The 144179-nt window shown below is 26.4% G+C and overlaps 3 protein-coding genes and 1 long non-coding RNA gene across 5 annotated transcripts; 3 read left to right on the top strand and 1 right to left on the bottom strand.

Moving 5' to 3' along the window:
- The first annotated feature begins 18637 nt into the window (after positions 1 to 18637).
- On the top strand, positions 18638 to 32353 carry LOC135927205 (uncharacterized). The gene is made up of 3 exons (XR_010571991.1): positions 18638 to 18729; positions 18970 to 19047; positions 32113 to 32353. It is a non-coding gene; the product is annotated as an uncharacterized LOC135927205 (long non-coding RNA).
- Positions 32354 to 36799: 4446 nt separating this feature from the next.
- On the top strand, positions 36800 to 39214 carry LOC135926802 (zinc finger MYM-type protein 1-like). Its single transcript, XM_065462733.1, has 5 exons — positions 36800 to 36848; positions 36889 to 36978; positions 37589 to 37798; positions 38047 to 38337; positions 38382 to 39214. The coding sequence occupies exons 1-5, from the start codon at positions 36800 to 36802 to the stop codon at positions 39212 to 39214; spliced, it is 1473 nt and encodes a 490-aa protein (XP_065318805.1).
- A 6631-nt stretch (positions 39215 to 45845) lies between these two features.
- LOC135926121 (transmembrane protein 129-like) lies at positions 45846 to 60071 on the top strand. Of its 2 annotated transcripts, XR_010571788.1 has the most exons (5): positions 45846 to 46104; positions 46149 to 46767; positions 46812 to 46971; positions 59230 to 59562; positions 59899 to 60071. XR_010571788.1 is itself a non-coding variant. In XM_065461817.1 (4 exons), exons 1-4 carry the CDS (start codon positions 45909 to 45911, stop codon positions 59509 to 59511), a joined length of 1257 nt encoding a protein of 418 aa, XP_065317889.1. In that variant the 5' UTR covers positions 45846 to 45908; the 3' UTR covers positions 59512 to 59703. The 2 variants fall into 2 exon arrangements, 1 of the variants encoding a protein (XP_065317889.1); XM_065461817.1 differs by lacking the exon at positions 59899 to 60071 and having other exon boundaries at positions 59230 to 59703.
- Positions 60072 to 64540: 4469 nt separating this feature from the next.
- Positions 64541 to 138670, bottom strand: LOC135926071 (collagen alpha-1(IV) chain-like). The gene is made up of 12 exons (XM_065461737.1): positions 138645 to 138670; positions 127908 to 128014; positions 118970 to 119135; positions 116935 to 117092; positions 113683 to 113811; positions 113181 to 113306; positions 111924 to 112049; positions 105966 to 106091; positions 83986 to 84366; positions 73866 to 74045; positions 73490 to 73748; positions 64541 to 65087 (listed from the first exon to the last, which is right to left on the bottom strand). Exons 2-12 carry the CDS (start codon positions 127962 to 127964, stop codon positions 64612 to 64614), a joined length of 2184 nt encoding a protein of 727 aa, XP_065317809.1. The 5' UTR covers positions 127965 to 128014; positions 138645 to 138670; the 3' UTR covers positions 64541 to 64611.
- Positions 138671 to 144179: the final 5509 nt, after the last annotated feature.

Here is a 144179-nt window from a genome sequence, read left to right as displayed (position 1 = left end):
CAGCCCAGATTTTTTATTTTGACCCTTATAAATTCATATCATTTTTGACCCGGATCTTTATTAATTTAATTTTTTTTAAATTAAAATTCCCTCGAGGATATGAGGTTTTAAATAATTAAACGAAGGTTTAATAAATCTAATTCACCTTTACATATTTTTATCAGTTTTTAGAAATTATTGAAAATCAAATTTTTAATTTAGAAAAATATTTATTATAAAAAAATATTTATTTACACAAATTATTAATCATTTCCATGAAGTTTTTAGAAATATAATTAAAATTTAAATATTAGAAGGAAGTAGGAGGTTTTTCACAATTACTTTCAAAAATATTTGGCCAATTTTTCAATTGGTTATATTTTGTTATACTATATATGAAGTCTTTTTCTGATAATTTTTAGAATAATATAAAATATATTGTGTTCTATGTAGATGGCAATAATAATAGAATGACTTTTACTAACTCTTAAATAGTGCCCTTTTTTGTTTTTATGCACATGATGGGCTATTAAATGATATAATTATTATGTATAAATTCCGAGGCGAAATAGGAAATTTGCAATTCAATCTGGTCTCCTCTATTTGATAAAAATTCTGGTATTTAATGCTTACTATAAGAATTTAACTGGCTGAATATAAAATAAATATAAAACTTGCTAAATTATATTTTTTACTGCCCAATTTAAATTAAATACTGCCAAAAGTAATGAAAAATTCTGATCATTTTAATCAAAAAACATCTATTTCAGATGTGATTATCAGCACTGAGTATTATATATTTCAAATCTTGCAATTATTATTTTGCTATTAAATTTTTTTTTAAATTTACAGAAAAGAAATAATTATTTTTTATTAAAATGATAGAAACAATAGAAGTTATATTATTCAAGTGAAACAATTCTAGAATGTATATGTCCTCCAGTTGAAGAAAGAAAATTAGCTAAGTCCCTTCTCTCTTCCATAAAATCAATAAATAAATTCATAAAAAATTTTTTTTTGCCGCGTAACTACGATTTTTTAGGGGAGTTATAGTCCCAATACTCCATTCTCTGATTTTGCCCATGTCGATTCCATCCTCATCTTTTCGATTAGTTCCCATATCGCTGAAATCCATTATTCCGCCCTTCACATTCATTATCTTTCGATTATCCCTAGTAATCATAATCTGGAATACATTCCATGTTCTAGGTGGAAACAATGACTCTACTTGCCTTAAAGGGTTTCCCCATTTCCTCTCCATTCACATAATTTTTATCAAAAATAACAATAATTCTCAGTTTTCATCCAATACAATCGTTTTTATGTACTATATCCCTGGTTTAACATCATGTACAGGTAAGAATGCATGGGTAGATTGAGTTAGAGGATAGATACATCCTTGGATGATGATATCTATGCCTAAAAGTTAAAAAAATAAATAGATTAAACTTATTGTATAGATTTATTTAATATTTATGTTTTTATTCAATAATCACAAAATTGTTTTAAATTTTTCGACGCTCATGTTTACTATGTAAAAATATCTTCGTTTTTTAACTGTGGCTAAAGAATAATAAACAATTTTTTGATTATACTCTAAAATAATTCCCAAAAACATCAAGTAAAGGAAAATAATAAATTTTAAAAAATTTTAAAGTCCACTGTTCCAAAATACATTTTAAAATTAATTCCTTACACATCTCTGCAATATATTGATATAATTTACATTAAAAAACCTAGAGTATTTTCTGCGCATTGATTGCGGCCATTTCAAAACCATATAAATTGTTGTGGGATCTATAACTAAATTCCGTTCTTGGGCTTTTTCGAGTAAAATCTATAATATTTCTTCATACGTTTTATATGTTTTTTTGTAACAAAAAATATGCCGCTGTGACAAATAGCGTTTTAAAGGTATTCTAATTAAGCTGAAAAAGAAATAAGGAGTATTTCTAGTCTTTATACCAAAACTTGGTTTCGGTTAACATCTTAAGCATATGATCGGTAGCAAATATATTTATTCATTCATTTGAATCTCCGCTATTATCGTGCAAAAGAAATCTTCGTGAGAGATCCTTTTGTAGCCCAATCCTCTAATATTAAAAGCTAAATATGATTTAACCTGAAATGCTTAATTTTTCCAATGTAGTGGAATAGGGGAGAACCTTTATTTAGTGTTTACTAAGTGTCCGCTTAATACTATCCTTATTCTGAAGCCTTTTTCTGGATTCGGGATACAATTTAGACATTTCTTCTGAGTATATTTGGCAAGGATTTTGATTTGCTTCAGATGTTTTGCTTTTCATCATGTTTATAGTAGCATCTTCAAATTTATATTCATGCAGGTTTATAAGATGAATATGAGGCATATTTTCCAATGAATAATCATTTTTATTGTTTCAAAATAACTGGGCATGAGATTTTGTCTAATTTAAAGGGTACAAAATATTTTTCTAAAGTTGATTTTTCTTCAGCTTATCTACAGTTACCTTTAAAGGAGAAAATTCGCAAATTGTTAACGATGTCGACTCCTAAAGGACTATTTGCATTTTGTAGGTTACCGTTTGGATTAAGATCAGCACCTATTGTACCATGGCATCTGTTTTCCAGGAGTTAAAAGGTGTATTTTATTATATGGGTGATGTGTTGATAACTGGGGAGACACCTGAGCAACATAATCAACGCCTCGAATAAGTTTTCAAGAGAATTCGTGATAAGGGCTTGAGAGCTAGCAAGGAAAAAATTGTTCATGGTGTAACCGAAGTAGTGTATTTGGGTCATCAAAACAAAGAATTAATGGTGTCCCCGAGATTACAACGTAGGTTGTTACTTGTGGGAAATTTTAATATGGAAACTAAATATCGGCGAGAGAAAGAGAATCATTTGCCAAATATTTTGTCTAGATTAGGATCTGGCTGTGCAGATCCTGAAGTAATTGACAATATAATTATAGATAGAGAGGATGCATTAGTGCCTACTCTATCATTCATATTATAGGGAGGTCACTTAAATTAAATATTACAAAGATTTAAGTCAATTAAAATTGTGTTTAACGGGTGAAAAACATTAAAAAACAGACATGATTCATATAAAAAAATACAAAAAGAATCGTCAATTGTGGACGATTGTATAATTCATATAAATCATACTGTAATACCATGTAAATTGCGCTATAAGATTTTATGTTTATTACATGCCGGTCATTTGATGAATTTTTATTTTCTACTATTTTAAATCTTAATTATTGACGTCATTATATTATGGAATTCTGCTACTATTCCCTCTATATTGTGTAAATCCACCATCATAAACCTTCCCAAGATCCCCTATCCCTCCTCTATTCATGATTATAGAGGTATAACCCTATCCTCTCCTTTCTACAAAATCTTAACTACATTTATCCTAAATCACATCATTAAAATTACCGAATTAAATACTCATAAATCTATAGCCTCTTTCAGAAAGGGTCGTAATACAATTGAACTTATTACGGCCCTTAAAATTAGACTTGAGAAAGCCCATATTTTTAAAATCGATACCTTTATGATCTTTATAGATATCTCCAAAGCTTTTGATTCAATTAGTCATGAATTTTTATGGAAAATTCTTTTTAAATATAATCAATCCTCACTTTATTAAAATCATTATGTCTATCTATGAAAACAGTCTAACTAATATCAAACATAACAATCTCAGTTACTCCTTTTTCAAGCCTAAATGCGGTATTAAACAAGGATGTCCACTTTCTCCTTATCTTTTTAATCTATTAGTTAGTGATTTAATTCATAACTGTAACTTCCAAAATGTTGATTGGTTATGCTATGCAGATGACATATGTATTATCACTGAAGATCTAAATTATATTAATCACATTTTATCAACAATAACTTCTAGTCTACAATTAATGAATTTAAAAATCAATCTTAATAAAACCTTTTTCTTAACATCCTCACCTAAATTTCAACTTTTCTTATTTAATAACAAAATTATCAATTTCAATAACTCAATAAATTATCTTGGTATTTCAATCAATTCCAAAGGTTCAGTCAATCCAAATTTTTCATCTGCATTATCCAAAGCTACAAAAAATTTTTACTCTCTCAACAAATTTTGGCATTCCAACCTTATTCCCAACAAATTTAAAATTCAAATATTCAAATCCTATATTCTTCCATCATTAACCTATGGAATAGAGACATGGGATAACACCAGATCCCCATCTCAAAAAAACACAAACCTTTATAAATAAATCCCTAAGAAATATTTTAAATATTAAATATCCTTTAATTATTTCCAATTTTAGTCTTCTTAATACTTGTAATCCTTCCCTTATACAGACTTTTAACCTACAGAAAAATAGAACTTTTTTGCCATTCTTTAAGACATGAACATCATAGTACCATCTCAGATGCCATTTATAAATCATCCAAATCTAAAAATAAAAAACAATATTATCTATATCATAATTCTTGGCTTGGTCATAATTTGTACATTTTGAAAATTAACAATGTCAGCAACTTATTTCTCATTAATATCTCTCAAAACAAAACAGATCTAAAATTTTGGCTTAACCAAGCCATTCTTGATTAATTTTTTTCCCTTAACTTTTTTTCATTCATTTATCTAATCTATACTTATCCACTTATATATAATTAAATTAATATTATTGTACATTATATTATTTATTTATTTCTTATTTTTGTTTTTTTAATTGATAAAATTTAAATAAAGTTACTTAAATATCATGTGTCTAATTAAACTCAATACCTCACATCTTTTTATCTTCTCTTCTTTTTCCTCTTATTTTTCTCTTTCTTATAATAATTTCTTTATTAACGGATGCCTGCTGTTCCGCGAGAGGTACCGTTATTCCTCTTTAATTAAACGGGCCCTGGTAGTAGGGTAAATTACTATCAAAATTTTTGTGGATCCTGGCTTATCCACGAGAGGTACCGTTATTCCTCTTTAATTAAACGGACCCAGACAGTAGGGTAAATTTTCTGCCAACAGTGAATGCAAATTCACTGCACTGGATACGCCCTCTATGGGGTGGTTGAGTACCTACTTAATTGTGGGATGTCTCACCAGTGTATGATAGGATAGGATAGGACGTCATTATAGAATTCAATAAATCTAAAATTCCAAAAGTTACCATAATTTTATATATTTTTAAAATGGATGCATCTACTTTAATAATTTAAATAATTTTAGTATCCTAACTCTGGCTAATAAAAAATCCATAGTCTGGAAATTTTTTGCGAAAGAATTAGGAAAATTATTACTGCTCTAAGATATAAAACTGCAGAGGTTGAATTCGAGGAATATCAAAGAAAATGCCTAAGTACAATAGATTTAACATCATACATGTTAGATCTTGCCAGCATTGATCCATACCCGGATACCCAGTTTCAAATTGGCAATTCCAATGATAATAGTAACAATTATTCCAAGCATTTGAAAACCTTACAATTAAATATCCCAACACGTTGGCATACTATATTAATTATGCTAGAAAATATCTGGATTAAATAAGAATTTAATTAATATATTTTGAAAAGAATTGGGAAGCACTTTCTGAAATTTTCAAATTATGAATCTGATCTGGTAGAAGAACTATTAGCATTTTTCATAAAGAAACTGTCGAATTTCTTTCAGTACTAAAAGTGCCTACTTAATAACTTGGCGTTACTTTTTAGAAGTGAAATTGAAACACATTTAATAGTAAATGATTGTGATAGTTCTGAAATTATTTCACTTAAGGAAAATATGCTAAAAAAACTTGCGTTACGATTTCCGGTTTGTAACCTGCAAGTAATATTATATAAGTATATTCTTTGATTTTTTATTTAAAATTATATAGGTATTGGCTTCTCTTTTAGATCCAAGATTTATAAAATTGATAATTGTGTCAAAAAATTTAATAGAGCAAAATTGCTCAGTTTCAGAATTTATAATAAAACATCTTAAACTTTTAGAGAATGATGATAATCAGGTAGTAAATATAGCTAATGAGGATGAAGATGAATTATTAAATTCAAGTTATTTGACAAAATTGGCAAATAAACATTCAACAAATATAAATTATGATTCCAAGTTAGGTGACTTAGAACAAGAATGCCACAGTTTTCTTGGAAAACGACATTCACAAGATATGGATGTTCTAAATTTTTGGAGTGAAAAGAAGTGAACTTCCTAATCTTTTCAGGCTGGCCAAAAAAATTCTTTGCATTCCGGCGACTAGCACACCTAGTGAAAAATTTTTTCTACCGCTGGATTGACGTTAAATTCAAGGAGATCATCATTATGTCCCAAAAATTTTAATAAAATAATTTTTATACATGATAATTAAATTACGAAATCGATTTTGGATATAATAAGTTTTCTATTAAATGAATATTAAAAAATATGCCGAGATATCTGTAGAATAGTGTATATTTATTTTATTTTTTTTTAAAATTAATAAGCAATTAAAAAAAAATTATCTTAAAAAATTTATATATGCGCCGATTTACGCCGATTTTATTGACGGCGGGTGAAAAACAGGCGCGTCGCTGGCCGTCGATTAGATTTTTAAAAATTGCGCCGGCCGCCGATATTTCGTCGGCGCACAGGTCTACAAATACCTACCGCAGCTTTGTTGTTCAATAACACAAGAGGGCTTGGTATTTAAATCAAGTAATTTCTGTGGTCACAAAAATCAGTATGCTGGGTATATATTTTATACAGTAAACGAGTTACCATTAAATATACAATAAAAGGGAGTAAACAAAGTAAGATTTTATTTTTATTTAATACATATTTAAATTAAATATGGAGAAGCAATTAATTAATAATGCTGTAAACATTTCTAAAAAAAATTGAACGCGTTCACGTTCACTTTCAAAAAAAAAGAACTGTTCGTTCAAAATTTTATGATAAATTTTTTTAAAAATTTAATTTAATATGTATAAATGCCTTATATTTTTTAAGACAATATATTAGACATATTAAAAAATAATATAGTTTTATTAATATAATTATAAAAACAATATAATATAATGAATAAAAAGATATTTTTATTTATATAAATTTTTCTTATTAATTTTTAAAATAACAATTATTTTTCAAAATATTTATCCGATAGACAGGAACACTTGGCAGTTAATATGGCATTAGCTATATTAAAAACGCCCTCTATAGGGGTAGATGAGGGGATTGCGGTATTATATTTAATAAACAACTTTTTTAACTAAGGGGAATTTATTAAAAACATTTATTGTTTTGTCCTTTGCTTCAATAAATATTTACAAATTAATAAACTATAATAATGGCTTGTTATAAAAATTGAAATGTTAAAGAGGTAAAAAAGCTGATTAAAAAATATAAGACTTTTTTCTTAAAAAATTCGGATTAATATGAATTTTTTCGAATAAAATAATAAAAATTTAAAATTGATCGAACGTTGAATTCAAACAGGTCAAAAAAAGGAACACGTTCACGTTGTTCAAAGTTCGTCAAAAATATTTTTTTCAAAAAAACGAGCTTCGTTCACAGCACTAATTAAGATTAAACATCATGTTTAAATAATAAAAAGAAATTATGTTGTAAATATATAATTTGTGATGGAAAATGAAATATTTTTTTGATCGTCTTTGAGAATGCTCAAATAAGATTTTTGATTAAATTTCATCTAAAATTTTATCTATTTTTCTAAAAAGTCTTTTTAATATTTGAAATTTTAGAGTTTCTTAAATGGAATATATTTTGTATCCATTTATTTAGATATAAACAGGGTTGGGAAAATTTTCAGAAAATTGTATTCGGATACAGATACTTTATAAAATTTTGTATTTAAGATACAAGATACTAGATACTTTAGAAAAATTTCAATAAGATATAAGATACAAGATACTTGTATTTTTCTTAAAAAAAAATATCTAAGATACAAGATACTTTTTTAAAAAATTTTAAATAGTCAAAATCAAAATGTATAAAGCTTTATTTTCTTATCTATAATATAAATTTATAAAAAAATATTTAAAATAAATTGCAGAAAATAACAAATTTATTATAAAAGATAATGCGATATTCCATTTAATAATTATATAATTAGTAAATAATAATAAATTGTTATAAATGAGATTTATATTATATATTATCAATGTTATAAATGTCATATATATATATTATTAATGCTATAAATGTCATAGATACAAATCAATCATACATTAATATATTTCATGAGGTGATTGCCAGTCAAATAAACTTAATTAGTATATTGGCGACGTTGTCGATGATTTATTATGAACAAAGAAGACAAAAATAAAGTAATTATGAATAAAGAATAAAAAAATGATAACATTATGATCAAATTCGATAATTTCGATAATCAAAACAACTTTGCTGATTACATTGAATATATTGATGATATGTTGGAGATAAGAGGTATATTAATAAATAATGAAACCAAAAAAAAATATTATTTGCGTATATGGGTATTAGTAATTTAGCAGAGATGAGGTCCTTTGTTTATCCAAAATTATTGAAAGATCTTAATTATGAAGAGATTATTGTTGGTAAGAAAGTTTTTAAGCCTATTTCACAATATTTAGCTCAAGAATTAAATTTATTCGGATAGAAAGAGGGGCTGGTGAATCAGTTGCGGAGTTTGCAGCTCGACTTAAAAAATTGGCTCAAGAATGTAAATTTGAATCTGACCTAGATGGGAGATTGAGGGATCAGATGGTGGCTGGAATCAAAATGAGTGCATTGGAGAAAGATATTCGCACTAGATTTCCAGATGGAATAAATGACTTAGGAGAAATGGTGAGTTTTCAACAGGTTTTAAATATGGCTTTGGCAATGGAAAGGGCTGAGGATGAAGTGACAAATATGATGGAAAAAAAAGTCAATAAACCTAAGGAGCAGATAGAGAATAATCAAGAAAATTTTTCAAATCAAAAGTACTCATATAATAATAATAACAAAGAAAAGGGTAATTTTAGTTATTACAATAATAATAATAATAATAATTTTAAGTTTAGAGATAACAATAAATTTAACAATAATGATATGTATAAGTTTAATAAATGCTCAAAATGTGGAAGAACTCATCCCCCTTTTCAATGTTTTGCATCAAGGGTGAAATGTTATAATTGCCAAAAGGTAGGGCATTATGCTAAATATTGTAAGGGACAGAAGTTACATGCTATGCATATAGATGACAATGATTCATCAGATTCAATTAATAATATTTCCCAAATTGGTAGAAATAGTGCAAAGATATTGGTTTGGATAAATGGAGTACCTATAGAATTTGACTATGATACGGGGGCACAGGTATCGGTGATTGGGAAACAATATTGGGATAAAATTGGCCGACCCAAACTTGGACCAACCAAACCTTTAGCAGTATATGGTAACCAACCGCTAGATGTGCTGGGTGAAACTATGGTGAGGGTTCGCCTTGGAAAGATAAGCAGATCACTACCGATTGTGGTGACCCGTTCAAATGACATTCCATTATTTGGACTACCATGGATACTGGCATTTAATATGTTTATTCCACGACAAGTGACTATACGTAGTATCACAAATAAAGAGGTTATGACAACCAATAAACAAATTGCTGGCATGACAACAGAATTTATTAGTGTTTTTGATGACAAGCCTGGACGGGTGAATGATATAGAAGTTAGCATACATTTGAGTGAGGCAGCAAGGCCGAAATCATGGCCAGCTCGTAGAGTACCTTTTCCATTACGAAAACCAATTGAAATGGAACTCGATAGATTGGTTAAATCAGGAATATTGAAGGCGATTGATCCAACACAAAAACGATTGACATGGGTCACTCCAACGGTAAACGTACGAAAAACAAATGGAGAAATCAGGATTTGTGCGGATTTTAAGGTGACATTAAACCCATATATTTTGTACGATTATCATATTATACCAACCGTGGATGATCTTTTAACCAAATTAAAAGATGGATTGAAATTTACGGTAATAGATTTGAAAGACGCATATTTACAATTACCAATAAAAGAAAGTTCAAAAGAATACTGTTGTAGCTGTTGAAAAAAAGAAGAAATAAATTTAATATAATACATCAAATGTCAGTTATTTTCTGACAGGGGAATTAAGTTTTCCTTGGGGGAAGAAGAGGAGGTGATGAACACATGATGGGTTGATGGGAAAGGATTCTTTTGTTATCCATTTTGGGATGAAGAGTTTGGATTAATTCGAGAAGATGTCAGCGAGGAACTAATAATGGACCTTTGGGACATGAAGAATTAGATAATTAGATATTTATGATTTGTAATTTTTTTGATAATGTATAGATATTGTTGTTGGTGTTTTTTAATAAAGAAATTTGAGTCGTATTCTTATTCTTATTATTATGAAAGGATGGCTTGTAATAAATACTTAACCATATCGACCCACATTGGTTATTTCCAATATCAATGTATGCCTTTCGGTATTTCTAGTGCGCCGACCATATTTCAAAGATATATGGACAATTTATTACAAGACTGCCAAATGACTGGAGTATATCTTGACGATATTATCATAACGGGGAAAAATGATGTAGAACATTTGAATAACGTAAAAAAAGTACTAATGAAACTAAAACAGTTGGGTATGAAGGCAAAATGGGCCAAAATACGTTTTTTAAATGAATCAGTTTCTTTTTTGGGTTTCGTAATAGACAAATATGGAATACATCCAGCGAAAGAAAAAATAGATGCTATTCGAAGGATACCAACTCCTAATAATATACACCAATTACGATCTTTTTTAGGACTTATGAATTATCACGAGAGATTTTTGCCACAACTACATGGAATTGCCGCTCCTCATAACAAGCATTAAATCTTGCTGGGGTTGGTCGGACAAGGAACAAGAGGTATTTGATAAAATAAAACAGCTTTTGTCAACAAATAAAACGCTAATTCCATATTCGCCAAACTTGCCAATTATATTGGAATGTGACGCTTCCAACACTGGTTTTGGAGCTTATGTCATTTAGTGAAAAAAGATATTAGCAGACCAATCGCATTTTCGCGAACACTTCTAGAGTCAGAGAAAAATTATGCACCAATAGAAAAAGAGGCACGAGCACTTTTGTTTGGTATGGAAAAATTTCATACATTCATTTTTGGTCGAAAATTTTTATTACGAACAGATCACAAACCTTTGGAAAAATTATTTGGTGATAAACGGGAACTACCAAAAATATCCAATAGTCGATTAACGCGCTGGGCTTGGAAAATGTCCGCATATGATTTTGATATTGAATATGTTCCTGGAAAAGATAATAAAGTAGCTGATACATTATCTAGACTGCCAATAGATGGCATAAAATCAAATAATGATCAAAAAAACGCGTTAAAAATTAGAGCTATAAATTTGCACGATATAAATATTAGTCAAGTTGAACTCCAAAAGGAAACAAGGAATGATAGCTTGTTTAAAAAAGTAGTTAAAAACATTGAGCATGGATGGGTGGATTTTGATGCGAAAAAAAATATAGAGTTAGTTTGTTTTTATAATCGTAGAGAGGAATTGTCAGTAGATCATGATGTTATTGAATGGAATGGGAGGTTGGTAATTCCAACCATTTTGAGGAAATCAATTTTAACGATTATACACAGAGGGCATCCAGGAATAAATGCTATGAAATCAATTTTTAGAATGTATTGCTGGTGGCCGAATTGCGATAAAGATATTAAACAATATGTTCGTCAATGTATGCCTTGTCAAAGTAATCGGTCGAATATTATGGAGGTTCCTTTATATTCGCGGAACATATCTAATATATCATGGGAACGAATTCATTTGGATTTCGCAGGGCCTATTGATTCGTATTCATGGTTAGTTGGAGTTGATGCACATATTAAATGGGCTGAGTTTGAGTTAATGAGAGAGACCACGTCCACGACAATAATCAGGGTTTTAAGGAGATGGTTCGCACGGTTTGGAACACCTAGACAAATCGTATCAGTTAATGGACCTCAATTTATTTCTGGAGAATTTCGAAAATTTTGTTTCGAGAAAAATATTAAATTGATACATACAACACCGTACCATCCAAAAACGAACGGTTTAGCGGAAAGAACGATACGAACCCTCAAGAGTCGATATTTTGCAACTAGGAAAGACATCAGGGAACCCGAGGAAGCCATGGGAGAAGTTTTGCTAGCATATAGAATGGGTGAGCATCAATCAACTGGACGTTCACCGGCTAAGTTATTATTGGGGCGAAATTTAAAAACGGGATTGAATTGGTTACGTCCTAATGTTAGTTATGAAATGGAACGATCGAATATACGACAAAAAGTAGCGCATGATGAACATAGTCATATGAGAGAATTTGAGATTGCACAACCGAATTCAGGTTGGAGAGAAGGAATTATAAAATCCAGAACTGGCAGATATTCTTATTTGGTAGAAAGCAAGGATAGAATGGTACGAAAGCATGCGGATCAACTTCAAAAAAGGGAGGTAGCTAAAGAAATGGAGAAGTCTGGGCCAGGGAAAGAAAATGGAGAAAATATGGAGTCAGAGAGAGAAGAGGAAAATATAAAAGATAAAGAGTCGGATATAGTTGAGATTTTAGAAAATGTGGAAGATAACGGAAAACTAGAAACGCGGAAATCACAAAGAGCCAGGAAACCTACAAATCGGCTTATTGAGGAATTGTAAGATCATATGTGTGGGGATATGTTAAAAATGAGATTTATATTATATATTATCAATGTTATAAATGTCATATATATATATTATCAATGCTATAAAAGTCATAGATACAAATCAATCATAGATTAATATATTTCATGAGGTGATTGCCAGTCAAATAAACTTAATTAGTATATAAATCAGCATTATTTTTTAATATTATTAATTTTTCAAATGATTTATCGTTCAATCTTTGACGATTTGGCCTATTAACCATATTAGCAAAGCTAAATAATCTTTCAACGGGGGCTAAGGAGGGTAATATTGTGTTATATTTAACAATACTTTTATATATTTATAACTATTTAACATATTTATACTCCGCCTGTCATCTTTCATATAATTTAGGACCTCTATTTCAATATCATTTATTGAATTATTAGAATTGGATGTGGTACTTTTAAGGCAAAAGTAATCATCATCTTCATCAAATGAAGATTTTGTTGAAGTATTAATTTCAATATTATTTTTAAAAACAATTAAAACATCATGTAATAACAAATCCTAAGGGTATTTTTTTTCTTTTTCACCATCAATCCAACGATTTTTAAAATAGGGATGAGAAATAGTTGCCAAAAATGCACTTTTAAAATTGTTATCAAAATCATATATTTTAAAATCTTTTATTTAAATAATTTTCTATGGCAATAGCTAATGGTTTGCAAAATTGTAGAATGGTTTGAATTAAATTTGTAATTTTTTTAAACAACATTTAAAATTGGAGCTGATTCTCCATAATAGCAGTTGATTTCACTCTGTATTTTGTCAATCGCTATAGCCAATTGGGGCCATTATATTGCAATATTCTTCTAAATATTGAATTTCAATATCTCTTAATTTAGGAAATTCTAATTTTTGACATAATTTAGGAAGTTCGCCCTTAAATTCTAATAAACTATGAAGACTATCATACAAACTATTCCATCTAGTGCAACAAGGTGTAACTAATTGTTTTCCTAAAACTGCTTTGATAAGTTCTGCAGTTTTAGGTCTATTATTTGCATTCCATAGCTTAGTACATTTAGCTATTGCAGGATGATGAATTTTAGAAATGTTAGGAGAATCCTTAATAGCTCTCTCGACATCTGTTGTGGCAATTAGACTTATCGTATGGCACAAACAACGAATGTGTTGAGGCAATGTTATTGAGGCTTCTTTAGACCCTTAAACAAACAAATAAATAATTTTATTTGAATAAAATTTTTTACTAAATTCACAATATCATAATAAATTTAAAGAAGTATTAAATAATACTTTCAATGATTTCGAATTCTATACATTCATCATCATTGATGTCAAAGTCATTCTCTACAGCTTCCATAGAATATCCAAACTCCTTGAAAGCTTTCTTAAAGTTAAAGCCGTTATCTGTAACAGTTGCTATAACTTTTTCGTCAATACCAAAGTCACGATGAATTTCTTTATTATGATCATCTTGAAGTACTTCAAAAAATTTGCCATTAAGTATGCTTAGTTTAAATTTATTGTTATAATTTTCGGTTGAAGAATCATCTGAAGATGAAGATAAACATATTATTCTATTTTCTTCTTCATAATTTTAAAATAGACAGATATAAAACGATTCAAATATGGTAGTTCTAATTGTTAGCAAATTGCTATATGACGACCAACGTCATATATCAAAAATTATCTTAAAATATCTAAATTTTGATTTAATTTTTCATTTAAATCTTAAAACAATATCATTTAAAATTTTAATACTATTTAAATTAACCAATATAAATTTTTTTTAAAGTATCTGTATCTTTTTAATACAAAGTTGGTTAAGATACAAATACTTTTAAATAATATGTATCTTAGATACAAATATTCGCGATACTGCCCAACCCTGGATATAAATATGTTAATATAAACTTTTATAATAATTTCGATAAAATAATAAATTCATAAAAAATATAATTAAGATTTATCAAATCATTCTATTTGTTCCTCTACAAATGATGGCATCTTTTTAGGGCATAAAAGAGTTAACATTAAAATCATTAATACAAATCAATTATGAGAATTACTTAATTAATTAGTTGTCCCCGTAACCTAACTCCAAATAGCTTTTCATGTAATTGTAAAAGTTAGTAAAATCATAAGGAATAAATTCATATAAAATTTGAATAATATTCTCAACAATTTCATCTCGGGTGGGCATTGATTTATCGCTATTTATTTTTCAAGACTCAAAAATTTTTTTGGTGGGATTTAGCTGAGGAGAATATGATGGTAGGTATCCAATTCCACCTTTATAAGCATTGATGGCTTCTATGGATGGATGTATTCTCCCTTACAATGATTGCACCCGGTGGTAAGATACTAATAAGCTCTGTCATAAGATCAAGGAATAATATCCCATAATAAGCTCCTTCGATTATTTTATAATGGATTACCCTTTCAATTCCAATTGTAAAAAGTATGCTTACATTTTTATCCTTGAGGATGGAATTTTTATTATTAAACGGACATTGTATGGCGCCCAGGTGTAAATTGGTACAACATGCAAATTTATTTCAGTTTTATCTAAGAAATATAACATTTCTCTTGGATTATTTAAAATCTTTACACAATATATTTAACAAATATTAATTATCCCGGGGTATTTCTTCCATCAGGCTCATTGTCAGCTATTTTTTTAGACCAATATATAGTTTTTTTATATAATTATTATATAAAAGACTCTTTTCTTAATTCCTCTATTTTTCTTTGTTTCAATATTTGTGTATTTTGGTCTTGGAAAGACAAAGATTGGGAGTTTTCATTGTTTAATGTGGGAAAATTAGTATTCCTATTGAATAATGAAAATTCTATATAACATTTTATTAAAAATTACTATAGAAAAATTTAAAAGAATTTATAAATATTTTAACACATTTTTTTATTTTAAATTTCCAAGATAATTTCTTTTTGTATTTAAACATGACGTTTAATCTTAACTTATTGCTTGTCTATATTTAATTTCAATTTGCATTAAATTAAAATCTTACTTTGTTTACTGCCGTTTATTGTATATTTAATAATGAACTCATTTCACTAATATAAGATTTTTACATCAAAAAAAGTAATAAAAAATTTTACCAGAAAAGAGTATGATATAATCGTTATTAAAAAATTTGTTTATAGTTTATCTACTAAATTTTATCAATGGTGATATATTAATATATATTTAGATAAATCTTTAACGCTATTTGTATATTATCTAAATACTACAAGTAAATATTTATAGTAATAAACAAAACTATGCGACTGTAACTTGTTATTATTACTTAATAAATTAATTGTATTTTTAATAATATATTATTTATTTTTAAATATATATAGTTAAAATTTTTATTTTCATAAATTATTTCGAATTCAATTATATCAATATCCACATTTCCGTTTTACTTATGAACCAAAAGAAGTTTTCAAGTAATTTTTAATATATTATTATTAACCCTTTAAAATTGGGCAATAGGCTAAATTCTTTTAGTCTTTTAATATTTCTAAGGGTATAATAATTGCTTGTTAATCACAATATCATATTATTTGATAATTGTTTCATGCCTTGCAAATAATTAAATTTAATTTTTTAACAATTCTTATATAATTTTTTTTAATATTAGATTTGGTCAAATAAATTACCACCAGTATTAAAATTACATAATTTTTATATATGATTCAGAATAAATAAAAGTTTATATTTATTGACTTGCTTTATATTTTAAATATAACTATTTAGCCTATTATATATCTGATGTTCTTGGAATGCTTATTGCAATTTTTAAATAAGTTATCCCAATACCCATTTTTTTGGAAAATACAATTGATATAAAAATTAAGCAAATCTTAATTAAAATAAAATTAGAAATTATTTGTTACTAAAATATTAAGATAAGAATATGATTCTAGAAGTAAATTTAATTAAGATTTTCTTTGGCATAAAATTTATTAAAAGTAAATGTAAATTATTATACTTGATCCTCATATATATTTAATTTATAATTCATTAAATTATTTTGTTATGTTTTCTTAACATTGAAAAAATAATGTCATATGTATTTTTGAATTGAATTAATTTAATAATATATTTAAATAGATAATATAACAATCCATAATATCCATCTTTATAATTATTTTTTTTAATATAACGTTAATAGCCGTCCAAAATAATGTAGAATCAGAGTTTTCTTTTTTTTGATGCATATCAGAAATTAAGCCTATTTTATGAGTTGTTAATCAGAAATTAACCTTTATTTTGATGAGTAATAATTCTGAAATTTTTATTATTATAAATATGGTAATAAAGTATTTATTTAATATCTATAAATAATTGGAACATTTGTGAATATACCTTTTTAATTAAATTAGTTTTATAATATGAAGAAATTGTATTTATGGACTATAAAATATTAGTGATTTACTAAGAAATTTAATTTTTCTAGGTGTTTTGCATAACTTATACAAATGTATAAAAAAGTTACTGAACCTTTTTTAAATAGTGCACATAGTTAAATGTACAAAATATATACTTCAATAATATTTTATAATAATTCAGGAAAATAAAGACATTCTTAATCACTTTTCATAAAATAGGAAAATTTATAATTCATCCATCAAATAAAGGAGAAAATTATAATTACAAAGTGTTGTCAAAAAGTCTGATTGGGTTTATAAAATTACCAATTAAAATTTTAGCCAAAACATGTGTAACCCTTAAAATTTTTCTTGTAGTACTATATATTTTTCAAAAAATAATGTTTGGAATGAACTTGTCAAAATATAGATATATTTCTGAATTATACTTCATAAGATAGATTAATTTTTATACATTCATTATCAAATAAAAGAGAAATTTATGACTCCCTATCATTTTTGATGGGTTATCTCTTAATTTATTTATAAATTTAACCCACCCCCTTCATTCTCAATTAAGTTTACTTTAAATAAAAAAATTTTTGCTTTCATTTAAAATTTTAAGTCCAAAAATAATTTGCATATTTTTATAGATGTACCAAATAATGAAGTTGGAGAAATGAGGGATAATAAACGTTCTTAGTTTAGTTTTTATAAATATCTTTTTTAAATATGTTTATAATAAATTATAACTTATTTTTTTGATAGCAAATTCTTAAAAGATTCCTAAAATATATATAAATTTAAGGTATAGTCACAGTATTTTTTTTATTTATTTCAAAATAGTCATATTAATATTTAATATATTTCAGAATATATGAGATATGCTTTTCTATAGAAGAATAAAATATATTGTTATATTCATTAGATCTAGGGCTACGAGACTGCTCTTTTGAGATGTCAAAAAACATGTGCAGTATCTATTTTTATTTATCCTATTTTTTTAAAATAAGTTTATTTTATTATAAGAATAATGTTTTTATAATTGCATCAAAATATGTGTTGATTGTTATATATTTTTTATGTATTCTCCTTTTATGTGTTAATAAGCTTGATTTTAAATATCTTTTTTATTGCTCATAAATATGATGGCTTTCTTTATTCTTTTGTGTACAACAATTTCTTAAAATGATTGAAACATTATAATCATACTTTCAATTACCAATTATCAGAAATTTTTTTGAAAATGATTTAAATAAAGCATAACAGTGGTTTGAACCAGGGATCCGAAACGAATATCGGTTTTTGGTTTGTAAAAAATTAAAATATCGGTTTGGTTTGTAAAAAATTAAAATATCGGTTCAGTTTGAACCCCTAAGAACTGGTTTGAAAACTTTTGTATCCAAACCTACATTTGAATTATGTATAGGGCAAATATTTTTTTTATTTTATCATTAATTTAAAAACACATGTATAAAACCTTCATTTATATTAATTGCACATTGTAAAATATTTAATTTTAATATGAACAATATTTTACTTTTTTTTACTTGAATTTTTTTATTTAGCCGCACAATTAATATATTTTCAAAATTTGTCTTGCTCAAATTACATCTATAAGGAAATAGTATAAATTTAATTGTTGAATGCAAAGGATAAGGATCACAAACGATATAGCGCGAGGTGCGAGTCAGTAAAAATATATTTTATTAACTAACTTCTTTTTCTTTTCTTAAGGTATATATACATTTTTATAAGTCCAAATTAGAATACAAACGAAAAACAAAAAAGTAAAAATATTATAAAATATAAAAAGTAAGGTTACGCCGAAAGTTATAAAAATAAGGTTACGCAATAAAATTATAAAATTAAATTACAAAAAATAATATAAATTAGATTACAAAAAATTCAAATGCAAAAAACAAAAAGAATTAGATTATAACGCAACATTGAAAAACATCTTTCCATACTAACTTGGGTAGCCGGCACTGCCAATATGATATCAGGGTAACTCACTGAATCACCGGAAAATTTTTAACATTATTTTTATTTATTTATTTTTTTTAATTTAAAAAAATTTTTTTTTATCGGCACTGCTAATATGATATCAGGGTAACTCACTGAATCAGGGAAAAATTTTTAACATTATTTATTTATTTTTTTTAATTTAAAATTTTTTTTTTATTGTTTTGGTCTGGTAGAATGAAGTCATATTTTAATTTTAACAATTTAGCTATAAATTGTCTAATTTGTATTTTAATAATTTGAGCGATACAATTTTATAAAATTATAATAACTTAAAACTAGTGTTGTTAAAAAGTCGAGTTCACCCTACTCCGAGTCGAAGTCGCAATAACTAGACTCAAAACTCAAGTCGAGTTTTGAGTCGACTCATTTTTACGACTCGAGTTCCGAACTTGAGTCGTGAACTCAAGTCGCGACTCGAGTTCTGAACTTGAGTTTTTATCTTGAGTTTTGATCTTGAGTTATGAACTTGAGTCGTGAACTAGTCATAAACTCGAGTCGTGAACAGGTTATCTTAAATTTTATGAAACTTGATTACTTATATTAGTATTGTTAATTGGTTGGTTGTGTAATACCCAGACCTGGTGCTTGGCTCTAAAATGAGACAAAATCTGCTATGAGCACGAGGCCCTTGTATCTTAAATTATTTCTTATTGAACTTATTAGTTAAATATATGGTTATTTAATTAAAAGACCTATTGAATATGCAACAATTCAAGCGCCACTTTTCTATGAGTTAAGCTATTTCTACGTAAACGGAAATTTTAATAACATGAATAGAAAAAATAATTCCTAAAATTATATTTTGAAATAAAGAGGTTGCTCGTAGCATAAACTCCTTCCTATTCCTATACTTATGAACTAATATTTTCCTGATTTTATTATATTTAAAATCATAAAAAATATTTTTTTATTTTTATAAAAATATTAAATAATAAAATAAATGAAACAATGAATTTGTTGATCCAAATTTTTTTTTATTTATTCGATTTTTTCATTGTAATTATAAAATTTAACTCATACATATGATTTATAAAGATTTAAATAAATAAAATAAAAATAATTTCAAGTTGAAAAAATAAAACAATGAATTAGATGCAAAAAAAAATTTAAAAAATCCCCCACTCCTTAATTAGGTGCCAGATAGGCGATTTGGTTTTTTATTTTATAAAATTAATTTCTTTTTTTTTATTTAAGATTTTTTGAAATATTAAATAATTTTTTATAAAAAATTGTATAATATTGCCTACAAATTTTTAAAGGAGATGGAAATGGAAGTTAAATTTAGGGGAAATGTTACTAGAAACCTCTTTATTTCCAAACAGGATTAATTTTAGGAATTGATTTTTCCATTCATGTTATCAAATTTTCCGTTAAAAAGAATTTAAAAATCTTAAAACTTAATTTGGTATTCTAGCAGATATTTTTCTCTTAATATTGTACAAAGTTAAAAATAAAATGTTAAGATCTAGACATGCCCATTAAGTGCAATGCTAAAAAAAATTTTCACGAACAAATATGAGTAACCATATTTATTTTTTATCGGTCAAATTAATATACACCATATAAAGGTAGTTAAAACTATATTTATTTGATACCCATCCATTATCATATCAATACTTGATTTTGATAAAATTATTCCTGACCTACGTAGAAATAACTTCACTCATCGAGAAGTGGCGCTTGACTTTTTGCCTATTCAATAGGTATTTTAATTATCAATCGATTTATCTTTAATAACCATATATTTATATACTATAATAAGTTCAATAAGAAATAACTTAAATTAAAATATATGGGTCTGAACCACGGATCTGTGATCGGGGTTCGTGCTCATAGCAGATTTTTAGAGCCAACCAACCAATTAACACTATATAAGTAATCAAGTTTCATAATATTTAAGATAACCTGTTGAGTTCACGATTGAAATTCAAAACTCGAGTTCACGACTCAAGTTTAGTCTGGATCTTAACATTTTATTTTTAACTTTGTACAATATTAAGAGAAAAATATCTGCTAGATTACCAAATTAAGTTTTAAGATTTTTAAATTCTTTTTAACGGAAATTTTGATAATGAATGGAAAAAATCAATTCCTAAAATTAATCCTGTTTGGAAATAAAGAGGTTTCTAGTAACATTTCCCAAAACCGTTTGAAAAAAACGTTATATATGGAAATTATCTCATATAATTTTGCCTAAGCTCTTCCTGATTTAAATTGAGGTAATTAAGAGACAAATTCTGAGTATTAAGATGTTTAATTGATATATTTTTTTTAAAAACCAAGAATTTATGAACCCCAATATATTTTTATTCTCAAAAATTGTGTCCTGTCCTTCGGTATATCGCGTATGCCTTATTCACTAAAATTTATATACATTTTAAGAATTTTAGTAATTTATTAATTTCTTCAAAACAGTAACTAGTTCGAACTAGGGCCTGTCTATTAAAATAAATTATAACTAATATTTTTATTTTATTTATTTAAATCTTTATAAATCATATGAGTTAAATTTTATAATTACAATAAAAAAATCGAATAAATAAAAATATTTTTTAATATAAAAAAATATCGTCAGTTCAATCTTCATTTGCCAAATCTTTTTCTTCAGGAAAGCTTCAAAATAAATATAGAGATATATTGAAAGAATTAAAAAATCATTAAATTTTACCAATTTTTTAAGAGAGGGCAAGTAAAAGTCTTGTTTAAAATTTACAAAAATATTATTCGGACTAATTATATAAGTTAATATGGTCTAAACACAATCACAACAAAGTATGTAATAATATTTACACCAATAGATCTACGTCCCAACAACTCAGGCACAGGCATTCTTTGAGGGTTTCTGAAGCCATTCTATTCCTTTTTTTAGTCATACAATCAACAGCTTTACTGAAGGTCCTCTCACTTGCTACACTTGTAGATTGTTGAGCTAAATAGTCCCTAGCCATTAACGCCAAAGTGGGATATATGGTGGCGTTCTTTGCCCACCAATCCAAGATATTTGTCTTGGCGCAACGGGTTCCTTAAGATATTCCACGATCTCATCTCTCATGGGGTCTGGATTATCGATAGCATCTCTGAAAATAATTATAAAAATACAAGGTTAATTAAATTTCTAAGTATTTATATTTACTTTCGCAGCTTATTATGCATAATAACTGAGTAGGGTTGTGAATCAATGTGATCTGTAAATTCATATACCGTTGTTTGATATGTTGGCCAGGAATAAGCATTGTGTATTTGTTTAAATTCTTCGTCGTATTTATTATTTAAGATAGATTTTGGCATATATTTTTGTTTTGTTTTGGGATCTAGGAAGCTAGATATGTAATTTGTAAGGATACCAAATAAGCCTTCATAGGCTTTACATTTGGTCAGCATTAATTTAGCTGCCTTTTTGATATCATCATATGTGAATTAAATGTTTCATCTAAGAAATTCCCTATCGAAGCGACGAATAATAGTTGTATTTTCCGAATAAATTTCACAAGTAATCTTGAAAAATGGTTTAAGGAAGGTTTCAATTTCCTTTAAATATCTTTCCTCATTGATATTAAGATAAAATTCATCTTTGGGAAGACATTCTTCCCCTAATTGTTTAATAGCCTCTAAATTCTTTAAAATAAAATATATTATATAAATAACATTTAAGATTATGCTTAAATTACTTTATTTATTGTAGAAATCATGAGATACTTAGAATTCCACCTAGTTACCACGTCTAGTGGTAATCTTGTGCCTCCAGAAATTTCGAGATATTTTTGCATTAGCTTGGGCGAAAGGTGAAGTGATTTCACCAATTTGTGTATTTTTTTCAAATTTGGGATCAAAAATACTAAGCCCTTCTTTAACAATTAAATTTATAACATGCGCCAGTTTTTGAATTTCAAATGTTTCGAGAGATTTTAATAAATAATTTGCTATATCTTGCCCACTATGCGGATGAGGAAGTTCGATTAAATCTAAAAGATAGTTTTTAATTTTCCAATTATTTGTAATATAGTGTACAGTAATAGAACAGTAAGACATACTATTAATTCCTGTATAAATATCGGTTGAAAGCGAAATTTTACTTTGTATATTTTTTAATTTAGCTATTAGTTTTAATTTGGATGTTTCATACATCGAATGTAAATATACTTTAGCTGTTTGTCGTGTCCAAATTTTTTCATTTTTAAATATAAAAGCAAATATATCCCGGAATTCAATTGAGTCGAATATGTTAAATGCTAAATTATTTTTAATAATACATCTGAGTATTAGTTTATTTAATCTTTTGTTTTCTTCTGGTTGAAGTTTTCTTATGCCCGATAAATGCTTGGGCATTATTTCTTTAGTTTGGATAATGAATTTAGAGTGCGATATTTTTATATGATTTTTAAGGTTGGCTAAAAAATATTAAAAATTTTTAATATAGGATTTATATATTTGGTAATTTATTTTATATTAACCTATTAATCCTTCAATACTCTGGTGAAAAAAATCAAGTTAATACTCGGGTGGGGTTTAATAAACCCCAATTTCAAATGCATATATCTCCAGTTATATTCATTATTTAGATTTAATATTTGGATATAAGATAGAACTAACCTTAAACCTGATAAAATAATTATTTATTTTTATTTCTTAAGTTTAAATTAAAAATGATGAGGAGTAATATAATTTGTCCCAAAATTTTCTAAAAAAGCTAACTTTTTTTAAATTTAAAATATTAAATGAAAAAATTAACTTATATATCATATAATCATGATAATTCATAACTTGGATCTTTATTCTTCAATATAAAAAAAAATTACACTAATACATTCAAATATAAAAAAATATAGAACATACAAATTTACTCTGGTGGGGTCTCACAAACCCCAATCAGTCACAAAATGCTTATATCTTAAAAACTACTCAACCGAAATGTATGAAATTTGGAATATAGATTCTAAGATATATTTGATGAAGCTACTGAAAAATCCAGATAATAATATTTAACTGTTTTTATGCAATATCATTTCTAGCATGCCTGGGGTTTCATATACCCCACCGGAGTATTGAAGGGTTAAACAATGTATATAAACATTTTCAAACTTATTACAGTTAATTATAAGTTTTATGAAATTGAAATTAGAACCTGCATATCATCACCTATTGCTTATTTTCCTATTATTTTATCATATTTTATCAAAAATATATTTTAGAAATATATTATACTTGTAGCCGTATGGAGACTGTAAATTTTATCACAATACAAACATTTGCGCTTAGAATTATTAGTGTCTATAAAGTAATCTTTTATAGAGGTAAAAGAATTGTCTTGCTCTTGTTCCATATCTGCCTCGTCCATAAAATTTTTTTTTATAAAAATAAAATAATTTTATACTAAATATCTGGTTAGGTTACTGTTCCTTTTGGGAAGCTCATTTCATTATTTTTTTTTCTTATTTTTTGATGTTATTTTTTTTAATGTTATTTATTTTCCGATTTGATGAAATAAAACTACTTTTCATCTAAATATTTAGCCCCCCCCCTAAATTTAACTTCCATTTCCATCTCCTTTAAAAATTTGTAGGCAATATTATACATTTTTATAAAAAATTATTTAATATTTCAAAAAATCTTAAATAAAAAAAAGAAATTAATTTTATAATAAAATAAAAAACCAAATCGCCTATCTGGCACCTAATTAAGGAGTGGGGGATTTTAAATTTTTTTTGCATCTAATTCATTGTTTTATTTATTTTATTTTTTCAACTCCGCTTTGAAATTATTTTTATTTTATTTATTTAAATCTTTATAAATCATATGTATGAGTTAAATTTTATAATTACAATGAAAAAATCGAATAAATTAAAAAAAATTTTGGATCAACAAATTCATTGTTTCATTTAAAAAATATTTTTTATGATTTTAAATATAATAAAATCAGGAAAATAATAGTCCATAAATATAGGAATAGGAAGGAGTTTATGCTACGAGCAACCTCTTTATTTCAAAATATAATTTTAGGAATTATTTTTTCTATTCATGTTATTAAAATTTCTGTTTACGTAGAAATAGCTTCACTCATAGAAAAGTGGCGCTTGAATTGTTGCATATTCAATTGGTCTTTTAATTAAATAACCATATATTTAACTAATAAGTTCAATAAGAAATAACTTAAGATACATGGGCCTCGTGCTCATAGCAGATTTAGTCTAATTTTAGAGCCAAGCGCCAGGTCTGGGTATTACACAACCAACCAATTAACAATACTAATATAAGTAATCGAGTTTCATAAAATTTAAGATAACCTGTTAAGTTCACGACTCAAATTTATAACTAGTTCACGACTCAAGTTTATGACTAGTTCACGACTCAAGTTCATAACTCGAGTTCATGACTCAAGATCAAAACTCAAGTTCATGACTCAAGATCAAAACTCAAGTTCAGAACTCGAGTCGCGACTTGAGTTCACGACTCAAGTTCGGAACTCGAGTCGTAAAAATGAGTCGACTAATCGACTAAAAACTCGACTTGAGTCGTAGTTAAGCCGACTCGGGTGAGTCGTTTAACAACACTACTTAAAACAATATTGTATATAAGAGTATCAATTAAAATATATTTAATTTTATGGGTCATTCAATTTCAACGATGTTAAACCCAAAGATGCCCAAATTAAACAAGTGCTTACTTTTAAATCTAAAAATAACTTTCTTTTTTGAAATATTAACCTTTTTCCACAAAATTTTTTTTATTCTAATTAGTTGATTAATTATTTAGTATTTGATTTAATAGTCCTTGCTATTTTATTGTTTGTAATTTATGCGATACAATTTTAATAAAATTATAATAACTGAAAACAATATTATATTTCTGAGTATCAATTAAATTATATTTAATTTTATGGGTCATTCAATTTCAAAGATTTCAAACCTAACAATGCCCCAAATTAAACAAGTGCTTACTTTTAATTTATAAATAAAATAACTATTTCTTCTCTGAAATATCAACCTTTTTCACAAAAAAAATTTATTCTAAAAAATTGATTAATATTTAGTATTCAATTTAATACTCCTAACTTAATGGCTTCATAGAACACGTCTTGTTTATATTGTGAAATTAAAGAATTATCAAAATTTTCACAAGTTTTTTTTAAATATACTCCGTTTTATTGTAAAATTAATGAATTATGGTAAAAAATTCCATAAAATGCAGATGATCATTTATTTATTATTTTATATAAAAAAAAATAATATCAAAAATTTCCCCGTGATTCAGTGAGTAACCGATATCAGATTTGATGTGTCATTTATAATAATATTTTGGGGTAACAGATTAAATCATGGGGAAATTTTCATATATTATTTTTTTTTATTTATTTTTTTTTAATATTTTTTTTTATTTATTTTTTTTTAAATATATTTTTTTATTTATTATTTTTTTTAAATTTAAAAAAAATCTTAAGTATATTTAAGAATTTAGAAAAAAGAGTATATTTAAGAATTTAGAAAAAAGAGTATAATTAAGAATTTAGAAAAAAAGAGTATATTTAAGAATTTAGAAAAAAGAGTATATTTAAGAATTTAGAAAAAAGAGTATATTTAAGAATTTAGAAAAAAAGAGTATATTTAAGAATTTAGAAAAAAAGAGTATATTTAAGAATTTAGAAAAAAAAGTATATTTAAGAATTTAGAAAAACAGAGTATATTTAAGAATTTAATAAAAATAGGTATACTAAATAATTAATCAATTTATTTGAATAAACATAACATATATACTATGTTAAATTTTAAAAACTTTGATATTGTATCAAAAAATTTCCTTCAAAATCCACACGATATTTATTTATCAAAAAAAATCTAAAAATATGCCAATTGAAAGAAAAAGTTAACATTCAAAAATTTCTACCAAAATTCAGACAATCTAAAAAAAATAAATAAAATTTAAAAATAAATAAATAAAAAAAAATATTAAAAAAAAAAAATAATATATGAAAATTTCCCCATGATTTAATCTGTAACCCAATATACTAAAGTTTATAAAAATTATGACCGACACTTATCAACCAAATATGATTGATGATAATCTTTAAAATAATTTGAATGTAATTGAAATTTTTTCAATATACTAATAATAACTTTAGTTTTATAAGCATAAAATCATGATGCTTGAACCGGTTCAAAACATTTTAGCGGTTCGGTTAAGGTTCGGCTAGAATTTTTTTAGCGGTTCAGGTTCGGTTTGGATCCCTGGTTTGCCCATTCCTTTAGGTATGTATTTGATTAGAAACTTATTCAGATGAGAAAGAATAACTTAATTATTAAAATCAGATATCTTCATAGGCCTAGGTTTATTCATCAGGCGTCAGCAGTAAAATTAAGCCGATAATAAATTTTAACAATTTTGTCCAAGCCCATATCAATTTCGTTTATTGTTTTTAATGAAAATAAATGATATTTCAATGTATTTAGGCAATCATTTTTTTTGTTTACAATACTGAAATTTATTATTAGTGTTAAGTTTGTGGTACAAGGATCTTTAAGAGTAAAGGATTTAGAATGAACTTTCTAGTTTGGCTTAGATTATGACAATGATATATCATTGGATTATGAGGATTAGCTTTAACCCTGGTGGACAGGGTGGTTGGGGATCTAAAATAATAAAGTACAAGGGAGTAGTGTTGTTAAATTTCTGGGTTGGCTTGGCCGAAAACCCAACAAGGTTTGAGCCAAATAAAACCACCCTAAACCCGAGACAACCTCTCTGGCCATCGATTAGACCCGACCCAAAGGGTTTCATGAGCCGACCTATTGGCCTGCTGGGTTAACTTGTTGGGTCAATTTGTTGAATATACAGAAAATTAAACTAGTTTGTTTTAATCCGGGTTAAATGTTTTTGATATTAGAAAGATGTTCAAAAATCTTAGGTTCTAGTAATAAATTGGCACTGCTATTATATTTTACTTCGCGAGGAAAAAAATTGTAATGATGTTGTTTTAAATTTAGTTAAATGTTTATGATATTAGGAAGATGTTCTAAATCCTTTCGGTCTAGTAATTATATGGCACTGCTGTTATATTTTACTACACGAGGAAAAAAAATTGTGATCTTTTTTTGAGATGTTGTTTTAAACCTAGTTAAATGTTTATGATATTAGGAAAATGTTATAAAACCTTTGGGTCTAGTATAAAATTTGCATTGCCATTATATTTTACTCCACAAGGAAAAAATAAATTGTGAAAATTTTTTAAAAATTTATCTTAAGCCTAGTTAAAAGTTTGTGATACTAGAAAGATGTTCTTAAACCTTTGGGTCTTGTAATAAATTGGAGCTGCTGTTATATTTTACTCCACGAGGAAAATAATTATAATTTTTTTAAGACGTATTTTAAACCTGGTTAAATGTTTATGATATTAGGAAGATGTTCTAAAACCTTTGGGTCTAGTAATTAATTAGCACTGCCATTATATTTTAATCCACAAGGAAAAATTTTTTTAAAAAAATTTAACTTAAACCTAGTTAAAAGTTTTTGACACTAGAAAGATGTTCTTAAACCTTTGGGTCTTATAAATTTGCACTGCTATTATATTCAACACCACGAGGAAAAAAATTATGAAGTTTTTTAACATTTTTTTTAAACCTAGTTAAATTTTTATGATGTTAGAAGATATTCTAAAACCTTTGGGTCTAGTAATTAATTGGCACTGCCATTTTTACTCCACGAGGAAAAAATAAATGAAAAAATTTATCATAGGCTTAGTTAAAAGTTTTTTATACTAGAAAGATGTGCTTAAACCTTTGTGTCTTGTAATAAATTGGCACTGCTGTTATATTTTACTCCACGAGGAAAAAAGATTTTAAATTTTTTTAAGACGTTGTTATAAACCTAGTTAATTGTTTGTGATATTAGAAAGATGTTCTAAAACCTTTGGGCCTAGTAATAAATTAGCCTACTCCACGAGGAACTAACTTATAAATATTTTGAAAATTTTGTCTTAAACTTAGTTTAAAGTATATATTAAAAAAATGTTCAAAAACTTTTGGGTTAAGTAATAAATTAGCACTGTTATTATATTTTAGTCTACGAGAAAAAAAATTGCGAAAATTTTATAAAACTTTGTTTTTATTCTAGTTAATAGTTTTTAATTTTAGAAAAATGTTTTAAACTTATGTTTATAAATAAATTCATAGTAGCATTTTTATTAACTCCAAGCGTGAAATGAGGATAACATCTTAAGCGTAATTTTAAATATTATATCATTTACTCAAAATATATATTTATGCTCATTGCTATATATATACAACATTTATATTTTAAAGATTAAGGTCAGGAGATAACACATCAGCTGCAGACTCCCGTTTATTTTAACCTAACATGCTTAGACATCTCTAACTCAAATATCCCCTTTGTGATGAATTTCTTCCTTTTTTTGGATATAGATTTTTATATCGTACATAAGAATATTAAAATTCCTTCCATTTTTGGATAGTGTATTTAATTCTAAGTTCAATGATATAAAAATACTTAAAATTACGATAAAAATGTTAGCCTTTTCCCTCTGTTAGTTTTCGCGACAAAAAAATATTTTTCGAACCGGAAACGTAAAAAAATGCATCCAAGCATTTTTGGATAGAGAATTTAATTCTGAGTTTAATGATATAAAAATACTTAAAATTACGCTAGAAATGTTAACCTTTGAACGTTTTCACGACAAAAAAAATCTTTTTCGAACCGGAAACGTAAAGAAGTACATCAAGCATTTTTGGATAGAGAATTTAATTCTGAGTTAGATGATATAAAAATACTTAAAATTACGTTAAAATGTTAGTCTTTTCCCTATGAACGTTTTCGCGGCAAAAAAATTTTTTTCGAACCGAAAACTTAAAAAATTGCATCTAAGCATTTTTGTATAGAGAATTTAATTCTCAGTTCAATGATATAAAAATACTTAAAATTACGTTAAAAATGTTAGCCTTTTCCCTTTGAACGTTTTCGCGACAAAAAAAATATTTTTCGAACCGCAAACGTAAGAAAATTTATCTAAGCATTTTTGGATAAAGAATTTAATTCTGAGTTCAATGATATAAAAATACTTAAAATTACGTTAAAAATGTTAGCCTTTTCCCTTTGAACGTTTTTGCGATAAATAAAATATTTTTCGAACCGCAAGCGTAAAAAAATATATCTAAGCATTTTTGGATAGAGAATTTAATTCTCAGTTCAATGATATAAAAATACTTAAAATTATGAAATGTTAGTCTTTTCTCTTTGAACGTTTTCGCGACAAAAACAAATTTTTCGAACCGCAAACGTAAAAAAATACATCTAAGCATTTTGGATAGAGAATTTCATTCTGAGTTCAATGATATAAAAATATTTAAAATTACATTTAAAATGTTAGCCTTTTCCCTTTGAACGTTTTTGCGACAAAAATAATATTTTTCTAACCGAAAACTTAAAAAAATACATCTAAGCATTTTTGGATAGAGAATATAATTCTGAGTTCAATGATATAAAAATACTTAAAATTACGTTAAAATGTTAGCCTTTCCCCTTGAACGTTTTCGCGACAAAAAAAAAATTTTCAAAAAAAATTTACCATTTAATTTTTATTTGTTAATTACTTCGTAATCTAGTACCTACAATATCTTTATACTTACTATCAATTTAGTTTTGAAAAAAACTTAAAAATTCCATTTTTTAAAAATTATATTCATAATTTAATTTCAAAATTAATAAAATAAATTTAAATCGCAAATTATTACAAAGAATTAATAAAAAAATTTAAAAGATCTTAAAATTTCCAATTTTTTATTATATTTTTCTATAATATTAATGATATAGGTTATTATAATAATCATAGAAATCATAATTATATCAAAAGAAATTATAATGATTATAAACCTAATGAGTATTTTAAAAACAACTTTGGACAAAACGTTGTTAAAAGATATGATAGTAATTGTAATAGAAATAGAAATTGCAATAATAATAATTTTAGATATTATGAAAATAGTTATTGTAGAGACAATAACAATTACAACACTAACAACTTTAGAGGTCATAACTATAAATCCCATGATAAATAAGATATTCGTAATGATGAACACAGTCGTAATAAAAATTATGATAATAAAAATTTCTACTTTAAAAATAAAACTATAATTTTAGGTCTACGTCAATATGTAATTGAAACATATAAAAAAGATATAAATTATATGATTGAATTTAAAGAAATATTTATAATAAAAGAAGTTAATGATACAAATATTAAAGAAAATTAAAAAAACTCTTATAAGTAATACTAAATGCGATAAAAAAAATTTGAAACTTAAAATTTTAAAGACAATTAAAAGTATCACAAAGAGAAGTCATATAAAAACTAAACGTCTTCATTTTAGAAAAATACTTAAAGATGTGATGAGGAGATCTTTTTCTAAAATTTGAGGCTTAAGAAATTATTTTTTACTAAAAGCAATCTCATGATGAATTATTATTTTAAAATACTTTAATTAAAAAATAAGGGCACAAAGTTTAAATCTCTAAAGAGAGAGATGGATGTACAGACGTACATATCATTTTTTATTAAAAATACATATAATATAAAATTTAAATATCATTTTTTATTAAAAATACATATAATATAAAACTTATATATCATCTTTTATTAAAAAATACATATAACATAAAAATAATTTTTTTAAAAAAAACGCTTAATCAAAAATAAATATAAATGATATATTATAAAGAACGCGGAATTAAAAAAATTAATATAAAATGACACACTATGATATCTAATTATAAAACGCGAAATTAAGAAAAACATAAAACGTTATTATTTATAACGCAATATATATAATATTAAAAAAAATAAAACGCAACCAATTATTTATTTATTTCAATTATTAAATATTTGATAAATTTATTCTGCTTCAATTATTCTTAATCAAATTCAATATTCGTTAAATTAATTCTATTTCGATTACTCGACGATTCTATTCCGACGTTATTCAATACTTCCTACATTCTGCTTCGCATATATATTTAATAACATACAATGATAATAATTAACAGAAGGATGACAAAGTCAATGTCAAACGAAATGAACAACAAAACCGTTTTGCAAAGATTGAACAACAAGCGCTCAAGATCAAAAACAGAACGGTTCCTTATGGATTTGTATTTATAATTATTTTATTTATACTAGATGTTGTTTAGCATAAATTGCAATTTATTTCATTCATTCGTTGTATTTTATAAAATGATTATCTATTAACATATTAACATTTAAAACAATTATAATATTTCATTCACATGACACAAGATTAAGAATTTGATTGATTGTAAAAGTATATATATACATGTAATTTATAGTTGTGTAATAATATATTTTAGATAAATTAAATTAATAAATATTCTATTTGACAATTCCCTGCTCACCTTAACATATATAATTCGCTATATTGGTAAAAATTACTTGATAGTCATATGATAATTGATAAGATTAGATATACTGTAAATCTGTATTGTGCTTTAATTTTTTTATTTAATTTATGATTTAATTTTATCAATAGTTTATAATTATATACTTTTATTAAGATAAATAAATTAAAATTACTCATTTTATAAAAAAATATATTTGATATATATTATTTAGTAATTTTATGGATCTATTATTAATAATTATAATACATTTCACTCTTGTCTTAAGACTTATCTTTGGCTTATATTCCATTTCTTTAAAAACATTTTTAGTTCACTTTTTTATATATAAATGCTTTTTTCCAAAAATATATAAATTATGATGAATAGTTTTATAAAAAAATATCCTTACATTCTTTCTTTCAAATTATTGTTTAAGATATATGCATATATTTTTGACTGTCAGAAAGTGGGAGGAGGACTAAGAAGGATATTTTTTATTAGCTTAAAATGATATTCACAAAAAGTTATAAATTTCTGAGGGGGGGATTTCCCCTTGCCCCCCCCCCCCCTTGGCTACACATATGTTTATAATGATTATATATATTTATGATTTAATATGGCTGAAGTTAACTAGCTAACACTCATTTCATCTATTATAATGTGATATCCAAATTAGAGGTAGGCGCGGGCCGCGAAATTACGCGTGACCCATCGTGTTACGGTGGGTTACTGCGTAGTGTGAATGACTGGGCCTGACGGGCCTTAATTTTCTCAGGGAGTGAACATAAATTTCTTGTGAATCACGGAAATTTTAATTTTTTAAATTTATTTTTTATAAATATAAATTTGCATTTTATAATTATATTGTATGTTTTCTTATTTAATTTAGTTCTTTTTAAAAAATAAATAATTTATGAAAACTAAAAATCTTTCGCATTTTATAAACAACATCCGGTATCATTTCGTTAGTTCTATTTTCTTTTATATTTAGGTGTTTTTTTATTACGAGACTTTATGCTAAATATTTCTTAAACAGAAAAGTCAGTTATGTTTTATTTGTAAAGATCTTCAATCTTTAAATGCAACAGAAAGTGAAGGATTTTACAAGCTAGGCCAAGAGATAAATGTTGGTGTTACATATGGATAACAAAATATAAAAATTGTGAACCGGAAAACTCTCATGAATACTATAGGTCCAAAGATATACCATGAAATAAAAATTAAGATTAAAAGCATGATCAATTATAATCGAAGTTTTTAAACCATTACGACATATTATCATTAAGGATTTTGAATTAAAAACATTTGTTTTGGCCACAATGGAAATGAAAACAGGCGTCAATATTAAAAGTGTATTCAATTTAATTTTAGAAGAATACACAGAAGTAGATTTAAATAAATGTATAGTTGTGTGACGATAATGGAGCAAATCTTATAAGTGTATTCAAAGATGATGAAACGCTAGCATGTATCACATACTAAATAATATTATGCCTTATATTTTTGATAATTGTTTAATTGAAATAGCCTTAAATATAAATGGTAAATAGTACAATATTTCAAACAATCTACAGCTAATAGCAAACTAAACCACACCCTTAAACAAGATGTAATAACGAGATGAAACTCTGTATATATCATGATACAGAGTTTCTTAAAATCGTATTCTGAAATACAGGTGTACTTGTTTGGCAAATAAGAATTAAATAGATTCAATTGATATCAGCATCATACGCGAGTTAAATATATTTTTAACAATATTTAAAGATTGCTCGGATAATCTGAAAGATTTTCATTACACAATAAATGAAGTTTATCTATGGAAACAAAAATTAGTAAAATTTTGTAAACCTTCTGAACGTGATACAATAATAATCAAAACCTTAAAATACAGAACAAGATTTCTTTTAAAAGAAAGATTTATTATGCAGCCACTACATAAGGTAGGCTTAATTCTAGATCCGAATTTCAAAAGACTTAAGTTTTTAATAGAAGAAGAAAAGGATGATATATACAAAACAATCTTAAAAATGCTAAATGACATAACATTAGATGATATGCATAAGTCGATGCCAACTATCACTTATAACTTTCCTAACTTATCCTAAACTCATAAAAAAACGTATATTCTAAATGGTCAATACCAACTATCATTTATAACTTTCCTAATTCATCATACACTCATAAAAGACAGTATATTCTAAATGAAAAATTTATAGAATTTCTAGTCTGACGAAACATCAGCATCACCAATTAAAGCTGTGAGGATGAACTTTAAAGATTCATATAAAATAAATAACAAGACAATATTTTGAAGTTTTGGAAGCAGGAATATTCATCTGCTTTTTTGAGAAAATTAGCGAGTCTAGTGAAAGGGTATTTTCTATAGCCAATCTCTTGTTAGTGGAAAGGCGTACTCAATTGAAATAAAAAAAGATGGACATTCTTCTTTTTCTAAATCAATTTCGATTTATAGATTGTATTTATTTTTTACTAATATGGATTATGAAATTAGAGAAATAAATAGAATAAATTCAAAAAAGTGTAAAATTATAGCAATAGTTTTGAAAAATTTAAAAACACCGTGAATTTTCTGATGTGACGGGCGTGAATCAAAATATTTTCGTGAGTGGGCGGGTCGGGTCGAAAATTTTTTAGTGGTAAGTGTGAATGGACGTAAATTTTTTAATTAGGCCCGCGCCCACATTTAATTAAGATCAATCATTGGCGTACTCAGCGGGGTGGGTAGGGGGACAAATCCCCCCCCCCCCCTAAAGCCAAAAAATGCAGATGCCGGATATATTTTTCAAAAATATAAATATTATTGTTTATATTAATTTATATTTGTTAATATTTATTCGTATCTCATATTAAATATATATTTTATTACATTTATTATCACATTCATACGTTATTTTATCAATTAATTTCGATTTCAAGTTTTCCGGCGTAATATTTACTTATTATTTTTTAATTTTTAGTGGCGTAATATTTATCTACCATTTTCAAATTTCTATTCAAATAATAATTATTTCTGAAACTTCTGGTCCAACAGGGAAAAAGAAATTGCAACCTTGCCCAACGAGATAGAGCCTCTTCCATCAAGCACTTACAGCTATTAAGGAATTAGAAGAGCCAATTATTTGCTATTACTGAAATATCACAATGGCCTGAAAGAAATATTTCCTCAGAAGCAAGAAAATTATTGGATTCAATGCTTATTCCAAATTTTATTTCTCATTAGAATGTATTATTTAATTATACAACTATTTTAAGTATTACTTTTCAAAAACATGACATTGATTTGATTAAGAAGATGAGAATAGCGGAGAGCATTTTATCAGAACTCAAGGAAATTAGGGCTAATGTTGTTGAAGAATTTAATATTTAATATTTTATTGTTGAGTCAAAAGCAGATATATACGTGTTTAATATTTGTGTTCCTCGACTTGTAGCAAATCAAGCTCATCGTTAAACCCATAGGTGTAGCCAGGGGGGGGGCAAGAGGAAATCCCCCCCTTTAGAAATATATCACTTTTCATAAATATCATTTTAAACTAATAAAAAAAACGTTCCTTATTCCCAACCCACTACCTGTCTCTCGAAAATGTATGCATATATTTTCTTAAACAATAATGAAAGAAATAATGAGAGTTAATAATTTTTTAAACTTAAACTATTGACTATAATTTATATTTTTTAAAAAGATTTATATATAAATATATATAAAAAAGTGATATCAAAAATGTATTTTAAAAAATGAAATATAAGCCATATATAAGTCATAAGACAAAAGTCAACTTTATATAATTACTATTAATAGATCTATAAAAATACTAAGTAAATTAATATATAAATATGACTTTTCATAATTATATATAGTGAATTATTTTAATTTATTTTTCTTAATAAAAGTAAAATTTAATTACAAAATTATTAATTAAATTAATTTATAAATTTAATAAAAAATTAACATAACCATATTCCCATTTTTTTTAAATTTCCTTCCAATTTATTTTTAAAATATAATTTGCAATTTTTTGACCGAGCAACAAGCATTATATTTGTTTTAAGATTGATATGGACATCAGAAAATATCTTTTAAAGAATGTAAATGAAAAAGGAAATTCTATATTTATTATAATAAATATTAATTTCCTACCAAGATCATCATCGCAAGAAAATTGATTCAATTTCAAGTGAAAATAGGGTATCAGAAATATTATGTAACAATCATGAAAATATATCAAAAAAGAAGGAAATTAGAATAAATTTAACAAGGATTGATTAACGTATATTTTATATTAATATTGAGTTTATATATCTTTTTTTAGTGATGTTGCTGGGAGATAATAATTCTCTAAATATAAGAGACATTGATTCAAGTAAGAACTATTTGAATATTAATATAATAATTATTATTAGTTGTTATTGATTCTCAAAAAGATGATAAAATATTAGAGATTGTGCTAGAGAATGAGAAAAGTAATCCTATCATCCAGGTAGTCCCAATAGGTATTTTATTTTAATATCATTATGTAATTTGCATTTTTTTAAGTTAATGTTGTTGATGAAAGATCTGCAGTAAATCTTATACAGTCAAGAGTTCAAAATATGGATAGTAAAATTTCTATTTTAAAAATATGTAAATAGTTTATTTAGGTACTTTACCATTTGACATAAGTAATTATGTTCAATTGGATGTAGCCTACCAAAGACTTTAATATACTAGAGAGTATATATAGGCCACCCAATAATTATAAATTTCCAAGAGATCTTTCTAGAAGGAAATTAAAATTTCAATTTAATTGGTTTACCACTTGGCTATGGTTGGCTTACTCACCTTCACAAAATGGGGCTTATTGTAAATATTGTGTTCTATTTGGACCAAAATATGTTGGTAAAGGTGAACAAAAATTAAAGCGACTTGTGAATTGCCCATATAGACGTTGGAAAGATGCAGGAGAGAATTTTGAAAATCATCAAAACAATTTATACCATAAAAATACACAAAATATTATATCATCTCTTAGAGCAATTAATGCTAATGATAGAGATTCTATCATTCATATAATAGGTAAACCATTAAAAATTATTATAAGAGAATTATTTATTTTTTATAAAGATCAAGGTAAAAAGAAAATAGCAAATGAAAATAGACGAAAAATATCTCCTATAATAGATGCAATAATTACATGTGGAAATCAATGTATGGCATTAAGAGGTCATCGAGATTCAGGTTGTATATTTAAGGATGATACAAATGAAAATGATGGGACTTTCGAGCTATTCTCAGAAACCGAGCAATTGGAGATAATGAGCTCAGGATTAACTTGTTAAATGCACCGAAAAATGCTTTATATTTAAGCCCCATCATTCAAAACGAAATCATTGATGTGTGTAATGATTTAATATTAAGAAAGGTAGTTGCCAACATTAACAAGTCTCCATTCTTTTCAGTCTTGGCAGATGAATCAACTGATATATCTGGCATAGAGCAAATGTCCTTGTGTGCTCGATATTTATTTTCTGAAAATGGTAAAATTTATATTTATTTTATACAAATTATTATCATTTATATAGATGAAGTTCAAATAAAAGAAGACTTTTTGCAATTTATTCCGATTCAAGATATGAGAGGTGAATGTCTTGCTAACACTATTGATGTTCATCTTAAAAAATTTAAAATTAATGTTAATTTTATGCGGGGACAAGAATATGATGGTGCCCCTGCTATGAGTGGACATTTAAATGGTGTTCAATCACATTTAATAAAAAAATATCCTACTGCAATTTATGTACATTGTGCATCGCATTTCCTAAATCTAGCCATTTCTGATTGTTGCTCAATTCCCGTTATTCGTAGTACCATGGGTTTATTAAACTTTTATATTAATTATAATCATATATTTAAAAAGGCACAATAGGCAAGGTATATGATATGTTCAAGTATCCAAAAAGATCTAATGTCCTCAAAAATATTCTGGCAATGGAAGAATTTGGCAATAATCATCATAAACTTGTGAAAATGTGCCCTACAAGATGGATCCTACGACATGAATCGGTTGCAGTTTTTCTTGAATTAGTTGACCCGATAATTGTTGTATTGGAGGAAATATGTGGATGGACAGATACATCAGTGGTGGCAGAAGCCAATGGAATCTTGAAAGCGATTCAAGATCCTGAGTTTTTATTGGCCATTAATTGCATTAACACTCTCTTCTGCCACACAATATTATTATGCAGAGCCTTTCAAAGAGTGAACCAAGATATGGTTCAGGCATTGATCTTAGCTGAAGATGCATATAATGCTATTTTACAGATAAGAAAAAATGCTGATTGTGAATTTCGAACGATTTTTAACAAAGTTCAAAAAAAAGTGCAATCTTATAATATGATAATAAGCATGCCAAGAATAGTATCAAGACAAGTACATAGGAATAATATTTCCTTACAATCAGTTGAGGAGTATTACAAAATTATTATTTTTATACCACTTATGGACACTTTTTTAACTCAGATTAAAGAACGTTTATTAAACCATAAACTTTTGCTAAGTAACTTTCAAATTTTGTTATACTCTAATCCATCTGTGAACATTTCGGATGACATTAGAAATAAAATTCAGTATTTATATAATTTTTATTTGCAAGATATGGTAGGGACCGAATTAGAAGTAATAAGTGAATTTAAATATTGGTTTGCCAATTTAAAAAGAATGGATATAAAGCCTGATAATGCAATGCACTGAATATTTGTAAACACACACTAATTGAATTATTGAACATAACAAAATTATTTCAAATTTTAGCATGCCTCTCAATTACGACATGTACAAATGAAAGAACTTTATATAATTTAAGAAGACTAAAAACATACTTACGAAATAATACCTTGCAAAATAGATTAAATGGTTTAGCGCTATTAAATATTCATCGGGAATTAACACCAGATAATACTGAAATAATTAATGAATTATCAAATTCTAAAAGAAAATTTAATATAACATTATAAATTATTACCACGTTTTTGTATGATCTATCTTATATTACACAAAACATAAATTATTATTACGTTTTTGTATGATCTATCTTATGACATAAATTAATACCACATTTTTGTGTGATCTATCTATATTAACAATAAACTAATAAAAATATATTTCATATTTCTTCCGGGCTTATTATTTGTTAAAAAAATTTAAATTTATAAAAGGGGGTCTGGGGGGGAGCCCCCAGAAATTGTGTGATCCCCCCCCCCCCACTCCTTTAAGAAAATCCTGGCTATACCTATGGTTAAAACATTAATATAGGATCAGTAGAAGAATATATCTTATTATAACCCAAATAAATGAATTTTTAATTCATCATGCAGCACTTACATCTGCAATTATTACTTCCACAAAAGCCTTCCCAATCTTTTTCAGATGGTGATAGAAAAAAAAATATTTGTTAGATTTTTATTATGAAGATGTTAAAGTATCTTATGATGCCTTAATAGCTGAATAACTATGTTTATAAGATTAACTATTGTTAATATAATCCCAAAAAATGTCATGGATGCTCTGCATTATTTCAAACACATTTTAGATTACCAATGTATTAAAAGGGTTTATAAACTCTTCCCATTAGTAAACTAATGAGAGAACACTATCTTTTTTAAGAAGAATAACAGAGGCCTGCAGAAGTACCATTTGCAGGGCACGGCCCTGATTTTTTAAGATTTTTAACGGCTCGGCCTGGGTTTTTTTTAAAAATTTTCAGGCCCTGCCCGGCTTTTTTTAAAAAAATTTATAGGCCCGGCTCGGCTTTTTTTAAAAAATTTTCAGTCTCGGCCCGGCTTTTTTTAAAATAAAATTTTCAGGCCCGGCCCGGATTTTCTAAAAATAAATTTGATTTTTATAGCTAATAATAACGATTTCAAATATAGGCTGTTTTAAAAACTACAGCCCGGCCTGGGTGTTTTTTTTGAATAATTCAGGCCCTGCTTGGGTGTTTTTTTAAAAAAATTTCGGGCCCGGCCTGGGTATATTTAAAAAAATTAAAATACTGTCCGGCCCAGGGGCTGGGCCTGCAGGTCTCTGAAAAACATACCAAGAAGTACAACATGTGAAAGTAGATTGAAAGGTTTGGATCTTTTGAATATTCATAGGCATTTGACCACAAGCAAGGATGAGATAATTGAAAAATTATCTCAATCGCAACTAAGATTGGATTTTACATTAATATATAACATACAAAATACAATTATTCCTAAAAAACTTTTTGTGTAAAGGCTTAAAAAATTCAAATTTCTATTTTGGGTCATTTAAGTGATTATTTACATATAATTTTTTTATAATTCACATTAATTTAAAATTGTGTATTAGGAATAGTTATTAGTCCTAATAAATTTATGCTTTATATTTTTAAAAAACAATAATATTTCTTTAAAAAATTTATCACCCCCCCCCCCCCCCACCCCCAGACCAAATTCCTGCGTACGCGCCTGAGATCAATATATATATTTTATATCCTGCCTTTTATTTGTATGAGTTATATAGATGAATAAATATTGTTGCAATTATTATTTTATATCCTGCCTTTTATATGTATGTGTTATATAGATGAATAAATATTGTGTTTAAAATTATTATTTTATTTATGATATTGGCGCAGTCATGGATGTAAATAATGTGTAATATGAATCTATTGAATGTTTTATGGAATATATTAGGGGAAATGATTGGAAAATGTCATGGCGAGTAAACTATTTTGTAAATGTGATATTTATTTGAGCAATATAAATGTATTGGACATTTCATGAAATTAAATTATGGATATAGATAAAATTATGATTGATAATGAACTTAATTTGGAAAATATAATAATGGTATAATATGAATGAATTATGATCATGAAATCTGATATTATAATTGTTGTAGCTGTTGAAAAAAAGAAGAAATAAATTTAATATAATACATCAAATGCCAGTTATTTTCTGAGAGGAGAATTAAGTTTTCCTTGTTGGAAAGAAAAAAAGGGGATCATCACGTGGGTTGGTGAGAAACAATGGAGCTTTCTTTAGGTGTCTTTTGGGGTGAAGAATATAATGGAAGTTGGATATTTATAATCTTTAGATATTTAAAATGAATAAATATGACTTCTTCTTTAATGGTGCCGTGACCAGGATTTACTTAGGGATTAATGCGGATCACAATGCAATGTAAAGGATAAGAAAGGTAAGACCAGTAAATATTTAATGTTAAAGATATAAATTAATTGATAAAAATGATAGCTATGTTTGTATAGGCTAGGTTAAGGAATAAGAAATATTATGATGAATATTTCATTTCTATTAATGTTTGTATATTATTAATGTGGTCAGTAAGGTAGTTTCATAAATTGAACTACATTTGAAATAAAGGTTTATATATTTTTAATATGGTGGGTAAGGTAGTGTCATAAATTGAACTATTTGAAATAAAGTTTAAAGGTGAGTGGGTTACATAATATGTGATATATTGGTGGTTTAATTGGAATTAAACGGATAAAGTATTTGGTGAATGATAAGTATATATGGGATATATATTTGAATGTAAAATAAATGTTATTATAATACTAAAAGTGATGCATGTACAGAACCTGGAGATTCAAGAGTTATTCGTTATAAAAGGGTAAGAACTATTTTTTTCATGTAATTTTGAATTTTACTGTGAAACCATAACATAAGTACTAAAAACTATACAGGGGTAAGTGAGATTAAGAGGTGAGTTTAAGGGTTTCTATAATTTTATCTGAAATATTTAGTTTACATTTAAGATAGAAAGTATGTAATGAGTATAAGGATTGAAAATAAAATAAAATGATTAATTATTGGTTAATGATATTTGATTCGTTTTGGCCCATTTAAGACAATAATATTTGAGGTATTAGATGTCTTCATTTTGGCCATTTAAGACAATAATATTTGTGGTATTATATGTCTAGATGTATATTTTACATCCAATGTTTGACAATAAGTATTGCCTTATTATTTGGTACGCTTTAAGACTCACTGAATGGTGTTATAGGTATTCCGTCATAGGTATTCCGTCATAGGTATTCCGTCATAGGAAGATAAGACCTCAAGTTCAGCAGGACAGAAAGGATTGCTAAATATTTAAATATTTGAAATTTATGAAGATATATAGAAATGGACTTTTGTAATAAAGTATGTTTATATAATTATGCATTTTGGGTTTTTAAAGGGATGGACATGTGGGATAATTTATTATTAATTAATGTTAATATATTGTATATGTAATTCAGTTTCAATTATGGTTGATATATCATTAAGTGATCTATTGAGAGTGAGTTAATGTTGTTTATTTTGAAGTAATTAACCATTTTTATGAAATAGGATGTAATGTGAATTACACATATGATATATATAATTATGAATGATAATTTAAAGGAACTGAAGTATGATGAAGTCAGAATAATATCTATAATGTTATAGGTGGATAGTTATTTTGATTTAGTGCCTGCATTTGATATATATATAAATTGGGTATGGATTTATATGATATATTAGATGATGTGTAATATTTTTTTTTTTTCAAATTATGAAATCTTTATATTTAATATATATATAAATTTTTTTTTTAAATTATAAAATTTTATAAAAAGTTTTATTTGCAATTATTAGATTATTTTTATGGTATGCAATGATGTGAAGGGAAAATATTTTTACAGATAAGGTCAGCTTATGTTGATGGGTATGCCTTGAGGTGGGAATATTGTTTAGTTTGCATACTGGAGAAAGTTTTTTTTTATGTAAATTTTTTTTGTAAATTTATGCTGCATATTACATTTTTTTTATCTTTGTAATAATTTTATAGCACATCACATTTTACTATTTATTTTATGAACATTTTTTTTAAAGAAAAGACTCAAATTATTTTATATTGTGAAGGTATATTAATTTATTTCTATACATATGTCTTGTAATTTTATTTAAAATCTTTGTTCGGCAAATTGTCACAATTATTTTTAATACCTAAAAATGGATTTTTATATCTATTTTAGGTGATATTTATAAAGCTGTAGCTTTGATTTTGTTTACATGACAGAAGGACAATTACATGTGTTTCACACATAGACCATGTGTTGAAATTGCATTTCACACATAGACCATGTGTTCACATTACAGTATTATATGTAAAATCATTATTTCCTAATTACCATTAATCATACCCAAACAATGTATATTATAGCTCCTATTTCCCAAATGTCTTAAAATAAATGAATTATTATGTTTTGCTGATATTACATTGTCCATATTAAGGTTCCATAGATTATAAATGCAGATACCCCAATGTACATTTCATTATTGATAATATGTGTTTTAGCGATTATATATTGAAATGTATCGGAGATATTATATTATAAATCATCATAAGGGAAGACGATTCGATAAATTCCCTGAACGTCTTCAAGGCGTCCCGATACAATTCAAAGGAGCGATTCGATACAATTTAAAGGGGGCGATTCGATACAACATCACCACAGAGAGAGGGACGCTGGGCTTGTGAAGGGTGGGCGTGTTGTAGCTGTTGAAAAAAAGAAGAAATAAATTTAATATAATACATCAAATGCCAGTTATTTTTTGACAGGAGAATTAAGTTTTCCTTGATGGAGAAAAAAAAAGGGATCATCACGTGGAGCTTACTTTAGGTGTCTTTTGGGGTGAAGAATATAATGGAAGTTGGATATTTATAATCTTTAGATATTTAAAATGAATAAATATGACTTCTTCTTTAATAATAATTATGAAATAGAACAATTTCTAATTTAATATGAATAAAGTAATGAATTATTATAATGACAAACAAAAATTGGTTGACGAATGAATTTGAGAAAAAAAGAAAATAATAAAATCATTTATTTTTCGTACAAATGAAGATGTTCATGTTGATTATATTGAATGGAATTGCAAAAGAATGAAGTTATTTACAATATCACAATACAATAATTAAAAATGAGAATGATAAAATTATGATTATTATATGATTTATTTATATTGAGGAATAATTATATGTTATGAATATTTGTGATGATATGAAATTAATTTTGGGACATTGATGACAGTAAAAATTGAACATTATGGGAAATAATATTGTGAAAACATGGGTGCTAATGATATATTGACATTTACATGGTAATCTGGTTTATGGATTATGATTACGGATCATGGTAATTTAGGCATTAAGAAAACGGATACTGACAAAGAAGCCTGGCTTAAACCTAATGATATAAGGACGTTGGGTACTCAAATCACGTGATCTATGAGCAGAATAATAAGGTTTCCGTGAGCCAGATGTGACTTATGATGGGATGTAGGGGTAAGAATTACCTTATGGGTCATTCAAGGATGATAGCAATCTCTTGGCCAACATGGATAAAAGTGACCTTGTGGACCATCCAAGGATAATAACGATCTCTTGGCCAGCTTTAGGATAACGCTGACATCGTGGGTCGTCAAGCACAATGTCGACCATCTACAATGGACTTGATAACGATATTCCGGTGGAAGATCAAACATGCAATGGCCTTGATAACTATACTCCGGTGGGAGATCAAGCATACAATGGAATTGAGAATATTCCGGTGGGATATCTGTCGATATTGATACTGGGATGAGAGATTAATCAACAATGTAATCGACATGAGTACTCTGGTTGGGGGGGGGGGGTATGTCGATATTGATACTTCGACGGGAGATCAATCAACAAGGGAAACAATATTGTTACTCTAGGTAAGATCAATCAACAAGGGAAATGATATTGATACTCTAGGTGAGATCAATCAACAAGGGAAACGATATTGATACTCTAGTCGAGATCAATAGTGCCAAGGGTTGATACTCTTTTGAGAGAGCAAACTTTTAATTGGGGATTGTAGAGTGGATGTTAAAAAAGGTAACACCACCCTGTAAAGGTATATGGAAAGTAAGGCAAAGATTTTTTAGGAGTAACCTTAAGTCGTGGATGCCTCTAGCAGATGAAGGTCTCCTTTCAATTAAAGAATGGGAAATATAGTAATATATTGTATACTATTTATACATTGAATTATTATATTCGTCAATTAGATTTGGTTATAATGATCATATATTTATGATTAAATATATTAGATGAGGTTTTTTAATATATTGTCTTTTATTTGTATGTGTTATATGGATGAATAATTTTTGTGTTTTACAATTATTATAATATTTTTTATATAAAAAGCAATTACATAATTAATAAATAGTTAAGAAAAATTAATTAAAAAAAATATATGAAATGCAACCTAACCATAAAAGTGACATATTTCACAACACATAGAACTTTTGTCCAATTTATTTAAATGTATTTGGTCTTCGTTTAGCACAATTCCAATAGATATTCTTTTAATTTATATCCATTTGAAGTTTCTTGAATCCAGATGCTAATTTTTTATACTATATTTTTCCTTATATTTTGTTATATTGTAATATTCCCTCCCAAAGAATTTATTTCAGCTGGATTAACCCTAGATAATATTGTTTCATCTTTTATAATTGAAGAGAGAGAAAACTTTATTAATCATCATATTAAACGTACCAGCATTAATTTAATAATTTTTTCACTCCTGCCATCAAGTATATTTAAACTTTTAATTTAATTCTTCTATTATAATTTTTAGTATTTATTTATGGCTGCAAAGTTCTTCATTGGCAAGAGGTAGAAAATGAAATAATGACCATTGATAATTTCAAAAAATGGAACAATAAGACCTACAATGAATTTAATGGGCTCCAATTCTTATTAAATTTTTTTTTCTATTTTCTGGGATTTACAACATTTATCTTTTTTCTTACTTGCATTATCATTAAGTATTACTCTTTAGAAAACTGGAAAAATCACCCAATTGCCCAAAATTTGACTCTATATACATCAACAGTTGAAATTTCTGAAATTAATAATGAATCACATGAAAATATTAACAAGGAAACAAATAATTTGGAAAATTTTTCAATTAAAAAAGATAGTTGGGTTAGGGTAGCTGAATCAGTTAGTAAAGAATTTCAATTGATTGATAAGTTTTCCTCAAATTTTGGGAATAGTAAATTTTATTTAACGAATTCTTGGATGATTAAGGTTGGAATTTTTAATGTGAATATTGTTCAAAAAAATGATGTTGAACTAAATTTAGCAGTTGCCAAAGATCATACTCTCTCTCATATTAGTGATTTTGGAGCTCAAATTTTAGAAATTAAAGTTAACCCTATACACAAAACTAATATACAACCTTTTAATATCAGGTAAATTATCCATAATATATATACACAATATATTAATAATTTAGGCTAAGTTCCTTTGACTATAATAGTTTAAAAGAATCACTAAAAAGACCAATTATAATTACAGAAAATATTGTAATTAAACAATCCCTGTCTGATAGATTTGTTGAGACATTTATCGATGTTATAAATGGAAATCCAAAGTACACCTTGCCTCCCATCATTGTAATTATTTATAAATATAGATTATTAGCTTTAATTTATAATAAAATTAAAAACTCAGATTAATTGATTTGATTAGGCTGAATCTTGAATTTAAAAATTTTGCAGGCAAGTTAGAAATTTTTTTTCAGATCAAGCCAGACCTGAAAAGGTAGATGCAGGGCTTTAATTGATAAGAATGTTATTAAATATTATTAACTGAACTATGTTTTGCCTATTTATTTTCATGTTTATTTTATAATAACTAGGGATGTACCGATATTTTTTATCGGGTTGGGCCGATATTTCACCTATTTTAAAATATCGGTTATCGGCCAATATTATAAAATTTTCCGATCCGATATAAAATTGCGTCTTTAACAAAAGTAAAATGTTATAAAATTTTTATAAAAAGTTATATCTAAAATCATTTATTTTTATAAATAAAATCAAAGTCCATTTTTACATATATTTTTTTAATAATAATAATTAATTAATAAACATTCTGCCATATTGTTATTTTTTGCGCATTCTGTTTATAAAAGTGTGCGATAATCTCTTCAGAATCAGTTTTTAGTGAAACTGGTGATATTAACATTTATCATTGCCGCAGGCTGAGATAAATTGGGAATTTTGGTATTTCTAAGAAGAAATCTTTGATATATTAATGTTAAATATTATTTTAAATATTTATTTCAAATTTCATATATTATTTATTATATAAAAGTGATTTAATTTAACATTAAAAATATTTTATTGAATTGAATCCGATCATTATAATGGTTCCACATCAATTCAGCGCATGACAATTTGGGGCACGACAATTTGGCGCAACGTTAATTTAGCGCGGCGTCAATTTAGCGCAGATCAATAAAAAATTTAATATAAATTAACAACCAATATTTATACCGATTTTTTTGGTGGACCAATTTACCATATTATAAGGTATGTTGATTAGTAGCCATTATTATGTAACCTTGGAGAATTTGCGCATAGAAGAATGAAAGAAATAAAGAAAAAGAAAGGTTTGGACCTCTATCTCTAATCTTACATATTATTTTGGCTAAAATCATAATTGACCATTTTTAAAAATAAACCCAAATCGGCCCGAAGAATTAATGCCAATTTTTTTTATTTATTTATATTATAGGTATTGAAATTATAAATATACTAATTGAAAATAAAATTATAAATTTCCAGTGTCATTAAATATGAGAAATTTGACATTCCAATTATCATGGATAAAAAAATATAAGTGGCTTATCATGACATTGACTTAAAAAATCAAAAAAAAACTAAAAAGATTTTGTCGACTAGATTCATTGAAAGATAAGAGTAGGTGAAACTCTATTGAACTATATTATGTTGTATTTGCAGCATTGGAACTTTATATATCAAGCAAGGAAAAAGATTCAGCAGATGCTGAGAATCTTTTGCAGGCTATTAAGCCACAGGGTAATTCCATACCAAATCGATAACTTTTCGGCCGACCTTTTTAATTTCGATAAAATTTTGTAAGCTGAGAGAATATCATTTGAAAGCATCGAATCCAAAATTTTAGCCTCCTAGTACTCATAGTGCCTGAGATATCAATGGTCAAAAGTGCCAAAAATGACCTTTTTTCGAAAAATACGATTTTTTGAAATTGAGATAAGTTAAAAAATAATGATTTTAAAAATATAAGTTATATTTCATTTTGTAAATCTATTAAAGGCCTTTTATTAAATATTAAGGATTTTTTTGAAATAATATTGTTGCGGTTTTTATTTACGTTATAAATTTTAAACATGAAAATTCCAGGTGTTTCGCTTTCCAAATTTTTTTGAATTTAATATTTTCTTATTCTCTAACTTATATCTATTCATAAAAAAAATTAAACTTGGGACAGCTATGGGTTTTATAGTTATTACGATTTAAAAAATCAAAAAATAAATATTTCTTTCAAAAATAGATGGCGCTCCTTTATAAAATAACATGTTTTGTTATAATTATTATTTTTTTAAACTTTTTTTCATTTTTTAACATAAATAATAAAATTTTCCAGCATTAATATCATGAAATGAGATTATTTAGCTGCGGTTATAATCATTTTTTTTTATAAAAAATTTTAATTTTTGAAAAATTATTTTATAAATTTTGAAGATATAATAGATAAATTAAAATTCATGAAAGATATTACCTATTTTCGGTTTTTCATTAAATTTGGTTTTTTTGACGCCATGATAATTTCGTTTTGCGATAAATTATATGTACGCCCAGTAGCCGTTGATGGGCTAACTATTGTTAAAATATTATTTTTTGGTATGAAAAGGATATCTTGTGCAGCTGGATAAACATAAAAATTTGCTGGTCCTTTAGGGTGAAGAAAATTAATTTTTACTTCATCTCTAATTACATTCACTTCTTGTACAAATCCTAACCACCAATCGTTTTCATATGCACATGTTACATATCCTCTAATCTCATCGATTAACAGATCCTCAATCAAAGGATCCTCACGTGGATATACTATATTCTCCACAATAAATGTCTGCGAATTGGAATATAGTTTAGTGTTGAGTTTAGTTAAGCCAATCGGAAACACTGCATGAATTTTTTGTGTCCCGGGCGTTAAGATAGATTTACTAAATCTCTCATTTAGCCTTATCTCTTCTTCCTCATACTCTGGTATAGTGGCATAAGAAAAATTTATACCTTTTATATGCTCTTCCGCATATTTATAAAATTGTAAAGGTGTAATTATTTGATCAGTATAAGGTCTTTGTAAGCTTGCCTTGGCAACTAACCGTTTTACTGTGCCTCCTTTGCCGTCTCAGGCACTTTTACCATGTGCCGTAGGAAAAAAATGCCATTCTGCTTGAACACCAAAATCGATTTCATGGTAGCAAACATTGATGAAGTTTTTCCTATTTTTATATTGCGCTGCTGAACCATCAGAAAAGTAGTGAATTTTTTCTGGTGTGTCGAATTTGTTTTTTAAAAAATGAATCAAATGCGATTGGAATAAATGGAAATGAAACAGTATTATGAATTAAGGATTCCGATATTACTACAAAACTTAGATTGTTTATTTGATCTCCTATTTTATAATAAATTGAGAATGGATGCAACGTAACTTGCGAAGTTGTCCAATGATAACCCTGAACTTCGTCTTGGACAATAAAGAAATAATTTTCTGAAAAGTCACAAATAATTAGATAGTGATTATTTTCTAAACTATTCTTAAGTGTGAAATGAACTTTGTTGTTCACAAATAAATGAATGGCGTATGAGAATATTCATTTTATCGCAAAAATAATTAATAAATTCGTCTGAAGATTGAGAAATAGTCTCCAGACTTGTTCTATCTACCGAAACCCACTGTTTAAACATAACAAGAGCTATATCATTTTTTATAAATAATTTTTGATGCTTTTTTTTAAGAGTGCCGAGCCAGGACATTCGTTGCAGTCACCAAAATAACAGGTGGGTAACGGGGGATTGCAAATCATTCTGCCTATAACATCTCTATAAGTTGTTAATGTCTCACCATTTTTAGTCAATGTTGCTAATTCACAGCCTAAAATCATAAGTTTAATATTCTGGTGTATGCTACAAACGCATACACTATGTGTTCCGCTAGCCCTTGCTAATATACAATTTTTTGGTCTTAAGCTAGCAAATTTTGAAAATTCAATTTTTAAGTTTGAATTACTCGCCTTAAAATGATTATATAATTCTTTCAAATTATTAAGAACTAACCTTTTTTGAGCGTTCACTCGTTCCCCTTTTCAATGATAGATATGCAATCTTTTTTTCCTGGTAATACCCTACTAACTTCACTGCAAAATTTTTTTTTAACAATATCAACTGTTTTTTGATTGAGATATTTTGCAGGCTTTCGATTTGGAGTTGAAAGAATCCCCTTTTCTTCTAAAATGATTTTGGAATTATATGCCATATGATATGTAGCGTTGAATGTCTTTTTATTTTATTTGCGCTCCAATTAGGAGGCAGAATGGTCAGCAATTGATATTTTTTATTATTAGATAAATTAGGATATTGTAATTTCATGTTATTGAGTATATTATTATTCTTTTGTATCCGATTCTGGATTGTTAATTATTATATCTGAAATAGCTTTTGATATTTTTGTTACCTTTTTTTTGGATAATTTTTTTCGGTTAGTTTTTTTTCTTATAAGAGATATTCCAATATCATTTAAAGTTATATTGATTTTATCTATTGATGTTGATGCTGTGCTGTTATTTACATATTCATTATCAGAATTTAAATTTCAATATTTTTTTGTCATAACCGTTTACGACATTTATCACAAATATAGTGTTCCGCCTCAATGTTTGGATATTGTGTCATCCACGTCTTGACTTTACGCAGGTTCTTTTTATAATTAAAGTGTTTAGATTCTTTAAAAGGATTTACACATTTATATTTATACATTATAAATAATTTGAAGAAAAATAATTAATATCAAAATATTTGTAAAATAAAAATAATTAATTTTAGGGCAGGTGCATGAAAACTTGATTTTATCTTTCAACAATTAATTATTATATTTTCTTGTAGGAGATATCGGAATTTTAACTATCTTTTTAGGAAATTTAATAATTTATTATAAAAACTAATTTTTACAAGTTATCAATATAGCAATAATAATAAATAAGCCTATCAAACGATCTATATAATATTTTTTCCTGATATTAATGCTGGAAAATCTTATTATTCATGTTTAAAAATGAAAAAAAGGTTAAAAATAATAATTATAACAAAACATAGTTATTTTATAAAGGAGCGCCATCTATTTTTGAAAAAAATATTTATTTTTTAATTTTTTAAATCGTAATAACTAAAAAACCCATGGCTTTCCCAAGTTTAAATTTTTTTTATGAATAGATATAAGGTTAGAGAATAAAAAAATATTAAATTCAAAAAATTTTGGAAAGTGAAACACCTGTAGTTTTCGTGTTTAAAATTTATAATGTAAATAAAAACCGCAACAATATTATTTCAAAAAGAACCTTAATATTTAATAAAAGGCCTTTAATATAGTTACAAAATGACATAAAATTTATATTTTTAAAATCATTATTTTTTAACTTATCTCAATTTCAAAAAATCGTATTTTTCAAAAAAAGGCCATTTTTGGCACTTTTGACCATTGATATCTCTGGAACTATGAGTACTAGGAAGCTAAAATTTTGGATTTTATGCTTTCAAATGATATTCTCTCAGCATACAAAATTTTATCGAAATTAAAAAGGTCGGGCCGAAAAGTTATCGATTTGGTATGGAATTACCCCACAATTTTTAATATCTATTCAATTTGTTTATTTTTTATTTAATTATACATATGATTTTAGCAAAATGCTTTAAAAAATTGATTTGGATTTAAGGGAGGTTATGAATAGAGCAAAGGATATTGTTGAAATATTAACCAATATTAGTGAGAATGTGGATAAAATTTCATAAAATATGAGAAAGTAGAGGAGATTGCTAATATGTTTGGGATTAAAAATTTTAAACCTAGAGTAGTTTCTAGACAATTTAATTGCTCAAATATTGATGCATCTACGATTGAGGATTTTTATAAAACATTTTTATTCATCTTATTGATACATTTATTTTTAAATTAAAGGAAAGATTTATTAGTCATATTTTTATTTTAAAAAGCTTTTTTTTTCTTTTGCCGGTTGAGCCTAAACTGTTGATTACCCTTGAAGCACGAGAGGATATTAGGAAAATCTCAATATAGTAGGCTCATATGATAAGTTACTTTGTGATGTCTCATTTTCGATAGAGTATTCTTTGAGACCAAAAAATGCTCTGCAGACCTATTCCATGTGTAATTTTAGGTTCCCAATATCAAAACATTATTAATTATTTTAGCTACATTACCACTTATTACATGCACTAATGAAAGATCTTTTCAACTTTAAAAAGGTAAAAACCTATTTAAGAAATACTACTGGTTAAAAATCTTTGGATTAGCCCTATTAAATATTTATAAGGAGATTATTCTATATAAAAATTTGATTCTAGATGAATTAGCAAAATCTCTGAGAAAAGTAGACCTCTCTTTATAAATTCAAATCAAAATGTTAAACGACCGATTTAGGTCTATTTTTAAGAATTTAGCCAACATAATATGTATACCTTATAATGATAAATTCTCCACCAAAGAAATCTGTATAAATATTGGTTGTTAATTTTTTTTGATATTATTAAATTTCTTATTGATATTGAGAATTTTGTAAAAAAATATAATGAAATAATTAATAGGACTAACATTTAAAATGACTTCTATTTAATCATCCTTTTTTTTATACTAATAAATTTATAATAAATTGCAGCTGTATTAGATACGCGCCGAACTGACGCTGCGCTGAATTGACGCTACTCCGAATTGTCGCCGCGTTGAATTGACGCTGCGCCGAATTGTCGTGCGCCGAATTCACGTGACACCCATTATAATATATTTAAATGACATAAGTTAAGGTATAGTTAAATTATAGATGGTATACTAATAAAAAGTATATTAAAAATTAAAATCATTCATATATTTACAGAAAATTAGATATGATATTGGATCGGTAATCGGCTGATATCAATTCAATATTGGGAATATCGGATCGGATCGGCCTCCAAAAAGTGGTATCGGTACACCCCTAGTAATAACTAACTAGTATCGTTCAACATATCTAACCACTGTACAAGATAATATTATTTAATTTAAAAGAAGAAACATTAACAATTTCATTTTACAGTAAATTAAAATACTATAATGAAAATGCAAAAGTTAATTGCCTTGCCCTAATATTTAGCATCTAATTATTGATTTTATTTTCTGCAGAGTTACCAATTGCAGGGCCTCACCGGGGGTTGTAAAATTAAATTCTTTAACCCAGCCTAGATTATTTTAAAAAATAAAGCCCATTTTTTAAATATTTTTAGGCCTTTCCTAGAATTTTCTGCTTGGCCCTGGTGTATAAATTTTTTTTTATGGCCCAGGTGAAAAAGTATCAGCACTTCTTTAAGTTATAAGAAATGATTTTGATTGATATAAATTAATTTAACCGTTACAAGTGTTTATCTTGTTTAGCCTTAAAATAGTTCTTTACTAGCTCCTAACTTTTAGTGATGTTAAACGGCTCTATTCGAACCGATTTTTATAAACAGCTAACTTATTGTTTTAGCGAGAAAGATATTGCCTAAGCCTTGAGATTATGCTAATAGTTGTCCAAACCTTTATGCCATGAGCAAAATCGTCAGGCTTGTCTAATATTTTTCTGGTAAATTGAGTTAGCCGTTTTTAAAAATCAGCTTAAATCTAGCCATTTAACAACCAAGCTGGTCATAAATTATTTACGAGGGGTGGGGGGATAATTTTTTTTGAAACATTAAATTTTATTTGAACTTATAAATTTAATATTTATTATAACCAAGCATATTAAAAATGATAATTACAAACCCAAATAATAAAATATTAGAAAATACAAAATATTTAAGAGCTAATATATATTGTTTGAAAATATAACTATAACTGGTATGTAAATCGTAGTATAATATAGAATTAAACATGGTTTAAAAAGTTAATCAAAATATTGTTCATGAATGAAAATGTAATCTTTGCGATTGTGTTAATTTTTTAATAATTTGTTCTGAAAGTGATTAAATCTCGATATATATTAAGTTAAGCTAGTCTATTTAATCGTTAGTAAGTCATACTTTTGAGTTGGGTTTTCATTCTCCGAAGAAAAGATCGTTATTTGTTCGTGTACTAATTGGAACTGTTGCCAAAATATACAGTAATTTTAATATATTTAGGAAAAACTCAAAATATATTATAAAGTACATTGCGTTTCTTGGATTATCCACTAAAATTAATCCTTCATACCATGATTTACATTCTGAAATTAATAGACCTTTCGATATATTTATATTAGAGATCTGCACAGGTTGTCTTTAGACGACCCGAGCTCAGGTATGGGTTGGGTTGTAAGAGGTAGTTGACCCGATGCCCGATCCGATAAATAGATAATCCTGACATTTTAATTCATAATGGCATATAAAATAACATGTCATTTTCAATTATTATTTTACATAACATCCATTTACTAACTATACATTTTTGTGTTATTATTGCATACTTTATTTACATCATATTCCAGGCCTTCTAGCTTCACTCATTGGAGGAAGGGGGAGGGGTGCCTAATTTTTTTTGGAGGGGGGCAGTTAGATAATTATTCTTTAACATCACAGAACGAATATTTAGTTATTTGACCACAAAATTGAAATATACGATTTTATTTTAAAAATACCACATATAAAAATATACAATAATCAATTATGTTTATAAAATTAGATGGAAGATAAGAATTGACTTATTGCTGGAAAAAAATAAACTGATTTAATGATTTTATAAATATTATATAATAAAGTTGATATAGTTTAATTGTGCTTGTATAATACTTGTTAGGGATTCAATTATAAAATATATGTAATTTAGAAAATATTTATAACTATATTTAGACATGTGCGCCGACAGCATTTTCGGCGGCGGCGGCGTTTCTTTTTTTAAAATGATCGGCTGGCGGCGGCGAATCGATTTAGACGCCGCCACAAAAATCGGCGGCGGCGCGGCGGCGTCAAATATTTTTTTAACTTAAATAAATTAAATTTATAAATTCATTGGAAACACTTTTAAAATAAAATTTATACTTTATTATGTTTATAACTATAATTTAATGATTTTATTAAGTTATAATTATCATGAATAAATATTATTTTATTAAGATATAAGGACATTATAATGATCTTTTAGAGTTCAGAGTGAGCCCAGAAAATACACACTCGCTGGGTGTGCTCGTAGCTGGAATGCACAGGACCTTTCTACCTAATATTGAGTTTAGGAAGATCCAATGCTCTTATCTTCCAAAAATCTAAGACATCTTTTATCTCCAAATTATAAGGCGAAAATAATGAATAACACTTTTTTTCTAAACTAGTTAAATAGTGTTGTTGTTCCAGGTTATTGTTTTGAATAGATGAATGTTTCATAGCCAATGACTTAAGATAATCGAGTTTTGAAGCAACTTCCGTCGTTTCACATTTGTTTAATTCGTCCGTGTAAGGCCGTAGAGAGGTAGCGTGTTGACATAAAAATTCAACCGGAGTAATATTTTTTCCTTTAAATATTCATTTACTATGTTTATTGATTGAAAACGAGGATCCAAAAGTGCTCCTAACACCTAAGTAAATTAATAAAAGAAAGAGAAATAATATATGAAAATAATTGTATTTTAAGATAGTACCTGAAGATCGGTTATTGGAAATCTATGATTATAGTAAGCAATATTTTGTTTAAGGGATGCTACGGGAGGACTATCATATTAATTTCACTACGAAATAATAAGGCTAAATTTATAGTTACTCCTTTTTGGACAGATAAAAATTCAACAGTTTTTTTAGAGGTTTTAAGAAAATTTAAAAGTTCATGCACCAACTAAACTAACGGGCACATTTAATTTTAAGGTTTTTTGTTTTTTCTCATATGATTTTTGATTTACACTATCATCACAAAACCCAAACGATCTTCATAAAAAGAATCATTATCCAAATCTAAAATATCCGATATATATGATATCGATTCAAAACATTTTATATTTCTATCGTTTATATTCTCAAAATCCACTGTTTTGAATCTTAAGGCAACTATAACTTCTCTCACTTTTTAATGAGATTTTCTATTTTATTAACTTTTTTTTATTCCATCGACTGTCACTAGATTATGTAATCCATGTCCCAAACATAAATGATGGTCATATTCTCCTAGACGAACACTTTTCTTTATATTGGGTCCTGCATCCGTAACCATTTGAATTTTCTTGGACCCTAAATCAAATTCATTTTCAACTTTTTATATGTCGGAAAGAATAGTTTCAGCGGTATGTTTTTGAGTGACATGATGTGTCGCCAATGTATAAAATATAATATTAAATTTATTATCTATTTCGTGAAATGTAAAGGTGATATAATTTCGCCGTCTATATTTGTAGGTCCAAGTATCAAAAGTTATAGCACAAAATTTAGGACCTATATTATGTTGGCATATGTATGCTTTCATTGATAAATACACATCATCTAATCCACTCCGGCTAAGTGTAGTTCTATATGGTAATTCTTTGGTATCTGAAATAATGCTATATTTCCATATAATAAAAAGTTAATAATAAAAATATTAATGTGGGATGTTATAAAATAATTAAATATATTAATAGTTATAATAAAAATTAAGATTGCCCTTGCCTTATAAAAAATTATAATGATTTTACAAATAACCTTAGAAAATCTTGCATTCCAATATTATTTATAGAAGAGAATGGCATTAAATTTTTGCAACACATGAGAACATAATTCTTTACCAGAATCCATTTTAGGGTCAGTGTATCTTATGGGTTTGAAAAATAACTTAAATTTTGTTTAGGTATTTCTTCTTTACATGATAAATCATGTTTGTCAAGTAAATGTTTTATTATATTTGATGTGCTGATATTTTTTGAAAAATTGATTGGATAACTAATTAAAAAATTTACAAATATTTTTAAAATAATCAAAAAATTTACTCTGAAAATGAATAATTATTTTCATCCTCACCATCTTTATTAAGTGCTATTTACAAGCATATATTACAAAAGACTTTATCTGTAGTAACACTGGTGTTCTTATTATTTGTGTCAGTTTTTAATATTAAGGATCCTAAATGTTTTCATGCAAAAGAACAGGGTATTGCAATGCTGCATCCATTATAATTGTCTTAGTCCTGACAAAATAAAAATCATTAATTAAAATTTCCTATTATGATAAAGAATAAATTTTATATAACGAGTTGTAAATTATTTGAAGCATCAAAAATTAAAAAAATAAAATATAGAATTATCTTTTCAAATTTAATGTCCTAATCTTATTTTATCTAGCAAGTTGGTCACAAACCTGCCCAAAGTGAGCGAATATGGAAATCTATAGCAAATAATATTTATTAATTAAAATCGCATTTTTTAATAATTCAAAAAATATTTTATATGTTTCTTCTAATTACAATTCATAAATAACATATAAAATAAATTAATAATAAAAAATATGTATCACGCCAACACGCCGCTGAATTTTATCGGCGGCGGCGTGTTGAGCGCCGACACTTTTTTGGCGCGCGGCATCGGCGTGGTCAGAATCACAGGCGGCGCACATGTCTAACTATATTACAATTGGTATTATATCAATGATTGAGCAGTTTAAAACTTAACAATATAATTTTGGTTGAGATGTATATTTAAATACCTTGAAAACATTTCCTAAATTTATTGGTTATATTTTTTCCATGTCCTAATAAAACCAAGTTACTCTTTCATCACTACTAGAACGTTTATTAGATTTTTTAAAATCGACCCAAATCAGGTTTTTTAACACCACTAGATGTTAACCTATTTGGTGGAACCTTATTTAAATCAGTTGTAAAATATTTGCAATAAGTAACCTAAAAATCAAACTTATCCATTTTGTTTTTGCAAGTTCAGGCTCATTTTCCTTATTCAGAATCTTGGCATCTTAATCATTTTTCTTCCATCAAATTTACTTCATTTACATTATCTCTTTCCTCATTACATTATGAGGTCCATTGGCGTTATTAGGTATTTCAGCAGACAAGAATGAATAGTTTTTTTAAACCGATAGTGATTTGAACAACAGTTATTTCTCTTCCATTACATTCTTATTTTTAATTTTTTTAAATAAAAATATAAAAAATATTCAGTAACCAAAACAATTTAAAAGGAATTTGGGGGGGGGGGGAGTAGTAGAAAATTTTTTACTCCCCCCCCCCAACCGAAAATTTTTTACCCCCTCCCCCCAACTTTCCCCCTTCCTTTAGGTTTAGAATCGGGTCTGTCATATTCCATAAGGTTAATCAAATATATTTATCTAATATCTATTTAATTACATAGCCTCAAATTTTTAATATTTAAAATCGTTTAATCTTAAATTGGTGAAAGACCGTTTAAAACGACTATCCCAATTTAAGTGTTTTAGAACAGTTATTAAATTTAAAATATTCAATAGGTTTACTTTTTATTGTATATATCAATTTAATTATATGATGGCCATTGATCAGTCAAATTGTCTGACCCCTCAAATATGGTCATTTGACCTAAAGGTCGATTACCCAACCTAAAAATGAATATTTAGTTTTAATTCTATTCTAACAAAAAATTTAAAAATATATTTTATCAGACCCTCGAAAATTGTTTGGGATGTTTGATCAAACCGTCTCAAGTTAAATTATACAAAAATTGTATTGACACGAGCCCAGAGACTCCTAATGATGCGGAAAACTCTGAACGAACCCATTGCAAAATGTGCTATTGTCGACCTATGTGGTGTATCTCCTGTATGGCCAAATGGTTTGCCAGCCGTCAAAACCAAAAAACACCAGAAAATTGGCTCTCTGGTTATTCACCTTGCCCCCTATGCCGATCTACTTTTTGTATTTTGGACGTGTGTTTATTACGATAAATGAGTTTTTTACTCTAAGAAACTAATATCAGCTTTAGTAGAATAAATAGAGTAATACAATGTATATTTTATAGTAATTTAAAAATTATAAAATGGGTAAATAATAAATTATAAGATGTTTTTAAACCTTTAAAATTACTTTAGTAAATTCTATTAAAAATGTCTATATAGGAAAGTGGGGATAGTATTATCACCGAGAAAAGTAACATACCTTGAGATTTATAATTAAATCAAAAATGTATTTTAATATGATACTTAAATGGTAATGTTTTGTAAAAAATGCTTATGAAAAATTAATATTTTTACACTCCAAAAAAGTTCTAATTTAAAATTTTTATATTTTTTTTACTATTAAAATTCCATGATATAAAAAAAAACATTTAACAGGGCAAAACCATAATTTAAAAAATATGGGATTATCAAATAAATTTAACCATAATTTAAAACAATAATTTATGAAATGTAAATACTGCAATATTCGAAACAGCATTCATATAATTCGCTTAGTTATATACAGATTGCACTACAAACTTGTTACTTATTTTCTTTCCTGATTCAAAAATGCCCAAAACACAAATTGTAGAAAGTCGAAAGCCTCAAAAATATTGTTAAATATCCCAGATCCTGAAGAAACACACATCAGATTGAAGAAAAATCATCTATTTCTTTATTAACGACTGTATCAAATAATGGAAATATCAAATAAAATTCCCAATAACGATGCGTTACTAGAGAGGTGTTTTAAGCAAACTTCTTAGAAAATTTTCACTGGACTCTAAATCGTGGCATATTTAATCTATGCTTGTGCAGAGCCTTGAAGATTATAATCTTTCATTATCAACGTAAGAGTCTTTCTGATAAAGATAGTATGATTTTTGGATAAAGGCAAAGTATGATGACCAATTTATATATTTTGAATAAATATTTATCCCTATTGGTTGTCTGTCATATGATTCACAATGCATAAAGAAAGGACACGCTTCATTATCTATAGACATTAGTTGTTATGTAATGTTACGCCCAGTAGATCCTCAAGCAGGGTATCCGTTTTAGGGAAAATTATAGATTTCCAAGATATTAAATGGTCAGAACTTCTACGAGGTGTTCTGACAAAATGTATCATTAATACATACCTGCATAAAAAATATTTAGCTGTTAAATCTTATTTTTTATTCCAAAAAATCTCAATTCAAAAAATAATTTTTTTAAAACGAATTGGCGGCTGAGGCTTAATTATTATTATGGAGAAGACATTAAATAACATGGTTAAAAAATTTCAATCCGAAAATTCAATTGCAGTGGTGACGTTTTCATTAGTGCATAAATTAGTTAAAACTTAAGCCTAATATCAATAAATTTTATGGCTCGGTTGTAAAACAAATTCTTATAAAATGTGATTATCATTATAATATCTCATTAGCAAAATTCATTAAGACATTATTTCGGAGAAAAAAATCAAATTTACAAACAATAAATGGGAAATAAATATTATGGCATGATAACAAATTCAAATTAGAGGAAGTTGAATTTATAATAACCATTTTTAATTTTAAAATTAACGAATTAGATGAACTATATCAGAAATTCATTGATTTAAAATACATTCAACGAACAAAATAATAATTTGTCAAATTTAGCTCACGAAAATATATGGGTACTTTTTTTCCAAGAATATTTTCCCAAATCTTGAAAAAATATGGAATGTTATTTTCTTACTACACAAACTCTGATTCAGAACGTATATTTAGACTAATCAAATTTTTGAAGAAAAGATCGTAATTGATTATCTTTATCAAGAAGTGGAATTAATGATCAAACATAATTTTATATATATTTGTAAATTTTAAGGATTATGTAACAAAAAATAAAAAATTTATTAATAGCTTAAAACTTTCTAAATATGAATAAAAATATGTATACTTTTTTACAATATTCTGTGTGTATTTTAAAATTTTTTTGAATTATGGTTAAATTCTCCCGCTTTTCTTTTGAATGAATCTGGCACCCTTATCCTGCTACGTCATATATATAATATGGATAAACTTATTACATGTTAACATGTTTGACCATATATTTTCATTTATTTACATAGAATTAACATTTTTATACCAAAAAAAATAAAATCTTTATAAAAAAGATACTATATTCATGCCGTGATTCTTATTTTCATTTTTTAAAATTTTAATAAAAAATTTTTTTTTTCTTAAATATTAATTGAACTACATGTAAAGAATATAACATGTAAATTATTTGGAAGATTTATTTCATTTATTTTTTGTAGCCCCTAAATTTTTTATAGATAATATAACCCCGATCTCTCTGCTATATGATAATTGCGAAATTAAGTTCCCTATATCGTTAAAAGCATATACAAATAAACAGGAAATATTGATAAAACAATAATTAATAACAAATGCTTCACCATTGAGGTTGAATTGAGGGAGTACGTCACGAATTTAATCGAATATATCGTTGATTAAAGATTTTATCAAAATATAAAACGAATTACTTAATATATTATATATAAGACTTATCATTTTTTTTAAAAGGTTGCAAAAATATTTTTTGTATCATTAAAAAAATTTGTGATACACATAAATTCTATTATTCAGGTATAAAATAAACATGGATTTGTTTTAAGGTTTATGAATACTGCATCAACGGAGAGAGGTAATGTTTACTTTTGGCACGACCAATATTTGATGTTTTTTTCATTTTGAATATTCCATAATCTTCTGCCCATTATAAATAGATAATAATTTAAGGGCCAATTTCTACTCATTTGGATCTTTCTTTATCATATTTATCAAAAAATAAATTAAAAATTTCACAATCTAGAACAATGTGCATTTTAATTTAAATTTGCATAATCATAATTTAAATCTTATTCCAATATGTTAGCAACGTAATGTACCTTGTCGAATATATTTTCAAAATTATCATTTTAGATAAATTATATTTCTAACCCATATATAATAATTTATTATAAAATGATAAAACATCATTTAAAAATTTTTTTTACGTTAGCATTTGGTTCCTGCAGTTCAATATTGTACGTTTTTTTTCTCACCATTTTCTATTATTATCCTCAATCTTGATAATGAAATCATCAACACAAGTGATGATTATTAAGAAAATTCCTTAAAAAATACAATTTAATGTTTTCTAATTTTGACAAAATGTCTTGTTCTAACGTTTCATTATCGCAATAAGAATATTTAGTAAATATTAAAAAATTATATTTTATTAAAATATATTTTATATTTATATAAGTCATCTAAATCTAAGGATTTCTCTTTGAAAAATGACCTTTAAATTAGGTATATTTTATGAAATAATTCAAATGAAAACTTGTAATTTTATAGGAATGTTTACATTCTTTCTTTACTACCATATGGTCAATTTCGAAAAATAATATGCAATATGAGATATGGTGAAAATAAGACCTGATTTGCATTGTATTAATTCAACGCTCGGTGTCATTTTGAATGGCCATTTCTTATTCACAGCTTGGTAATATATCCCACATCAAACTGATCTCCGATCCACATTCGTTTCGAAGATCTTTTTTAATAATTGCATTATTGCCCATTACTAAAATTTAACCATTTTCAACAATTGTTTGCGCTTTACTTGATTTAGATATTTGTGAGGTTTTTTGAACAATATGGGATCTGGATGCTTGCTTCCAAATAGGCTTAATGCTTATATAATTATTTAATCAACCATAGTCAAAAGATGTCTCTGTCTCATCATTCAAGTATTTTTTTATGATAGGTACATGTGTCTATGCAAACTTGAAAAGTAATGGAAATTCGCAAGAATAAATTGTACAACCTAAACCCTTTTTGTCATAATTTTTATATTTTAAGGCAATCGCATTATATAGATGAATTCGAAATTATGATGGTTGACTCATAATAAAAGTGCCCAAACTTAGATAGGGCATAGGTGGAGGAATTCCCCCTTCGAAATTTGCCTGCTTTGATAAATATCAGTTTAACCTAATTAAAAATCCCCTCCACTTTCCCTCCCCCTCTTCTTAAAATATGTATCCAATATATTTTTTAAACAAGAATTTGAAAGAAAGAGAAGTAAAAGTTAATTTTTATAAAAAAATAACTAATTCAAAATTATTAGAAAAAAGCATATTTATAAAAAAAAGTGAAAAGCCTAAATTATTTTTATAAAAATATAACAGTCAAAGCCTTAGAATGAGTGAATACAAAGACGGCCAATAAAAAGTATGGGGGGAAATTTCAACTATTAAGGGCCCCCTACTTAGCATAATCCAGGGCATTCCAATGTTTAAGTGTCAAGCTATTACAAAACATTAAGATACTATGATTCACAAAATTTTATTTTAAAGTTTACTAATATGCATATTCCTGTTTCTCATAAAAATTTTATTACTTAATCTTATAAGGACACATAAATTAAGTAACGTAATACCTTTAGTGGGCCTTATATATCTATAAAATTGTTACCAACAATCTATAGAAAAGAGGAACTTACTATAATTTTACCTTGAAATTTATAGTATACCTTTTCTTTAGAAGCCATAAATATCAAGCTACAATTTTAGCAAAGTTCTCTTTTTGTAAATATTAATTTTCCTTAGGACAAGGCCTACAATCCATTTTTTTTATATTTATGATTATTATATTTGTTATAATAAGGTTACCGTTCAAATTACAAAAATTGAATTTATCACAAGAAAAAGTATATGATATATTTAATATTTTTTCTTAAGTTTATTCGTGCCATGGCTAAATCTTGGAATATAAATTATACTTGGTTCTTTTTGATGTCTATTTTTCTTGATGTAAATCTTATTAAAGACTTCAATTTTTTAAAAATTAAAATAACCAAATAATTGCCAAATAAATCTGGCAACTCAAATTGTAGCGAGTGATAATAAGTTTAAAGTTTAATTTGCGATAAGTAAGAAGAGCAATAGTAATGAATTATGATTACAAAATATATTAAAATTACAAATTCATAATTATAATAAGATTGCTCACAAAGTTGTCGAAAATTTATTAAATTGTAACATAAATCATAAATTTTAAAAAATCCCCAACCTCATGATGTAATATATCACCTAGTACAAACAACGCAAGGTATTTCGTAGCCGTTGGGATATTTTATGCAAGGCAATATTCCGCACTGGACTTCTACCACGTACAAATTGGAACCACCTAGCTCGTCTGGTCTCATGCTTTGTCCCTCTGGGTCCTCATCTACACAAACAAACGAGGTACGCGTGTTATGGGCCGCAGCAGCCATAAGAAACCCCGAATATTCTTTGGTCCATCCTTGAGGACAATACATATCACCCGGTATCATGAGTGCTGTGTTACGAGGCACGTGACATACGGTGCAACACAGTGTACTGTTGCTTTCTAGAGGATGCCAAAATGGGCTTTTGTTAGGGCTTACACGAAAAACTACGGCAAATATTTTAGCCTTTGAGTCGAAAACATCGGTGTATTTGGAAAAAGAGGCATCACTTGGCAGGCACAGAAAATCGCCTCCGCTTCCCGTATACAAAAAGTGCCCGGAAGCCATGTAGCCTAGAATAATGCCAAATTTTATAGGTTTAAAAAAGGAAGTTATTAAAGTCAGTTTTTATTCTTTTACTTTGTTAAATATTAGTGTTAAATCATATAATATAATATTATTCTGCCTTAATAGAAAAAAGACCACCTTTAAACACATGATTTTTGGAATTGAAAGAAGACACGAAGGACTTATTTTTACTATTGCTAAAGTAATTATGAGAAAGTAACAACAAAAGTAACTAGTTACATTTGATGCATATGTTAAATATTAATATATATTATTAATATGATATTCCACATACATATAGCCCTCCTGTGGAACGTTAATGCCTAAAGAGGCTTATTTTTGGATAGCACACCTTTTTAGACACCAATTTTGAAAATAGTTTAGACAAAGTCAACTAAAAAGTTATATTAGGGAGTTTATATATTTTTTCAGTGTAAATAAATATTATTATCCTATAATATATTTTGTGAAATTATACTCCATGCAATTATTTCTTTATTCAATTGTATTTTCATTTAAATTTCTTTAATTAATTTAAAATAATTTTAAAAGTTTTCTGCAATGTAACTATTAACTTTTAAGATAAGCTAGAAAACTAAATAAAATTAACTTTTAAATTAACTTTTAACAACATTATTTTTTTTAATGGGCCTTTAAAAAATAATAGTATATTCCTTTATCTAAATAGGAATTTTTATTTTTCATTAGCCATATCAAGATCATCATGAAATTCAAAAGTGGGACGTGCTTCAATAAGACCTCCCCACCACAATAATGTTGGAAGGTTTTAGTTATATCTTGCTTAAATTTTTTTTTTAAAAAAGAGCTTAATTTAATAATGAAAATGTACCTAAAAAGCAAGTATAATTGTGTTTGAAAATTTCCAATTGAAGTTTTTGTTTAAGAAATAAGGATTCGCGATTTTTGTTTGTTATGCTAAAAAAAATTCGCGATTTAGTTTGTTATGCTAAAAAATTTTCGCGATTTAGTTTGTTATTCTAAAAAATTTTCGTGATAAAGTTTTTTAAAAAAAATATATGTAGAGATAACAAATCTATCTCACTACCTAACCTAATAAAAGACAGACTCAAAAATTTGGAAAATTTAACACTATTAGAATACGTTAAAAATCCTAATTTTTCTAACGAAAGTTTCAGTAATACCTGCAACAAAATTTCCAAAAAAATAAATGAAGATGACATATGTGGTGCACAAAAATTACTCTAAAATAGGTTTAGAATTAAATAAAACTAAAATTGAATTAGATTTATTTAAAGAATACACTAATATCGAAAAAGAAGATATCCAACTATTGGGCTCCCCATTACTTAAAAATAATATATCCGAAAAAAATATCGATAAAGCTTTTTCTGAGATGCAAAAGTTGGAAAAATTTATCAACCACATTCCATCGTACCAGCTTTTTTACTCATTAAAAAAGTGTTTATATCTTCCCAAAATCTCACATCTCTTCCACTCATTCTCATTCACCTCCTCAAAATTTTTCATTCAACACAATAATCGCTTAAAGACCTTTATAGAAAGGATCCTCAACCTTTCATTAACAGACTTTAATTGGCACCTAGCCCAATTACCCGCTAAATTAGGTAATATCGACTTGATCCCCTTAGAACTACTTTACCTTTCTCTATTTATATCAAATCGCCTATCGCTCAATTCTGCTATCTCTTTATTCATAACTCCCCCTGATCTTCTTTCAGCAGCAATAGAAAGATGGAATCTCCTAACCCCAGTCGATTATACATTTCCTACCGAAATTTATCATCGAACCCCTAATAAAAAAATTACAAAATAGTCTTAACCCTACCGAAATCAGCGATATACAACTATTATAAAACAACGATAAATACCGCGGGCATGAATGGCTCGAAGCACTTCCAAGCCAAACCTTAGATAATCTCTTAACCAATGACCAACTGAGAGTTACTATAGGCTTTAGACTTGGATGCTCGCTTACACATTCACACTCTTGCCACCAATGCAGCCTACCTGATCAACCTAACGCCAGACACAAACTGCACCCGCAGCCTAGGACGCCATCTCCGGCATAAAGCAATTAATAAAATCTTACATAAAGCTTTTAATAAAGCTAAAATACCCAACATCCCCGAACCTACCAACCTCTCATTACAAGACGGCCTCAGCCGACGGCTTAACCTGCACCCCCTGGTTTAATGGGAAATCCCTTATTTGGGATACAACCTGAGTATCATCCTTTCCTTCATCGATTAATACAAACCCTCTTACTTGTGGGGAAAATAGAAAAATTAATAAATATTCAAAATTAAATAACTTTATATTTCAGCCAATAGTCATTGCTTAAATTACCTCAACTGAATATAGTTATATTAATTCTGGCTCCATGCTACATCTAATATTTATATAGCTACTTTACGATTATGCTTTGATAACTCTTCATAATTCCACATATATTTCTGATTAGATTGAGGTTGACTTAATAAAGACTATTGCAATAACCATTTCCAATAATCATTTTGATTTTGATGAAGAAGATATTTCTTGAAGCAAATACTTTTTTGATTGGATAAGCTAATAAGAGAATATTTTTTATTAGTTTTAGATTTTACAATGCCATTTATGAATTACAATCCCTACAAACCTTTTCCAATCATATAATTGCAGATAATTACACTTTTAGGAATTAAGAGCCTTACATCATTTTTCTTTCTCAGAACGGGATTATTATTAGTACACTATTATTTTTTAACATGACTAAATATAGCTTTATTCATGGAGAATAATTCAATTGCAATAAAAAATTTTCTTTTTCTAAAGGTTATTTTTTCACTTTATAAAAAAATGTTGAATATAGACGAATTAATAAACTAACTTTACCTTATAAATAAAAAGGTTTATGAATCCTAATTCAGGTGAATTTTGGAAGAAATTTTCAAAAAATCAAAATATAATAGATTGACGTGTATTTTACTTTAATTTTAAATAGACCCAATAATATATCCGGCATTTTTCTTGATATTCCTTGTAAATCCTCAAATTAAATTCGAATTATATCTTGAATCCTGCATGTATTAATGTTTAGGTCGACAGCGATTTTTATTCCCTTTGAATGCATTAATAGTTAACTAATATATATCTGTCTTTCCACGAGTCATTAGAGACCAAAGAATTAAAAAATTAGAAAAAGTTAAAATTTTTATTATAAGATTAAACAATTAACTAAAGAGAGATTTCATATAAACATTATCCGATTCGATTTCATGTGGTCGTTTTTTTGTTGAATCACGTCCCACTTTTTAATCTTGTCATATTCTAAAATGGCTGGAGGTAAAGTTTTATATATACCCACAAGATTGTACTATAATGTCCTAAAATTTCATTTAAATAATTAACAATTTTAGGGTTAAGCAGATTCTTAAAAAAAGAATCTAAATACAGATTATTTATAGAAAAATACATATCTTATTAAAAAGATATAAGACTTGTATCGTTTGCTAAATAAGAGTGTCTAAAATACAAGATACTTTTTGTTAAAATATATTTCTAGATCGGAGGCGACTTCGTGATTACATCATTTGATATATAAATATGGATCTTACAAATATATTGTTGTTATTTATTAAAAGTTATTTAGAAAACTCTCATATGTCAACTTGGCAGTATCTAATATAACTAGCCTTCAGCATCCATATGAGAGTTAAATATTAAATACCTTATATTTATTTAATTTTTGGAGAACAAATATCACTGGAATTAATTCGCATATGGATGATAAATATAAGAAAATATCATGTGCTGAAGGTCAAACCCATGTCCGGATAGCATGCTTTTATGATTAGGGAAATTATATTAATATTCTGAAAATTATTCAATTGACAATGTATAAAAATTAAATATTTTTATAAAAATAAATTTTGTTTACAATAAAATTATAATAAAAAATAATTTTTTTTAAAGAGAGAAATTCAAATCATAAACCAAAGCCTCCCCCCCCCCCCCTCACACACTTCCATCGGATCTCTTAAATAACTAAATGTTTAAAATATTAAAATGAAATGTTTGATAGCTTTTGACCTGTACTACAATTATTGATTAATTTCAAATATTTGCAATAGAATAATGATTAAAATGCCATATACTCTAGCTCCGTCCAACTAGAGAATTTGCAAATTTATAAATTAATCTTACATATATTTAAAAAATTTGAGAGAAAAAAAATGGCGATTTGATTTTATGATCATTTCCGTTTTTGACATTAACTTTAAAGACCTACCATTAATCTATATAAAGAAATTTAAATGGCGCCTCTAGCTCAATTATATCCAAAGATATCTAAAAAAATAAGTGCATTTTCCCCAAAATAGCCCATTATTTAACATTTAACAAACTCTTGTAAAAAATTAGAAATATCTGAAAGTTCATGAAATTTACCGGTTCTCTGTCAATTTAGCGAAACTTTTATCGAGAAACTTTCACGAACCCATCGAGAATGAATTTTATAATGAAACTTTTATCGCGAATACTATTCTGCATATCTACATTAGCGAATACTATTCCGTGAAGACAATATCCGAATTATCAATAGTGAAACCTTTAAAGCGAATACATTTCAGCGAAACATTTATTGCAAATCAATAATCCCGAAAGTTTTATAACGAATTCATTATCGCGAAACCCAAATTGTGAAGACAATATAGCGAAAAATATATTGCGAAGGGTCAATATAAATTCATCAATCAGTTGAAAAAAGTCACTAACCAAAATCAGAGGTAAAAGTAAAATAAAAACTAACGGTTTTTATCGAATTTTGAATGGCGATTCCAAAATAAATTCATCTAAGGATTTCTCCAATTTCAAAATATTTATGAATCTTATGATTATACGATTTTTATAGATATTTTTTTTATCTTTTCGGTTTAATTAGATAAAAAATAATAGTTTTATTTCCAAAATATTTTATCTGAATCTAATATTAAGACGTAGCTTTAAGCATAAAGTTTGCCAAATTTTGGGAAACATTAATTCTGAAGCTTAAGCAAATATGTAATGCTTAATTGCAATAAGTGTAAGTTAGTGCTTCAACATATATTAATTTTTTCCCTTAATTACTCAGAATTAAAACTACTTAAAGTAATTTTCAATGAATTCCCAAAAGATGATTTTGCTAAGTAAAATTTTAATTTTCTCAGAATTGAATTTCTAATATACATTATCACCCCGAATTTTTACTATTTTTAAGTGCATTACCATGATTTTTTGAGTTTTAATTAATCATTACTCTAAAAATATTTAGACATGGGTATCAAATGGTAACCAATAAAATGGTTCTGAGTACTATTAAAATTACCCATCACTCTCTCTCTAGACTATCTCATATCTAGGTTTGAAGAGATTTAAATTGTTTTTTACAGGAAATATCTTACAAGGACAACAAATGAAAGTGAATAAAATATTTTTTGAATCCTCTAAGTTCTTTGATCTAGCTCATTGATAGGGGGTAGGAGAGATGTAAAAACCTACCTTGAAATAATATTAAATGAAAGTTTATTTAAAAAAATATATTTAATACATATTACAGTCATTTAAGTCTGAGCCTGGTTGGAGGGGGGGGGGTGGAATATTTGTAACATAATATTTTTACATGGGTATCAAATGAAAGCTAATAAAAGAAGGTGTTTACATTGTTATTCATCTCTATGTTTTTAAGAGAAATATGGGGGTGGAAGATATAAATTATAATATCTCGACATGAATCTCAAATAGAAATATTTTTCGACTGTTTTGTTAATCATCTCCATCACTACAAATCATAAGAAAAATCAAATTTTTAAAAGTATTTTTAAAACATATATCTTAGCATGGGAATGAGGGGGTGTTATGACACGCTTTTATAATTTAAGGATGTGAGCAGGGTTTCGAACCGTTTAGTATAACGGTTCGGTTCGTTCCGGTTTTTAGTTTAAAATTTTATAAAGGTTTTGTTCCATTTCGGTTTTTTAAAAAAAAATCATATCGGTTCGGTTTATAATTTATAACGGTTCTTTTCGGTTTGTTCCGGTTTTTATAAATTTAATTTAAAAAAAAATTAATCATTAACCATGTATATATTAATTTTAGAGAAAAATCTTTTTAGTTTATAATTTCTTATTTAATTTATCCATGATAATCTAATAGATATTTTTATTAAATTTAGGAAACATAAATTAGACAAATTAGTTTTTTTTTATTTTATAAATAAATAAGATAAAAACAAACATGCGTAAATACAATAATGAATAAAATAATATGTATACTATACTATTTAGGTTTAAAAAGAGAATTCGAACGGATAACTAAAATATTTTCTAATATTTCAGGATTTAATTGAGTTCTCTGGGCAGAGAGTATAAACTTAAGGCTTGAAAATGCTCTTTCTACGGAGACCTGCGTAGCTGGAACTGCTAGCACAGTTATAGCTAACTTATAAAGTTCTGGCATACTATTCTTTACATTTTCCCAATAATTCAAAAGATTAGTATCTTTTTCTAATCTCTCTATATTATCAAATGACCGAATTATATATTCTATTTCTATACATTTATTATAATTTTCGATGCCCTGAGAATTATTTCTATTAAGACTTTCATGCGACTTTAATAAATTTTCAAAATCATCTAAATTATCCTTCGAATACGAACACGTAGGCATAGTATTTAGAATTTCAATATTCAGATTATTTAGATTTTGTATCAAGTTCCAAGTTTTACAAATATGCTTTCTGGCGATCTCTCTTTCTTCAAAAGTTAAAAATACATTATATCTAGGGTCGAGATAAATAGCAGAGCAAAAAACTTCATTTTTGAAATTTATTTCTCGTGCTTTCATCGTAGAAACTAAAAGTCTGGCAAATGGAGTGTCTACTTTACTCGTTTGCATGAGACATTTGATCCACGCAGCATAAAAATCGCCCATTATCAATTGTTCACTTTGTAAATATTTTGTCAAAACATTAGCTGGATATAAAGCTTTTAATATGTCACTAATTATTTTCCATTCATTCTCTGATAAACATTTTTCGCGATCGGAGCGATATTTCTTGGCAAAAGCTTTTTAACTCTAGTAATCTCTCCAACATTAAATAGATAGAGTTCCATCTTGTGCAACAATCTATTAGTGGTTTTTTCAAATTTAATTTTGAGAGAATAGCCATTGTTGTCTGATTTCTTATTTTTTTGCAGATGTTTCTTGCTTTATTTATAATGACAATTTCATTTGAATTTTTAATGCAATCATTAATTGCCAATTGAAATGTATGTGAAGCACATCTAATACCTATTAATATGGATCTGGCATTTGGTGCAAGATTAATATTTTCAATATTAAAAAGTTCTTTATTTTCATCATGAATTATATCATTATTATTTAAATCGTCATTATCTATATCATTATTATTTAAATCATCATTAATTAAATAATCGTTAAGGTCATCATCTTCTTCATCGTGTAGTATTAATAGCTTAATTAACTTAATCATATTTGCTGCATTATCGGTGGTATTGTGTAAATCTGCTCAATTTTTATTTCATATTCTTTTAGAACATCTAGAATAATTTTTTTAAGATATTCTGATGTGTGTCGTTCTTTAATCACTTTCATGCATAGAGTCCTTAATTTTATTTTTCCGTTAATTATAAATTGAATATTGATCCCCAATATGGACCTATCATATCTAGTTGCTATATCTAATTTTAACGAATTAAGTTTTTGATATACTTCAGGAAAATTAAAATTTTAAATTTAGGTTAATAATTTAAAATTAATTATTTTTAAAACCGAAATATTTATAACGGTTCGGTTCGCTCTTTTAATATTTTCTTCATAACGGTTCAGTTAAGGTTACGGTTCAGAAAATCATAACGGTTCATTCCGGTTTTGCGGTTCGGTTCGAACCCCTGGATGTGAGTGAATTAATATTGAATATGTTGTTTTCCTTTAAATGCATTTGCAATATATTTATTGTTTCGCAGTAATGAGCTCGCTATAATGACTTTGCGCAAATACATTCGCGGTAGAAATTTCACTATAAAAGGTTCGCGCTAAAAAAAATGTTAAAAATAAATATTGAATTTTTTAGACAAAACATAAAAAATTATCTGTATTTTCATGCTTGTAAAGGAAATGACAATACAAGATTCTTTTAAAAATAAAATATCTTGGATTTAGACATAAGTATTGACAAAAGATACATGGTGCAAGATACAGAAGGGTATAATATCTTATATATAAGAACTCTGAGGTCTTCATATATATTTATATTAATTTTAAAAATAATAAATGGAAGTTAGTGGTTTTTTTTCTTAGGGCAGAATAGTATAAACTGTATAATAAAAATTCTTATCATTTTAAAAACTAAAAAAAAAATGTGAACCATTATACAATTCAGTCGCATCATTGGCTAAAGGACAAGATGATCTACCGTGTCTGGTGTAAGTTACTTTACCTTCCCCGTTTAATTGGTTAGTTTTCTTACAATCACATTTATAGTTTTTCCCGGGCAAACCATCTAGACCATCATTTCCACTAGCCCCAGGTTTACCTGCCACACCAGGTATTCCATCTTTGCCAAGCAATCCCATGAGGCCCTTTTTACCACCGGATCCTTCTTTACCATCCACACCATCATCTCCCTTGTTTTAAGAAGTTATATTATTCAATAGATTGTTTATTTTATAAAAAACTCATCATGATTATAGTCTGTATATAAGAAAAGAGATAAAATATATAAGAAACAATTGATTAACAACCGGTTCTCCGGGCGATCCATATGCCCCAGGATCTCCATCTTTGCCTCTAGCTCCGTCTTTGCCAGGTTCACCTTTAAATCCTTCTGGGCCTTTCTGTCCTTTTTCGCCTATAACACCTAGGTCCCCCACTAATCCCATCTTTCCCGGTCTACCATTTGTTCCTCTAATTCCTTGAGAACCCTAGTAATATGAAATTTTTTTAAAAAACCTCTTAAATGATCAAGGCTTCAATACTCATATTCTTGTATAATTTTATCTACATCAATATCCAAAAATTTACATAACAATTCATTTTTAAAAAATCTTATAAAGTTTTCTGATTTTTGCTAATTTCAGACTTAGGTGTGGCTAGTTCGTTATTATATTATTTAAATAAATTAAGAATTTGATAACATTTATATAACATTATAAATCCACTAAGAAAAATAAATAAAGAATTATTTTATGAATGAAATAATATAATGGAAATTTTTAAAAATAATAAAATCTTGCCTATTTTAAACAACAAAAATTCTTATTTTTTTTCGAGCAAAATGAATTTAATATACTTATAAAAAATTATTTTATAAGATAAAAAGCATGGTCTTGGAAACAAGCATTTTTTGTTTTACTCCATTTCAATTCTTTTAAAATTAAAAATATTCTGTTGCTTTTTGGTACCCTCCAGATCTTTTAAGATAAAAATATTCCGTTCTTGTTCCTTTTCGAATTATATATTCAAAACTTTCGAAAATAATCCTAATGTTGTATGATAAATTCCGTCTTGTGTAAAAAGGAACGTTACCTGTCCCTCAGAGAAACTAGGAACCTTTATCTAATTTAAGTGCGTCTTATTGAATTTGGCTATATACTTTCTAATAGTGCTGTAAAGTAACGTCATACGTTAACTTTTTCTAGAAGTAACGGTAACGTGTTTCTTTTTTTTGGGTAACGGTAACGTAAAACGTTACTCGTTTTTAAATTTTTTCTTAAAAAAATATTTTATTGTGCTATATAATTACTTTTATTTATTTTTAATATAAATAATAAACCGAGTTTTTAATTCATATCAACCACCATTCCTTTCATTCTTATTTAAATTTTCGATCATTATTTTCAATCAAATTTTAATCTAACTAATATTCAATCAAAATTCAAAGTATATATTAATATTATTATTCTATATTATAATTTATTTTAAGAATATATGCCAAACTCTATAATAGTTGATTCTTCTGATGAAGAAAATTTAACCCTTCCATGGCCTCAATTTGAGACATATTTTATTCCAATAAAGAAAATTACAAAATCGACACTTTGTAAATGTAGATTATGTCCTAACACAAATATATCAACCTCGATGTCTAGCAGTTCCAATTTAAAAAAACATATGAAGGTAAAAAGATGAAATAATATATTATTATTTTTAGATTTTAATAATGATATTAATACAATATACTGTTATTTTAAACATATGTTTATTATAAAATAACCATTAAAATAAGTATACTTTCATAATATTTTGAAAAGCTTAATCATGAAATTTAGATATAAAACAATTGAATTATACTATAGTATATAGGGCTGGGAACCAACATTAAAAACTTAAGATTAACAAAATATCTAATGTATTAGGTTTAAACAATATCTTCTATTTCTTGTTTTAGTCTCGCTATTTGTTTAATATCAAATTGTTAATAAATTTAAAGAATAAGATAGTGATTTTAATATATTATTTTAAACATATGTTAATTAAAGAAATTTTCTCTCATAATATTTGAAAAGCTTAATTATGAAATTAAAATATAAGCAATTATACTATAGTATATAGTGCTGGGAACCTACATTAAAAACTCAAGATTAATAAAATATTGGTATTGGTTCAATATATTATTGGGTTTAAACAATATCTTCTATTTCTTGTTTTAGTATTGCTATTGGTATAACTTCAAATAGTTAATATGAATTTAAAAAACTTTATTTTATGTATTTTTAAATATATAATGAAACTGAAGCAATATTGTTTTAGAGAACAGAGATATTTTTCCTGATTCCTTTTTAAATGATAATTATGAAAAAAGTAAGAAATTGAAAAACCTTTGGCCATCAGAATATCAATTTTTAATTTTTTAGTGAGGGATTCAAAACGCAGTTAAATTTTTAATCTTCAATTATTAAAAAAGCTTAGTTATTTTTAATAAAATATTCAGTAATAAATAATTATATTTTGTTTAAAATATAGGCTTTACATTCCTCATGTTTGAAAGAAATAAATGAAAACTTAAATAGTAATAAAAGAAAAAAAATTGAAACCAATCAACTCACAATCATTGATATGCAGAATCCATCTACATCAAAGATCAATATAACTCAATCAACTGTTGATGAATTAGTTTTTAATTTTGTAATTGAAGAATTACAACCATTTTCAATTGTAGAAAGCCCTGCATTTATTAATGTTATCAAAAAATTGCAGCCATCCAAAAATGTGATATCAAGGCCTACCCTTGTATCAAAAATTAACAAATCTGGTGAAACCATGACAAAAAAATTAGTGGATTTATTGCGTATTCCAGAAATTGTTTGTACAACTGTGGATTCTTGGTCAGCTTATCATCGGCATATAAAATTCTTGTAGATTGATAATATTGCCTTTTAAAATGTTCTTATTTAGGGATGACTGTACACTGGCTACACCCAGACACACTTGAGAGGGTTTCAGCTTCCCTAGCTTGTAAAAGGCTAAATCAAAAACACACATTTAATTACCTAGCAAAAATAATTTTTGAAATTTTTACCACTTATAAGATACAAAATAAAGTGACCAAATGCATTACAGATAATGCGAGAAATTATATAAAAGCTTTCAAGTAAAAAAAAATTATAATATATTTACTAAAAATTTATTAGAGTATATGAACAAGAAGAAGAACCGGATGATGAAATAGTTCATCTGCCATTATGTGATCTATTTGAAAATCATAATGATAGTATTGTATACCTACCCAAGCATCATTCCTATTCAGCACACACTTTAAATCTGATTGCAAGTGTTGACATTGAAAAGGCAAATAACGATGTCCATTTTAAAGCCATTTCAAAAATTACATTTTCTAAATGTAGCTATTGTGGAATAAACATTGGCAATCTTTAAATTGTGCAACCATTTTTAAGGAAAACATGGGAAGATATCTTATTAAACCGGTTATAACAAGATGGAACTCTTTTTATAACTCCGTGAAATTAATAGATAGTCTTATTAAGAAAAATTGCCAAAAATTTGATGACTCTTGTGATAAATCTGAATTGCAGAGATTTTCAGATAGCGACAAGTCGTTCATGGATGATTTTTTTATGGTTAGTGTAAATTAAGAAATATTATATGTATATATATGTTTTATAGGTTATGGACCCAATTGCTAAGGCTCTTTCTATTTTAGAGAGCGAAGGAAAAATGTATTTGGGATCACTCCCACAATAACCATTATAATATTAAAACTTAAAAAAATGGCTTTAAATCATTTCAAGTTTTGTAAGCCACTTATTAACTCAATCCTGGAAGGCATAGATAAGAGGTATACATTTCAAATATTGCTTATATTTTGATTTTATTTTCAATAGGTTCAAACACATCTACAAAGATGAATATATACTATCAGCAATGATTCACCCACCATTTAAATTAGATTGGCCCTGGATAAAATCAGAGATGAATAAATAAAGAATGCAAGATCTTATTTCCATTTTGAGAAAAGGTCTTGATAGAGAAAGAGCAGACTGATTCCCTTATCCAAAACAAATACCAAAATATTTTCTGATAAAGATAAATTTTTTTTTGATGAGGAAATTAATGAAAATTCTTGTGAAAAATTACTTTTTTAAATATTTTTAATAAATTCCCCGAGTTAAAATTTTTATTTATTAAATATAATACCACCCTCCCATCTTCTGCTCCAATTGAACGTGTGTTTAGCACGGCGAAGGCTGTGTTGAGCACTAAGCGCACTTGTTTGTCTGATGAAAATTTTGAAAATCAATTATTGCTAAAAATAAATAAAAAATTATTACAAAAAAATGTTATCTTATGATTATATGAAAAATTTTTATAATAAGATCTCATCATTTTATGTATTTTATAGTTTTGTCTATATTATATATTGTAATTTTTGTATATAATATTTAATTTTTTTAAGTAACGAGTAATACGTTACTTTTTTGAAAAGTCAGTAACGCGCGTTCCTTTTTTAAAAAGGTAACGAGTAAGGGTAACGCGTTCTTTTTTTCCAATGTAACGGTATCGCGTTTCTTTTTTGAGGTAACAACATTAAATATATCGTTATTTTTAAATGCTTTGTTAATACATAACTATTTACTAGATCATAAGGAATTTTTCTGGGAGGGACACTATCCTGAAGGCTTCCCGCACATAATTTTTATTGGAGGTCTTCAGGTTGGCTTATTATAGACCTTTGGAATATTTTTCTAAAAATAACATTAGTTTTTCACTTTCTTGTTATAAAAATGTTTTTTTTATATATCTTTTTAGGGATGGGGGATGTGTAATGGGAAAAATTTTATTAGCTTAATATGATATTTATGAGTATAGTCAAATTTCCAAAGAAGCGAACCCCCCCCCCCCCCCATTGTTTGGCTATGCCCATTGGCTACAATAAGAATAGAAATATATAAAAAGTAAAACATAATACATTTATAAAACTATCATATATATATAGACAAAATAATATAAATATATATATTATTAAGAATAAATTAATTTGTTAAAACATAAGAAGCTTCAGCATCATCCAAATAAGAGATAAAGCTTAAATAATTAGAGTAAATTATACCAATGGCAAGCATTTTCCAAAAGTTCTTGAAGCTTATTCGTTTTGAATATATACGCTTGCCTATCTCCTTAAAGAATTTATACCTCTGCAGCCTGGCGCTTTTTAAGGATATTGTGCATATTTCTTGTTAGATAAAATAAGGACTAGTTTTTATGGGGAATTGTATCAAGAAATTTATAGGTATTGCTCCTAATATAGAAAACGATATAAAGTTTTCGATGGAGCTTTGGTGGAAGGGCATATCCTAATCCCTTTATAGAATAGCGAAAGAAAGGGCGAGGCGTATTAATCAGAGTTGACTGGCCCCATATGTTCCTTGCTTCTTTTAGGTGATCATCAAATTATTTGACCAAAAAGCGTTGTGAAGTTATGAATCCAATTATTGAGGAAATCGCAGAAAATTATGGAATTTCCCCGATTTCGCAGTGCAGACCTGCTTAAATTTAGTGGCATCACTAGCCTTTAGAATCTCAGGGAGCTCAAAATATTTTTTTTAAAGTTTTTTTGCTAGTTTTGAATGACATTTTATTCTTTTTTTGGCAAACAATGTCAAAATGATCCTTTTTTTAGGTATTTTTCAATATTCTCAGAAGGCTCTTCAATTTTTTTTAGGAGTTTTGAGCCCCAGCTTCATGCAGGCGGAGGGATGGGGAGTGGGGTAGCCGTCCTTGGCCGTCGAAATTAGAAAATTTCAGGGGTCGCAAAATTTAGTAAAATAAGAATTTTTTATATACGCTACATACAAGGCATTAAATCTCTTTTTTTTAAATAAAAATTCCATGTATGAATGAAATTCATAATCATTAATTTGGAAATCGAATACAAAATGAAATTAATTTGATAGAGAGATAAAATCATAGAAAAAATTGTTGATGCTATTAAAAACGCAATATATTTTTCCGTAAATATAGTTGTACACCAGACAAGCCACCAGAAATAATTAACTATAGTTATACAATACGTAGAAGTTAACAACAACTCCGTTGAACTAAATGAGCGATTTGTTGGTTTTTTAAAAATCACCAGTATGCCCAGGCCTTGATAAAAGCACTTTTATCATTATCTAAAAAATTGGAGTTAAAGATAAAAAATTGTCATAGAAAAGGTTACCATAATGGACAAATATGAAAGGATGTTATAAAGGGGTTCAAGCTCGAATATTACAAATAAATCGGAGAACGCTTTTTATGTCTTGCCTTGTGGTTTCTACACCTTAAATCTGCTACTTAGTGACATGCATGGCACCATCATTAGTCGCAAAATCATTTTTTGGCATTGTCCAACGAATATATGTTCTCTTTTCTGTTTTGATTCAGCGATGTCAATTTTGAAGCATATAAATAATTTTACCTTAAAACCATTATCGGAAACGCGATAAGAGTGCAAGGTTAAGAGTATAAAAGCCATTAGATTCCAGATTGGGGATATTTACCATGCATTAATAGACATACCGAAAATACTAATGACCCCAAATACTGCACATAAGCCATTTTATTGGCTAAAGTATTAAAACAGTTCTCATTTTTGGTAACTTTGTCATCTGGTTTGGTATATAAACCCAGGTTATTTCTATAAACACAGTCATGCAAAGTGACAATATTGAATTAGAAAGAGCCATTATACTTTAGAGAGTACTCAAGATTTTTAGATCACTTTAAGGAAAGCGGCTTTCAGAATTCCCCTGAATGATGAAAAGCAAAAAAAACAATTTCTTACGAAGGAGATGACACGCCTATACACGATCTTCAAAAAAAAATTATTAGATTGAATTTTTTATTACTAGATCAAGCGAGAAATTCGTTGGAGACGTTTTCAGCTATTAAAACTCTTTAAAGATTTTTTGATTCTTATTCAATATACCAGAATTAATAGATGCGCCTGAAAGAGAGCTATAGGAAAAATTTTGTCATCTATTATTTTATTAACGGATCAGGATACGTTAGAAAGCGATATTAATCCGCAAGACCTTTAATTGAATTAAAATTTTAGTGAATATATTAATCAAGCGCCTATAAAAACTCCATTGGAATTATATTAACACTAATAGGTTAAATGAAATTACCAAATATATCTATTGTATTAAGGATTTTTATAACCATTCTAATTACCGTCATCTGCAGAACGCAGATCATCTCATCGTTAAATAAAAAGGCGAGGAGGATAAATAAAATGCAATATTCTAGTTAATGATTATAATTTTTTAATGTGCATTACTCATTTATGATTAAAATTTAATTAAGTCTATATGTTTTTAGTTCTCATTGCGAAAAAGTATTAAATAAGCATAGGTAAGTTGTGTTTTTTTAAGGGGCCACTAAATTATTTTTTGCCCTGGACACCATAATCTCGGCACAGCGCTGCCTGTGCTCCTCCCTTCATTGACATTACTACTTGCATTCAGGAACTATAACCGAATTTTAAGTTAAAACTTTTCTGAGACAAAGACTTGATTTTATTTTCATAATTTTTAAGTAAAGACCTTTACGGGTTTAATATAGCGGTAAAGCGTAGCGCATATTAGATTTTGACAATGATAATTAACCTCAACTAAGCTGGAAAGAAAATGATGGGAATAATTAGATGGGGTATAGTGAATATAGTAAATACAAAAATTAATATAATTATACAATTAAAAATTTTATTTTAAATAAAAATATATGAGTTGTGAAAATTTTAGGTACTCCCTCTGAAGAGTATATATTTTAAAAAAGATTATATGATTCTTTTATTAATATTATTGCCATTCTAAAACATACGACACATAACTGCATCATGTAAATAATGTTACAATTATAATACAAAATGGTGGAATATGTTATAAACTGGTATGTTGGATATATTTTATTGGCGTGGAAACAGAGGGTAATTAATATTTTTAGCATTTCAGTATATAGGCATTTGCAGAGTAGATTTTTGAATCTTTGCTACACTTTAACCAACTTATGTTTTTAATCAGTGCGAATATGGTTTCAAGTATCAAGCAATGGTAGGCACGGGCTCTTTTACCATAGGAAATTTGTTAAATATGTTTTATAAAATGAACTCGAGATAAGTAAAAAAAATTTTTATATTACCCTCGTCTAAAAATTGTAAAATTGCGTGACGACTTTGGCTTAATTTTTCAATGATTTTTAATCCGCTTAAATCATGGCCCATGATATATTAGTTACATTTTATTACTAAATTGGATATTCTTTGTAAGCTGAGTTTTAACATAAAGTTGTTTTATCATAAGGAGATACTGCGGCCTATTACGCTGAAATTTTTCCGAGTCCTCATGGGGTGCTATCTAGTAGTGCTTATAAATAATTTATTTGTTGAATGGATCATTTGTTAATTTTTCCTCTATCAATATTCCCCCGATATCCGACACTTCATTCCCAAAAATGTATAATTTAAGTCAAGTCCTTAAGCAATAATGATTACTTATAATGAGGGGAAAAGCTTTTGGAAAAAAAACTATGGGAAAAAATTATTTAAAAATAAATACAGCTACGAAGAGTAACATTTGAGTTCAAGTATTATTCTTTTCTATTTAGCCCATTACTAACTAAAGTTAATGCTTATATATTTTAATAAATCTAGGTAATGGATAAATATATAAAAATATTATTTATAAGCATATTTCATCATATATTATAGATGGATAAAATAGGCAGTAGTCCGTATGGCGCAGTCAGGCCAGCGGGTTAAGCTTAAAAACTTGAGCCTTGGCAACTTTGTGCCGGGTCATTTAGGTCAAACGGACCAATCCGAATTTTTGTATTTTATTTTAAACCTTGAATAATGCAAATTTGTGATTTTAAAAATTAATATATGCCAGGTCGGGTATGAAACTTGTAAAAAATTTAATGAATTATACGAGCCGGGCCAAATATCTTTTCAAAATTCTTGAAGTGCGGCTTTGAGCCGAACCGTGCTAATGTTAAAATATAGAAACATGTATAATCAAAAATATAAACATAAATTCTTCATCTTATATTACATTATAGATAATGTTAATTATATTTTATATGAGAAAAATAATGGAACTATAGTTTACTATATTTATGAATATATACAGATTGATTATCCAAGTATTTTTTCCATAGAGTCTGCCAGAATTCCTTATTTAACTCATAAAATCCTCTTTGCCCTTGATATATCACAAAGCAAAAACGAAAATATAATCAGCACATGAATGCACGCGATACTATGATTTAAATCTGAAATCTACAGATTAGGCCTGGCCCGAATCATTTTTTCAACATGCTTTAGCCCAGCACTTTTTTAAATAATTATCCTTTTCCCGGGCAAAAATTTTTATTTAAACCTAAGATTTGTTTTAAAATTTGAAAGATTTTACGGCCTGGCAAATTTTGTTATCTAAAATAATTTTGTTTGTTTTGTAAATTAAATCAATAATTTTCACTTTATTTGATGCCGGGTTAATCAGAAATATACTTTATTTTTATGAGGTATGAATCAAAAATATACCTATATTTTAATGAGAGGTTATTCAAAAATTTTCCTTATTTTGATAAAGTGAATAATATATTTATTAGTTTCAACTAGGCATAAATTATTAGGACCATATCTAAATCTTATTTTAAAGATTATAAAAAAGGTTATTCATTTACAATAAAATCTTTTCAACTACATATTCATTTAAATATCTGTATTTATAATTAATGATTTTAAAAAATTATTCTTATTAAGTCAGAGTTTTGCTTTAACGATTTTTTATATAAGACATATTTCTGTTCATTAGTCGAAAAATAAATGCAAAATTTATGATTTACCCGTCATTCTTTGACTGGTTATCTGCTAGTTTTTATATAAACGTTTAAAAATCAATAAGTTTCCATAGTTCATTTATTATACCCATAGGCCTATCCAGGATTTTGTGGGGAGGGTTATCATTATAAAGATTTTTTCTCCATAAATTTTATTGGAGATCTATAGGTCAACTTGTCGGAATTTGGTTATATTAGATTTTTATAAAAATAATTAGCTTTCACTTTTTTCTAAAAATTTTGAACTGTTAATTTAAAAAGTGATTAACATTTACGAATTTTTCTTACAAATTCTTCTTTAAAGTCATATTTTATATACAATATTGAGGGAAAGGGGGGTTGGGGATGTGTAGGGGAATTTTTTTCCCAAAGTAAAATTTACGAAAAGAGACATATTACAATGGGAGAGGGATAATTTCCCTTGTTACTCGCCTGATTCAAGTTTCATACTATTAAATAATAAATTTTCTAATATTAATAAGTGTAAAAATTGTATTATAATTTATTAAACAAATATACCGTAGTCCCATCAGTTCCATCTTGTCCATCATACCCCGGTTGACCATCTTTTCCTGGTCTTCCAGGTTTACCCGGTTTGCCGTCGATTCCCGTTTGACCATTTTTCCCTGGGCTTCCTATTAAACCCTTTGGCCCTATTTCATCAGTGTTGTTGAGACTATCTTGCCCCGGGTTCCCGTCAACTCCTAGTTTTCCGTTTGACCCTGGTTTACCCGGTTGGCCGGGTATTCCATCTGGCCCTGGGATACCGACTTCACCTGTTAGGCCAGGCAAGCCGTTCAATCCATCTTTTCCCGGAATTCCGTCACTGCCTGGCTTGCCATTTAAACCTGGTTCTCCATCTAAACCGTCTAGACTCTTTCCCGGGTCACCTCTCGATCCCTATTTTTTTAAAATAACATAGTATACAGAATAATTTATTAAGATTTTACAATAACTTCTCAATATAGTTAATTTTGGAATTTAAAAAAAAATCATATGAAAAAAAGGTTTCCTGAATAAATGGCAAGGAAATATTATACATAAAATGGCAAAAAATTTATCTTATTTTTATATTATCATATATCTATAATGCTCCGATTTTAAAAATCAAATCAAATGTTTCATTATCAGAAATAATGTTAAATTTTTGATTATTTAAAAAATTTCATTCATATATACCAATAATGTTTGTATTAGTGTTGTTAATTGGTTGTGTAAAGCCCAGACCCGGGGTTTGGGTCTAAATATGGACTAAACCAGCTCTGAGAACAAACCCCGAGCACAGACCCAGGGTTAAAACCCGGAGTAAGAACCAATTGATAGTTGCTTTTTGTTGAACTCAGGAAAGTATATAAGTTCAATATATATCAATCGAGAGCTAATCAAAAGGCGTTTCCTCTCGGCTAATCTAAGGCTGGGGGAGGGGGGGGGGTAAAGAATGTTTTCATTAATACAAAATAATAATATGAGTATCAAATAAAAGGTGTTTTAATTATATCTTGACTGTAATCATAATTATTATTTTAAGTAGGCTGTTCTAGGTCTTGAGGGGGCAGGAATATTTAACAAAGCAAAATATTGATACGGGCGTCAAATAAAAGTTAATTTAATTATATTTTGATTGTAATCATATTTATTATTCTAAGTCTAGATTTTAACGGGTCAGACTAAATTTAGTCGACTAACTATTGAAAAATATTTTAATTTAGATTTCGCGGTTATTCACGACATGAAATATCCAAAAGTTTTATAATACAAATAATGGAAGAAGAAAATAGGAAAAAATAAATATAACCTAAAAAAATAAGGGATTAGTTTTTTATTTTATATTTTTATTTGTAGTTAATAAAAATATTTTATTGTTTTATTTATATTATATATAAAAAGAAAAGAAAGAATAGGGTATCACTAAATACTAGGGAACCAAACCGAAACGGGTTCAGGTTCGGATAAAAATTACGGTTGAAGGTTTAGGTAAGGTTCGTAAAAAATTAAATTATCGGTTCGGTTCGAACCTCTAAAAACTGGTTTGAACATTTTTGTATTCAAGGGTAAATATTTTTTTATTCTATCATTAATTTAAAAAACACATGTATAAAACCTTCATTTTTATTAATTGCACATGATAAAATAAAATTTATGTTATGTGTATGTATCATGTTAGCGTGGAGTCATATTGTATAATAAGCATTTTATTTTATGATTAATATTTTTTTTTGATTTTTTTTGCGCATTCATTCTTTTAATTTTTATTTGTGATTAATATTTTTTGATTTTTTTTGCGCATTCATTCTTGTGATATATTATATAAAAAATTGCGCAAGGTCTAAAAGTCGAAAGGCTGCATGATACGAAAGGCTAAAAAATAATATTGAAAATAAAAATAACAAAGAAAATGATTAATGTGTAATTTGATTGATTTATTGCTTTTTTTACGAGAAAAATATTATAATAACATTACATTATAATATATTAAAAAAATGGAAATTTTAAGATCTTTTCAATTTTTTTATTAATTCTTTGAAATAAATTGCGGTTTTAATTTTATTAATTTTTAATTTATATTTTTAATTAAATTATATTTATTTATTTAAAAAAATGGAATATAATATATTAAAAAAATGGAAATTTTAAGATCTTTTCAATTTTTTTATTAATTCTTTGAAATAATTGCGGTTTTATTTTTATTTTTATTTAATTTTTATTTTTAATTAAATTATATTTGGTTATTTTAAAAAAATGGATTATAATATTTCAATTATTTTATTAATTCTTTGAAATAAATTGCGATTATAATTTTATTTAATTTCATTAATTTTTAATTTCTATTTTTAATTAAATTATATTTGGTTATTTTAAAATAATGGAATTTTTAAAATTATATGTATATTCTATTTAAGTTTTTTTTCAAAACTAAATTGATAGTAAGTATAACGATATTGTGAGTACTGGATTAGGGAAAAGGCTAACATCTTATATGCAATTTTGAATATTTTTATATCATTCTACTCAGAATTAAATTTCCTATCCAATTATGCTTAGATGTATTTTTTTACGTTTCCGGTTCAAAAAATAACATTTTTGTCGCGAAAACGTTCGAAGGGAAAAGGCTAACATCTTTTGTTTAATTTTATAAATTTTTATATCATTGAACTCAGAATTAAATTTCCTATCTAAATATGCTTTGATGTGATTTTTTAAGTTATAGGTTCAAAATATATATTTTAAAAATTTTTTTGTGGTAAAAACGTTGGAAGGGAAAAGGCTAACATCTTATATGCAATTTTGAATATTTTTATATCATTCTACTCAGAATTAAATTTCCTATCCAATTATGTTTAGATGTATTTTTTTACGTTTTCGGTTCAAAAAATAACATTTTTGTCGCGAAAACGTTCAAAGGGAAAAGGCTAACATCTTAAGTTTAATTTTATAAATTTTTATATCATTGAACTCAGAATTAAATTTCCTATCTAAATATGCTTTGATGTAATTTTTTACGTTATCGGTTCAAAAAATAAATTAAAAAAATTTTTTTGTGGTAAAAACATTGGAAGGCAAAAGGCTAACATCTTATATGCAATTTTGAATATTTTTATATCATTGAACTCAGAATTAAATTTCCTATCTAAATATGCTTTGATGTTATTTTTTACGTTATCGGTTCAAAAAATAAATTTTAATAATTTTTTTGTGGTAAAAACGTTGGAAGGGAAAAGGCTAACATCTTATATGCAATTTTGAATATTTTTATATCATTCTACTCAGAATTAAATTTCCTATCCAATTATGCTTAGATGTATTTTTTTACGTTTCCGGTTCAAAAAATAACATTTTTGTCGCGAAAACGGTCGAAGGGAAAAGGCTAACATCTTAAGTTTAATTTTATAAATTTTTATATCATTGAACTCAGAATTAAATTTCCTATCTAAATATGCTTTGATGTAATTTTTTACGTTATAGGTTCAAAAAATAAATTTTAAAAATTTTTTTGTGGTAAAAACGTTGGAAGGGAAAAGGCTAACATCTTATATGCAATTTTGAATATTTTTATATCATTCTACTCAGAATTAAATTTCCTATCCAATTATGCTTAGATGTATTTTTTTACGTTTCCGGTTCAAAAAATAACATTTTTGTCGCGAAAACGTTTGAAGGGAAAAGGCTAACATCTTTAGTTTAATTTTATAAATTTTTATATCATTGAACTCAGAATTAAATTTCCTATCTAAATATGCTTTGATGTGATTTTTAAGTTATAGGTTCAAAAAATAAATTAAAAAAATTTTTTTGTGGTAAAAACGTTGGAAGGGAAAAGGCTAACATCTTATATGCAATTTTGAATATTTTTATATCATTCTACTCAGAATTAAATTTCCTATCCAATTATGCTTAAATGTATTTTTTACGTTTCCGGTTCAAAAATAACATTTTTGTCGCGAAAACGTTCGAAGGGAAAAGGCTAACATCTTTAGTTTAATTTTATAAATTTTTATATCATTGAACTCAGAATTAAATTTCCTATCTAAATATGCTTTGATGCATTTTTTACGTTATCCGTTCAAAAAATAAATAAAAAAATTTTTTGTGGTAAAAACGTTGGAAGGAAAAGGCTAACATCTTATATGCAATTTTGAATATTTTTATATCATTCTACTCAGAATTAAATTTCCTATCCAATTATGCTTAGATGTATTTTTTTACGTTTCCGGTTCAAAAAATAACATTTTTGTCGCGAAAACGTTCGAATAGAAAAGGCTAACATCTTTAGTTTAATTTTATAAATTTTTATATCATTGAACTCAGAATTAAATTTCCTATCTAAATATGCTTTGATGTAACTTTTTACGTTATCGGTTCAAAATATAAATTTAAAAAATTTTTTTGTGGTAAAAACGTTGGAAGGGAAAAGGCTAACATCTTATATGCAATTTTAAATATTTTTATATCATTCTACTCAGAATTAAATTTCCTATCAAATTATGCTTAGATGTATTGTTCAAAAAATAACAATTTAGTCGCGAAAACGTTCGAAGGGAAAAGGCTAACATCTTAAGTTTAATTTTATAAATTTTTATATCATTGAACCCAGAATTAAATTTCCTATCTAAATATGCTTTGATGTAATTTTTTACGTTATTGGTTCAAAAAATAAATTTTAAAAATTAAATTTAAGATGTTAGCCTTTTCCCTTCGAACATTTTCGCGACAAAAATATTATTTTTTGAACCGGAAACGTAAAAAAATACATCTAAGCATAATTGGATAGGAAATTTAATTCTGAGTAGAATGATATAAAATATTCAAAATTGCATATAAGATGTTATGTAGCCTTTTCCCTTCCAACGTTTTTACCACAAAAAAATTTTTAAAATTTATTTTTTGAACCGATAACTTAAAAAATCACATCAAAGCATATTTAGATAGGAAATTTAATTCTGAGTTCAATGATATAAAAATTTATAAAATTAAACCAAAGATGTTAGCCTTTTCCCTTCGAACGTTTTCGCGACAAAAATGTTATTTTTTGAACCGGAAACGTAAAAAAATACATCTAAGCATAATTGGATAGGAAATTTAATTCTGAGTAGAATGATATAAAAATATTCAAAATTGCATATAAGATGTTAGCCTTTTCCCTTCCAACATTTTTACCACAAAAAAATTATTAAAATTTATTTTTTGAACCGATAACGTAAAAAATTACATCAAAGCATATTTAGATAGGAAATTTAATTCTGAGTTCAATGATATAAAAATTTATAAAATTAAACTTAAGATGTTAGCCTTTTCCCTTCGACCGTTTTCGCGACAAAAATGTTATTTTTTGAACCGGAAACGTAAAAAAATACATCTAAGCATAATTGGATAGGAAATTTAATTCTGAGTAGAATGATATAAAAATATTCAAAATTGCATATAAGATGTTAGCCTTTTCCCTTCCAACGTTTTTACCACAAAAAAATTATTAAAATTTATTTTTTGAACCGATAACGTAAAAAATAACATCAAAGCATATTTAGATAGGAAATTTAATTCTGAGTAGAATGATATAAAAATATTCAAAATTGCATATAAGATGTTAGCCTTTTCGCTTCCAATGTTTTTACCACAAAAAAATTTTTTTAATTTATTTTTTGAACCGATAACGTAAAAAATTACATCAAAGCATATTTAGATAGGAAATTTAATTCTGAGTTCAATGATATAAAAATTTATAAAATTAAACTTAAGATGTTAGCCTTTTCCCTTTGAACGTTTTCGCGACAAAAATGTTATTTTTTGAACCGAAAACGTAAAAAAATACATCTAAACATAATTGGATAGGAAATTTAATTCTGAGTAGAATGATATAAAAATATTCAAAATTGCATATAAGATGTTAGCCTTTTCCCTTCCAACGTTTTTACCACAAAAAAATTTTTAAAATATATTTTTTGAACCTATAACTTAAAAAATCACATCAAAGCATATTTAGATAGGAAATTTAATTCTGAGTTCAATGATATAAAAATTTATAAAATTAAACTAAAGATGTTAGCCTTTTCCCTTCGAACGTTTTCGCGACAAAAATGTTATTTTTTGAACCGGAAACGTAAAAAAATACATCTAAGCATAATTGGATAGGAAATTTAATTCTGAGTAGAATGATATAAAAATATTCAAAATTGCATATAAGATGTTAGCCTTTTCCCTAATCCAGTACTCACAATATCGTTATACTTACTATCAATTTAGTTTTGAAAAAAAACTTAAATAGAATATACATATAATTTTAAAAATTCCATTATTTTAAAATAACCAAATATAATTTAATTAAAAATATAAATTAAAAATTAATGAAATTAAATAAAATTATAATCGCAATTTATTTCAAAGAATTAATAAAAAAATTGAAATATTAAAATCTATTTTTTTAAAATAACCAAATATAATTTAATTAAAATTAAATAAAACCGCAATTTATTTCAAAGAATTAATAAAAAAATTGAAAAGATCTTAAAATTTCCATTTTTTTAATATATTATATTCCATTTTTTTAAATAAATAAATATAATTTAATTAAAAATATAAATTAAAAATTAATAAAATTAAAACCGCAATTTATTTCAAAGAATTAATAAAAAAATTGAAAAGATCTTAAAATTTCCATTTTTTTAATATATTATAATGTAATGTTATTATAATATTTTTCTCGTAAAAAAAGCAATAAATCAATCAAATTACACATTAATCATTTTCAATATTATTTTTTAGCCTTTCGTATCATGCAGCCTTTCGACTTTTAGACCTACCCAAAAATTGCTATTTTTTGAAAGTGAGGAATACCTAGCGTAGTTCTGTTGTTTACTCAAAGTTTTAGAGGGCATCCACAACCCACCCTTAAAGTAATTAACTTACGCAGCAGTTCTTGGGCATAGGCTCTTTATCTCTGCCCCGCTCTTTCTTTTGGAGCCTATGGACGCCTAAGTGCGTACAAGTACGTGCGGCTTGCCCACAAACGTGTAGAGGGCTCCTCACATTTTTTACTTTCGTACCCAAATTAATTTCGTTTTTCCAATTAGATGAAAGTGAGGAATACCTAGCGTAGCTCTGTTGTTTACTCAACGTTTTATAGGGCATATGCGCTATATTTTACGTATCACGTAAATTAGAAAAAAATTATTATTTTTCTGTTTATTATTATGCATTAAATAGTATATATAGAGAGAAAAAGAAATAAAAATTATTATTGCGTTTTATATTTTTTTTAAAGAAAAAGAAAAATTAAAAATATTGTTTTAAAAGAAATAAAATATAATCTAAAGGAAAATTAAAAATATTGTTATAAAAGAAATAAAATATAATTTAAAGGAAAATTAAAAATATTGTTTAAAAAAAATAAAATATAAGTTAAAGGAAAATTAAAAATATTGTTTTAAAAGAAAATAAAATAAGTTAAAGGAAAATTAAAAATACAAGAGTAAACTTGTTAATTTAATTTATAAATATAAATATCAATTTTTATTTTTAATATGAACAATATTTTACTTTTTTTTACTGAAATTTTTTTTTATTAAGCCGCACAATTAATATATTTTCAAAATTCGTCTCACTCAAATTACATCTATAAGGAGATAGTATAAATTAATTGTTGAAAAACATCTTTCCACACTAACTTGGTTAGCCGGCACTGCCAATATGATATCAGATTTGATGTCATTTATAATAATATTTTAGATTTATTTTTCTTTAAGCATTTTAATTTATAAGCTATTTAAAAAATGTTGTAAAATGACAATATACTAAAGTTTATAAAAATTAGGACAGACACTTATCAATCAAATGTGATTGATGATAATCTTTAAAATAATTCGAATATAATTGAAATTTTTTTAATATGCTAATAATAACTGTTGTGATTGCATTATTTCGTTTGCTTATAAATTAGAATATTTACGAAAAATAATTTTTTTTGAATTTAAATATGTATATTGTTAATAAGACGAGTATTATATCATGATGGTTTTAAAGTTATTTGGTTTTGTTTGATATAAATTTTTGAATAATGATGTAAAGTTCATTATAATGAGACGAAAGTTTATGTTATAATCGGATGATGTTAATTTTATATAAAAGACACAATTTTTATAATTTAAAGCACTTGCACTTTTTTAATTTTTTTTTACTTTAACTTAATTTTTCGCATATAATTTTTAGTATTTCATACTTTTATTTTTTTTGGTTATGTTTTCACTTTATATTAATTATATAATTTTTAATTAATTTTTAGTATTAGTATTTAATAAAGGATTCAAAACTATAATTTTAGTATATATTTTATTTCTATTTTATATATTTAGGTTCTAATCTCCCAATTCAAATTTTCCCAACTGTGACAATAACTTACATATTATTTTATAAGAATAAAATCACGAGGCTCGAACCAATTCAGAGGCATTTTAGCGGTTCGGTTCAGGTTCAGCAAAAATTTTTTTAGCGGTTTAAGTTCGGTTCAGGTCGATAAAAAATACCGGTTTAACGGTTTGGTTTAGGTTCGGTTTGGATCGCTGCTAAACACTTCATTGCTTAAAAGCAATTATAATATTTTTTTTAAATAATCTTCAGAAACATATTTTTTAATATAAATCAATTTTTTATTAAATAAATTGAGATTAAATATCAAATAATTGAAAATTCTATTTTTACTTAATATTATTGGGAAAAAAATATATTTACTAGCTTATTACAACTTAAATTTTATTTCTCAATTGCAAAATTTAACAAATATATATGCATAAGAAGGCGTTAAATGCATAAATATGAATATATCATCTTAGGATACCAGAATGATTATTGGTTAACGCTTTTTTTTATATTGTGTAAATACATGTGAAAAACCTAAAATTTTTTTTAAAAAGTATAGGTTTCTTTGACATTTAATTAATGAGTAGGTTTAGAATCGAAAAATAATAGAAAATTTGTAAGGCACATATTGCTGTGCTGGCGTTATTTATCAAAATCTCTTCATTTTTGGTTTATACGTGTATATTTAGGTGTTAAGCATTATCCTAAAAATTATTTTGAAAATATTATGATTTGACCGAATGCCGAGCACAAAACCGACCAGATAGTAAATATTCAATCGACCAAATTTGCTAGTAATATTAATTAAAAAATGTTCATTTTTGTTTTATTTATCTATAAATACGTGTAAACCATTATCCCAAAATATATTTTAAAAATATCGTGATTTGACCGATAACCGATTTGAAACCGACTCAATGACTAAATACTGCATTGCTGGCGTTATCCATGGAAAATTCTTTAATTTTAGTTTATACGTGTATATATACGTGTTAAGCATTGTGCTAAAAAATATTTTGAAAATATTATGATTTGACCGAATGCTGAGCTCAAAACCGTCAACTTACTATTCGATCGACCTTGGTAATAATATTAATTGAAAAATGTTCAATTTTGTTTTATTTATCTATAAATACGTGTAAAACATTATCCCAAAAAAAATATTTTAAAAATATAGTGATTTGACCGATAACCGATTTGAAACCCGAAATACTGCATTGCTGGCGTTATTGGAAAATATTTTATTTTTAGTTTTTACGTGTACATTAATTTGTTAATCATTATCTTAAAAAATATTTTGAAAATATTATGATTTGACCGAACGCCGAGCTCAAAACCGACCAGATACTAAATATTTGATCGACGAAATTTGTTAGTAATATTATTTGAAAAATGTTCATTTTTGGTTTATACATCTAGAAATACGTGTAAAACATTATAAAAAATATTTTGAAATATGATTTGAACGAATGCCGAGCTCAAAACCGACCAGATACTAAATATTTGATCGACGAAATTTGCTAGTAATATTATTTGGAAAATGATCATTTTGGGTTTATCATCTATAAATACGTGTAAAACATTATCCTAAAAAATATTTTGAAAATATTATGATTTGACCGAATGCCGAGCTCAAACCTCACCACTTAATAAATAATCTTAATTATAATAAATTTTTAATGTTCCAAAAAAAATAGTTTCAATATTACAAAAAATTATCCCTCCCTCCACCTCCGTCGAGATTACCTGAATGCCTGGTGTTTTTAATTTCATGAAAAATTAAAATTCTAAAAAATTTTAAAAAATTATAATTTTTTAAAAAATATTTTAGCATTTTACTAAAAAAGGTAAAATAAATGAAAAGTGAAAGTACGTAAAAAAATAATAAACAAATAAATAATCATTTTAAATATTTTTTTTTGTGATTTAAACTTCTTTATTATAATCTATAAAATAAAATTATATGAAAATTAACATATCAAACATAAAACAAAACCTTATTCTTTAAAAACGGAGGTAAGGCTACAAGTTCCCCAAAAACATGAATAATTATATTTTAAAATAGTAATTTGTAGATTTTGTTTTAAAAAATGATATTCTTTAGGTTCTGATGTAAGGGCTCTTATCTTGTCGCCTAAATTTTTTAAAAATTTTAAAGGTCTACTTGACATATGTCCAAGGGAAGAGATAACGATTGGTATAAAAATATAATTTGTTAATTTTGAATATTTAATTTTTTTTTTCTCTGCTATATCAACCGAATTAGAATTTAAATTTTTTAGAAAAGAAGATACACATGTGAAGTCCCAAATTAAGGATTTCCTAAAAACCAAGGCATGGAAGTTAAGCCATCTGGTCTTAGGCCATAATCTAATGATAAATTAGTAGGCTTCAGGATGTTTGGTATTCGGACCCTGGTAAGAGAACGGTTAATAGCTAAATTAATTGCTGCATGCCTTGCATGTCTGCCTTGACTATATATAAAATTTAGACCATGTCTCCATTTGGAGTCAACTAATATTTTACATTTGATGCATGTATGTGATTGAACTGTGTTACATCCAATTCGATGGCCTATGGCAACTCTAAATCGTTCATCTAATAAGTGGTTACCTAGGTTACGACTTGGTAATGCTTCCAACCATTCATAACCACTAGTACAGTCAGCATTCTATAATAGTTGAATATACTCCAAAGGAGGGTTTGATGAGATTATTTAAAAAAAATTTAATTAAAGGTTTGAAAATTGATTGGTGTGTTAAGATTCTGGGTAAAGCAGATTCAGGTGGAGCTAAAGATACCCATGCTCCGAATTTAAAAGGTTATCTTTAGGAGTGATAAAAAAAGATATTATGGCGTTATTCATCAAATGCAATGCCAAAAATAAAGAGATAAAAGATTTAATGGATATAAATCTAAAACACCCATTTTCGAGGGTAATTGTGAGAAATCCCAATTAAAATCTTCCAATTTAATATTTAAAATATTTTCTAATATGCTTCTAAAAAATCCATGAACACGATTAATAATTTCATTATTTAAAAAAAAGGAAGAAGATCTAAATATATGTAAAATCTTTGGTAAAAATAAATATATTTTAAAAGAAAAAAGCTCTGGTGTGAAGGAATTTCTTTTAAAATATTTTCAAGTCCTAATATGCCTTCGAAATATTTTTCCACAAACACCTCACAGTTGGAAAAACTGCTTAAAGGTGAATCAAGAAGATTAATTTCACTTTTTTTAGTGATTTTAGACTATTGGATTCAAGAGTATTTGCATTTAAAAAGCATATTTAAAATTTAGCTTTATTTGGGGGAAGGCCTATGTTTAGAGAATTCTTCTCTATATACTCTATCGCTGCTAGAATATTTTTAGAAGGTCCGCAGATGGTACCATCATCTAGATAATGTTTAAATCTAAGTTAAAAAAGATTTTTAGAGAATGAATTAGGTTATGTATACCTAAACTAAAGATGAGAGGGCCCAAAGGGTCTCTTGTACCCTCATCAGAAGGAATTGTATATTCCCCGAATTTGAGAGGGGTTCTACAGCCCATAGACTGTTCAAATATCTTGCATAAACTGGGAATTTTTTATAAAAAATGTTCAAAATACTTTTCTGTTAAAAGGAAACGTTAAAAGATTATTTCCCCATGCTTTAAGGGAATTTAAATTTGAATTAACTTCCATAAGTGTTGTTAAAAAATTAGAAATTAAAGACCTTGATTTAAATGGTAGGTGGATTAAAGTTGGTGGCTTTTCCCACTTTAAAAAATTATTATAAAAATCAGGATAAAATTTTGAGTTACATTGGGGGTTGTTTCAATTTTGTTTTACAAAATTTCATTTAAAGGGGGTTTACCAGAGTTTATTCATGGTTTTGACCTGGGCCCATGTTTATAAAAACAAATAGCTTGGGTCAAGGTTATATTTCTTTGGCAGGCATTACAAATGCTTGACATACCATTTTAGAAAAAGTAAAAAGGAGGAGAGGGGGGGGGGTATATGTGAATGAATGAACTACTTCTTTGGTAATTATATATATAAGCAGTGGACATTATTTGGTGGAATATTTAGGTTTAAAAATAATTTGGAAATATTTGTATCCAATCCCATGTTCAATAATTATATGATCATAAAAATCAATCTCCATTTGTTCTAATCTTGCATTGGGTGAGGATTAATTGAATAATTGAGGATATAATATATCATTTTTTAATGGTGATTATGATATTTGAATAAAAATTTGTTATTGTCTAAATATTTGATCATTAATAATCTATTTATAAGAATTTGGCTCAAAACAATCTCCAAAATATATATCTTGAAAACAAAATATGACAACTTTGGTTATATTATCTATAATGAAGTTTCTAAGGGTTTCAGATAATTATTTATTTTAATATAATAAAATATGATTAGTCTAGAAAGTAAATATTGATGGAATTGAATCATCTTTCAATAGAATCTTTTGAATATCAATAAATTGGTAGTCATAATTAAGATAGTATTTCAATTTTCTACTAGGAGATATAGTCAATTTATAAAGTATGGAAAATGAATAATCTTTAATTGGAATATTGTTAAGAGTATGCACAACACCAAATTATAGTTTGAATTATGTCTGACTCATTAAATGTTTAATTTAACTTTATTGAGAGGGATATATTTTTGTTAAATAATAATGATTATACCTTTCGGTCAAAATTTTATATTAACATTTTTTTATATATCATTTTAATGTGACATTTTTTTATTCAATTTGTATTTAAATTTAATCGGTGAAAATTTTATATTAACATTTATTTTATATAACGTTACATTTTTTTAATATCAATTAGTTATTTTTTATTGTTGAAAAAAATATATAAAGAAAAATTGTTTTTGGTGAAAGTAGTTAATAAAAAATAAAAATGTAATTTATATAAAAATAAAATGTATACATCATGATATTATTACTTAATGGAAGATTCTATACAATTTCTACATGGAGGCCAAATTACGTCCAAACTTCGCGATGGATGCTTTGAACAACTCCACATATATGACTGAATTTGTCAAGCTGGATTTCCCTAAATTCAGTAGCGATGACAGCGCTTACATAGGGAAATTGCAGAATTTATTCGACACCAGCAAGATTTCCAACGGAGAAAAGGCCGTGTTGTTTCTCCAAAGTCTTCCAGATGACGAATTCAATAACATTGGAACAATTTGCATGGAGGCAAACTTCTAGGACCCAATCGCCCTGCTTGGCAAATTCAAGCTACAACATCCATCGAAGACTGAGAACGCCAAACTGTCATTATTTTATGCTGCCACTGAAGGCAAGGAGGAGACGTTCTCGGCTTGGGGCAAACGCGTAGCACGACTCAATAAAGATTGCAAATTCAATGGCATTCAGCGCATTATTGAGAAAGTGAGAGTTGCTTCGAATTCCAAAGATGTCAGGAAAGAGGTCAGGAGCTCTATGTCTATAGAAGACATTTACAATCTAGGTCTAGAGGAAGACACCACGGAGCTAAGTGACATCAAGGGCTGAAAAGTTGAAGCCATTCATTTGACTGAATCACCTGGAATACAAAAGGTTAATCACATGAGCAGAATCAAAAAGAGTTACGTAATAACAAAATCCATTCAGGACTCTCACGCACATGATATATCTCTTATCAAGCAACCTCAATTCATCAATGACAATCGCTCCGGATAGCATTTCGATGAACGTTACGATGTACGCTGCGACTATTGCCGCTACAAACGATTTGATGAAAGTTACAAGTAACATTAGGACAACGGCCGCGACAAGCAATTCGATGGACGGTACAGCAACTTCCACGACAATCGTTTTGATCAAAGATACGATAATTGTCACTATAACCGCAACCGTTTTGATAATCGCAACGATAACTACTACGACGATCGATACAACAATAGCGGGTACAACGTCCATGGCAATCACCACGACTATCATTGTGACCATCATCAAAGCCCTGATCGATGGGATGACTGCTATAGAGGTGATAACCGAACCAACTATTCCCGTCGTGGTCAGCACAAACACAACCCTCAAAATATTAATGATTTTCTGAAATACGAGGCTCAACCAGTACAAAAATGACAATAATAATTACAACAGATCTTCTGATTACAAAGATCGTGATTGTCAATTGAATACGAACCATGCTATGAACATCGAAGTAATCGATGATGACGACGACCTAAACACAGATCTTAAAGAATATAATCTGCAGAATTTGGAAGTGTGCAATCTGGAGGTTAAGGATACCACATATGACGCGTACAACATAACGGTGAGCAACAACAACATACCCACGCATATGCATTGACACCGGTACAAAGTACACAATACTTCCGAAGCATACAGCTAAGACTGTAGGCATAACCACGATACGTAAGACGGATATGAAACTCACTGTTTATAATAGCAGCGGCATCAAAATATTAGGTCTTGCCAATGTGAACGTTAAGTATGATGGAAACTCACATACACTGGAGACCATTGTAATGGATTGTGATAAGGTTCCCCTGCTAGGGCGTATGTGGTTACACGCCTTCAACAACATATTAAAAACGTTCTTAGTGGGTTACGTAGAGAATGACCTCGAGAAGGTAATCTTGGCAACAAAAAAAGATCTTGAGTCAACTTACTCCTACAAACCCAACATGGTCAGACAAGGTAAAGTTCACTTGAAGCTCGATGCCGGGCCTAAGATCATATATCCAAGGAGAGTTCCATATGCCTAGATAGATGCAAAGACTCAGAAATTGGATAGCTGGCTGAAGGACAACATGAACCTTGCCCGAAAGGAATCTAGATGTCCGATACCATGCACAAGCGATCCGATTTGGAAATTAGCTAAGGGCTGTCTTTACTTTACCAAGCCATCGTTCGGTTTGAAAAAAGACTGTACCATGAACATGGATGGCGTATTGCTTGGCTATCATGAATGTTAATGGCGTTACCACTCAACTAATCCAAGGAAATCGTAAGCCGAATTTCTTTGGAGGGTGGTATGTTAAATAATAGTGATTATACCTTTCGGTCAAAATTTTATATTAACATTTTTTTATATATCATTTTAATGTGACATTTTTTTTATTCAATTTGTATTTAAATTTAATCGGTAAAAATTTTATATTAACATTTTTTTTATATCATTTTAATGTTTTTTAATATCAATTTGTATTTCACACAATTAGTTATTTTTTTATTGTTGAAAAAAAGATATATAAAGAAAAATTATTTTTGGTGAAAGTATTAATAAAAAATAAAAATGTAATTTATATAAAAATAAAATATATACATGAAGATTCTATACAATTCCTTCAATTTTGAAGTTAAATTTATCTTCGATCAAATTATTATATAATTATAAATCATATTGTTTTAAAAATGTTTGATTTCCTGCAATATTTAATTTTGTAAGCTGAGGCCATTCCAGGGTCTTCTAATTGTCTTTATTTAAACTATATATCTACAATTTTAAAGTAAAGACGATTGATATAAACAATTATCAAAATAATACAATTGGTTACAAATTGGTAAACAAAAATATGGCGGAGTTTACATTGTATATAAATCATGGCTTATTACAAAATGGGATATTTTTAAGGGTATCCCTGGTGAGTTAAAAAGGTTATTAATTCAAATTTGATAAAAAGTAATTTTATAACCTTGTGTATATGCATATGACTTTATTTCTGCTCACCCGAGGAGGGTATCCCTAATAATTTTCCGACCCTTAGACTAGGGAAGTCTATCAAATTTACAATGCTTAGCAAATAGATCTATCGATCATATAGAGGGGGTTATCAGCGTTGTATAAAATTAATTATTTGGGTTTAGCGGCCTATTACCCCCTAATATGGTGTTTTATTAACAAAAGTATGTGTACTAATTATAAATTTATGATTGCTATATAATATATTAGTGCCAAAGGCTATCAAGTATTAAAGAGTATGTTATTGCGGGGGAGGTAAGGCACGTTCCTCGGGGCCAGGGGAGCGTTTCTTGTTGGCCAAGAGTTCGTTCAATTCGACCGTATTATTGCCATCGGTTAAATTTAACGTTTCGTCGAATAAAACAAAAATGAACTTTTTATTTAATATTACTATCAAATTTGATCGAATATTTAGTAAGTGGTCGGTTTTGAGCACTGTATTCGGTCAATCATGATATATTCAAAATATTTTTTAGGATAATGCTTAACACCTTAAACCAAAAATAAAAAATTTTCCTTGGATAACGGCAGTAATGCAGTATTTAGTCATAGGGCCGGTTTCAAATCGGTTATCGGTCAAATCACGATATTTTTAAAAATTTTTTGGGATAATGTTTTACACGTATTTATAATAAATAAAACAAAAATGAACATTTTCAATTAATATTACTACCAAATTCGGTCGATCGAATATTTAGTAAGTTGTCGGTTTTGAACTCGGCATTCAGTCAAATCATAATATTTTCAAAATATTTTTTAGCTTAACACCTAAATATACACGTATAAACCAAAGAAGAGATTTTGATAAATAACGCTAGCAATATGTGCCTTACAAATTTTCTATTCGATTCTAAACCTACTCATTAATTAAATGTCAAAGAAATTTATATTTTTTTTAAAAATGTTAGGTTTTTCACATGTATTTACACCCAAATATAAAAAAAGCGCTAACCAATAATTATTCTGGTATCCTAAGATGATATATTCATATTTATGCATTTAACGCCCTTTTATGGATATATATTTGTTAAATTCTGCAATTGAAAAATAAAATTTAAGTTGTACTAAGCTAGTAAATATATTTTTTTCCCAATGATATTAAGTAAAAATAGAAGTTTAAATTATTTGACATTTAATTTGATTTATGTACATTAATAAAAGGGTTTCTAAAAATTATTTTGAAAAAAATATTATATAGTCAAATTTTGATTCATTATGATTAATTGCTTTTTAGCAATGCAGTATTTAGTCATACCGGAAAGAATATATAAATCTAAAATTTTAAAAAATCTTCAGAGCATATAAAAATAAATTATAATTATTTCCACTATTTATATTTCTTACTTTTTTTCTAGCTTTATGTATTTATTTTGTATATACATTTTAATAATTCTATTTACAAATGTATAAATCCAAAATCATCAATAGATGGATGTTGTAATTTTATAAATATATTAAAAATATCGCTAGATATTGATATCTTGTTTGAGAAGATTATTATGCTCTCTATTTTTTATGATCCTCCAATATACTCCAAAATATAAGGTCTAAAAGCATTGGAGAAATGGGTATAATTTTTTTGTAATATTAATCCCCATGCTTAAAAATATTCGAACATGTATTCTCTTTGAAAAATATTACAAAACGTTACTGGGGGGGGGGGGGGGGTAACTAAGCCATTTTTCACAAACTCGATTTTCATAATTCCTTCGGAAAATAAAAATTTTCACCAAATTTCTCCCACAATTGATCATACTTCCCCCCTTTTCTTTAAAAGTCATAACAAATCTTTTCCTCTTTAGGAATTCTTAGTATCTTATATGAATTAAAAATTTATATTCTTTTAAATTATTATAATTTATTATCTTGTGATTTATTATTAGTTGTTTTGTTTATCCCATTCAAATTAATTTTTCTGAAATTCGCAATTTTAATTTAAAATAACATATTTATGTATTTTATTTTCCAAATTTTAACAAATTATTTCTAAATTTTAAATCATTTATTATTATAATTAATATATAACAGATATGTCAAATCCAAATCAAACTTTTTTTTATGTTTAGCAATAAAATACATAGATTCTATTTATGGATCCTCTACTTCCCCCCCCCCCTCACCCTGAATATAATTATATATTGTCAATATTTTGTTTTAGTATATATCCGCCTGCAATTTCTTCAGATTAAAATTAATTAGGGAAAATTATTCTTTTAATCTTATATTTACTAGGTCTGAACCCCGTGTCTAAGCCCCTGGTTGAACCCCGGGTATTTGCTCAGGGTTCGTGCTCAGAGCAGACCTGAGCACAAAATTGGGTGGTAAATTCGACCAAGCAAATTAAGAATACTAGTTTGTATAAACAATTGTAGAGTTTTTTCCCATTTCTGGTAAAAACATTTTAATAATTGATCAAATCCAATATTTTTTGATTCAGCCCTTTATTTCAGAGGGGTAGAAGGGTTGTATAAAATTGAACCCATAGTCATAGTGATACAAAACGTGTATAACTAATTTATTTTATTTCTTCATTTTTAAGTATTGATGTGCCAGAGTTGTTAAACTCGCGCGCTATCTTTTTTGATAGCGATAGCTAATAGTGCGCTACTTTTTCTAATTATTTATTATTTTAGCGCGCTATTTAGCTACTTTTTAAAAATATAATCAATGTAACTTATGCACATGAAAATTTAAATATAATATCATAATTTATTATTTCATTTTGAAATTTATATTTTCAATTTGTAATTTATATTTTCAAATTCATTATAAACCTAAATCATCTGATGTAAATTATTTAAGATGTCATCTCAAATGGATATCCAAATCGATGTAAGTGATTCAGATAATTATTATATAAATGAAAAGGAAGATACCCTGGAAGAAAAGTTCTTGATAACAATAATATAAATTTCTCATTTCTAAAGTTTGAAAAATATTTTCAAATTAATGTAAAAACAAAAGGTGGCAACAAATTTATTTGTTCAAACTTTAAAAAAATATATCCTCAAATAAACGTAGTAGCTATTACCTCAAAAAACAATTGATGGTAATTGTCATTTTTAAATTCTATTAGTATTTTTATTTTGTAAGAATGTTCATGCCAAAATTTTTAAAGAGATAGAAAAACATCTTAATAATGTCGGTATAGAGTTAACTACATCTAAAAGGACCAATTTAATTCAAGTTAAATTGATTAATAATATTGCACATACTAATATTTCCCAGAAACTGGCTGATAAATTGATACAGTTCAACCAATGTGCTGATAATCCATCATTTACCATGATGACCAAAACTATCACCTGGTACAACAGTTTTTTGTCGCCAAACACTAATGATTGAGATAGTAGACTAAGATACCCTAGTTTGAACCATAGAAACGACTTCCAGTGATAGTTTTTTGAAATAAAAGACACTAATATAATAGAAAATTCTCTAGACGCCTTTTTTAAATCTAAAAATACAAATGAGTATTTTTGATAATTTTTCTTATATTAAAAATATGCATATATAAAATATAATACTGCCTTGCCCTCAAGTGCTAGTGCTAAGAGATTATTTAGTGAGGCAAAACTTATACTTTCTAATCGTAGCTCTAGACTTGGGAATGATATTATAGACAAGATTTTATTATTAAAATATAACAAAATAAATAAAAAATGAATATACCATAAATGCTTATTTTTTTACATAAATTATAGTCTTTTTACATAAATTTTATTTAATCAAAACTAACTATATTTAAATATTTATAAATATTGATTTTTATGTATTATACTATACAATTGCATTATAAGCAAAAAATAAAAGAAATTTATTTATAATTTTTTTTATAAAGTAGTGTAAAAAGTAGCCAAAGCAACTTTTAAAAAATAGTAGCTAATAGCGCGCTACTTTTAAAGGTAGGGTTTAACAACTTTGGTGTTATCTTTATTATTTTTCTTTTAATATTATTAAGATTTTGATATAAACAAATAAAATTTTAACGTGTACCATTCAATTTACTATCTTGGCTGGCTGAAATTTATTGTTTTGTAGCACATACTTTCAAACACAAAGTGAAATCATAAAATTTTGAAATATACATTTTATTTCTAATGCTTTAAAAGTATATATGTACAAAATTTGTACATATTTATTCTGTTTCTTTCCTTCTATTCAAGGACAAAATATGAGCTCTATTTGATTTACTTTGACTTAATGAAATATATTTAAAAAATTGAATTTAAAACTTTATGAGGATGAACCCGATTAAATTGAGTTATCAACAGATGATTAGGACTAATCAGGGGCCTAGCCAGATTTTTTTGTGCCACTTTTTTGCTCGCCTTCGGCTAAGTTTCGCCGCTACCAATTTAAAATTATTTTGTAAGATATTTTTTGTTTCCCATTTGTTAATTTTCGTTTTTTTGAAATATCCTTCAGTGACCTGCAGAAGTCAAAATTAATTTTGTCCCATGTATAAATTTTCCCTTTTATGTCCTGTGGCCTCGGTTTTCTATTTCAAAACTGGTACGAATTTTTTAAAATGTTGTTATTTAAATTTGGCTGTATTTTTTTATAATATTTCAAAGGAAGATTAGTAAATAAATGTCAAATGATTATTCCCGATTAATTGATAAATAATATTAAATATTTTTAAATAGTTCACCTCGCCCGATTTTTTTATAATACAGCTCCGTGAAGGTGACCAAAATTAACTCTAAAATCATTGCCAATATTTAGAGCTTTATTAGGGATTTAATCAATTTGGTAGCAGTTTAAAGAAAAAATATTAACAAAACACAAAAAATTCTGGCCCACTTCACGCTTAATAATCGATTGAAAGGGCTAATTCTGTATACTTTTAATCAATCTGTATTAGATGCGCTAGAGGAAATAATTTGATAATTTTCTTGAAAATAATATTTATATTTTACATAAACATAAAGAAAAAAAATTAAAAGACAGAGTGGAATAGAATGTCTATCTAAGTTCGACAAATCTAAGTAATTTCATAGGAAAGATCTGTATAATACTCTAGACTATTTTAATAATAGTGTTTTTCTCCTAGTTTTAATTGTATAATATAAATTTATAAAAACAAAGTATGAAAAGATATATATTTTAAAATATTGTTTTGAATTTTTAAAAAATAAAATGATTATTCAACAGCATATATTCTTTATATGCAATATTTTATCTCTTTTAAAACTCTAACAAAATAACGCCTCTTAATATTTAAAATCCTCATTAAATTTGCAATTTGATGATGTAATTTTTTATTTAAATTATGTTTTGAAAGACACTTACAAGGTTTCCCATTTTTTAAAAAAGACGAGTCCCTTAAGTCAAGATGGAATCCGAGTAGGAAAAATTTCAATCAAAAATGTAAAATATCGGATCAAAAAAGGAAAAGTCTCCCAAGTAAATAAAAAGTCTATCAAAATAGTAGAAGGTCCAATCAAAAAGAAAACTAAAGGGGAAGGCAATTAAAAAGGGACCATAAAAAAGAAAAGGCCTGACAAAAAAAAGTTCCAAAGAAAAGGATTCAATAAAAAGGAAAATCCTTATTTATTATATTTTTAATTCCTCTTTTCTATTTCTATCCTATTCCTTACTCACAGTTAATCCGAATTCGCTGTGAAGAATAAAATAAATAAAGCATATTTTATATACTTTGCCCCGAATTTGCGCTAACTAAAAGAGAAGTTATTATAATTGCGGTAAATAAAGCAATCGTTGTCATTTATGAAATTGCTTCTATTTTTAACGTAATTGAAAGTTTTTTTTAATTTGAGATTTAAAAAAAAATAATCATACTTCGAAGAATTTATAATAGGCCAGGTTTGTAAGCTTAATTTAAAAAATTTGCTATTAACTAAATTAAGTTTTATGTCAGATAATCGTTATAAATAGATTGTAAAATAAACTGTTGTTCCATCTTCTCCATCTATACCATTTTTTCCAGGCAGTCCATCTTTCCCATTTTTTCCATTATTCCCTGGTGGACCTTTTTTCCCGGGTCGACCATTTTGACCAGGTAATCCACCTATACCCTTATATTTTTAATTTTGTAATCATAAAATATTAATATAAATATAATATACATTCAAAATATTAAAGTAATTCAAAAAGAGCAAAATAACTGACTTCATTTTTATTGTTAATATGCAAGAGTTCACGACAAACAACTTATGGAATGGAAATTTACGATGAACAGATGAACACTTATCTACCTTTTTTAGCCAATACCAATAAGGCATCGGCCCATATCCATAGACTTATAACACAATTAAATAATGAATTTAAAACATAGTTTATTTGGGCGCCATCTTTAAAATAACAGGTTTACTGTTAAAAAACTTTAAATTTTATCAAAAAAAAAGATTAATAAAAGGTAAATAAATATATTTTATGCAATTATTACCACATACACTTAGATATTATATAAGAACAATCCTTTGTCATTAATATTATAAATTATTTAAGATAATTTTAAGGCTAATTTATCTTTAAATTATTTTTTTAAGTCTGTCTTTGTTCAGCAAATTTTATAGGAGCAGAGGTTCAAGGATGTGAAAAAGAATTGCTAGAAATTTAATCCAATGCACCAGATGCCAGAAATGGGTACATTAAAAATGTAGTGGGGAGTCTGATAGTAAGAATAACTTTTATTAGAAGAATATGCATAAATGGTATGCATAATATAACGTAGAAAGTGAAGGTTTGGATATTGGCTATGGGTGAACCCTGGGGAAAATGGAAAAGTTTTGCTATTTAGGCGGCGTGCTAAGCGCTAATCAAGGTGTAGATTATGCAGTTGTTGCAAGGGTCAGACAAGCATGGAAGAGTTCAAAGAGGTAACGTTTATTCTAATAAATAAAAACGCCTCTCTGAAGATAAAGGGAAAAATTTCGTAAGCTGTGTAAGGAGTTGTTTAGTTTATACATGGGCAATGAAAGTGGTTTACAAAGCTAAATTGGAAAGAACGGAGATGAGGATGATTACATGGATATAAAAGGTACCACTGAGAGATAGAAAAACTAGCAAGGAATTTCTAGCAAGAATGGGAATAGAAGTGATTGGAGTTGTAGAGTGAAGAAATAGACTAAGATGGTTTGGGCGTATGGAACGTAAGACAGAAGAATAGAGGGTGCATCTCGATAGAATTAGGTGGATCAAGACCCCGAGGAAAACCTAAGGTGATGTGGATAAAGGTGATAACGGTGGATATGGGAAAAATGAATCTTACAAATATTGATGCTCAGGACCGTCAAAAATGTAGAAGGAAAATCAGAGAGGAGACGAGCTTACCTGGGTAAACTAACGCCATTAAACGTAGAAGAAGAAGAAATTTATTAAATCAATCAAAGCTTTATTGAATAGTTTTTTAGAAGTTAATATTTCTTGATTTTATCAATATTTAAAAACCTAATTATACCAGGGTAAAACATTTGCTCAAAATTTAAAAAAAAAATGTGAAGATTTTTTTGTAATAAAAAATTTTAAGCATATCTTTGATTTTCCTTATAATGTTTTTTAAAAAAGAATAAAAAAAATTTCCTAGATGTATTACAAAAAATTTTTGAGCACTTTCAAAGAAGATTTTTGAGCAAAATGAAAAGTGTTTTTTGTAAAAAAATCTTCTCTGAGCATGCTCAAAATCATTTTTACAAACTTCAATTTTTTTTATCTTCAAAGATTTTTTGCTCAAAATTTTGGGCGAAAAAAATCTTCAAAACCCATTATACACATTATTTTCAATAACTATTATCAATACACAAAAAAAAAAATTTGCCTAATTATACATATAATTATCTTATTTTTTTCAATAATTCATTATCAATACATATATGTGAGAAAATTGTAATATATCACATTGAGCATGAGAACATTCATAGCAGCATATACATTTAATCTAGCCTTCTTCTATCTTGCTCTTTGAATGCTCCTTGCAAATAATTCATAGCCATTCATATATTTTTTTTAATTTACAAGCATGATGTTAATAACTAAGATTTGTTTTTTTCTATTAATATATTTATCCTTGATTTCTTTATTTTTATATTTAATAGGATGTGGTTTAGTAGATCAAAATGATTATTTGAATTGTTAGATGGAACATTATATAATTGATTAGAAGTGGCATTGATTTATTGAATCTCAAACATATGAAATATCAGTAATTTGAATACTCTATTTTTTTCCACCAAAAAAAAATATATAACCTGATTTTTCTAAAAAAGGTTAAAAAAACAATTTTTTGGTCGATATTGAATTTTTTCATAGAAAATATATTTCCCATTTACATTAATTTTTAATATTCCATATTATATTATAAAATAAATATTAATATTTTGTTATAAAAGAAGCCCGCATTTTATTATATAAATAAATATATATGGGCCATTCCATGTCAAATCGATCAAAAAAGGCCCATTTTCGACCGACCCCTTTTAAAATTGTTAAAAATTTCTGGAATTATTTAGAAAGGGAAATAAAAGAGAAAGCCGTTTATTTTAGCTCGCTAGCACACCTGGTTCTTGAGATATAGGGGCTTATAAATTATAAGAAAGATTTTATTATTGGAAATATATTACATTATTAAGTGTCTAATGGGCATTTACCCACACTGCCCCTCAATTTATTTAGTATATTTAATAGAAATTTAAAATATTTTTAGTATAAAAAGTGAAAATATCCGTTTATTGATAAGTTTGCAGCAAAATTTTAACCAAAATCCGTAATTTCATAAAGCGCCATCTATTATTTTTTTAAATTTTTGGAGTCGATAGCGTTGCCAAAGTTTTGACATCGTATATATATTTATAAAAGGTGTCTAAATAAAAAGCAATAAAAAAATTTCGAAAACAAACTCCCTTTTTTGCTTAAAAATACAGGTAAAGCATTATAGATAAACCAGAAGTTAAAGATTCAAATCGGAGCCAATTTTTATTATTTTTTGATAGCCTTTTAGAGATTTTTTTTACCTACAATATGATATATTATATATCTTTTTACTATAAATAGTTCTTGAGATATAAGCTTTTTAAAAATTTTACAGATTCCAAAGTGGCTCTTTTTTGTACCTATGAACCCCTATATCTCGAGAACCATGTGTGCTAGAGAGCTAAAATAAACGGCTTTCTCATTTATTTACCCTTCTAAATAATTCCAAAAATTTTTAACAATTTTAAAAGGGGTCGGTCGAATCGTGATCGATTTGACGTGGAATGGCCCATATATATTCGATTTTAAAAAGTACTCCATCTTGTGGAAATTTTTTAAATGTTTTATTTTCCTATTATATATTACAGTGAAAGGGGGAATATTTTTTACCAGATGTTAAACAAAATAAAATGATAATATTATATTTTTATTTTAATCATACTTAAACATTAATCTATGTTAAAAAAATATTAAATAACTTTTTTAAAAAATGCCGCACTTGTTTGTACAATTAAAAAAAAAATTAATTTTACATAAAAAGCGTATTTACAATATTTTTTAAATATTTTCATATTTAATTTAATTAATTACTTTTTCGATGTTTAATATCTCATAACTTTAATAATTCTCCTCTATTCCCAATTACTTCTTAAATTATTCCTTGCCCATCTCAGATGAGAATGAGATGAAAAATTATCAATCATATTCTAACATTTCCACAGCTACCATTAGTGAAAACATATCATCCTCTCCTCCATTATTTCTAAACCCAAAAGAACATACCGTTGTTGGAACAAAGAAAGGTAATGAAAATTTTAGCTATGCCAGAGGAGAAACAGATCAAGATTAAGGACATAGCGAAATTTGTTAATATGACGAAGCGATTCATAAAATAAAACGGGATACATTCCCAGAAATTATTGGTGATCCCTTAAAAGAATTCATTTTTAAACAAAGAGGGAGAAAAAAAGGACACATCAAAAGACAAATTACTATTTAGAGCTGGGCTATCGTAGACTACCAATTGAACAAAGTAATCTAATTATATAATAAATTACGATTAACTTTTAATATTTTAATCAAATAGGTACTACTTAGCAAGAAATTTGGGATGACTATGAACTATCATTTAAATATTTTATATAATCAATATTCATATTTACGAATATATTTCTTATTATATATTGTTTATATGTAATATATGAATTGAATAAAATATTGAATTAAATTTATATATCAAACATGATAAAATAGAGTGGGAGAAGAATAAAAAAATTTTAAAAAAAAACTATTTTCAGAAATAAAAGATTTTGACTAAGATCTAATAACTAAGATGAAAATCTTATCATTATTTTTAAAATTATTCTACATAAAATATCTTTAACTAAGTAAAAGAAAATATGTGATGACAAAACTTTTTATATTTTTTTATAAAAAATTTTTTTAAGTGTGACATTTAAAAAAGTTTTATAATATTTTTTTAACATAGATTAATGTTTAAGTATGATTAAAATAAAAATATAATCATATCATTTTATTTTGTTTTAACATCTGGTTAAAAATATCCCCCCTTTCACTGTATTATTATGAATGTAGTAACAGATATAAATTTATTATATATACAGAAAAAAATTTATTTTTTAACAAAGTAAATATTTTTATTATATTTTTAAAATGTTTTATAATTATATGCTATTGAAATATAATAAAAAAAATTTCATAAATATTTGAAATATTTAAGATTATAATAAATTAAGGATGCAATGTTCAAAATAGCGATATTTTTAGTGATGCTATTTTTAAAATCGTGGAGCAGTATATGTTAATTAATTAAGTCTATTATACCCGATCATATTAATAAAATTATATTAATTATAGTATTTATTAAGTAATTTTTATTTATTTATATATCGGTTATAATAAATTCATGATTAAAAAGTAAAGAGAATAGGAAAAAAAAATTAGCAGCACCTTCTTTCTTACTGGTTTAGAAATTTGAAGATAATTTATTTATAAATTTATAACTTAATATGTTTTAAAAAATTAAATTATGAGATTTAATTATTATTTTCGGGTAACGGTCACTGCTATCTGTTGGTGTTTGCCGATACTGATTGATACTGTGAGTATCAGTGCATCTTTGATCTCTAATAATTAATATACTTATTCAGTTTATTTTTATACTATTGCTATACATTGTAATATAAAATCATCCATTTCATCCTTTGGGTATAAAATATATTATAAATATAATTTATGAGAGAAATTAGAAAGTGTCTTTCATCTATTAATTTATTAACATCGTCTATATATATATATACATTGTAAATGTTATATAATTCGTAAGAAATATTTAAAATTCAGAGTCCATTATAAATAATATTTAATACCTCATAAAATTAGGTCATTGTCTTAGGTAATAAATAAAGACAAGATTTTTTAAACAACCAAATTTCGGTAATTTCTTTTAAAAGATACTTGATTTTTGGAAAAAAAAATTATTATTTTAAACTTATGATTTAAGCGAACTAATTCAAAACCTATATAATTTTCTTTAAATAAAAATGAAACTTGAAATAATAAAGCGCTCAAATTTCCCGTTGTGTTAAAAAAAATGCATCGTTATTCAGTGTTTATTATGAGATGAATATTGAATACCATATTAATTCTGTAAGTAAAAGTTCGTTTCAAGGGATTTCATATAATTGGTATTCACCATATAACGTACCAGCGGGATTTTCTTAAATTTTTTAACTTTACAAAAACTAAAATGTTTTGTGTATTTGTTAATCTTGTAAAACGCTTGTTTTTTTCCGGGGCAGCTATTTTCTTATCAAATAATTTGAAATTTAAGCCAAAAATATATTAAATACTTAATAAAAATTGTTCATGAAAATTTTTAAAGGTAAATTGCTAAATCATTAAAATTTTCAGTTTACTTTTGACCCTGGTCTTCCTGTTTTCCCTATTTTGCCGGGTAAACCATTTGGTCCAAGCTTTCCGTCATACCCGTCATTTCCATTGTTCCCTGGTTTTCCATCCTTGCCTGGAGGACCTGGTCTACCCTATTATTTACATATATACTATATAAAAAAATATATAAATTTATTTTTACAAAAATTGTAAAAACATTATGAAAATAGGATGCTGCATTATAAAGTGGGTCATATTTAGGTATTCTGTATTTTTAGATAAATATCTTGTTTTTGTTAAAATAGACATGGCTAAACATAAATACCGATTCTAGTCTAGTAGCTTAAAAAAATGAACTCAAATTTTATTTTAATGGATAGAACTATTGATGGTTGGTGCGGTCTTTAATAATCAAATCGGTAACCATTGGTGCGCTGCGTTTTAGACCATAATCATGAATCGGCGCATCGATATATTTTATTATAATGTACATTAAAATTTTTAAGAAAGGCTAATAAAATTATTGATTAAACTTCTTATGAATTTAAATTAATTTTAGAATTGTATTTGTATTGCTATGATGTAAACTATTATTGATAATAAAATAAAAATAATAAATTGAAAATATAAACTTTGTTTTTCTACTCTAAAAAATTATTTCATTAAAATTTTCCGGAATCGTTGAACATACTACGTACAACTTATACGTTAATCCAACTAGAGGGAAAATTCTTTCACAGGTGCACTAGATAGTGGTACACAAAGAGATTTTTTTAGCTATCATGGAAAAACGTGGAAAGGATTTTTCCTTTCCAAAAATTCAGAAATATCTATATCATGCGAATAACACTTTTTGATAAGAATGATATTCTTGTTCCAAAATATACAAAGTGTGATCATTATTTGGATTTGATTTTGAATATTTACTTGCTAACTTTATTGAATAATTTGTAACTGTCCTTTTGGTTTTTAATTTTATTTCCATTTACAAATTGTTTGTTTACTTTTTGAAATCATGGTTCTAATCAAGAAGACTACGCCTAGATAATTTTTAAAAGTTTTTCATAGCAATTAGAATAATAACCAAGCTAATTATTAATTAAATTTAATTATATTATTTAAATAATGGTTTATTAAATGCAAAAAAAATATTAAAAATTGGTGAATTGTCGGCATTATCTTAATAAACGGAAGTTTTCTGCATGTTTAAAATTTAGATAACGAAATACTACAAAAATGATCTAATTGAATCAAAAAGTAAAAAATCAAAGTTATGACTAAACCCTCAATCCTGGTTCTCCCGGTTGTGCATCCCTACCTGGTCTGCCGGCCCAACCAGGCTCACCCGTTCGACCGGAAAATCCCATATTACCGTTTTTACCCATTTTGCCCTGTTCCCCTGGCTTTCCCTAAAATAAATAAACATAATAATTTACATTTTGAATATATTTTTGATTTAAAGTGAAAATAAATATAAATGTATACTTAAATGCCTATAATATTTGATAATATTACTCATATAAATAGTCCTATCGATATAGCTTGGGATTTTAATGTTAATTTTCAGATTAAAATTTTTATTTTAACGAATATGATTACATCTTAATTTGTTTTTTAAATGAACACATTTATTAAGGATAAATTATGTGAGGTTAAAAATTTAAAATATATTGAAATCGAATGATATTATGCTTATAAAAATTTGATTTGGTATTAGTATTTTTAACTAAAAATATCGAGTAGAACTATTATTCTAAGTGAAAATATTATAATAAATGTATATACCTGTTCAGAAATATTAATACCATCTTCCCCATCTTTTCCGGGTGATCCATCATTGCCTCTTGAACCTGAAACGCCCGGTTTTCCATCTCTTCCAGGTATTCCTGGTATACCTGGAGGTCCGGGAAAACCCTAAAAATTATAAAGTAAAGTTAATTAGTCATAGATTTTTATTATTTTTTGAGTAGTATACATAAATATGTCATGATTTATAAATATATCAATTCAATTCATTGTCATAAAAGAATTAAGTGTATAAAACATATCAGGTAATTATTTGAAGGAAACGTGATAATTTCATAAATCTTTGAAAAAGGATGCCCCAAATTAATCAATTTTCTTTAATTTATGATTATATAATTTTTTGAAACTCAAATGAATAAATATATAGCTGATAATTATTTATATATAAAGGTATATTTTTTAAAATCTATTAAAATGATTCGGACCTACTGGGGTTTATTATTTTTAATAATCATTAAATTATATTCATAAGAATATTATTTGCGGGTTATTGTGATAACAAAATGGTGGATAAATAGTCTTTTAAAACTTAAAAAGATCTGTTTGAAATTAAAATGAGCAATTATAATATCCTAATAATATATTGTTATAGCTTAAACTAGAGCTATGCAAATTTTAAGAACATCAGACCGGCTTAAAAATTTTATTATATAGATCGAGCATCTGAAAATATAAATAAACGCATTACTATGAAGTTAAATGAAAACAATAATCACTCAGTTTTTGTCAAAGAGAAATTCTAATTATCATTTAAAGAAAAAGAAACATTATTTTATATTTTATTAAAATATTTTCCGCGCCTAACCCAAATTTAAATAATTATATAGTTTTCTTAAATTTTTAGGCCTAACCCCAGACAGGGCTTCGGGAGTGCTTTGCAATGCTTTAGTTAACTTACCTATGATTATTTATTCAGTGATTCAATTAGCTCTTATTAAATAGCAAACCTGTTTTAATATTGTTTTTAGCTTCGGCCCATATAATTTTTTTTTACCAGTATTTAAAAAAAGTAATTTTATATTATTCTATAAGTTTAAAAAAATAATTAAATTCTGGATTGGCCCATAAAAGTATCTTGCATAAATTACCCAACTCGGCCCGAATTTTGTACACGTCCAGAATGGTTTGGATTTTTTTTAACCCGGCCTCTATGCCATGCAGATCTCTAGCTCTTATTATGTCTTGCAAAAAAGTCCTATATATTTTTCTTAGTCACATAAAATGGTCTTTTTATGAAACATAGGAGATTTTTTTTAAAAACATAGTGTTTTTGACCAAAAAAATGATATATACTTAGATTATATTTAGACAAGTATCCGCAGTGACGGCAATGCATTTATTAGTATCTATCAGAGTTGTTAAAAGCGCGCTAACTTTTTTGGTAGCTATAGCTAATAGCGGCTACTTTTTTTGAAAGTAGCTAAGTAGCCGCTACTTCGCTACTTTTAAAAAATATAATAAAGGTAAGTAACATGAAAATTTAAATATAATTTTATAATTAATTATAATTTTTATGATTTATTATTTAATTTTGAAATTAAAATATAATTTCAATTTGTAATTTATATTTTCATTTATATAATAAACCTAAATCACGTGTTAATAATAAAAAATGTCATCGCCTATGGATATCCAAATCGTTGAAAGTGATTCAGACAATAATATTAATGAAATGGAAGATACCAGGGAAGAAAATGTTGTTAAGAGCTAATTTCCCATTCCTTAGATTTGAAAATTTTTTAAAATAAATATATACAAAACTGGCTTCAAATTTATTTGTTTAAAATGTTAAAAAAAAAATTCCTCAAGTCAATCCAGTAGCTATAACCTCAAGAAACACTTAATGGTAAATTGTCGTTTTTACATTCTAATAATATTTATTTTATAAGACTGTTCGTGAGTTTTAAGGAAATGGAGAAACATCTAAATAATTTTGGTATAGGCGACTCTACATCCAAAAATACTAATACAATTCAAACCAAATTAATTAATAATGCAAATGACAATATTTCTCAGAAATTGGCTGCTAAAGTTATTGTTATTTTATCATTTATACAGTACAGCCAATGTCCATGGTTGATAATCCATCATTTACCATGATGATTAAAACTCTATCCCCTGGTACAACAATTTTATGCCGCCAGACACTAATGAATAAAATAGCAGATAACTTTAAAATGATGAAAGATGCTTTAATAGTAGAGTTATCAGAGATATCATACACGGCAGATAGTTGGACACATAACAGAAGGTAAAAACTTATTTATATTTATAAATTGATCTGATTAAATTTTTTGAGCTTATTTGGGAATCATAGGCCATTGGCTAGACCCTAGGACTTTAAAAAGAAGATCTATGGCATTAGCCCTCAAAATAATAATAGGATGCTAGACATACGATGTACTTGAATATATAATTATTGATAATCTATCTTATATTAAAAATATGTATATAAGATTAAATACGCCTTACCATCAAGTGCTAGTGTTGAGAGTTAGTAAGGCTAAACTTATACTTTCTGATCGTCGCTCTAGACTTGGGGATGATAATATTGAAATGATTTTATAATTAAAATGCAACAAATTACCATAAATATTTATTTTTATTACATAAATTTTTTTATAATCAAAACTAACTATATTTTAATATTAATAAATGTTGATTTTTATATATTTACTAAAAAATAAAAAATTTGTTTGTAAATTTTTTTTTATAAAAAGTAGCTAAAGCTACTTTAAAAAAAAATAGTAGCTAATAGCGAGCTACTTTTTTTGACAAATAGCGATATCGGTAGCGCTCTACTTTTTTTAACAAATAGCGATAGCGGTAGCGCGCTACTTTTAAAAGTAGCGTTTAACAACTCTGGTATCTATGAAATATATCTATTGACTTCATTTTTTACTAAAATTTTTACTCACGTGATAAATTTAATAATATTATGATATTTTATAATATACTTGTAAGAACCCTTCATTTAGATTCTAGATAAATATAATAACCCTATCCCTTATCAAGCCTTTTATTATTTAGGCAGTGAAATCTGAAAATTAATTTTTGTAATAATGAATATTAACTACTATGAATCAAACCCTATCCCATATAAATTACTAGCCTAATGTCATAAAAATATTTTGAAAATAGAAAAAAATATGGGGAAAAAATTAATGTTCATTTTTAATTTATTACCACCGAAAAATTTAATTTTTACTAAATTGTGTATATTATACTTACCATTTTTCCATGTAATCCAGAGGCACCTAGCTTACCATCATTACCTACACTTCCATCTTTTCCATTAAATCCGAGGGCACCATTTCTACCTGGTAAGCCATCTTCACCTTTAGGTCCAATTGGACCTTTGTACCCCATTTTGCAAACTTTGCACACAACTTTTAATAGATTTGATAATAAATTTGAAGCATTTTATATTTATTTAATCAATTTAGCAAATATATATTTTTTATATTCCTTATATAATAAAAATATGATCTGAACACTTTACTAAGTTTAGATTTTTTTCAGATATAGTAACAACTTAAATTGCCTCTCACTACAAATTTTTAAATCTTCTTATTTTAATCAAATGTTTACTTTAGATCTTCTTACAATGAGGTATATAATTTTATGTAGGATTTCTAAAAAAAGGAGAAAAATGCATTTTTAGATAGATTGAGACAAAAATTCGGAATAAATGATTTTTATTTATAATTTCTTTAGTTGAAATCTGAGTGAGATCATGAGAAAATGAAATTGACGAGAAGCATAAATAGTGGGTGGATTTCTTTTTTTAAGTTGTTAATTTTTGTTTTTCTCTTCTATTAAGTTTTTAATTTTTGTATTTCTCTTCTTTGATTGTATTCAAAGTTTTTCTAAAATTCTTTTCTCTTTATCTCCTAACTTTATAGTGTAGAATAAGTATGAGTACACGGGCATAACTTGAGACATAGAATAAATATAATAAATAGATTAACATGGATTAGTAAAAAATTTCACTGACCAGAGCATCAAAGATAAAATATATATTAAATTAACTAATAACTCTTTCTCAAAATTTGCATATTTTTAAATCTTCGAATAATTATTTTATAAAAATCTATTCTCCAATCTATAATGCACAGTATTATGAAAATCTGCTCTTCATAAAGACATAAATGTCCTCTTAATATACCCCCCCCCCCCACATCATTCGAATATTTAAATAACATTTTTTAAAAAAAAATATTAACAGATCGAAAGATAAAATCATTTTTAAAAAATTAACAGATCATAAATATAAAATAATATTAAAAAAACTTAATCTTATTTTACCAAATACTATATAGTAAACTAGCAGCCTGAGCGGGCTACAAAATAATTAATAAAAAGGCCTGATCTGTGGCCTTAAAAATTTTAATATTACATTTGCTTCCATTTCTCCTTTTTTGTCTGGTTGATTATCTCAATTATAAAATGAATTTTAAAAAATTAAAAAAGTTTTAAAAACAGGAGGTAATATTTTTATTCATTTTCTTACCATATTTTTATAATAAATGAAATAAAATAGATTAAAAAGTTATTTTAGAATATTTAAATTTAATGAATAACATTATAATGAATAAGTAAATACTTTGATTATGAGATTATCTCCCTATATATTTTTTTAAAAATTAGTTCTGCAAATATTTTTACCACAAGGCGGCTGGCGGGTTCGGGCCAAAATAGATGGTCTCTAGTATGTATAAACTTGTTTTTGTAAAATTTTTATAAGCTCTTTCTCCAAGAACCTTTTTTAATAGATTAAGAATAAAAATTTATCACTCGTTTTATCATTAAAACTAGACTTTTTATTTGCATCTTTAACATTTTACACGAGTTACTTAAAGCTATCAAACTATATGTTCAATCCAATCATTTTCCCTACCGGACATTTTTCTCTTTTAATAAATTATCAAAATTTCTAAGTAATAAAATCATGAATGTTTAAATAAATGGAGAGAATTTCTTTATCTTATTCCAAAAATGAATTTAGAAGCCTTCAAATATAATCATAGCTCCTTTTGGGAAGCCCCTAAAAATTGATATAATTATATATTTTTTATAGTTATTTAAAAAAATAGAACGAAATTGATTGACGTCTATGTTAAAAGATACAACAAAAATTAAGTCAGTTTTACTCAGAAAAAGAATCCAACTAGGACATCGTCGTTTTAATTTAATTGCATAGTATTAAATTTATAAGTGGAATGAATTCAATAAATCTCAAATACTAAAAAACTAAATTATTTACGTCCTGATTTATAATTGTAAGGACTAACAGGACGCCCATATGTATCTCTTTTTCCTATGGAATGTGTATCTTGTGTCTTTGTTTCAGAAAGTTTTGTCACAACCGAAGATTCTTGTTGAATAGATTCGATATTCGTGCTAAATTTTTGACTATCGCTCAATTGTTTCTAAAAAATAAATATATTTGAATTAGAGAATCAACAACATATTCAGGGCCTTAGCTAAAAGGGGAGGAGGGTCGGGCTCACCAAAAAATAATTTTGGTTCCCAAGCCTGGCCCTCAGAAAAAATCTTTAGCCCCTAAAAATGGCCCCCAAAAATATGGCCCCCAAACCTGACATTCTTCTGGACTATTTATGGCAATGTTTTAAACCATCCAAAAAGATTCTGAATTAAATAAAATTATAAAATTAATACTCAAAAACTTCAAATATGCATCACCCCAGATTCAAAACGAAATAATGTCTATTATGACAAATATGGTGCTTGAAATATCTCAGATAAATATAACAAAAGTGAGTGCTTTTTTTTGTCTTAAGGCTGATGAGACAAATAATACATCAGATTGTGAAAACCAGAGCCTACTTATTCGCTATATTTTTTCTGTAGAAATCCAACAAAATTTAATAAGAATTATTAATTTACAGTGTCTTTCTACTGAAAGCATTACTGATTGCATTTTAAACAACTTAATGAGTTAAATATTATATCAACGAATATAATAAAGCCAGGCATATGCTGGGGCAAACGTCATGTCTTGTCTGATCGAAATGGAGGAGTGCAAATCTTACTTCAAAAAAAAATGATAAAAAAGTTCCTTTTATACATTGCTAAAATCACAAATTGCATCTTGTGGTTCAAAATGAGAGAATAATATTGTTACCATTTTAATTTTTTTAATTTATCTAATTCATTGTATAATGACATTTTAATGTATCCTCTAAATATACAGGTCATACTCTTAATACACTTTTAACCCAAAGGTGGGCTGGTCATTTAGAACATCTTGCATCATTTATGAGAATTTTGAGGCTATTGGTGAAGTATTATTTTATTTTTATAGAACTCTCAACTCAGAGATTTCTACTCATGATTCAGTCAAAGCCTCTGGTCTTTTATCTCATTACGTTAATATAAATTACGTTAACCTACTAAATAAGTGTCTACAGTCAGTAGATACTAATCTAGTGGATTGTAAAAACTGTATTGATTCCACGATAAATAAAAATAAGAGAAGCGATAATTCTTTTGATTTGATTAGAATTATGGCAGAAAAACTTTTAACAAAATTTAATCTCATCCCCAAAAAATCATCATGGGTAGCTAAAACGTCTGCAAATTTTCAAGATTTTATAATCGAGACCAAATTACAATTATGAAATTATTGATTAATTTGTTGTTCGCTCTTTAGATAGATTTGCACAAGATGATTATAATCTTCCATCATGTTTTAATACATTGTCCCTCCCTTGACCTTGATTATTTTATATCAGATAAAATGGTCCCATTAGAATCATTATCAAACTTGAAACGTTATATCATGAAATGAAAATAGTAAAAGGATTATTAGCTGCAGAAGTTGAAGAAACACATAATTTTGAAAATATTCTAAATATTTTTTATAAAAAAAAATATCATCTTGCATTTAAAGAATTGTATAAATGTTATTCAGCAGCCATCATCATTGGGGTATCAACGGCTTCTTGCGAGGCCTCATTCTTTATAATAAAGAGTTCTATTGAGTACTAGAGAATCAATGAAAGATCAACGTAAACAAAATTTAGTATTAATGGCTTATGAAAAAAGAATAACAGGGATTTATCTATTTATTAAAAATTTATAAATAAAAATCGTCGTATTATATTATAGTATTATTTTATTCATATTAGAGGTCCGCAATGGGCAGGTTTTTAGCCTACAAGCCCGCCCGTCAAATATTTTTATAAAAATTTAACCCGCCCGCACAACCCACCTATAGTTTTTAAAAAAATATATCCGCCAGCCCGCCCATGAGTCTAAAATCTACTCGCCCGCCCATTAGTCTAAAAATTTTTACGTGTCTGCCAATTATATAAAAAATATTTCTAACCCATGCTGCCCATAAAATTTAAATTAACTCATTCTTACAATTTTTAAAATAACTAATTTTAAAAAATGATTCAGTTTCAGCCCTACACCCCTACAAAAAAGTTTTATGAGATCTATATTAAGCAAAAAAATATTTAATTGAAATTACGGATAAGGAATTTATTTGATTTAATAAAAAAATATTTATGTAAAAAATATAAATATATAAAATTAATATTTATTGATATTATTTCTAATTATAATTCAAAAATAATAATGAATCCACATTTTCTGGAAATGAAGCCTTTAATAATAAATAAAAAAAAGAAATTTAAATTAATTGTTTATAAATGGTAAACTTAAACTAAATTTAGCCTAAAATCTTACTAAATTATACAAAAACTCGCTACTTTAAGATTAAAATATGTTGTTATGTCATTATGTCATTATGTAAGGTGCTCTCCTCTGTAACAGACACATCCTTCCATCTTTTGTTGTTCAATTTTCAAGTGGATACTATCTATTTCAAACATTGCATTTATATTTAAATACCTTTAATTTAATTCACTTTGCTTTTGGAGAATCGGGTAAAATCAGATTTTCATCCACGGTGATGTTATATTTGTTATAGCCGTTGAAAAAAAGAAGAAATAAATTTAATATAATATATCAAATGTCAGTTATTTTCTGACAGGAGGATTAGTGTTTCCTAGTGGATGGGAGAAAAACGAAATGATCACATGGGTTTTTTTGTAAAGAACAATAAAAGTTTCTTTGTGTGCGGTTTGGAGTGAAGAAGACATTATATTGGATGAAGACGGGATTGATCGGGAAGAATTAGCAATTTATTATCGTTTATGATACTTAGATATTTTTTTTAGATTTTTGTATGAATAAATTGGATTTAGATATTTGTATGAATAAATTGGATTTTTAGAGTATATGGGAAATTGGACTATTTCTATGGATTGTTTTGGATTGATAAGTTATATTTTTAGAGGGAAGGATTGAGAGTAAGGGGCATTCGTCTAAATTGTTGCCAGCTGACCAGGATCGGAAGAGTTGAAGTGATTCGGTTTTAAAGGTAAAACAAAATTTTTGTGATATATCTATATTATATGATAAATTTTGACAACGCATATGTACTAACCACTATACAGGGGTAAGTGAGATTAAGAGTGAGTTTAAGGGATAATATAATTTTGTTTAAATGTATAGCTTATAAAGCCCAAGATAGAAAGTATGTAAGGCCGGAATATGAAAATAAGATCAGGAATTTAAGACAATAATATTGGTTATAATATATGTCTAGTTGTATATTGTACATCCAATTTTGACAGTAGGTATGGTCTTATTATTTAGTAGGTCTTAAGACTCATTGAATGGTGTTATAGGTATTCCGTAGGAAGATTAGACCTCAAGATATGCAGGACAGAAAGAATTGCTAAATATGGGAATTTATGAAAGTATATATATAAAAGTGGATTGTTGTAATAAAGTAATTGTTATATAATTATGCATTTTGGGTTTTTAAAGGGATGGACATGTGGGGGATAGTTTTATTATTAATTAATGCTACTATAATATGTAATTCAGTTTCAATTAAGGTTTATATATTATTAAGGATCTATTGAGGGTGAGTTAATGTTATTTATTTTAGAGTAATTAACCATTTTATGAAATATGGTGTAATGTGAATTACACATATGATATATTTAATTATGAATGATAAATTAAAGGAATTGAGGTATGATGAAGTTAGAATAATATCTATAGTGTTATATGTGGATAGTTATTTTGATTTAATGTCTGCACTTGATATATATATAAATTTGGTATGGATTTATATGATATATTGGGTGATATGTAATATTTTTTTTAAAATTGAAATCTTTATATTTAATATATATATTTTTTTTTAAATTATGAAATCTTTATATTTAATATACATATTTTTTTTTAAAGTATAAAATTTTATAATAAGTTTTATTTGCATTTATTATATTATTTTTATGGTATGCAATGATCTGAAGGGAAAATATTTTTACAGATAAGGTCAGCCCGTGTTGATAGGTATGCCTTGAGGTGGGAATACCGTTTAGTGTGCATACTTGAGAAAGTTTTTTTGTAAATTGTTTTTTTTTGTGTAAATTTATTTTGCATACTACATTTTTTTTTATCTTTGTAATAATTTTATAGCACATCACATTTTACTATTTATATTATGAATATGTTTTTTTTTAAAAGGAAAAAGAACAAACTCAGATTATTTTATATTGTGAATGTTATATTAAGAATCCTCTACATATATACCATATAGCCCATTATATTTTCAATTTTTGTTACTTTGCATTCTACATTTCTGTGAATTTGTGCTAATTGTGATGGCAGAGTTAGGTAGAAATGGTATATTTTTCTTAGGATACTGAGTAATTCCTAGATGGAAAATATTGTATTTTCTACATATTATATATTTTTCCTCCCTATAAAATATTAAATTTATTTCTATATATATGTCTTGTAATTTTGTTAAAATCTTTGTTCGGAAATTTTTCGCAATTATTTTAATACCTAAAAATGGATTTTCATATCTATTTTAGGAGATAATTAAAAAAAATGTAGCTTTGTTTTTTTTTCATGATAGAAGGAAGATTACATGTGGTTGAAATTGCATTTCACACATAAACCATTGGTTTACATTACAGTATTATATGTAAAATCAGTATTTCCTCATTCTCATTAATCAAACCCCGAATAATGTATATTATAAGTCCTATTTCCCAAATGTCTTAAAATGAATGAATTATTACGTTTTGCTGATATTACATTGTTAATATTAATGTTCCATAGATTATAAATATGGATACCACGATGTAAATGTCATTATTATAACATTTTTTCCAGTGATTATATATTGAAATGTACCGGAGATATTATATTATAAATCATCATAAAAGGAGACGATTCAATAAACCTGAACGTTTTCAAGGCGTACCGATACAATTCAAAGGGACGATTCATACAATACCACCAGAAAGAGAGGGACGCTGGGCTTGTGTGGGCATGTTGTAGCCGTTGAAAAAAAAAGAAATAAATATAATATAATATATCAAATGTCAGTTATTTTCTGACAGGGGGATTAGTGTTTCCTGGTGGATGGGAGAAAAACGAAATGATCACATGGATTTTTGTGGTAAAGAACAATAAAAGTTTCTTTGTGTGCGGTTTGGAGTGAAGAAGACATTATATTAGATGAAGACGGGATTGATCTGGAAGATTTAGCAATTTAATGATTATCGTTTATGATACTTAGATATTTTTTTTAGATTTTTGTATGAATAAATTGGATTTAGATATTTGTATGAATAAATCGGATTTTTAGACTATATGGGAACTTGGACTATTTCTAGTTGGATTGTTTTGGATTGATAAGTTATATTTTTAGAGGGAAGGATTGAGAGTAAGGGGCATTCGTTATAATATTCTTCTATGAAAATACATGTTTATATCAATAAATCCTCAGATATGGATTGGTATAAAAAATGTTGAAATTTCAAGGAGCATTTTTTTTAGTATTTACATAAATAATATTAAGTAACAAAAAATTTTTAACCCTCCCACCCGTCCGCCCATAGTTTAAATTCTTTTTAACCCACCCGCCCTTTAAAAAAATTTAACCTGCTCGCCTACCCGCTTAGATGGAGGGAGTGGTGGGGCGGGCTAAAAACCCACCCAATGCAGACCTCTAATTTATATTACATTTACTAATTTTTAATAAAAATAGCAAAAAAAATATATGAATGCTTTATTTATTTTGAAAAAATAGTGGCCCTCACAAGTAAGCAGCTGCCCACCCCCCCCCCCCCCCCCACAGCTGGAACATATTCCTTAATTTAAGAGATAATTCTATAATCTAAAAATAGGGAGCATGCGATTTTTAAAGCTTATTACTAGTTGCATAAAGTTTATAATTTAAATAACTGTAATTATGATTTTTTAAAAAAAATAGATAATAGCAATTGATTTTCTCATTGACTAATATGTTCGCTTAACTCTGCGAATTCTAGTTGGAGAGTATGAGCATGGAGGGTAAGAGCGTTTCAATAATAATTTCCATGTGCAATTTGCAAATTACTCTTGAAACGCTTATTCTCTTTCATAAGCTCAATCATTCCAATTAAAAAGCGTTATAAAAGGAAATAAAAAAAATATTTTTAAAGGTAAATTTAAAAAAATAATATTAGGACAAATTGTCTTGCACGTACATAATATATGTTCTTGTATTTGTTTTATATCACATTCCTAACTATTTTTTAAAATACTAATTTCAAAGGTGTCAAATTTTGAAAAATTAGCTTTGTATTATATACAAAACAGTGTCTGAATAATAAAATAGATGTATTATAAACCAGACACACTATTTAAAGTGGTCAGTATGTATTTAATTTCAGAATTATGACAAATTATTTAATAAATAATACCTGTTTATAAATATTCTTATTTTGATTAGAAAAATTATCTAAATCATGAATAAATTGGAATTTCATAAAATTTAATATAAAACGTTGTTCTACCTCAAAGAATAATTTTACCCTATCTTGGATTTTAGTTTACAACCAATATTTAAAAGAATTTAAAAAATCATTTGTGTTAGCAATTGCAAAAAAATGAGATAACGAATGTCGAAAGAGGTTTAATGAAAGAATTTGGTTTGAATTTGAATGTAACTAAAACAGTAAAGTTATATACGCTATAATTCCTTTTTTTACTTATTAGAAATTAATTATAGAAAAATGGACAGGAAAAGGTATGAAGGGTGGTAACCCTGTAGCAGATTGTTGAGAGATACTTTTCAAATTATATACACATAGAATATGGCCTAAAACCATCGATATATCAAATGTATCTTGAAAACATTTTTTTATTATAAAAATAATAAAAGTTGTTTAAGTGCATAATATTCAAAATGAGGAATCTATTGTAAAAACCCAAATTTCTAAAAATGTTATGAATAAAATAGTATCTAGTTTGATATTTTATTTATATATAAAATAAAATATATAACTAATTATATTTTTAAATATATTTAAAAATTTTAAAAAATGATTTAAAGAATAGAAATGTCGTTGGCTTTAGATTAGCTTATATTTCGTTACATAAATATTCTTTCGCTCTTAGTCAATGCATTGGATTTATCAATAATATAAGTAAAATGTAAAAAATTTATATATCCATAATTCATTCTATTTTTTGTGGGATTTGCTCGTCAATCATTATGTAAAATAAAATTTGTCTTGTATGTTTTTGTAAAAAATAAGCCCCGACAGATATATATTTCATAATATTAATACAAAAAATAGTGTTAAGTATTTGTAATATAGTAAGAAACGTTAAATAAAATTGTAACAAAAATGCATTGAATCGATACACCAACGGATTAATTGATAATAGGCCTAGCAGGTATCTGATAAGTATAAACATTTTTGAATGATTATATTCGAAAAAAAATGATTTAGACCAAAGATTATTTTTATATTAAAAATATTTTGTTTCTATTTTTCGTTAAAGCTAATAAATTTAATTAATTATTATTTTGTTATTTAAGCCACAACCTAAAAACATTAATTTTTTTAGTAAACCTATTTGTGTTAACTTTTTTTGGTATAATGTTTTTTAAAATTAGACATCCTTAAACAATATGTTATCCTAGTTAAATTTGTCATTTTATTGTAAAAGTCAATGTGGAAAGCAAAAACCTTAGTTTATTATGGACTTATCTTATTTAAATAGTAATCTTCAAAAAAAAAACAATTTTCTAACCTTTTTTGAATTAAAAATAAACTCGTTCTGCTACAAAATTTGAATGTGCACTTTCAATATAAAAACAAACATAATAACTACGCTAACGAAATTTAGTTTATGTAAGAAATCAAGAGTCGATTCATATACATACAATATTCAATTATCGTTTCGTTATTTTTATTCTACCAATATTATCAGTGCTGTAGCCAAGATTTTCTCATAAGAAAAGGGCGGGGGGGGGGGGAAGGGGTTTAAAAAAATTTGAGGGCGAAGCCCTCCAAAATTCCCATTTTTTATGAAACTCAATTGCTAATATCTTAATCTATGGTAAAAATATTTTAAATATTTGCATATAACAAAATTTTAGAGAGTTTTCATTATAGATTTTATTTATTTACATTGATTAAAAATAGTATTAATTGTATAAAATTGAAGAGTTAATACAAAAATTATATAAATGTTATAACTATTCATTTTATGAAAAAATTTGATTATAAATATTATATATTAAAACTAATAATCATATTGCAATTTTTTGCTTTGAAGTATTAAAGAGAGGTCTACTTTTCTCTGAGATTTTGCTAATTCATCTAGGATCAAATTTCTATCTAGAATAATCTCCTTATAATTTAATAGGGCTAATCCATTTAAATGTTTTTCACCAGTGGTATTTCCTAAATAGGTTTTTAACCTTTTTAAGATTGAAAAAGACTATTTATTAGTGCAGGTATACTAATTGGTAAGGTACCTAAAATAATTAATAATGTTTTGATATTAAACAGGGAATCTAAAGGTCAATTACACATGGAAAGGGCCTTCAGAGCATTTTTTGGTCTCAAAGAATACTCCATCCTGTCAAGATTTTTATGCCAAAATACGACATCACAAAGTAACGTATCATTTGCCTACTAAATCATTCCAAGATTTTCTTAATATTCTCTCGTGTTTCAAGTGTAATCAACATAGACTCAACCGGCATAAGAAAATAAAATAAATTAAAAGTAGATAAATTATATTTAAAAATAAATTTAATATTAATGAGAGTTTTTAAATCTATACTGATTATTAACCTGGATATCTTGTATCTGAATGGCAATATACTCCATGGTCCTTTGTTTTTGTTCCATTTTTTGTTTTAATACCTTTAAAACGTTTCGATGTCGAGTGGCTATCCCATCTAAATGGTAATAAAATATGGGAATCAGGGAGACACATATAAGGCCTGATATTAATAGGCTGATAATTGCTATGTTATTGACTAATAACTTAGTAAAATTTTGTTCAAATAAGCTTTCAACTTTGAACTTAAAGCACCAGTAGTGATGTTTATATATTTTTGTAGATTTTTTATTTGGTGATTTAATGTTATTAGGGTGATGGTTTTTTTCGATGTCCATTAAAGTTTTAATATAAATATGATCATTTTTGCGGTTAATTGAGGAAAATCTCAAAGATCCATCATAATTATCATTTGGAATCATTGAATTATTGGAATCGTACATTTGATTTTTGAACTAAAATTATAAAGATTTCAATATCATAAACATAACATTTCTTATAATTTTTTAGATAATCTTATCGAGTTGGTGAAAAATAGTTTTCTTTTAATATTTTTTTAAGAGATCAATCTAGTAGACTCTATATGTTTGGTTCATCAATTATAATATATATTTACCTTATATATTCATTATAATTTTATAATAATATTAAACAAAATTCAACTATTTATAATTATTTAGAGGATAAAAAGTAAAAAAAAATTGTTTTCGATTGACCCAATTTATAACAATGTAAAAAATTATTAAAATAATATCACGGTAAAATGGACATTTGATTTGTGATAATGCAATGTTTTTTATATATTAAATAATATTTTTAAGTTTATACATATCGGTATAACTAAAGTAAATTATAGTTGAAATTCTCGCGGTAAAAATTAAAACTAAAAATATTTTTTTATATAAGGTACCAATTATATCATTGTAAGGTACAAAAAAAATACTAAAGCTTTTCATAACGGAATCTAATATATATTTTTTTATAAAAATCCTTATATTCATGGGAGAAATTTTATATTTATTTCTAAATATTTAAGTGGGTGGCAGGAGCGAGATTCACCTAAAAATAAGAAATATCTACTCTTATACAATTTGTCATAGGTGGGTGGCATTCAATTATCCCGTTTCTATATTTTATATACTTAACTCTAATTAATAAGTTTACAATAAATAATTTACATATTTCATTAAACAATTTCAAATTATAATATTTTCAAATTCAATCAATAGCGTATTCAGAATTTTATTTAGGAATTTAAACATCTGGGAGGTTCTGTCCTCCACACCCCCCGTCTATTACTGGTCGGCACCCTGTTTGTCTAATTATAGTTGTTTGGAAATTTATATCATATAACCCGTCTAATATAGGGCCTTTATAATTTGGGCAACTCCCTAATTTAACAAAATTTTGACTCCCAATTAGTGTTAGCAAACGTTAACTCAATATTTTACCTAGAACAATATTACGCAAGCCTAAAATTTTGACCGTAGATGGCACAAATAGATATCCAAATCTCGAGGTTTAGGCTATATTTTTCTGGTTAAAATATTGAGTTCACAGTTTATAAAAACTGGCTCAAATGAGCTGTTTAACAACACTAGTCCCAATCAAATTCCTATTAGTATTAGGGACAACTGTTTACTATGAAAAGTGGGCAGATTTTCATTTTTTTCCTATTTGCCTAAGACCTCGGAACATTTGTTATTGTTTGTCGCATTCATTCACTCACAAATTTAATAATCTTTTTGTAACTATTTATACCAAATAAGAAAATTAATAAAGAAAACAAATGAAACTAGTTATCATTATATAAAATTTAGGTTATTAAATTTCTAAATCAACATATTCAAAAAGAATGTGCTAAAAGATTTTATTTCTTAAAGAATTGTTCACAATGTTCATAGGCATTATCAAAAAAATGCAAAACATATTTTAACAAATAGATAACAAAGATAGATATTTTGTATAAAACCATTTTCATATTTTATAAAAATTTAAGTATAAATTCATAATTTTAATCATGATATTGATGTATTAATAAAAATAAAAAAATTATTTGATAATAGTTGAACATTATCTCATTTTTTGCTAAACTAAGAATATATTTTTTTTAAAAAGTAAAAGTCTTGATAAATTGGTCAAACTGTCTACGTTAGGTTAAAATCACACTCAAAGTAGTCCAAATCAGGCTCGACTGTGCTTGTTTTGCGTTTACTTCGACTTAATAAAATTTTGATGCCTAAATAAATTTAATATCACTCACACTTGGGTAGGTTAAGTTAGCTTTTGAATAGTTTGTCTCATTACATAATTGGTCGGGGATTTTTAGTTATAATAAGGTCCTAAATGTAAAGGAACTCGGGGTACGTTGGAGACAGGCGTGTTAGTCTACTCTAATTTATTACTAAGCTTTCATCGCATAAAAGTGGGAATTAATACTTATTATAGCTAATTATGCTATACATAATTTACTAATAATATTATAGAAATATTTTTTTTTTTACTATTTACAAATGTAAATAAGTTTTAAACATATCATAAATAACAAAAAATAAATGAAAATTTTATCGTTTAGATTTATAAATTACTTTAAGCGTTAAATAATTTTAGGAAACGCAAACCTTAATTTTAATCTGACAACTTTTCAGAAAAACACGAATTAGTAATAAAATTATAGGGATGTTTTTAATTATACTTTATTTAAATTAAACCAAATAGTTGCAAATAAATAATTATCTATCGAAAATATTAATTTTTATAATAGTAATACTGGTTTTTAAAGATAAAAAAAACTTTCTTTTCTTGTTCTTGAGAAAGTATTTTCAGCTTTAAAGTGTAATAAAACATATACCTCTAACTATGGGATAGGAACGTTTGAACTAGTGTAAAGAATATAAGCGTAAAAGATTTAGCACTCATTATACTCGTTTTTTAATAAAATTATCAATTTTTAAATATATTTTTGGCAGTAGCTGTAGTGTTGTTAATTGGTTGGTTGTGTAAAACGACCCGGGGTTTGGGTCTAAAAAATAGACCAAATCAGTTTTGAGCACCAACCCCGAGCACAGACCCGGGGTTCAGACACGGGTCGTGTTACGATTTAATAAACATGTTGATTAAATTAAAAATAAAACCCATTGTTGAGATAAAAATTTTTTTTTTGTAAAAATAAATTCCATTTGCGCAAATGTTTAAAATCAGAAAATCAACATTAAAGTTTAAAATAAAATATAGGAAAAAGTTATTGATCAATTTTTTCAATAACTTTGGCAAAAATTAATATTTTTGTATCTAGTTTTTATTTATATATATATTGGGAATAAATAAGTTATTATCCACTTCTTGATCTAATATATATTGTGAATAACTAAGTAATTATCCACTTCTAATTCAAAAATTTTGAAAATGTCGATGGAGCACTCCAATTCTAGACCGACGAGATATAAAATCTTCAATTTACACTTTTTATAAAAAAATCAACATAAATCAACATAATTTTATTTTTAAAATGATTATTTTCTTAAAAAAAATTATCTAAGTAAATAACTAAAAAATAATAATTAATAAACAACTTCATAAATATAAAAAAACGCATCATGTGACTTTGCTATTTTTCATCACAAATTATAAATTTACAACATAATTTCTTTTTATTATTTATACATACATGACGTAACACTTCACTAGATAATTATATAATATTAATTATGGGTTACTGCCACTCTCGGGGGGTATATTATTTTTTTTTTATTTTTGTTATTTTTTTATGTTATTTTTTTATCATATTTTTTTGATATTTTTTTTATCAATTTTTTATTTTTGCCTACAAATTTAAATATTTTTGTAGTAAAATATAGGAATTATTAATTCCGCATATTTAAGTTATATTTAGGAGAATTTTGCCTATAAATTTAATTTTTTTTTGTGGTAAAATATTTAAGTTATTTTTAGGAGAATTTTGCCTACAAATTTAATTTTTTTGTGGTAAAATATTTAAATTATTTTTAGGAGTATTTTGCCTACAAATTTAATTTTTTCTTGTTGTAAAATATAGAAATTATTAATTCCGCATATTTCAGTTATTTTTAAGAGAATTTTGCCTACAAATTTAATTTTTATTTAAGATATTTAAAAAAGTTTTTTCTACAAATTTGTATTTAAGATATTTGATACCACACTGCGTGTGGTTAAAGATAATGTAATGCATGATTTGACGATAATGACTGACTCGTGGTTAGGGTATGCAAATATATTTTTCCTTATAAATCAAATGTGGTAATAATTTTAAATCTATTTATCTTAGATATAATAGGCTAGAACAAGCCAATTATTTTCATTATCGGGTCAATCATTCGCGAAATTTTGTTGATCCTAATGACAGATCCATCGACACCCAAAAAGTCGAAAGGCTGTGGTGGGACCTAAAAGCAAACTACAAAAGACATGGGGATCGCAATAATATTCATGAATATCTTCTTGAATATAGATATTTTAGAAAATATAAATTGTTAAATCGTTTTGACATTTTTATTCATTTTATAAATCACTGTATTAATTTCAATAATATATTTCAATTTAATAAATAAAATTGGGTATTTAATACTATATTTGGTGTATAAATTTTAATACTATATTTAATTGCGTACTATATTCCGATTTAACCCTTCACTAGAAAGATTAAAAATCACTTAAACTTCAAAGGTGGGGTCTATTTTATCCCTAATACAAAATTAATAAAAATTTGTAGACTTAAATAAAAAATTAAATTTGTAGGCAAAATTCTCCTAAAAATATCTTAAATATGCGGAATTAAGAATTCCTATATATTACCACAAAAAAAATTTACATTTGTAGGCAAAATTCTCCTAAAAATATCTTAAATATGCGGAATTAATAATTCCTATATTTTACCACAAAAAAAATAAAAGTTGTAGGCAAAATTCTCCTCAAAATATCTTCACAAAAAATATTAAATTTGTAGGCAAAAATAAAAAATTGATAAAAAAATATATCATAAAATAATATCATAAAAAAATAACATAAAAAAAATAACTTATAAAAAATAACAAAAAAAAATAACAAAAAAAAATAACAAAAAAAAATAAAATAAAAAAAATAAAATAAAAATAATATACCCCCCGAGAGTGGCAGTAACCTAATTATGTTTATGTATTATATTGTTTTATTTTATATTCTGTTTCAGTTAGACCTGTGCGCCGCCGGCTCACACCGGCAATTTTATTCACGCCGGAACAGCCGCCGATTGAGATCAGCGGCGTGAGCCGGTTAGCCGCCGATTTTTATATGGCGGCGGCGTGGCGTGTATAATATTTAGAATGTTGTTTAATTATATTTATATATTAAATTATTATTATTTAAATTTGAATATTAACATCAATATAATAAAACATGAATTGTATTCTATTGCTTTATATAATAGAATAGTGTATATCATTTACATTCATTCATACACCATATTCATTTCGGCTATATTAATTATTTTTATGGATTTGCCCGTTTTAAACCACCCTATATACAATTATGAAATAACAACTCTCTCTACTAATCAAAAATCAAGTTATGTGTGGAAGTACTTTGGAAATCTTATTTTGAAGAATGAGAATAAGAAAAGCACGATAATACCTGATTATATTTATTGTGAACCTTGTTTAAAATTGGGGAAAAAAGATGAGGAAGATTCGGATAAAAATAATCCATTTTCACAGTAATTTATTTTAATTTTAGACTTATATTTATATATAATTTATTTTTAGTTATGATATCAAATGTTATAGCAAAAATATAAGTACGAGTAACCTTTCTCGTCACTTAATTAATGTGCATAAAATATCAGAAAAAACTAATAATAATAAATCCATTCAAACTCTAAAAATGTTTCTAAAGCCAACGCCAACATGTAGCAAGAATATAAAAGATAAAAAATGGCTCTTAGGTTAGTATTAATGTTTATTAATATTCATTTTAAATTTTTAACTGGTTTGTTAAATTAATTTTATTAAGCTCTATTTGTTCAAAACAACTAAATTTTTTAGTTTGTTTTGTCAGCTCTTATTTTGAGAACTTTTTAATGTACAAACTTAATATATAATCTATTAAAATAATTATGTAAAACTTTAAAACAACTAAATTTTTAGTTTGTTTATTGTCAGCTCTATTTTGAGATCCAATGCATAAACTTATGTATAATTTAAATTAATAAAATAATTATGTAAAACTTTAAAACAACTAAATTTTTAGTTTGTTTATTGTCAGCTCTATTTTGAGATCTTTTTAATGTATAAACTTAATATATAATTTATTAAAATAATTATGTAAAACTTTAAAACAACTAAATTTTTAGTTTGTTTATTGTCAGCTCTATTTTGTGATCCTTTTAATGCATAATTTAAATTTATTAAAATAATTATTTAAAACTTTAAAACAACTAAATTTTTAGTTTGTTTATTGTCAGCTCTATTTTGAGATCCTTTTAATGTATAAACTTAATATATAATTTAAATTTATTAAAATAATTATGTAAAACTTTAAAACAACTAAATTTTTAGTTTGTTTATTGTCAGCTTTATTTTGAGAACTTTTTAATGTACAAACTTAATATATAATTTATTAAAATAATTATGTAAAACTTTAAAACAACTAATTTTTTAGTTTGTTAATTGTCAGCTCTATTTTGAGATCCTTTTAATGCATAAACTTAATGTATAATTTAAATTTATTAAAATAATTATGTAAAACTTTAAAACAACTAAATTTTTAGTTTGTTTATTGTCAGCTCTATTTTGAGATCTTTTTAATGAATAAACTAAAAATATATTTTATTAAATTATGTAAAACTTTATTTTGAAAGTTCAAAACTAAATTAAATTTTTTATTTGTTTCTCTTTTTTAAATATCTTTTTTCTAATAGGGCGAAATTATGTTTTGATGTGCTGCTTAGATTTATTGCCATTTGATTCTAGAAGCAATAATGGGATGACAGATTTTCTAAAGGTTTAAAATTTAAATAAAATGAATATTAAAAAATAAATTGCCTAAAAAAATAGAAATATAAGATAATTGATTCCTCATCAGAATTGTCTAATAGGACAACTATTAGTCGGGGAGCACTTGATGATGTTTATTGTTCTATAAAGGCACATGTTTTAAACCTGATTGATGCTGGTCCAAAATTCTGTTCCATTACTTTTGATTTATGGACCGATCATTTCAAGCGGCGAAATTATATTACATTTAGTCTTCATCATTTAGATGAAAATTTTGATTTAAAATATTTTACCATGGCAACCCGAAATGTGACTCAAAAGCATACTGGGGAAACCATATTATCGGAGATTGATGGTATCGAAGAGGAGTTTCATTTAAAAGCCAAAATACATGGTAACTGATGCAGGGGCAAATGTCAAAAGAAGCGTCAGATTGGGGGATTATGAGCATCATTTATGCTTAGGCCATGGACTAGATAATTTGGTTACAGTTGATGGTATAAAAAAAGTTGCCAGAATTGATAATCTCCTTAAAAAAATTAGAGAAATTATTTCAGCCCTCAGATATCGAGTAGCTGATTTGGAATGTGAAATTGAAGATGAGCATCGTAAATGTCTCCAGTCAATTTATGAGACAGGTCATATCTTGGATATTGATGATTCTGATCCATACCTTGATGACCATTTTGATAATGAAGCCGATAATAGAAATGTCATTACACCAACCAATCTATATAATACAAAAACGTTATAATTAAATTGCCCTACCCGCTGGCACAACATATTAATTATGCTAGAAAGTGTTCGTAGCGTGAACAAAAATCCTATTAATAATGTTTTGAATAAAATAGGAAAACAATGTTTAAAACTTAATAATAATGAATGGGATATGATTGACGAGCTTTATGCCGTATTAATTCCATTCCGAGAGTCGGTGGAATTTCTTTTCTCCCAAAGGGGATCGACTATAAATCTAGGGTTATTATTTCGCAGTGAAATAGAAACCCACATACAGATCAATATATCTGATTCCTCAGATATTATTTGTTGCAAAAAAAGCTTGACCATAGGTTTCCCATTACTGAACTTCAATATTTTATATTTTTATTAATAAAATTATATTTTGAACATTAGATATTAGCGACTCTCCTTGATCCCAGATTTCAAAATCTGAAAATTGTGTCAGAATATTTAAATTCAAATTCTACTACATCATTGCAATTTTTAACAAGACATTTAAAACTTTTAGAAAATGTTAAAAATGCACAAAGTAAAATCCAAGTTGAAGATAATGGGGAGACTTCCATTCCAGTTCTTATATCGCCAAAATAGCTCGTAAACATTCCATTCCAGGCAGTGATTATAACAATATAAGTAATTTAGAACAAGAATGCCATATTTTGCTAAGCCAAAATAATATCCCAGAAGAGGATGCATTAACCTTTTGGAAGAAAAAGCAACTTGAACTTCCTAGGCTTGCTAATTTAGCTAGGAAGGTTCTTTGTATACCTGCAATTAGTACACCCAGCGAAATTTTTTCCATTGCTGGATTAATACTCAATGCAAAAAGGAGTTCTTTATGTCACACCAATCTTGATAAAATTCTATTTATTCATGATAATTATAATTTAGCTAAATCTGAATTCTGATTTATTATATTTCTTACTTAATATTTTGTTTGCATTCCAAATATATATTTGTTATAATAAAAATCAATAGAATATTACTAATATGTGTTGTTTATGTGACTCTGATCTGAGTGAAAATGCAATTCCTTAGTCTATTTCTGAGAATGAGAAAATACATGAATTTAAATTGAAGTGAGACAGGAAATAATTTAAGAAATCAACTATGTTAACAATGTGTTAGAAAAAAGCGCCAAATTATAAAAAAAATGTAATACATTGATTTATAAATTAAATTTATTAAAAAAAAATTTTTAAATAAATATCGCGCCGCCGACAATTTAGTAGGCGGCGGCGAAATCGGCGCGCCGCCGAACGCCGATAAAAAATTTTAAAAAAACCGCCGCCGTCAATTGAGACATCGGCGCACAGGTCTAGTTTCAGTTTTAAACAATACAAGTTTTAACATTATAATTGAAAAAAAATCTGTTTTTTATTATTTAAAAAACAAATGAAAAAAAATAATTTTAATCAAATTTATAATTATAACTGTTCAAACGAGAGTGTTGCATAATCTGAAAAATTCCGAAGGGTTTCAGGCCGGGCCTATTTTTAAAAAAAAATCTGCTTTGGGCTAGGTGTGCCAAATATTTTTAAAAAAAATTCCGGCCAGGTCGGGTCGGGCCTTGGAATTTTTTTAAATATATCTAAATTTAACAATTTTATATTGAATTTTTCAAGATTGAACTTGATTTGGATATTTAGAATACTTTTAGATATTCGTTTATATTTATAAGGGGGGGGATTATAAAAAAGCATCTTTTCTCCTGTCCAGAATATATAAAATCAATTTAAATTTTTTATAAGTTAAATTATCTGAAATTTTTATTTTAACATTTTTTAAAAACTTCTAGTTAGTAAAAAATGTGTTATTTTAATTAATTTTTAAAAACAAAATATTTTTATCTTAAAAATGGGTTTTATTTTTAATTTAATCAATATGTTCAATAAATCGTCATTCGGGTCTGAACCCCGGGTCGGCCTGAGCACATAAAAGGGTCGTAAATTTTACGACCAAGCAAATTAACAACACTAAGTAGTGGGTCCTGAAATTTGTTTTATACCTAAAACAAAGAAGTCATTTTGAAAATAATTTAAAATATTTTTAGAGCTCCATGAAATTGTAAATGCTAGTGACTTCCCTTATTTGTGGGTAAGGCTTTTGTAATTTCAGCAGGACTTCTTCATTATCCTAGGTGTTTAGCAAATTTTTAAATTAAACATAAATAAAACTACCTTGTGAATTTCGTCATTTTGAATTAAACTTAATTTCCATTCATTTTTGCAGATTTTTCATATAAATTATAAAATACACAAAAATTCACTGTCCGAAATTCTTGTCGTACTCACGTGATTAAATTAGAATCGAATCCTTCAAAATTAAAAAACGTGCAATTAATTTGTTTCAAAAAATTCCCTAATGGCCTACACGTTTTAATAGTAATTAAAATATACTATATAATTTTTTTTCTTTAGTCAAACCTAAATTATTATTTTTATATTTATTTTGCAATCATGAAAAGGAGGCGCGTATTTTAGTCATGTAAAAAAATTATTTTTTAAAATTTTCACTATGTTTCCTTTTTTTAAAAAATATTTTTTAAAATAAAAAAAACATTTTTTAACTCATCTTATAAAGCTAAATACGATTCTATATTAATAAAATTTAAATTAAGCTTCTTTGATAGGGGGCGCGTAGTTTTCGGGGAGGGGGGCATGTTATGCTTTATTAGGAGGAATATAAATTATAATATGAATGAAATATTTATATTTTTATAATAAAAATTATTTAATCCTAATATAATATTTAATAATGATTAAATGGAAAATAAATGATTACAATCTGAAATATTTTCAAAATGGTTTCCTTCACCTTTTATATAAAATAAATAAAATTATAAATTTTATTAAATATTATCCTAATATAAAATATGTCATATAGGGCCCTTACAAAAATATTAATATATTTTATATATGTAAAAAAGGGGATATAACTATTAAAGACATAAGTTTTTACATCTATTTTTTTGTGTGTATCATAAATATAATTCTTAACTACCTTTCCCATCTCGAATATTAGCATAAATTACGCCAACCATTGCCTGAGAATAATATGAGAATTTTAAACCCCAGTGATCTCTACAATAATTGCCCTAAATTATATAAAGAAGAATAAAATGAAATTTTATATTAATATGTTTTACCTATAAGTCCCATCACCTTCAATTTGCTCCAAGATGGTGGGTTCACTACCACCAACTGTTTCCCCAAAGTTTGGGAGGCTTGACCATATATTTTGGCATGATATTTTTTCCATGCCTTTGTTCTAGGAAGAAGATATGTAGGGATATTTCCTAATTTATTTATTCTCAAAATATCATCATTTAATTAAAATAAATCAAATACATAATGTAATATAAATTGGCAATTAATAATTTTCTCAAACCATGCTTTAGTAAAATTATTATATTTATTTATATATTGAGATCCAATCAAATTAATAATGAGAAAAAATTTTTTATTTTTATATTTCAAATAGAAATTCTAATATTTTAATATGAAAAAAATATTTATTCACCAATAGCATTTTAAAGTATTTGACCGTATTTGCCCAGGTCAAATACTCTTTCGGTCAATTGACCGATTTGCCAACCCTGCCTAGAGGCATCCACGACTTAAAGTTCTTGCCCTGGTTCTAAAAATTTTTTAGCTCGGAAAATTTTTTAAAAAAACACCGAGCCAGACCGGGGTTGCAGGTCTCTGACATAAATAAATTAAATAAACAAGCATTGTTTATATTTTAAATTTTTTATAAAATATTATAATTTGTTATTTAAATCAAAAATGAATATATTTTAATAAATGAAAATTTTATTTTGTAAAAAATGCTTAAGGAAGGCCAAGGTTATATTGTCCATAAAGAATTTAAGTGCTATAAAAAAGAGATTGGCAAATTCTCAAAGTAGAAATTAATATTTATGAAAAAAATATTTTAGTTTTTTATTTATAAAATTTTAAAAAAATGAAAATTGTGGCATAGTGCATTTTTATTTTAAGTATATTTATATTGTATAAAAATATTAATCCTAACTCCTAAGTAAATAAATGGTCAAATTTACCAGGTTAATTTATAATTATTTATAACACCCGGAAGAACTTGTCACTTAAAACCATATAATTTACAAAAAAAGTCAATCTATTGTCGTTCGTGCTTCTAGACAATCCAGTGGCTTCTAATCTAATGTTTCTATAAATTAAAAATTTTTTTCTATTCAAAATAATTCCTGCTTTAAAATGGCTAATAAATACCCCGCCAAACCTGCCAATGTTCTTATCAATTAAATAAAATTTGATTTCAAGATATTAAATTACAAAAAAAGATGTCAATATTTTTTATACATGATAAAATTGAGATTAGTTTATCATTTATAATTGATATTTAGTGGTATTGAACTAATAATATAGCCTATTCAGATATTTCCCCAAGGGGAATTAAAATAGGCACATTAGATCAAAAAAGCTGTAATAGATGCTTTTTGCAGTTTCTTTTTTCCTGTAACACCTTAGAAATAATTCGATTTAGCAAATTTCCTCTATTTGGATATCTGAACTTTTCATAAACACTAGAAAGTTACCGAATCATATTTATTAATAGATAAATTAAATGAATCTTTTTTGATTGATAAAATTATCTTATATCCATTATTGTTTACTGTTTTAAACAAAATAAAAATAAACTTAACATTTTTGTGAGATAAAATTTAATACAAAAAAAATATTTAAATATTAACTTTTTGCTAATATTTAAAATATAATATAATCTATTTGAAATATTATATTTTTTGAAAGATTATTGCTAAGAGGGTGGGGGGGGGGGGTAATTTTTTCCTCTCTGGTTACGCGCACGTTATAAGTAAAGTATGATCTTTACCTAATAATATTTATAAAACGATATACTTGTTTAAAAATATGCAGAAAAAACAAACGCTATTACGCACTTTTTGACTCCATAAAATTTGTCTTGATTTTAAAATCAATAAATAATATTTTTATTTTGCTGTTTATAATTTAATACGTGATGAGTTTAAAAATTACTTAACCCACCCGCTCGTTCGTTTTATAAAATTATTTTACTCTCCCGCTCCATGGATGGGCTGGCGTGGGCTAAAAACCCGCTCGTTTCAGCAAAAAATTCAAAAAAGCTTAAAAATAACGATTCTGACAATTGCCACTTTACTATTACAGTACATCTTCAAAGAAATTTTAATTTAACAAGTTTACACTTTATATTTTTACCCATTTGCTTCAAAAAAGTTTAAAGATAACGATTATAACAATTGTCATTTTTCTATTTAATCTTCCCTTCAATTTAACATGCTTATAATTTTTTTTTTTTAAAGTTTATAAATAACGATTATGACGATTGTCATTTTTCTATGGTTTATCTTCATTGAAATCCCAATTTAACATATTTATTATTTATATTTTTACCCCGACTATACCGTGATTCAAGTACGACTCAAAAATTCGATTTAGTCAACTAAATAGGTCAACTAAGCCGACTAAATCGATCGATTAAGCCGTCTAAATGAATAAACTTGTTGACCAATTTAGTCGCTCGAGTTTTCAATTTTTTTACTATGATTTTTAGTAATCTTTTAGCCGACAACATTACTAATTGCTAATAATGACTATTATATTTTGAAACATTCATTTTTATGATCATATTAATTGAATAATATTTTTTTAAAGTTTTTATTTTCTTTAAACCTTAATAAATTTATTTTGCTATCCTGTCCTATGTATTTCTTCGATTTCTTATTTTATAAAACGCGCAAATGAAACTAAGGCTTTATTAACATATTAATCATTGGATTCATTAGCTAAACCTAGATCCTTATTGGCGAAATTGATATATGGTTTGCGCTAGTCTGAAGTCTATAATATGTAAAGATTCATCAATCAGTTTTGCCATTCTTTCCAAGAGTTATAAGCTATTAGACTGTCTTCATTGAATAGTAATTCAAAAATAAATTGCATCTAAGTGAAATAAGGGATTTCTCTAATTCAAAATATTTGGATTCTTATGATCTTTATAGATATTTTTTTTTATTTTTTCTGTAAATTATTAGTTCAAAATTAACTAGGAATCTGAATTTAATATTGAGACTGAAGTTTGCCAAACTTTTCCTACACTAATTCGGTAGTTTAAGCCAATATGCAATTAACTACAATACATATAGATTAGTGCTATAGCATATATTATTTTTTTCCCTTAATTACTTATAATTAAAACTACTTTAATTTTACTGAATTCCTAAAATATGATTATGCTAAGTAAAAATTTTAATTTTTCAGAATTGAATTTCTTAGAAAATATAATATATTGCTCAGGAAATATTTACTATTTATCTTTTAAGTGCATAAGCAAGATTTTTTGAGTTTTAAAATTAATCATTATTCCGTGTCTTTATAACTAGGAAAATTGAATAAAATAATTTTGAGAAATTTTAAAAATTACTTAGCAAAATTTTCTATGATTTTTAAAAAATCTGAGAAAATTATCAAAAATTCTTAGCTTTTAGTATTTTTTATTTCGTGGTGAATTTATTAGGGTAAAAATCTGAACCAAATACCTACTCCGTACTTAGAACCATGCATGAGAAGAGCCCAGAAAGATATTGGTTAATTTATTATTTATCTTATCAGATGAAGGTCATATGCTTACAAATACGTAACAAAAGATCCATAAAACATTTAACGTTTATAATCTAAGGAAATATTGTTAGTAAATTAATATTCAATATCTTGTTATCCTTTAAATAATTTCCTTCACAATATATTTATTGTTTTGAGGTAATGCGCTCGCAATAATGACTGCAAGCAAACACATCCGCGGTAAAAAATTCGCCATAAAAGTTTTGCTAAAATGTATTGGCGGTTAAGGTTTCGCGGAAATAAATTTACGATAATGGTTTCGTGATATTGTCTTCGCAATAAATTTTTCCATCCGCGGTAAAAAATTCGCCATAAAAGTTTCACTAAAATGTATTGGCGGTTAAGGTTTCGCGGAAATAAATTTACGATAATGGTTTCGTGATATTGTCTTCGCAATAATTTTTTTGCGAAAAAAATTTCCGGAATGGGTTTTGCGATTATAAAATTCCTTCGCGATAAAAGTTTCGTTGAATTGACCTGATGTTCTCAGTGACATATCATTATAAACATTATTATTAGTTTTCTCATAATTTAAAATATTTGGTGAATCATTCATTAATGTATTATATCATTAAGAATTATATAGTAATAAATGGCCAAATTTCACATGATTTGAAATCATTTTGAACTGTAGCTGGAACACATGCTTTAGGCAAAATATCCTTGACTAACTATGTCATAAATTATAAAATGTTCCAAAGAGCCATTGTAATTTATGGGTGCAATGTGGTTGGAGAGTTAATAATATTATCCATTGTTCTAAGCAAAGGTGTTTTGGGCTTTCATGGCTAAAACAGCAGGCTTATGGAAAGTTGTTAAATCAAAAATAATTCGTATAATAATAGCAAATAATTCATATAATAAAGCATAGTCTTAACGTATAAATTAATTATATGCATATTATCTGTCATAAATTATTTCAATCATTTAATTTTATAAAGAACATATGATTACAAAATATTAATGACCCTTCTATAATATTATAGAGATTATATTTGTATATATATTCATTAATTTGATGAGTAATTCTGATATTTTAATAAATATTCCTACCTTATATGCCTTATTTATACACTTTTGAAACTATATATAAAAAAAATTAGCTAAAAATCTTCTGAAAGTTTTAATTAAAAAAGATTTTGGACTAATATTAAATAAAGAAATTCATAAATAGGTGAAAGGCATCAAAAAATATAAGATATCAGGTTTGATAATACTTTAAATTTTTTTTTAAAATCAAAATTCAATTAATGTTCTGTTCCATTATACCTTATGAAAAATCATTTTCATATAAATTATAAATATGTATATATTGTAAAATATCAAATGTATAAAAAAAAATATCATTTTAATACAATAAGACATAATTTTATTTTAACAAATATATTTATTTTGACTTTAATGCAATACCATTTATTATAACATTATTAAGACAATCTTCTAATTTAAGAGTATTGTTGACTAATTGACGACAATTATCATTGAGCTCCTATATTGATTTTAAAAAAAAATGATATTTGTAATTTTTAACTTTTATTTGTCCAATCGATAATTGCGTTTTCATACTTAAAGCTTGTAGTTGTTTTAATTTTAAATAAAAAAATCTTTTAAGAATAGATTGAATTTCGGTTCGAAGATGACAAAATTTATTTTCAATTTTCATTAAAAAATTATAGTGTAGCACAAGGAAATTTCCATTTACAACAGCTGTTTTATCAAAATTTCTATTAGTCTATTTATTATCACATAACTTGTCAAATTTAACAGGTTAAAATGATTACATTTAATTATAAACATTTTTAATATATTTTAACCCGGTCCGTGCAGACATAAAAGAGGGGAGCGGTAAATTACTCTAATCTGGGTTGAGTTACTA

This window comes from Gordionus sp. m RMFG-2023, chromosome 3 (genome assembly GCF_954871325.1).
Source record: "Gordionus sp. m RMFG-2023 chromosome 3, tfGorSpeb1-WG-v2, whole genome shotgun sequence".
Classification (NCBI taxonomy): domain Eukaryota; kingdom Metazoa; phylum Nematomorpha; class Gordioida; order Chordodea; family Parachordodidae; genus Gordionus; species Gordionus sp. m RMFG-2023.
Note: the sequence above shows the minus strand (reverse complement) of the source record. Positions and strands in the feature narration are given on the sequence as shown.

What these genes read in the sequence shown, in the direction of transcription:
- LOC135926802 (XM_065462733.1), top strand. Translation starts at nt 36,800, where the DNA reads ATGTTGCTGGGAGATAATAATTCTCTAAATATAAGAGACATTGATTCA. An exon ending in TATAAGAGACATTGATTCAA is followed by an intron (nt 36,849 to 36,888) that starts GTAAGAACTATT and finishes AATTATTATTAG; the next exon opens with TTGTTATTGATTCTCAAAAA. An exon ending in CGTTATTCGTAGTACCATGG is followed by an intron (nt 38,338 to 38,381) that starts GTTTATTAAACT and finishes ATATTTAAAAAG; the next exon opens with GCACAATAGGCAAGGTATAT.
- LOC135926071 (XM_065461737.1), bottom strand. Translation starts at nt 127,964, where the DNA reads ATGGAACAAAAACAAAGGACCATGGAGTATATTGCCATTCAGATACAA. An exon ending in CTGGATTACATGGAAAAATG is followed by an intron (nt 113,812 to 116,934) that starts GTAAGTATAATA and finishes TATAATTTTTAG; the next exon opens with GGTTTTCCCGGACCTCCAGG. An exon ending in CAGGAAGACCAGGGTCAAAA is followed by an intron (nt 106,092 to 111,923) that starts GTAAACTGAAAA and finishes TAAAAATATAAG; the next exon opens with GGTATAGGTGGATTACCTGG.
- LOC135926121 (XM_065461817.1), top strand. Translation starts at nt 45,909, where the DNA reads ATGCTAATTTTTTATACTATATTTTTCCTTATATTTTGTTATATTGTA. An exon ending in ATACAACCTTTTAATATCAG is followed by an intron (nt 46,768 to 46,811) that starts GTAAATTATCCA and finishes TTAATAATTTAG; the next exon opens with GCTAAGTTCCTTTGACTATA. An exon ending in ACACCTTGCCTCCCATCATT is followed by an intron (nt 46,972 to 59,229) that starts GTAATTATTTAT and finishes ATATTTTATCAG; the next exon opens with ACCCTCGAAAATTGTTTGGG.